A 144,179-nucleotide genomic window follows, 5' to 3' on the forward strand; every position below is an offset into this window, starting at 1 on the left:
CTCCACAGCTGCCAGTGCTTCAAAATAATCTGAGCTGGATAAATTGTTAAGAACATTTTGTCGAGCACCTGCAGCTTTTTCCTTTGGCAATACCACCCTCTTTGTGTGTGATTTTCTAGTAGGAACCACATTTCAAACTGTTTCCTTTTTATTTGTAACTTCTCCTTTACTATCAATCTTTTTATCCCCAGCCTTAACTTCCAAAGACACGCTCTTATTCTCTATGTCTTTACCTCCAAAAAACTGGGCTTCATCATCACAAATAACCATTGGAGTTGCTCCTTGCACAGTGTTATTAATAGTCTTTGCACCTGTTACATGTTCCAGTGCCTTTGTGTCATTTTTTTCTTCTCAATTTGTACATCAACCTCACCTCGATCAGGAATAGCCTTCAAAGCACCAGAAGTCGCTGTATGCATCCTTTCAAAAATAGTAGAAGCAGGAATATCCATCAACCTCCTATCCTCTACAACCTGTTTTTTCTGTACCTGTTCAATGACTACACCCTTAACCTTTTGCCCAGCTTGATCTTGCACTTGTTGGACCTGTCTGTCATCAATCTTGTTGTTCACAACCACCCCTTTACTACCATCATTCACAGTGGCCTTCAAAGTACTTTGCTGCCCAGAAATTGTATTTTTTCCAGGTCCTTCAATCAACTGTTGGCTAGCTCTTTTAGAATTCAAATAATCCCTTGCATCACCTTGTAATTTCTCCATCACCCTGTTGCATCAAATTCCTCCTCCACATGTTCATCATGGACTGCAAGTTTTTTCCTAAAAGGATGCGACATGTAGATTCGTCATGTCTTTGATGCTTGCGGTGATTATAATACAAAGGTAAATTATCATAAGTTTGTTGAAGCTGCTTAACAATCTTTCTAGTTCCTCCATCAACATATTTGAGCCTTATTTGTTCTGGATGTTTGTTCAAAATATCCAGGATCACCTTGACCCTAGCTGTACTAGGCCTAGACCTAAGTTGAGTAGCCCTATCAATAGCAATAGGCTTTCCAACAGCTGCTGCAATGGACATTAAGGCACGCCTAGCAAACAATTCAGGGGGTAAACTTGGAAAAAAATATATACCGCTGCCATAGATGTTTCTTCTTTTGGGTTGTATCCAATCGTCCATGGGAATACTCTACCCTGATGTTCTTTTCCTTTGCTCATAAAATAAGTAACTGACATGGTGAGACAAATTACGAAGTCATCGTATTGATCCAGTCATATGAGGATCTATCTTTGCGCAAGAAGTCCAATCAAACAGTGGCCTTTGACGCCAAACTATTTTGGAAGAATTGTGCGCAAGTCTTGCAAATCTGGAGCATTAGGAGAAACCTTCACAACAATGGCTTGATGTAAACCTTCCTCCCTTGCAAAATCTTCCCGTTCCTCCATTGTAAACTGTAACATTGGGATTCCATGAACTACTTCGTTTGGCTTCAAAACTGTTTTTATAATATGTCCAGCCGCTTGGTTATGGATCAAACTTGCTGCATATGAATTAGGTTTGTTGTTTATGGAGTTATTAGGGTTTGGAGCGATAGTTTTAGAGGGCTCTCCCATAGCCAAAGGCTGGGGAGAGGACACAGCAGCCATGGCTGCCCTAACAGTGCATGAAATCGCCTAGAGAGAGAAAGAAGAGAGAAGAGAGAGCGTTTTCGAGTTCAGTCGGGAGAAGGCTATGGGTTTTTGGTTTTTTGTTTTTTTTAGCAAATCCCCACTAGGCGTTGGTAAGTATCACCAGCATTTTTTAGCCCAAATGACATTATATTATAAAAATAGATGCCATACTTAGTGATGAATGATGTCTTTTCCGGATCCTCCGAGTTTATTTGAATTTGGTTGTACCCGGAGTAAGCGTCGAGGAAACTAAGAATCTCGTGGCCGGTCAAGGCATCGATCATGCGATCGATATTCGACAAAGGAAAAGAGTCTTTGGGGCATACTTTGTTCAAATCTTTATAATCTACGCATATTCTAAGTTTGTTTCCCTTTTTAGGGACTACAACTACGTTTGCTAACCATTCGAGATATTTTACTTCCCGAATGGATCCTATTTTTAGAAGTTTGGTTACCTCGTCCTTGATGAATGCATGTTTCACCTCGGACTAGGGCCTTCTCTTTTGTTTTATCGGTCTGACTTCGGGTCCAGGCTCAATCGATGTGTTGTGATCTCCGGTGGGATTCCTGTCATATCCAGGTGGGACCAAGCAAAACAATCCATGTTATTTAAAAGGAATTGAACGCGTTTTTTCCTGAGCTCAGGAGTTAACCCCATACCTAAGTATACCTTTTGATTGGGAAGATGCTCAGGCAGTATTGTCACACCTCCTTTTTACTACACCCCCGGAAGAGGAGTATATAAGGGAGTTTTTTCCAACTTAAAGTGACAATCGAAACGGGATTGTTTTATTTAAATTCAGAGTCGCCACTTCGGATAATTTTAGGGTGTCCCAAGTCACCGGTTCAAATCCCGAATCGAGGAAGAGATTGACTCTGTTAACAGTCCGCGAACCAGAAATCCGAGTAAGGAATTCTGTTAACCCGAGAGAAGGTGTTAGGAATTTCCGAGTTTCGTGGTTCTAGCACGGTCGCTCAACTGTGATAATTGGCTTAATATCTGATTTTAAACAATTCTAAACCTATGTGCATTTTTACTTTAATCCGCTTTTATTTAATTAATTAAATGAAGATTTCAATGTCATTTAAAATATGTTTCAAATCACGTCACATAAATGCACCCGCAATTCGTAACACATTTCAGCTGACATTGTTGAGATTTTGGAATTGGGTCACATAAATGTGCACCCGAGTTTAGGAAGGTAAATTATTAAAATAACGCGCCTAAAGCAACTACGCATTTGAATTATTTTCCTAATCTTTGAGATTGTTGGGAGGCCAAATTTATGAACAAGATATTATTGGGGCAAATAGGCTAGCTGACATGATCTATTACTTGGCCAGATTCCTTATGGTCCAAGACCCACCTTATGGTCCATTCTTATTCCTTGCCAAGAAAGAAACAACTCCAATTTTTCTATCTACCCGATTAAAAGCATTTATTCAAGAACCCAAGACTACATGCATCACACTCGAAATAAAAACTAATTAAAACAATTAAAATGAAAACTAAGGCATGTTGCTCAAACAACGTAGAATCACAAATCAACCAACACATGCACCAAGCTATCATAACATAATGAAATGAGAATAAAAATTGAGAAATGGACCTTTTATTGGTGAACAACGTTAAAAATTGCAAATCAATCGGGTAAAGCAAAGCAACAATCCTTGGACCAAAACATCGCGATTACAAACCGGAACCTCGAATCGACACCCTAAGCCTTGATCCCCACTGACAATCATCTTCACTCTTCTGAACCAACAACTGGCATGCACGGATAACTATAAAGAAACCTTTCTCAAATGATAGTTGACCTCGAATTGGGATTGTCTCATAACGAGCAAAGTTGCTTTTTTCACTAATTGAAACTTGATCTCTTAATAGGCCAGACCTTCTTCGAGGTGAATCGGCACTTGAAAGAGTATGCTGGGCCACTAAACAGCTCGAAAATTCTGGAAAATTTGGGCAAATCCTTGTACCTCTGATCAAATGAGTATATATTAGAGTAGTGTCTGACAATAGCACAAATTTTTATTCTTAGTATTGTCCGCTTTGGAATTTATTTTAGGGAATCCCGAATTGTCTTCAATCCTTTTTCAAATCAGAGAGCTTATTAGCTCTGGAACTCGTTGAGGATATGGGCGGTCGTTCTTTTTTTTTGGATTTTTCAGTCTAACGAAGAAGAAAGGAAACGGCTGATTGTGTGTTTTAGGCATAGGTCTTAGTTTAGGGATTATGTACTATTATATAGGGGTAGGAATTAGGTTAGGGGTATGGTCCTAGGAATTATGGGCTTGAGAATTATGGGCTAGGTCAAAAAATTAAGCCTAAAAATGAGTCCTTTGAGCCCGAATTGATTCTTTCCACGCGAATGAGATTAAAATACGACCTCATTTATTAATTAATCTTACTTAAATAAAATACTACTAAAATAAGACTAATCGTTAAAACAAACCTACTTTATTTTGGTATTTTCAAATATCATATTAAAATAAAAGTAATGTACGATTTTTGTATATATTTTTTAGTTTTACGAAAAGTAATAAACTAAAAGCAACTAAAAAGAAGAAATATTTTTTGTAATTTTCATTTTTTTGATAAAAATAAAGTAAAAAAATCAAAACTAATTGAAATATCGATATTAGGCCTAAACTAAACATTTTAGGCTAAAAATGGGTGAAATTTCGGGGAGGGTCAAAAATCACATGTGTACAGCTGCCCCTCTTTGACTGGAAAGACGAAGTATTTTCAGACAAAGAACGACTAGACAGGTTTTTGACCCGACCCTTATTTGGAGAGACTAAAACTAAGAGAGAGGGGAATGTGATCGAACTCTAGTATTTGAGCTGCCTACATATCCTTGGCTATAAAGGAATCAGGCCACGTGTAGTTCAAAGGTGAGTGAGATGATGGAGTGTGCCGAGGTGGAGAGCCGGTCGAGGTACCGTTCCGCCGAGGTTCTGGTCCGCGGTCCCTGTTATTACATCAAAATCAAATGAAAAGACTAACTAAACCTGTCAACTACGAGTTACAAGATTTCTATCTATAAGTCTTCTGAAGTTTGATCTTGAGTCTTGAATGGTTCTTCATGCAGACTTTAGATTTGAACTTTGGCGCTTGTTAGCTGCAGGTGCTAGCTCGTTCTTCTTCAGCTTTCCGGATCAAAACCGGGCATGCAGTGCTTGTGACCTCAACCATGTCTTGAGAAGCTCATATCTTTCATCAACTTCTGCATTTGGATTAACTTCTTGCCTTTCTCTTTTTCTTTATTGTGATTAACTTCTGTTGATCACCTCGGAATGTTGACTCGCATTCTTGCTTGAGCTTTTTTTGTTGCTGACTTGAATTGTAATCTGAGATGCTTTCCCTTTTCTTCAGGTGGATGCCTGATTGCCAAAACATGAACTGTATTCCCGTGCTTCTCCATGTGGGTGCCTGACTATTGAACTTGAATTATATTCCCATGCTTTCCAAACGGGCTCCTGATTGCTGAACTTGAATGTATTCCCTGCTCTCCAGGCGGGCTACTGACTGCTGACTTGAAATGTATTCCCTGCTCTCCGGGCGGGCTCCTGATTGCTGAACTTGAAATGTATTCCCTGCTCTTCATGCGGGCTCCTGACTGCTGAACTTGAAATGTATTCCCTGCTCTCCAGGCGGGCTCCTGACTTCAACAAAATAGACAAAACAAAGAAAATTTTCTGCCCCTATTTGGGTATCTGGGCACACATGTAAGTGTAAAACGAATCACATTACCAAATATCAATAAGAACTTGAAAGCTAAAGCTTGAATTGTACTCCCTTGTTCTCCAGGTGGGCTCCTGATTGCTGAACTTGAATGTATTCCCTGCTCTCCAGGCGGGCTCTTGACTGCTGACTTGAAATGTATTCCTCGCTCTCCAAGCGGGCTCCTGACTGCTGACTTGAAATGTATTCCCTACTCTCCAGGCGGGCTCCTGATTGCTGACTTGAAATATATTCCCTGCTCTCCAGGCGGGCTTCTGACTTCAACAAAATAGACAAAACAAAGAAAATTTTTCTGTCCCAGTTTGGGTATCTGGGCACATATGTAAGTGTAAAACGAATCACATTACCAAATATCAATAAGAACTTGAAAACTCAAACTTGAATTATACTCCCTTGTTCTCTAGGTAGGCTCCTGATTGCTGACTTGAAATGTATTCTCTGCTCTCCAGGCGGGCTCCTGACTGCTAAACTTGAACTGCTTCTCCCTATTCTCCAAGTGGGTACCTGATTTCAACAAAAAAACAGACAAAACAAAGAAAATATTCTACCCCAGTTTAGTAACTAGGCACATATGTGAGTGTTAAAGTGTATCATATTACCAAATATTAATAAGAATTTGAAAGCTAAAACTTGAGTTATACTCCCTTGTTCTCCAGGTGGGCTCCTGATTGCTGACTTGAAACGTATTCCCTGCTCTTCAGGTGGGCTCCTGACTGCTGAACTTGAATGTATTCCCTACTCTCCAGGCGGGCTCCTGACTGCTGAACTTGAATGTATTCCCTGCTCTCCAGGCGGGCTCCTGACTGCTGATTTGAAATGTATTCCCTACTCTCCAGGCGGGCTCCTGACTGCTAAACTTGAATGTATTCTCTGCTCTTCAGGCGGGCTCCTGACTTCTAAACTTGAAATGTATTCCCTGCTCTCCAGGCGGGCTCCCGATTGCTGAACTTAAATGTATTCCCTGCTCTCCAGGCGGGCTCCTGACTGCTAAAGTTGAAATGTATTCCCTACTCTCCAGGAGGGCTCCTGACTGCTAAACTTGAAATGTATTCCCTGCTCTCCAGGCGGGCTCCTGACTGCTAAACTTGAATGTATTTACTGCTCTTCAAGCGGGATTTTGACTGCTAAACTTGAAATGTATTCCCTGCTCTCCAGGCGGGCTCCTGACTGATGAACTTGAATGTATTCCCTGCTCTCCGGGTGGGCTCCTGACTGCTAAACTCGAAATGTATTCTCTACTCTCCAAGCGGACTCCTGACTGCTAAACTTGAAATGTATTCCCTGCTCTCCAGGCGGGCTCCTGGCTGCTAAACTTGAATGTATTCCCTGCTTTTCAGGCGGGCTCCTGATTGCTGACTTGAAATTCTTTTCCCTGTTCTCCAAGCGGGTACCTAATTTCAACAAAATAGACAAAACAAAGAAAACTTTCTGCTCCAGTTTGGTGGCTGGGCTCATATGTGAGTGTTAAACTGAACAATGTTACAAAATATTCGTAAGAATTTGAAAGCAAAATCCCGTTATTCAGGTGGGTCCTGACAACTCTCAATTAAACGACCATTATAAATCTAAGTTATATCTTCTAAATGTGTGACTTCCGTTAAATCTTGTTATCTAAGAGGGTCTTAAAGCTACATCCCATTATCTAGGAGGGTCCTGAAGATCACAAGTCAAGTCTTATCCTAGAGTGACAATTTTTAGCTGAATTATATTACCCTATAACAGAACTTACTCTAAACCTTGTTATCCAATGGAAATCTTTAAGCTAAGTCCCATTATCCAGGAGGGTCCTGAAAACTCCTAATTGAATCCTATCTAAAACATGCAAACTTCGAAACCAACTTATATTCCTTAGGGTACATTTATGCTTGATTTTGCTACTTATGATTGTTTTGAATTTTAAATTAAGTCCCATTTTCCAGGAGGGTCCTAAAAATTTACTGTCAAACCTATTTTGGTGCTTGCCTTTCCTTACGGAGGGTTTCTCCGAAACAAACGAAATTTTCTGCCCCTGTTTCAATCAAAGAAAAATCTTGTCAGTTTAAAATGTGATGGTTGGTTTGTGGCCTTGACTTTGAGGGCGATTGCTCCTTCACTTCCCATGATAACTGATTTCCACTCGAGGACCTTGCTTACTTATGGACTAACCACTTTCTATGTCATTCTTATCACAGAAAATACCCATTTTCCGTTTAGACCCAATTCCCTTTATCTGTTGCATTGCTCATGAACTGACATTTACCAACTTTGTGTTTCACCAAAAATACCTTTGATCCATCCACCTAACACCCTCCATCTGTTGCATCGTTCTCTTGTGTTGACGTGTACTGCACCTTTGTATTTCTCATGAATTCTAAAGCACGTTAATTGCCATCCACTTAGTGTGCATGCCGTTCTTTCCTGACTTAAATCACTGGCCTTGGCCTTGAAGTCTATTGTTCCATCACTTGTCCCGATAACTTTGATTTATGCTTGGAAGACCTCGCTTGTCACTGGTTACACACTTTCTTTGTTGATCTCATCGCAGAGAATATCTTTGACCCGTTCACCCAACATCCCCTATCTGTTGCATTGTTCACGAATTGAAACATACCAAACCTTTGTATATCACATGAATCCCAAAGCATGTTGATTGTTACCAACTCAGTGTGCACATTGTTCTTTCCTAACTTATGCCACTTTGATGTGTTGGCTAGATCCCGTTTTGTGCAATTGGAAAGCTGGTGGCAAATTTTGAAGTCATTTCTCACTTGTTCTGACCAAACAGACTCAGAAAGGGGAAGTAAACAAGACAAAAGCAACATAGTAAAGGACAAAGGAAAGAGGTGATTCCTAACAAGAAAACTACAAAGTAGAAACCTATCAGATGTGGATACCAACTCTAATGACCATGACATGCACCTGTGGCATGTTCTATTGAGAAAGTCTGATGTTCAGCTCCTGTTATACCTCTAAACCGTGAAACTGGGCTTCAATGCTCCGATCATCCAATCTGATTCACAATCCTTATTCGACTTGTAGTGCTTGAAGGGTTTTCACCATCAAGCCTCACTCATTTTGTTCTTTCTCTTAACTTACCATCGCCTTACGGTTCCCCGAGGGTTTTATCCAATAAGACTCTCTCATTTTTGGTTTCTCTCAACTCTCGTCGCCTTACGGTGCCCATGAGGGTTTTCACCAATAAGACTCTCTCATTTTCATTATTTTTCTACTTGGACCAGAATGTTGCCCCTGATATGAATTGCCTCTCCTTGCTTGACTTGGCACCTTTCGAAGATTGATCGGAAGGTCTTTCTTTGGATCGTAACGTGGACTTTTGGACGGGATTAGAAAGAAAGGGTATAAAATGCTCAAAATAATTCGAATGGGTTCAAAAATTACAACTTTCGAAATCAGATTTCTTACAACAACCACAACTTCTGCCCCAGTTTCCTATTTGGGGACTTTTGAATTTTTATTTTGATGAGACCGAACCGTGAGGCTGCCTACGTATCCTTAAAAGAAATCAGGTCGAACGTAGTTCATGACATAGGAATTACTTTGTTGTTGTGATTTTCTCTTTTCTCTTTCTTTTCTTTCTCTTTTTTTGATTTCTTTTTCTCTTTTTGGTGTTTTTCTTCTTCTTTTTCATTCTTTTCTTTCTCTCTTTTTTCTTCCTTTTTTTTGATTTTCATTTTTCTTCTCTCCCTTTTCGTTCTTTTCTTTTCTCCTTTTCCTTTACTTATCTTTCACGCTTGTGTTTCTGATCTTTGCTACTGATTTTGAAAGAGGGGTATGAAAGAAAATAAATAAGGCTCAAAGGAGTAACGAAGGATAAGGTGTTTAGATAGCAGAACAAAATGCCTTCGTCATTTCAATCTTCAAAACATGCCAAGTACGAACAACACAATTAAACAAATCAAGGAAAACATTTGTAACATCTTTTGATTGCGCTAGACTTGATGACCATATCCATGTATTCGCCTTGTATATCTATTACATACAAAGCACCACTAGACAACACTCTCACTCTCACTACCACAAACGGCCCCCTACAAATTTGGGGCAAACTTGCCGTTATCTTCACCCGATGCAGCATGATGCATTTCAATAGTGTATTTTTATGTTCTATCTGCCCCAGTTTCACATAATTTGGGCTTGAAGTGATCTCAAAATGCCTTTACTTATTTCCCTCAAATGTCCATATCATCTTCAAAATTGTTTCATTCATTCATGACTAAATTGACTTTTAGAACCAGGTTAAGAATTACGCGTGCGTGTCATGTCACTAGAGTCAATAGGAAAAGAACTATAAAAAGAAAAGAGAACTAAACGAAAATGATTGAAAATTACAGAAAACAGAAAATTGCATTAGACAGGTGGTGAAAGGGCTTGGACAACAAAACAAACAGACTAAACTGGGGTTACAAACCTAGAACAAACCTAGACAACACTTAACGGGCTACTATGACTAAACAAACTAGGCAAAATAAAAGGATAGAAGGGTTTGAGTCAAAAGACAATATCCGGATTACAACCCTGAAATAACCCGAACAACAGAAATGACAACAAAATAAACCACCAAAACTCCTCCCTGGTTAACCAAGAAAAGAGCGTCTTTCCAATTACCAAGCACGATATCTTAGCCACTGAATTCTGCATCAACAATACTAGGAACTTCACAAGTCTTCATCACATTGTTCTTAATAAATTGCTTTTGGGTTCCTTTTGTCGGCTCGTTCTTAAGATCAACCTCTGATTGCACTGAAAACTTTGTAGCGCGTGGAACTTCGAGGATCTCAGAAGAATTCTCATATTCCTTTTCAAAACAGATCATTCTCACCATGTGCGTCTCATTACGAACAGACGATAGACTTTGGCTAGTGTCTGCTGCATCTGGATTTTGCACGACAATGTCGCATGTATCAATAAGCTTCTGAATTGCTTTCTTCAGATTCCAACACTTCTCTATGTCATGCCCCGAGGCATCTGAGCAATATGCGCACCTTTGAGAAAAATCAAACTTCTTTGACAGAGGGTTCGGCATTTTTATATGAATCGTCTTCAATATATCCAATTGCTTCAACTTTTGGAACAAACGGGCATATGATTCTCCAATAGGGGTGAAAGCCTTTTCTTTTTTTAGCAACCTCTCGTTCTTAAATGCTTGATTGGGCCGGAAACCTGATCCATGAGGGTGGATAGGCATTTTGTGGAGCTAGGTACTGAGAAATTGATGTACGATTTTGGGAGTTCCATGGAGAGAGGTGGCATTGGGGAGGATCATCTGGTGCACAAGGATATCCACGGGGACGACGTAGAGGCTGGAAGTATTGATCGGGAAAGCCCATCAGATCATCTTTTCTGTTTCTCTTTCTTCCACCCGAGCTTACTGGGGTGTTCTGAATGCCTTTCGAACAACTCATGATTTTGCCTGACTTGATTCTCTCTTCTACTAGCTCCCCCATTTTTAACACATCTTTGAAAGGCTTTCCCAAGGTCGGGATCAAATGACTGAAGTAGGTGGGCCCCTGGGCTTGTAGGAAAAGCGCAACCATTTCTTCTTCACCAATCGGGGTATTGACTCGAGCAGCCTTCTCCCTCCATCTAAGCCCAAACTCTCTAAAGCTTTCCTCCGGCTTTTTTTTCATTTTAGATAGGGATGAGCGGTCTGGGGTAACACCCGATCTGTATTGAAAGTATCGAACAAAATCTTGAACCATGTCACCTAATGTAGGCCACTTACCAATATCTTGGCGATTATGTCATTCCAACGCTGCCCTAGTCAGGCTCTCACTGAAGTACGCCATCAACAAATCATCTTTCTCGCCAACACTTCTAATTTTATTGCAATAATCCCTCAAATGGGCTACCGGATCCCCACACCCATCATACAAGTTAAACTTTGGCACTTTAAACCCCGCAGGCAGACAAACGTTGGGGGACATAGACAATTCTTTGTAAAACATGCTACCCTGGTCTCCGGTTCATTACTTGTTCTTTAAGGATTGTTCTATGCCTTTCAGCCTCCTAGGTATCCCATCTCGCCCTTTTCTTCCTGTGAACTCTTCATTTGCAACATGGGGCCCATCCCGCGGACCCTACTTGTATTAGTTGGGAACCTTGTGGGCAACCTCTGAGGAGTAATATTGGGCATCATGAGCTTTGAGTAGGTGTTCATTGTTGGGGATGGTGGATAAGACCGGAGGGCAATTTTTGGGAAAGGTAATTGGAAGATGAGTGATGGAGCTACTAGGGTGGTTGGGAGAGCCATAATAAGCGGGTGGATCTGGAGAGTATGGGGGGTCATCTGGCACTGTGACCGGTGTTTGGGTAGGGGTGGCATTTAGGAAGCTAGGTGGTGGCGGGGCTGGTGCCTTTCCAGTCATCCAGGCCTGATACATGTCCGCCATGTGTTGTCTTAACATCCTCACCTCTTCAACTAACCCATTGTCCTGTTCAACCAATTGCTTTTGGGTACCTATATCAACCAACTCAGTTTTGTTGTTGTCTGCCATTGCCTTTTGACTTTATGTTGTAGAGAAGAGTTACCACTTTAAAATCATAAACCAACCACCCTTCTGCTATGAAGATATCAAAAGGAACAAAATGGGGTCATCCTGTTAGCGTTAGGGCATTTAACAACAAACATATCACATTGCGTGCAATGCACCTATCAACAATTAATGATTCTAGAATCATTTCGAAGGTCATAAGGTCACTTGGCATCATCCCAAATTGTCCATTTGAATCTTCTCTTTTCTTTTCTTTCCTCGCACTTCTTAGCTCGCTCATTTTCTTTCCCCTTTTTTCTTTCTGATTATCGCTCTTTTCTTCCTTCTCATTTCTCACATCTCATAATTTCACCATCTTTTTTCTTCTTTTATTTTCTTTTTCCTTTTCTTTTAATAAATAAAAAAATAATTCGATCGAACCCTATATAGGTTGCCTACGTATCATGACACCGCATGAATCAGATCTTTGCGTAGTTCGGGAAGATCGAGAGTAAAGCACATAAACTAACGTTTTCTTTTTCAATTTCTTCTTCTTCTTTTTTTCCTTTTTACCTTAGTGACTAATACGATGAGAAAAGAGAAATAAAAGAAGCAAATCTTTTTTTTTTGAATTTTTTAGACTGAATGCTCTATAACCTATTCTAAACTCAAGCTTAATGAGCATGATTTTTTTTTGAAACAAATACTCTATTAAGGAAAATCCTAGAAGAGAAAAACCCTTTTTTATTCATCATTTTTTTTACGAAGAAAATCTAAAGAATAAACCACAGAAAAGTATTTGAATTTTCATTTGATATCCTGACGCAAAATTTCGAAACAAACAATAAACAAAATAAAATAAAATATTTTTGGATTTCAATTTTGGTTGCCTAAAGGAAAAAATTCTAATGATAGACAAAAGATAAAGTATGCTTTTTGTTTTCCCTATGTACAATATCCTAAAGTTCTAATGAAAATAAAAAGAATGTTTTTTTCATCTTTCATTAATTTCCCAAAGAAACACCTCACAAGAAAATCTTTTTGGATTTTGGAATTAATGCCTTAAAAAAAACTTTTAAAGAGGTACTAAAAGAAAATTCTTTTTTTTTTTGAATTTTGGTCCCTAATATACTAAAGGAAGTATAAAAGCAATTTTTTTAAAAAAAATTCTAGATACTAATTTCCTAAAATAAAACCACCTCAAACTTTCTTTTTTTTCTTCTTGCTTTTTAGGAGTAGTATTTCTAAAGAAAATTCTAACGGAAATATAAAAACACAAAATATCTGTTTTTTTTTTTGGATTTTTGAGTTACACCACACCTTTTCAAATACAAAATAAAAGTACAATAACAAAAAAAACTCAACATTGCTGTACAAAACTAGAAAGTAAAAGACGACATAAAAAAAACATACTCAAAACATAAAAAAAATAACAAATATAAAAGAATCTTCTTAAGCAACTCCTGAATGCGGTGGTCCTGGGGTATCTGTCATGCTCAAACTCCGGTAAGTAGATCCACACCTGTATGAAAAAAAAACTCAAACCAACATTAGATGAGACAATAACACTCCTTATTGGACACATGCAAGACATAATTGAAGCTATTTTTGCAAAATGGCTTATTTGGCCAAAAGGTGGCTAGAAGTGCAAAATTTGGCTTTGACCCCGCAAAGCCAAGAACCTAAGATTTACTAGGAAGACCGGACCCTATGTCGGTTGCCTACGTATCCCGCTCCGAGAGACGAGAATCAGGTTCGCGTAGTTCGGGCAGATAGGATACGGGCGAAAAATAAAAATAACAACTAATTTACAGAAAAATATATTTTTTTTTCTTTCTCTTTTTTTTTGAAAAATGATGAAACATGTAAATTCTTTTTTTTTATTTTCTTTTTCCCCTTTTTTGATTTTTGATTTTTGAAAAATGATGAAAAGTACAAAAAATCTTTTGAATTTTCCAAGCTTTTTTTTTTCTCTTAACAAGATGTAACAGAAAACATAATTAGGCCTCACTCGCTTTATCTTCACATTTCACCCTCTTTTTTCTTTTTTTTTCTTTCTTCTTTCTTTTTCATTGTTTTTTTTTTCATTTCTTCATTTACCCTCAGCTATCATTGGTCCGCCAAATGACCCTTTTACCATTGAATAAATGCAACATGTAGCACATAAGATGCATCAGGACGGTCTTTTATTTTTTGGGGTATACCTGTCCTAGACGGACCCAACACCTGTGTTGAGTCCCCAAAGTCAAAATGCACATGATGCAAACAAGCGTTCCTACTAGGGATCCGACATGAGGCATTATATACTAGGTTTAAAACCTGAGTTTATTGTTCTAGACCTGGCTTACCCGAGCGGACAACTCGAGCCGAGAGGGGACTGCGTACCGGTAACCAAAAGATCATCCGGCTTTGCAACTTATCCGAACCTCGTTCTATTTGGGATATGACACTAACAGAAAGAAGTCACGACCAGCGTGCACTCCTCGGAAGAGAGAAGAGAGGGGTTTCGTAGTAGTTTATATACAGTTTAGATAATATCAAAGTGATAAAAACAACATTTGGCACATTAGGCCCAAACATGTAATAAAATCAGATAATAAATAAAGCCAAATATAACAATTCATCTAAGCTTGAATTCTGAACCCTAAACCAGAGATTCTTGGTTCGTTCCCCAGCAGGGTCGCCAGAGCTATCACACCTCCTTTTTACTACACCCCCGGAAGAGGAGTATATAAGGGAGTTTTTTCCAACTTAAAGTGACAATCAAAACAAGATTATTTTATTTAAATTCAGAGTCGCCACTTGGGATAATTTTAGGGTGTCCCAAGTCACCGGTTCAAATCTCGAATCGAGGAAGAGATTGACTCTGTTAACAGTCCGCGAACCAGAAATCCGAGTAAGGAATTCTGCTAACCCGGAAGAAGGTGTTAGGCATTCCCGAGTTCCGTGGTTATAGCACGGTCGCTCAACTGTGATAATTGGCTTAATATCTGATTTTAAACAATTCTAAACCTATGTGCATTTTTACTTTAATCCGCTTTTATTTAATTAATTAAAGGAAGATTGCAATGTCATTTAAAATATGTTTCAAATCACGTCACATAAATGCACCCGCAATTCGCAACACATTTCAGCTGACATTGTTGAGATTTTGGATTTGGGTCACATAAATGCGCACCCGAGTTTAGGAAGGTAAATTATTAAAATAACGCGCCTAAAGCAACTACGCATTTGAATTATTTTCCTAATCTTTGAGATTGTTGCGAGGCCAAATTTATGAACAAGATATTATTGGGGCAAATAGGCTAGCTGACATGATAATAACTTGGCCAGATTCCTTATGGTCTAAGACCCACCTTATGGTCCATTCTTATTCCTTGCCAAGAAAGAAACAACTCCAATTTTTCTATCTACCCGATTAAAAGCATTTATTCAAGAACCCAAGACTACATGCATCACACTCGAAATAAAAAACTAATTAAAACAATTAAAATGAAAACTAAGGCATGCTGCTCAAACAACGTAGAATCACAAATCAACCAACACACGCAGCAAGCTATCATAACATAATGAAATGAGAATAAAAATTGAGAAATGGACCTTTTATTGGTGAACAACGTTAAAAATTGCAAATCAATCGGGTTAAGCAAAGCAACAATCCTTGGACCGAAACATCGCGATTCCAAACCGGAACCTCGAATCGACACCCTAAGCCTTGATCCCCACCGACAATCATCTTCACTCTTCTGAACCAACAACTGGCATGCACGGATAACTATAAAGAAACCTTTCTCAAATGATAGTTGACCTCGAATTGGGATTGTCTCATAACGAACAAAGTTGCTTTTTTTTCACTAATTGAAACTTGATCTCTTAATAGGCCACACCTTCTTCGAGGTGAATCGGCACTTGAAAGAGTATGTTGGGCCACTAAACAGCTCGAAAATTCTTGAAAATTTGGACAAATCCTTGTACCTCTGATCAAATGAGTATATATTAGAGTAATGTCTGACAATAGCACAATTTTTTATTCTTAGTATTGTCCGCTTTGGAATTTATTTTAGGGAATCTCGAATTGTCTTCAATCCTTTTTCAAATCAGAGAGCTTATTGGCTCTGGAACTCGTTGAGGGTATGAGTGGCCATTCTTTTTTTTTGGATTTTTCAGTCTAACGAGGAAGAAAGGAAACGGCTGATTGTGTGTTTTAGGCATAGGTCTTAGTTTAGGGATTATGTACTATTATATAGGGGTAGGAATTAGGTTAGGGGTATGGGCCTAGGAATTATGGGCTTGGGAATTATGGGCTAGGTCCAAAAATTAAGCCTAAAAATGAGTCGTTTGAGCCCGAATTGATTCTTTCCACGCGAATGAGATTAAAATACGACCTCATTTATTAATTAATCTTACTTAAATAAAATACTATTAAAATAAGATTAATCGTTAAAACAAACCTACTTTTTGTTGGTATTTTCAAATATCATATTAAAATAAAAGTAATGTACGATTTTTGTATATTTTTTTTAGTTTTATGAAAAGTAATAAACTAAAAGAAACGAAAAAGAAAAAATATTTTTTGTAATTTTTATTTTTTGATAAAAATAAAGTAAAAGAGTCAAAACTAATTGAAATATCGATATTAGGCCTAAACTAAATATTTTACGCTAAAAATGGATGAAATTTCGGGGAGGGTCAAAAATCACATGTCTACAGTTGCCCCTCTTTGACTGGAAAGACAAAGTATTTTCAGACAAAGAACGACTAAACAGGTTTTGACCCGACCCTTATTTGGAGAGACTAAAACTAAGAGAAAGGGGAATGTGACCGAGCTCTGGTATCTGAGCTGCCTACATATCCTTGGCTATAAAGGAATTAGGCCACGTGTAGTTCAGAGGTGAGTGAGATGATGGAGTGTGCCGAGGTGGAGAGCCGGTCGAGGTACCGTTCCACCGAGGTTTCGGTCCGCGGTCCCTGTTATTACATCAAAATCAAATGAAAAAGACTAACTAAACCTGTCAACTACGAGTTACAAGATTCCTATCTATAAGTCTTCTGAAGTTTGATCTTGAGTCTTGAATGGTTCTTCATGCAGACTTTAGATTTGAACCTTGGCGCTTGTTAGCTGCAGGTGCTAACTCGTTCTTCTTCAGCTTTCCGGATCAAAACCGGGCATGCAGTGCTTGTGACCTCAACCATGTCTTGAGAAGCTCATATCTTTCATCAACTTCTGCATTTGGATTAACTTCTTGCCTTTCTCTTTTTCTTTATTGTGACTAACTTCTGTTGATCACCTCGTACTGCTGACTCGCATTCTTGCTTGAGCTTTTTTTGTTGCTGACTTGAATTGTAATCTGAGATGCTTTCCCTTTTCTTCAGGTGGATGCTTGATTGCCAAAACATGAACTGTATTCCCGTGCTTCTCCAGGTGGGCGCCTGACTGCTGAACTTGAATTATATTCCCATGCTTTCCAAGCGGGCTCCTGATTGCTGAACTTGAATGTATTCCCTGCTCTCCAGGCGGGCTCCTGACAACTCTCAATTAAACGACCATTATAAATCTAAGTTATATCTTCTAAAGGTGTGACTTCCGCTAAATCTTGTTATCTAAGAGGGTCTTAAAGCTACATCCCATTATCCAGGAGGGTCCTGAAGATTACAAGTCAAGTCTTATCCTAAGAGTGACAATTTTTAGCTGAATTATATTACCCTACAACAAAACTTACTCTAAACCTTGTTATCCAATGGAAATCTTTAAGCTAAGTCCCATTATCCAGGAGGGTCCTGAAAACTCCTAATTGAATCCTATCTCAAACATGCAAACTTTGAAACCAACTTATATTCCTTGGGGTACATTTATGCTAGATTTTGCTACTTATGATTGTTTTGAATTTTAAATTAAGTCCCATTTTCCAGGAGGGTCCTAAAAATTTACTGTCAAACCTCTTTTGGTGCTTGCCTTTCCTTACGGAGGGTTTCTCCGAAACAAACGAAATTTTCTGCCCCTGTTTCAATCAAAGGAAAATCTTCTCAGTTTAAAATGTGATGGTTGGTTTATGGCCTTGACTTTGAGGGCGATTGCTCCTTCACTTCCCATGATAACTGATTTCCACTCGAGGACCTTGCTTGCTTATGGACTAACCACTTTCTCTGTCATTCTTATCACAGAAAATACCCCTTCTCTGTTCAGACCCAATTCCCTTTATCTGTTGCATTGCTCATGAACTGACATTTACCAACCTTTGTGTTTCACCGAAAATACCTTTGATCCGTCCACCTAACACCCTCCATCTGTTGTATCATGCTCCTGTGTTGATGTGTACTGCACCTTTGTGTTTCTCATGAATTCCAAAGCACGTTAATTGCCATCCACTTAGTGTGCATGTCGTTCTTTCCTGACTTAAATCACTGGCCTTGGCCTTGAAGTCTATTGTTCCCTCACTTGTCCCGATAACTTTTATTTTTGCTTGGAAGACTTCGCTTGTCACTAGTTAAACACTTTCATTGTTGATCTCATCGCAGAGAATACCTTTGACCCGTTCACCCAACATCCTCTGTCTGTTGCACTGTTCACGAATTAAAACATACCAAACCTTTGTATTTCACATGAATCCCAAAGCATGTTGATTGTTACCAACTCAGTGTGCATGTTGTTCTTTCCTAACTTATGCCACTTTGATGTGCTGGCTAGATCCCGCTTTGTGCAATTGGAAAGCTGGTGGCAAATTTTGAAGTCATTTATCACTTGTTCTGACCAAACAGACTCAGAAAAAGGAAGTAAACAAGACAAAAGGAACAGAGTAAAGGACAAACGAAAGAGGTGATTCCTAACAAGAAAACTACAAAGTAGAAACCTATCAGATGTGAATACCAACTCTAATGACCATGACATGCACCTGTGGCCTGTTCTGTTGAGCAAGTCTGATGTTCAGCTCCTGTTATACCTCTAAACCGTGAAACTGGGCTTCAAAGCTCCGATCATCCAATCTGATTCACAATCCTTATTCGACTTGTAGTGCCTGAAGGGTTTTCACCATCAAGTCTTTCTCATTTTGTTCTTTCTCTTAACTTACCGTTGCCTTATGGTGCCCGCGAGGGTTTTCTCCAATAAGACTCTTTCATTTTTGGTTTCTCTCAACTCTCGTCGTCTTACGGTGGCCGTGAGGGTTTTCACCAATAAGACTCTCTCATTTTTATTATTTTTCTGCTTGGACCAGAGTGTTGCCCCTGATATGAATTACCTCTCCTTGCTTGACTTGGCACCTTTCGAAGACTGATCGAAAGGTCTTTCTTTGGACCGTAACGTGGACTTTTGGACGAGATTAGAAAGAAAGGGTATAGAAGGCTCAAAACAATTTGAATGGGTTCAAAGTTTACAACTTTCAGAATCAGATTTCTTACAACAACCATAACTTCTGCCCTAGTTTCCTGTTTGGGGACTTTTGAATTTTTATTTTGATGAGACCGAACCGTGAGGCTGCCTACGTATCCTTAAAAGGAATCAGGTCGAATGTAGTTCATGACATAGGAATTACTTTGTTGTTGTGATTTTCTCTTTTCTCTTTCTTTTCTTTCTCTTTTTTTTTGCTTTCTTTTTCTCTTTTAGTTGTTTTTCTTATTTTTTTCTTTTTTTTAATTCTTTTCTTTCTCTCTTTTTTCTTCCTTTTTTTTTGATTTTCATTTTTCCTCTCTCCCTTTTCGTTCTTTTCTTTTCTCCTTTTCCTTTACTTAATTTTCATGCTTGTGTTTCTGATCTTTGCTACTGATTCCGAAAGAGGGGTATGAAAGAAAATAAACAAGGCTCAAAGGAGTAACGAAGGATAAGGTGTTTAGATAGTAGAACAAAATGACTTCGTCATTCCAATCTTCAAAACATACCAAGTACGAACAACACAATTAAACAAACCAAGGAAAACATTCGTAATATCTTTTGATTGCGCCAGACTTGATGACCATATCCACACATTGGCCTTCTACATCTATTACATACAAAGCACCATTGGACAACACTCTCACTCTCACTACCACGAACGGCCCCCTACAAATTGGGGCAAACTTGCCGTTATCTTCACCTGATGCAGCATGATGCATTTCAATAATGTATTTTTATGTTCTATCTGCCCTAGTTTCACACAATTCGGGCTTGAAGTGATCTCAAAATGCCTTTACTTATTTCCCTCAAATGTCCATATCATCTTCAAAATTGTTTCATTCATTCATGACTAAATTGACTTTTAGAACCATGCTAAGAATTACGCGTGCGTGTCATTTCATTAGAGTCAATAGGAAAAGAACTATAAAAAGAAAAGAGAACTAAACGAAAATGACTGGAAATCACAGAAAATAGAAAATTGCATTAAACAAGTGGTGAAAGGGCTTGGACAACAAAACAAACAGACTAAACTAGGGTTACAAACCTAGAACAAACCTAGACAACACTAAACGGGCTACTATGACTAAACAAACTAGGCAAAATAAAAGGATAGAAGGGTTTGAGTCAAAAGACAATATCCGGATTACAACCCTGAAATAACCCGGACAACAGAAATGACAAAACCACCAAAACTCCTCCCTGGCTAACCAAGAAAAGACCGTCTTTCCAATTACCAAGCACGGTATCTTAGCCACTGAATTCTGCATCAACAATAATAGGAACTTCACAAGTCTTCATCACATTGTTCTTAACAAATTGCTTTTGGGTTCCTTTTGCCGGCTCGTTCTTAAGATCAACCTCTGATAGTACTGAAAACTTTGCAGCGCGTGGACCTTTGAGGATCTCAGAAGAATTCTCATATTCCTTTTCAAAACAGATCATTCTCACCATATGCGTCTCATTACGAATAAGCGATAGACTTTGGCTAGTGTCTGCTGCATCTGGATTTTGCACGATAATGTCACCTGCATCAATAAGCTTCTGAATTGCTTTCTTCAGATTCCAACACTTCTCTATGTCATGCCCCGGGGCATCTGAGCAATATCTGCACCTTTGAGAAAAATCAAACTTCTTTGACAGAGGGTTTGACATTTTTATATGAATCGACTTCAACATATCCAATTGCTTCAACTTTTGGAACAAACGGGCATATAATTCTCCAATAGGGGTGAAAGCCTTTTCTTTTTTCAGCAACCTCTCATTCTTAAATGCTTGATTGGGCCGGAAACCTGATCCATGGGGTTTTCGGTAGGTTCGTGGGGGTAGATAGACATTTTGTGGAGCTGGGTACTGGGAAAGTGATGTACGATTTTGGGAGCTCCTTGGAGAGAGGTGGCATTGGGGAGGATCATCTGGTGCATAAGGATATCCACGGGGACGACGTCGAGGCTGGAAGTGTTGATCGGGAAAGCCCATCGGATCATCTTTTCTGTTTCTCTTTCTTCCACCCGAGCTTACTTGGGTGTTCTGAATGTCTTTCGAACAACTCATGATTTTGCCTGACTTGATTCCCTCTTCTACTAGCTCCCCCATTTTTAACACATCTTTGAAAGGCTTTCCCAAGGCCGGGATCAAATGACTGAAGTAGGTGGGCCCTTGGGCTTGTAGGAAAAGCTCAACCATTTCTTCTTCACCAATCGGGGTATTGACTCGAGCAGCCTGCTCCCTCCATCTGAACCCAAACTCTCTAAAGCTTTCCTCCGGTTTCTTTTCCATTTTAGATAGGGAGGAGCGGTCTGGGGTAACACCCGATCTGTATTGAAAGTATCAAAAAAAATCTTGAACCATGTCACCCAATGTAGGCCACTTACCAACATCTTGGCGATTATGCCATTCCAACGCTGCCCCAGTTAGGCTCTCACTGAAGTACGCCATCAACAAATCATCCTTCTCACCAACACTTCTCATTTTATTGCAATAATCCATCAAATGGGCTACCGGATCCCCACACCCATCATACAAGTTAAACTTTGGCACTTTCAACCCCGCAGGCAGACGAACGTCAGGGGACATAGATAATTCTTTGTAAGACATGCTACCCTGGTCTCCGGTTCCTTGCTTGTTCTTTAAGGATTGTTCTATGCCTTTCAGCCTCCTGGGTATCCCATCTCGTCCTTTTCTTCCTGTGAACTCTTCATTTGAAATATGGGGCCCATCCCGCGGACCCTGCTTGTATGAGTTGGGAACCTTGTGGGCAACCTCTGAGGGGTAATATTGGGCATCATAAGCTTTGAGTAGGTGTTCATTGTTGGGGATGGTAGATAAGACCGGAGGGCAATTTTTGGAAAAGGTAATTGGAAGATGAGTGATGGCGGCGAGTTGTTTGCCGTACACCATTTTGATTCCTTCTGATATTGGGAATTTCAAGACTTGATGAAGCGTTAAGGGTACTGCCCTCAAATTATGAATCCAGGGTCTTCCGAGCAGCGCGTTGTATCTCATGTCTCCTTCGATTACATAGAACTTTGTTTCCTGGATAGTCCCGACCATATTTACTAGGAAAATGATTTCCTCTTTGGTGATTTCACTTACCATGTTGAAGTAGTTGAGTACTCGAGTTGCAGGCACGATTTGATCCTGGAGGTCAAGTTGCTCTACGACCCTCGATCGAATAATGTTTGTTGAGCTACCTGGATCAATCAACACCCGTTTAACTTGAATTTTATTCATAAGGATAGATATTACCAGCGTATCATTGTCAGGTTGTTCGATTCCTTCTGCATCCTCATCGTTGAAAGACAAGGTATCTTCTGGTAAGTAGTCCCGGGTACATTTCTCCCTCATGATTGTCACCTTGGTGTGTTTAAGCATCCCGCCTTGAGGAGTATCGACCCCACCAACGATCATATGAATCACGTGTTATGGTTCCTCCTGTTCGTTTTTCCTATTTGTATCCCTGTCTCTAAAGTGATTTTTAGCTCAGTCACTCAGGAACTCTCGAAGATAACCCTCGTTGAACAAACGAGTTGCTTCCTCTCTTAACTGTTTGTAATCTTCGGTTCTGTGACCATGGGTTCCATGGTATTTGCACATTTAATTAGGGTTCTTTTGAGCTGGATTGGTTGTAGGGGTCTAGGCCACATGGTATCCTTGATTCCTCTAATATATGATACAATGCCCGATGCATCGACGCTGAAGTTGTATTCTGATAACCGTGGTGCTTTTTTAGGCTTGATATGATTATCGAAGACACTCTTACTTATGATCCTTTGGGAGTTTTATCCTAGATCATTCCTTCAGTCATTTTGAATAGGATTACGTCCCGGTCCGTTGTTTCTATGTTCTGTGCTTTATGGTTGGTATCGATCTCTATTTGACCGGTGCTCCTTGTCGATGTCCCTTTGAACTCTACCGTCGAATCTATTTGGGTAGATGGAACCGGAAGGAGCTCCTAACTGATCATCCTTGACCCTGATCTTTGACTAGTATCGATTATGTACATCATCCCAGGTCACAACTAGATATTCAATCAAGTTCTGCTTTAGTTGTCGTGATGCTATCGAACTTCGCTCGTTCAAACCTTGAGTGAAGGCTTGGACAACCCAATCATCGATGATCGGGGGTAAGTCTATGCGTTCCATCTGGAACCGAGATACGAATTCCCTTAGCATTTCATTGTCTTTTTGTCGCACTTTGAAGAGGTTAGACTTCCTAGTTGCGACCATTATTGCTCTGGCGTGTGCCTTTACGAACGAATCGGCAAGCATGACAAAGGAATTGATGGAATTGGGCAGCAAATTGTGGTACCATATCATTGCCCCCTTCGATAAAGTTTCTCCAAACTTCGTCAACAGAACAGATTCAATTTCATCATCTTCTAAGTCATTTCCTTTTATCGCACATGTATAAGAAGTGGCATGCTCATTAGGATCAGCGGTTCCATTGTATTAGAGAATTTTTGGCATGCGAATCTTCTTTGGAATGAACTTCGGAGCCGCATTTTGAGGGAAAATCTTCTGCACAAACTTCTTCGAATCCAAACCTTTTAAAATCGGGGGTGCCCCCGGTATTTGGTCAACCCGTGAATTGTACGTTTCTACCTTCTTGCCATTAGCCTTGATTTTCTTTTCTCTCGATTCGATCCATTTAGTGAGCTCCTCGAGCATCTTCAAATGGCGGGGTCAGTTCCCGATCCATTATCATTCGATTTCTTCGGTACATGTTCAACCCTATGAATAGCTTCTTATGATGTATCAAGCTCAATTCAGCTTGGTGCTCGATTTTGATTTGGGAGTTGCGCTATCGCAGCTTGCTGAGTCTGCAGCATTTCAAATATCATTCGAAGGTTAATCCCGCCTTCTTCACCGCTCTATACGTTCTGATCGGCTGCCCGAGCGTCTCTGCGAACGTTATTTTCAGGGTCGGCACCTAAATTTCCATGAATGGAAACACGAGCACTAACATCGACTGCATCTATGGTCGGTGGTCCATCGGGATTGGCTGAAGGTGCTCCATTTTCGGGGGCGACTATGTTCTCGTTCTCGCTGTGAAGTTCAAGGCTAGTTTCTGTGTGAGTGGGTGTTGCTTGAGAGTTTGACATGTTGATTCCTGAAATCAAAGACACTTATGAGAACAAGCATAAAGTAGTGTGCGTTATGAGGATTAATACTAGGCAATCACTATTATTCTTAGCCCCACGGTGGACGCCAAACTGTTTACCCTAAAAATCATATAACAATTAAACTTATAATGTGGTTTTAAGGACAAGTGATTTTACCTAATACCAATTGATAAACGTAGAAATTAGTAGTAAAGATTAACAATGAGATAAATCAAACCAGTTTTGAAACGTGATTCAACCCTCAAGCTTAAGTGCCCTCGAACTGATCGGTGCCCAAAATAATAAAAAAGCAAAATGATGAACAAGAATATAAGTTAGAAAGTAATGTATTGCTTTGATATGCAAGAATGTAAGATGGTCACAAGATGATTAGGACCCTTTTTATATAGTAAAGGAATTCTATTTATGGTACAATTCTAATTACGGAAGTAAATCCCATGATTAACTAAATAACCGCCCTTGATTTTATCTCTTCCGAGATTTACGCCATGATCTTCGGCCAATCACGGATATTTCGCTTTTCCGTTATTGTATTTTGCTCGATGTATGTCTCTTTTGATCTTGATCGCTACTGGCCTCGATCTTCGATAAACGCCTCGGTCTGGTCTGTTGTGAGGCCGACCTTTGACTCAATTCCCTAGCCCGATCAAATGATAAAATCGGGTAGTCCCAGTTTTAACCGTATACATATAAAAATCATTAAAAATCTAACTTTTAAACTCGAACCATTTTCTAACTAGTCTATCGGCTTGGATTCTTGGGAAATTGGTCAATATACGTCTCTATTATATAAAATAACTAAGTTCCCTTTGGACATAGATTTTGTTATTTTTTTTTTCAAAAAAAATTAAAAACATTGTTTCTTCATGGAATTTGATTAGTTTTTTTAAAATAAATAATCAAGTTCCAAAAACCGTTTTGGGCTAGTTTTTCGGTGAAATTTTTTCTTGCAGTCACAAAATTTCAATATTTTTTCAAGTAATACGTGTGTCCAAATACAATTTTAACTTCCAAAAATTTCAACACAACTTCAAATTTTTTTTTCTTCCAAATTTCAACTAAATCTATGTTCAAACGCTAGCTTAATTATTCATGGGTATATTTTACATATCCTTATTATTGGTAAATCGTCCAATATTCGTTATCAGACCCGCTGTAACATAGCTCCAAGATAAAATGCCATTCAAAAAAGCTAATTCAAACCATATCCAAAACACATGGGTAATATTTGAATCTTTAATTTCCTGAAGTATTTTGATATTTGGACTCCACTAAAACTACGTTGGAGCTTTAATTTTGTCAAGATCAAATACAACTAAGTACGAGATAAATTGTTAATAGTAAAAGTACAAAAATTGTCCAACTGTATAACATATGATAAATTAAAATATTTTGTATGGTAGAATTGCCTTAGGTGGTTAAATTTGAATCTTTTATGCTAAACATCGTTATGGTTATTGTCCGTGAAGCCTAAAGGATTAACTATATATGGCTCTTTTATATCAAAGATTATATGGTTCATTTTTGTATGATTGTGATAAAATGTCGATCTTTAATCCTAAAACCGACAACTTCTTTTTGCCAAACATCTTTATGCAAAAATATTAAACGATGTGTGTATCCTTATAAAAGTTGTTATTTTCATAAAGGCTATCAAAGTTGCTTATCACAAGTATTAAAAGTACAAGAGGGAGTGAATTGACAATTTTTAATTTCAGTATTCTAAGTAGTTGACTAGTTTACTAATGAGTTGCGTAGAGATAAGAACAGGACAATACAACAACAACAACAACAACAACAACAACAACCCAGTATAATCCCACTTAGTGGGGTCTGGGGAGGGTAGTGTGTACGCAGACCTTACCCCTACCCTGGGGTAGAGAGGCTGTTTCCAAATAAACCCCTGACATCCTTCCCTCCAAGAACTTCCCACCTTGCTCTTGGGGAGACTCGAACTCACAACCTCTTGGTTGGAAGTGGAGGACAATAATAATGCAGAAATAAAGTGTAAGAAATAAAGACGCCAGGATTTTTATACTGATTCAGATTCAATGTGAATCATATTTTGTCCCTTTGGGTTGCAAGGGTGATCTCTTTCAGTTTTTGAAGTTTCTCGAGTACAAGATGATTGATGTAGCTTTACACCAACAACTTAGTCTCTATGTCACTTTTCCCTTTTTGATATAATGTCTCACCAGTGTTTATCTCTTTTTCTACTATCGTTAATTATACAACAGATCTAAAAAATATATAATGCTTGTTTGGAGTAGAACAAAAAGAGTGATAATGGTTCGCTCAAAGTATATCTTCTTCAAGTCTGGAATAGATGTATATATATACTTCGTGAGACCTTCTTGACTCTTGATTGACGCGAATCTTGAGAGATTGCAAACCCAAGGGAATTGATCCTTGAACCGAATCGCAAATTGATTCTTTCAAAGAATAAGGTCACGTTTTCGTTGATCTTCCTTGACTTGTATCTTTGATAGACTTTCCTTTCCTTTTGCTGGGCAGATCTTTTCGTTACTTGAGTGATTGATGATGGATTCCCTGATTTCGGGCTTTAATGATCTCCAGTGTAGAGCTTTGCATTTTTATTTTCCTTTGATTTTGGGATCTTCTTATACTAGCTTCCGTCAATCATCTATCAAATTATTGATTGATTCTTCTTCCGGATTTTCGTCGCTTCTTCCTTTTTTTATAGCTAATCATTGATACTTTTCCTTTCTTTTGCTTCCGTTGATAGATTGTTTCCTTAGTTCATGCTTAAATGATAAGGAATCTTGATTTCTTTGTTTTATCCCTTGTGATCATGCACCAAACGTGATATATTATATTTCATCATGGAAACTCATATTTAACAAGTATAACATGCTTGAATGTCCACACTTCGTGCATCATATGAAATGGAGATCATTGCCCATAATGTGTCTTAGGTGATGGCTTCTTCATGTTCAACACCAAACTTAGTCGTATATATTGAAATTGAGTACCTTCTAATGCAACGTGGTACAATAGATCTATAATTTATGTAGAGTTTAGACTTTTTATAATCGCACGTGATGCATTAAGCACTTTCATAGTGTTGATACTCAACGTGCATCACCATTGCTGCTTTCCATTGGAGTTTTCCTTCAACCAATCATATATCGATTTTATTAGATATAAAACAGTATTGTTTCAAGTTTTAGACATGTTTTTATACATTGGGGTACTACACATTCTTCCAATTTTGTCCTTACTTTCACGCAATCTTTTAATTTTGAGTTCTATAAGTAATAAGCTTCTGAGATTGAATCGAGACATATTTTACTAATGTTGAATATTGTAGATATATCTAACTCATTATATGAAATATATTTTCAAGTTAACTTCTATAATTACATCATTTTTTTTAGTAAAGGGTAATGAAATGTTTTCAATGTCTAATAATAATTTCACAAGCAATAGGTAATCGAAATATATATATACAAAAAAATAAGTACATACATACAGTGATACAAATATCTAGTCACATAAACATACACATACATTAGTAAGTAGTTCATCAAAATTTATATTATCCATTTTATAAATTTGAAATATCCAAATGTTTGGCACCAGTAATTAGAGAATTATTATCCATTACATGTTTCAGAAACTTAGGACTAAAAGTCTACCTAATTATTCAAGTGAAAACTGTAATGTGGGTTTTTAGCTAAGAAAATTTTAATGCGATTTTCTGTTATTTAACTAACTTTCACAATATTTTCGCTACTACTTTAATCAAGTATACACCAAATCAACATTTGAATTCCGTGCTAAATTAATGGTGCAACTTAAATTAAATAGAGGGAGTATTAATTTACCACGATTTAACTATAATTTGAAGTTTCTTTTGTAACACATTCAGTTTTAATGTAATATGCGCCTATGCATGAGAATATATTAGTTTATGTTTTTCAAAATAAATGTCCATCTTCTCTTTTGTTGTTGTCAAATAATGTCAACCTCTTGAAGAAGGGATATTTTAAAATCATTCTTCTTATGTTATTTTCTAAAAAAAAATTCATTTTATTCCCATCTAAAAATAATAATAATATTAAAAGTAAAGGCATGACGTCACATAATACACCAACTAACTACTCGTCCACATACCTAATACCAAGCACAAAACCAAATTAAGATATTCAATTGAAACAAAAACATTAGGTTATTTAGATAAAACAAGAACAATTGACAAATTATTTTTTGTTCCATGTCCTAAAGCTAAAGCTAAAGTAGATCCATTTAAATTAGTAACAAATTATATCATCCCACAGTAGAGGAAACACTTTATCATTAGGGAAAAAAGAGAAGGATTTTTTTTTATTTGCTCCTGTTTGGTAGATGAGAGAAAGTGGACGGAAAAAGCGATTTCTCCTTTCTCTGTATTTTCCTTTTCCCTTCTCTCCAAACTCTCCCCATATGTGAAGTATCGGGTCATTTCTCCTCGGCTCTCCGTGAACCGCCGGTTCAAAACGCATTTTCTCCGATGAGATTTTCGCTGCTAACATCAATTGAGGATTACCGATTTTCACCACAGCATTCGAGAACCGTAGATTTTGACTAAAGTTCTCAATTTTCGAATAAAAACCCTAGCAATCAGGTTTGTATTCTTTTTCCTTTTATTTTTTGTTCGTGCCCATATTTTGCTTCGTGGAACGCCTAAAGCTAATCTCAGGTTCGTCAATTTTAACCAGTTTGGTAATTTTGATCTGGAGAGTGACGTGCTGTTTGCATTTTCATATGATTTAGTGAATGCTTTCATAATATGTAATCTCTGATGAAAGTTTTGCTGTTGAGAGATTACAGTTAGTTTTTGGCTTGAGAATTTTAGTCGATTGGGTGGTTGTTTTCTAGATGAATTTTGGTTATTCTGATCCGGAGAGTGTGATTCGTTGTTTTGCTCTGGATTATATAATGATTTATTTAAAATGTATTCACCAATTTGAAATTATCATGATGCAGGTTTGGTCATTTGGTTGGATGTGAATTTTTTAGGCTCTGAGTTAGCTATTTTCTGGATCTTGATACACTTAAGCATTAGAGGAATCCGTTATTGTTCAACTGTATTCTCTCTCTTTTGCTCGGTGAGGAGAAATATGCAGAAGAGTGGGAGTCTTGCTAAAAATAATTCTTTGAGACTTACAACTCAGCAGTCTCTTCGACGTCTCGGGCTGTGTTCCCAGATTACAACAGCAGGGCAGCATTCATCTCCGGTTGTTTTCCCTGAAAAACGAAGCAAAGGAAGAAGTTCGATACGTGGAGAACTTAGTCTGAGTAATAATGACCCTAAGAAAGAGAAAAATGAGGAGCACAGGATTGACATCGGGGATGAGCAGTCTGACCTGCTCGGATATGAAGTGTTTTCTGGAAAGCTGGTTTTGGACAAGGGGAAGGCAAATAAAAATTCTGAGTTAGAAGCCTCAAAGGAGGTTACTAGCCAGGATGCTGTTGAAGCCAAACTTACTAGCAAGGCTATGGTTTGGGGTTCTGGTATGCTGCGTCTGGAAGATGTTATTTCGGTAAGGTTCTTTAAGGGATTATGGGTTTTGTCAGAATTTGTATCACTTCCGTTTGAGTTTTACTAAGCAGTAGGTTCTGCACGTACCACAGGTATCATACTGTCCTGGACTCCGACATTTCACCATCCATTCATATCCCCTTAGAAGAGGTTTTTTAAAAACTCGAAGAAGCCAGAAGGATTTTCGCTTTTTAGTTTCTTCATCAGAGGAAGCACTTCAATGGGTAAATGCATTTGCAGATCAACAGTGTTATGTGAATATATTGCCTCATCCTCTGGCTTCATCAAAGAAGCAGGCTTCTGATTTGGTTACTAATGAATTTCCTCTCGAGTCATATGTACGATGTAAAAGTCCTCCTAGAATGCTTGTCATTTTGAACCCAAGGTCTGGCCGTGGTCGTTCAAGTAAAGTATTCCATGGCAAGGTTGAACCTATATTCAAGGTATGTTCTAGAACTGTAATCTGTTATTACCTAGCTGACAATTTTATTTGCGCCTCTAACTGCATAATTTTTTTTAAAAGTTAAGCTAAATGCATGAAAATGTTAAAGTGGTCGCAATCATCTCGTGATGATACCGCTGGATGTAAATGAAATAAATCGTTGCTCTAATAGCATTCTCTCTTAGCCAACATTCCTTGCTGTTAGAAAGGGGATGTGTTTGTTCATTGCGTTATGCAGACGATCTGATTTGCCCCCCTAATTCCTATTTTCCTTTATGGTCATTATTCATTGCTTTCTATTGTTTATCCAATTAGTTGTTCCATTGCTTGTCCACATGTCTCTTATATTTTCCCCGTCCCCAACTGTCACGACTTGCAAAATACAACTCTAAAAAGTTGGTTGGGGTTGGCAAAACTTGTAAAATGATTGAGAAAAACAAACACAAATTTTACTTAACCAGAAAAAAAAAATTGATAACTGCTTTTCACAATAACCAGCAAATGTTGTCATCACAATAACTATTTTTCTTGATAATTGTCATCAGATATTTCCTTACAAATTATAAATCTTCTCAATTATGAAGTTCAGAAAGGCTCAATTTACATAATCATATGCCTTATCCTAGTTCAGTTTGATTTTTTATCATGGAATCAATTATTGTGTTTGCAATTGATGCTGTAGAATGTCAAAATTGAAGCACTGTTACAAAAATCTTGTAGATGCTTTTTATGGATTTATAGGTCTGAAGTCTCTACCGTTCAATCCCTCATTTTTTTTTTTTTGGAATAAGCTCTATAATGAGTTCTTAGCGTTTTATACCCCTATTGTATGCATCATTTTTCGTTTTGCACCGTCTTTTTATTTTTAACAGTTTGCCCCTTGACCTATTTATTTCTCCGCAAATCACAAAAGAGTTCAATCTGTAAGGGCTAAAATAGGAATTATATAATTTTTTATAGAAAAAGAAGGGTTGAGAGATGGTAACGAGACATTTATTTTTCCGTGAAGCTTTACACAAAAATCATCAAAAGCTTAGCTAATTAACATAATGTAAGCCATTTCATTGGCTTGAATATTGTTCATTTCAGAAACATTCTATTCAGGAAGAACTTTTTGGTATCGTGGTGTTCAAGCTCCATTAGTTTGCTACTCTTCCATCAAAAAAAAAAAAAAAAAAGAGAAGGAAAAATACGTCATTTGATTGCTAAAAAAGATAAACAAGAAAAATATGATCTTGAGTAAATGAAGTGGAAACTTTTAAAAGCATCATTTGATTGCTAAAAAAGTGACTGTGAGGCAGTGTCATCTACTTGCAAGTATAACTAAGCTTACAAGTCATGTTTAATGCGATGTACGCTTCAAGGGTTTAGCTCTCCACTCTATCCAACAACAACAACAACCCAGTATATCCCACTAGTGGAGTCTGGGGAGGGTAGAGTATACGCAGACCTTATCCCTACCTTCAAGAAGGCAGAGAGGTTGTTTCCGGTAGACCCTCGGCAAGCTCCACTCTATCCGAATGCCTAAAATATCCAACAACTTATGAAGTAACAATAAACAATGCTCTCTAAGCCTCCACGAGCTACAACTTCCAAGAGTGATGTAGAAGTGTAATATATACTATGAATGAGCACCTAGAATTTATTTAACCTTGAAGGTTGCGAGAATATCTATCTGCTCCGATGAACGATCTTCCCAAAAGAAATTAGCTTCCGTTCTCCAATAGATAAATAATCTATTAGAGATAATTTAAGCCATCAGTTATCTTTCATCTTTGGTAACTCTCGTGTCTTTGACAGAAATACAAAATAACTTTACATGTCTCCCTTGCCAGCTTAGGTATTAGAGTCGAGCAAAAAGAATTTCATTCCATGCATCATTCTCTTTTTTTTTGGGGTGTGTGTGAATAAGGTAGGTAAATGCATGATCCCTTCCTTTTTCTCCTTGCGACTGGATATCCTTGTTCGTTCTTGTTCTCAAGTTTTAGCTCTGTTTCTATTGAATTAACAGCTTGCTGGGTTTAAGTTGGAAGTAGTCAAAACCACATCTGCAGGTCATGCCAAGAAACTTGCAAGCACGGTTGACTTCAGTACATGTCCTGATGGTATTTCTTTCAATGCTTTAGTTTTTCTGCTATTCAGTTTTAGCTGTCTAAGACCATGTTCATCATTGTTTTTTCTTATATTCTCTGTCTTGGACAATGTTCAGGCATTATATGTGTAGGAGGCGATGGGATAGTGAATGAGGTTAGTTATGGTCTGTCTTTCTCCAACTTCACAAAGTGTGTATGTCTGCAGTGCATATATAGCTCAATTACTCTCCTTTCTTGCATCAATAAGTCAGTTTCTATGCTCAATAAAGGTTTTTTGAGTAGCATTAAATTGAGAGAGCTATCGTGACATAATTTAGGTGTGCACAAAGTTACCTGATTTGCTATTTTTTTCTTTAATAGCATATTGTTTCTTCTTTATGATAGAGACAGCCTTTATGTTGTTATGGATTGCTTATATTGAGTCGATTAAGACCTTAGATGGCTGGCTTCTTTGAGATTTAGTACGATTACTGACCTTGTGCAAAGTTCCTGTACCCTTTAAACAAACTATAAGATCTGTCAATTATGAGTCATTAAGTTGGATGCTTTTCTATTTGAGATAGTGCTTCGTTTAATAGTTGGATGCAGTTTCATCTAAGGGGTTGGCAATCTTGATAAAGGCTACACAAAAAGTTTAAAGAATAATAAAGCCTGATAAGTCGCCCTTGATTTTAGAAAATATAATCACTCTTTGAGGCCCCTTCATTATATTTTCACTCCTTTGTGTTTTCTTCAAGCAAGTAATAGTATACAAAAAGGGGGAAGATCCTCTATACATGAAGTATAGAGTGAGTAAAGCCTATAAAGGGATTTCTCTCAATGGGATCTGGCCAATCATCTTTAACATGCTGGAGCATCATTTGGCACAACAAGTACAAGATTTGATGAGTCTCCTAGATTCTTTTCCGTTTTTATATCTTCCACCAGCTTTCCGCCCCTTGCAATTTCATTTTCAGAATGCTCTTTTCTTTTGGTTACACTCAGCCTCGTCTTTTTTTTTTTTGGGAGCTTCTTAGTCACCCTATATCTTATTGATTTTGTGTTCAGAATAGAATTTTCACATTTGTTGAATTATGGCCTTAAGCTAAACTGCATGCTGATAAATTTTACTATAGTTTCTTGACATCTTTGAACTGCTAAGCTGGTCATTCTGAACCAAAAAGTGAACTTTACCAATATTTGCTGGTTGACATTTAAAAGATGTGCTCAGAATTAGTTAATCTAGCTTACTCGTCCAGAAAATTAAGTTAAACTTTCTTACATAACTTTTCTGATTCAGGTTTTAAACGGGCTACTCAGTAGGGATAACCAGAAAGAAGCAATTTCAATTCCAATTGGAATCATTCCTGCTGGTTCTGATAATTCTCTGGTCTGGACTGTGCTTGGAGTTAGAGATCCCGTGTCCGCTGCCATAGCAATTGTCAAGGTATGCTTCATCTCTCTTGATGCGTCTTCATGCTGATTATAGGTTACAAAAGATGCGTGCTTGCTCCAGTACAAACAAAAATACTATGCTAGGATTAAGGAGCTAACAAAGTCAAAAAATTGATCAGTGCTATTTACAGAAGTTAAGTTACTCCAACTGAACAAATTAAGCAAACATCTAGCCTTCAGGGAATGATTTGGAGTTGATTCCATCAAAACATCCAAAATATTATTTGAAATATATCACTACTGCTGCTAGGTTATCTACTCCTTTTATGTAGTGTCGACTTCTTGTTTCAGGGAGGGCTTACAGCTACAGATGTTTTTGCTGTCGAGTGGGTTCAAAGTGGTAGAATTCACTTTGGGACGACTGTCACCTACTTTGGCTTTGTAAGCGATGGTACTAAATCTTTTAATTCCTAGCAGTTATTAATGTTTATGCTTTACAATAGTTTGGTAAGATAATCATGTGCTATGATAACTTTGTGATTATTACCTATAAAAATGCAGATACTTGAGTAGGGTAAGATAAGGAGTCGGACACGAAAGAGGAAGTTTGGAAACCTAGGGTATGCATTATCCTAGAACACGATTATTGACATTTGATCTTTCATATGGCCTAAAATGTCTAAATCAAGAACTATAATAAATATTTATCAACAAATCATAACGTGCCTATATCACTGAAAATGTCCCAGATGACAGAGTTTGCTAGGATTACTTAACAAAAGAAGAGTCTATCAAACTTAACATTCAGTTACGTGAAAGCATCTCAAATTATGTGTTTGCTTAAGACTCAAGGCAACTCCTTTTTTTCCTTTTTTCTTTTTCGAGTTTTGTCTACTGTTCTTTCTATCTCCTTTTACTTCTGTGTTTTAATTGAATAATTTGTTGTTATTACATTTAAAATGCATACTATCTGCCCTTTCTAATATATTTTGGCTCCAAAATTATGAATTGGGAAAAATGGATAATTATCTTGCCTTCTTTTTGTATTCCAACTGCGGGATCCTGTTCCTTCTTGAATAGATGGTGCCTAAATACAAGGAAAAATTTTGGATGCAACTAACTGGATTGATATTGTAACTTGTAAGAGCATTTGTGCCTGACGATTACACTAAAAACATGCATAGATTTGGTGTATGTGCTTCATAACTTGTCACTTGAAAAGCTGACATGTATCATCTGGGTTATGGTTTTATGGAGAAGTTTTTGCTGCAGATTATTATAGGTATTGCCCTCGTTTCCTCTCAGATACAATGGGAACTATCTTGTTGGACTCTGCATTAGTAAATATTGTGAGCTACCTTTGGGAGGGTATCCTCTTTGAACTATTAGCTTTGCCGTAACAGAAGAAGATAAATAAAAAGGTTATTAAGACTTAAGTAATTTTGAGAATGTAAAAGGTTGATTTGTTGATTGAAAAGGTTGGCATGTTGGCTGTCTGGCTTCGGTCTAGTGGTGAGAGCACAACTGTGACGTGTGGGTGAGGCTGAGGCACATGTCACGGGTTCGAACCGTGCTGCAAACAAAAGCTTGGTATTTAAGTAGATACAGGTAGAGGGGCTGATTACCAAGTCCCGAACCGTGTGCCATTGACTGTCGAAGATTTCTCGGTTATCAAAAAAAAGAAAAAAGGAACAGGTTGCCGCGTCTCTTTGAATTCTCTACGTTCCATTGTTGTAGCAGTAGCAGTTGTGTTTTGCATGGATATTTAGTATTTATTAGTATAATATGGTATCTCTGTCTGAATTGCATATATTTTCAGATAGTAAGTGTACTTCAATTATCTATTGTAGTGCTGGAACTATCTGAGAAATACCAGAAGCGGTTTGGTCCATTGCGCTACTTTGTTGCTGGTTTCCTCAAATTCATGTGCTTACCAAAGTACAGTTTTGAAGTGGAATATCTTCCAGCGCAGAAAGAAGCAACTGGAGAAGGGAAAGGTTTGGTTGAGAGGGAAGTCATTGATATGTCTGAATTGTACACAGACATCATGAGGAGATCAAGCAAGGAAGGGCTTCCCAGAGCCTCTAGCTTATCAAGTATTGATTCAATAATGACCCCAAGTAGAATGTCCGCAGCAGACTTGGATACTACATGTAGTAGCACTGAGCCATCAGAATATGTGCGCGCCATTGATGCAAAATCTAAGCGTTTATCTGCCGGACGGAGTGGTAATACAACTTCTGAACCAGAAGTTATCCATCCTCAGCTTCCACTTTCAGCAACCCCGAATTGGCCCAGGACTAGGTCTAAATCAAGAACAGATAAAGGATGGAGTGGGTTGACTGCTACAAATGACCCCACTAGATCTTCTTGGGCAAATACAACTACAAATGATAAAGAGGATATCTCATCAACGATGTCAGACCCTGGCCCAATTTGGGAGACGGAACCAAGATGGGACACAGAACCTCATTGGAATATGGAAAATCCTATTGAATTGCCTGGACCAGCAGATGACACTGAAGATGCTGTGCGGAAGGATATCGTCCAGAAGTCTGCAGAAGAATGGGTGACTACCAAAGGTCAATTTCTTGGTGTCCTGGTATGCAACCATTCGTGCAAAACTGTTCAAAGCTTAAGTTCACAGGTTGTGGCCCCAAAAGCAGAGCCTGATGATAACACGTTAGATCTGTTGTTGGTCCATGGAAGTGGAAGACTGAAGCTTATAAGGTTCTTCTTGCGTCTGCAAATGGGCCGACATCTTTCCCTCCCATACGTTGAATATGTCAAGGTAAAGCAGCAAATGGATTTTGGATGCAAAATACTGTTTTTTTTCCTACTAAGGCAGAGAGTTTTTGAGTGCATTAATACAGGTTTCCCGTCTACATGGAGGCCATTACTGTACGGATATTTTCAAAACATCAATCTACTTAGTAAAGATAAACTGCCCCAAGAAACTTACAGTTTCAGTTTAGAGCTCGCCCATCTTTTTCAGAAAATCTGGTTTAGAGACTTATAATGAGGTTTTGTTGGTTGGTGCTCACTGAATTCAAAATAAGCTTCATTCCTATGCAATGCAGGTTAAAGCAGTAAAGATTAAGCCCGGAAAGCACTCACACAGTAGCTGTGGTATTGATGGGGAACTTTTCCCAGTAAACGAGCAAGTGATTTCGTCCTTGCTTCCAGAACAGTGCAGGCTTATTGGTCGTGCCCCAGGTAATTGCAAGTGATTGATGCAGTCCCTGTATATCTTCAATAGGTCTCTCTACCTTCCGGCTACAGCATTAAGCTCTTTATTTGTCATTGAGGTCCTTGTAAATTTTGTCAATGTTGCTTACATTTTTTCAAATTATATGTCAGCTTATATATTAACGTGTACCCTTGTCGTAACTTGTATTAATGCCTTTGAGAGTTGGCTTTGTAGTTTGTATGGATATTGGCCTTATTCCTTGTACTCTTTTGACAAAGCGTGTAAATTATTGGTTTGCGTTTGTTGAGGAAGGAACTTTCACTCTTTTGGTTATCTAACACTTACCCTCTATCCCCCTCTTTGCTCCATTAGACCAAGTCATCTCCCCCCCTCCCCCCCCCCAAAACCCCCTAGCACTAGCTGAAAAGAAGGGAAAAAAAAAGGGAGGCCCGAAAGAGGGGTGTGTTTCTTTGTTCTCTTGACGTTTTTTAATTATTTGTTGAATTTTTCTTTTTTCTTATGCAACTAGCCATATAATTTGTTAAATTTGCTAATACATATATTTTTCGCATAAATAATATGTAACTTCCTGTATAATTTAATGCATGCATTATTTGATATTGACAAGCAAATGCTACATTAAGTAATGCAGCGATTATTTTTCTTATGCAACTAGCCAGACTTCGTATTATTTTATATGCAGGGTTTTCTTACACCATGCAATGCCAAATGATTTTAGATGGTAAAATAAATGATTTAAACCCAAATATTTACTGACTAAACTATTTATTCTTTTGTATATTTAATTGAATTACATCGTAAGATTGAAATATTTTTATAAATATAAATTTAAAGGCTCCTAGCAAGATGAGAAATTCTTAGGCATTACTTAGAAACAAATATAAGAAAACACAAAACTCCTCTGTAGAACCTCCATTAAGGTTAATCAAACCTTGATATTTTAGTTACAAAATTAAGATGAATTACTCACTCCAAGAGATTCACGTTCAGAATTTATGTACGTACTAGTGTGTTTCAGGATTTCCAAATTGCTTGAGGAAAAAAAAGTTATAAATATACACTGAATAATTGTATCGTTAATTTAATCCAATCAGTTATACAAATAATTAATTGAATTCCATCAGTTATAACAAATAATTACTTTAATTATCATATTAAGCTACTATGTAAATTATTTGTTTTTCTTTATTTCTAAGTCGGTGCATAATAAAACTTAAAAAAAGAAGAAGAGAATTTCATCAGGTTACATCCTCTCCGATCCTAAATGGTGCATTAAACATTAATGGGTTTGTACTATATAACTTGAACTCAAACTCAAACTACTCTTATCAATATTTGTACTGTTCTTTAGCAAGATGAAAATTTACTACACGTGCATTAAAGGAGTTGTACTTGTAGCATACTGCTCCAGATGTGTATGTAGATGAAAATTTCCCCGGCATTAACAGGAATACCCCCCAAAAAAAAAAAGAAAAAGAAAAACCCGTCAGTAAAGCTTCCGTCTTCCTCCTTAACTCAACTATTAACCCCACCCACCCCCATTTTCTCCCTCCTTCTCTCTCTAAACCCTTACTAACTCTCTCTCTCTCTCTCTCTCTCTACACTCTTCTTCCTCGTTGGATCTGCAAGTACAATATCTGTACCTACTTCAATTTCCATTCATCAATCAAACCCGGATTTAATTATCCCAAATTTCTGCCCAATTGTTGAGGCAGAAAGAGGTTAATATTTATTGATTGTTTGATTGTAGTATTAATTTTATTATTATGAGAGTACCTTGTTGTTCAGTTTGTCAGAATAGGTATGACGAGGAGGAGCGTTGCCCTTTGCTGCTCCAATGCGGTCATGGATTTTGCAGGGAGTGTCTTTCTAGAATGTTCTCTGCTTCGCCGGATACTAGCTTATCGTGCCCCAGGTGTCGCCACGTGTCCCTTGTGGGCAACTCCGTTACTGCCCTAAAAAAGAACTACGCGATCCTCGCTTTAATCCGCGACTCTAGTTCCAGGTACTCAAGCGATGATGAGGAAGATGAAGAAGAGGGGGGCTTCAATGAGAATGGTGATGATAATGAGGAGAACGATTCGAGAAGGAGGCATGGCGCCCGTGCTGCGTCCAGCTCGGGTTGTGGGGGTGGGAGGATAGAGGTGGGTGCTCATCACGAAGTTAGGTTGATTAGGAGGATAGGTGGTGAGTCCAAGAGGCATGGAGTAGAGATGTGGGCAGCAACTGTTTCTGGTAGTGGTGGTGGTGGTCGGGGCCGGTGTAGGCATAAAGTGGCGGTGAAGAAGGTGGGAGTTGGAGAGGAAATGGATGTGGTGTGGGTTCAAGAGAAGTTGGAGAAGTTGAGGCGGGAGTCTATGTGGTGTAGAAATGTGTGTGCTTTTCATGGTGTCTCCAAATTAGAAAGAAGCTTGTGCTTGATTATGGATAGGTGTAAAGGATCTGTACAGACCGAGATGCAGCGCAACGAAGGCCGTCTCACTCTTGAGCAAATTCTGAGGTATAATGTGTGATTTTTCGATAAAGGGTTACTCCTGTTTCCATTTGATTCATTACCTTGTTGATTATGTTGTTCCAAATTTTGGAGGTTTAGTAGAGAATTGAAAAAGAAACAGGAATTTATGAGTAATCGAACTCTAAAATTATGTGAGAACTTTGGCATCCTTTATCTATCACATGCACTTTACAATGCTCATCAAAAGCGGAAATGTTGTCATCTCTTGCTGTCTTGCATTTGATGTTTCATATGCCCAAACTTTGATGAGATACATGAAATTGTGGAGATACTAACAAGAACGGGAAAAATAGTAGCATCACCTCCTGATTTGCAAGAAATCCTCATCTCAGAGAATGACATTTTGAGAAAGTAGGAACTAGCTTTCAGTAAACGCTACTCCAAGAAAAAAGAAAAAAAACATTATTAAAACAACAACAACAATAACTACACCTAAATCCCACGCCAGTTAGGGTCAGTATATGAATCGTCAATTCCTCACTGGCCAGGATTCTCCATTAAACTCATCTCAAGCCAATATTAAACAAACTAAAAATAAAAGAAAAAGCACTAGAATTTCTATATATTTTTATTGGCATATAACTCTCTGACAAGACTAAAAGACAACCAGGAAGTATAGGACCTAAAATAAATGTACTAACATGACTAAAACATATTCCAAATTAATCGATTTTTTTGTTTTTGATGATGATGGTGTCTGGGCCAACTTGGACACACCTCTCCTAACCGGGTATGTGCAACCTCCCACTAGCACAGGTACGAGTGAGAAGAAATAACCTACCTAGTATTTTTATATTGCCTATATTGATCTTGTTCCTCCATTTGTGCCATCTTGGAAGCAATATATATATATATATATAGGCGACAACAATTAGTTGAAAATATAATAAACATTATTATATTTATTGTTTTCTTCATTTAGAGTAAATCGCTATATGAGATCATCCTGTCTATACTTACCAAAAATAAAAAAAACAAATTATTCTGCCTATTGGCAGAATAAATCAAATGAGCTAAAGCTACCACGATAGAAAGCTGTACTAACATAGACAAAGTGGAAATGGCGGGTTGAATTGAAGTATCCACTATCAAGGTGTAAAAGCAATGAACTATCTGTAAGCAGAATGGAAGAGAGAGGGCTGAGTCTAAGTATCCTAGGTGTCTATCTTTTGATTTTAAATGAAGAAGTAAAAGAGAACTACCTTGTAGTGCGTGACAAACTTTAAACAACTGAAACTTTTTCCACTTAGACAATTCAATAGTTCAAGACCACATTGTTTGCTAGACTGATTGGAAAATTTTTTTGGAAAAAGAAATTTGTCATGCTTAGCATTACTATACTAATAACAACAACAATAATGCTTCAGGCCCAAATACGTTGGGTCGACTATATGAATCCTCAATGACTATGTTTCTCCAATTAAAATTCATCTCGGGCCAGCATTATATAAAATAAAAATAAAAATAGATAGATAATGGTGGTGCTCGGTCCAGTATGCGCACACTCGACTAATCACTGGGCACGTGCTACTGCTACCGCCAATTAGCACATCTATAACATAGGTATTGGGTAACAATGCCCGCCAAAGTTTAGGTAGATGGAAGAAAACACAAAAGCACCTAGTGTTTTTCCTTGTCTTTGGTGGGATTAGGACCATCCCTGGACTTCCATGGCTTTTCCCACTTTAATTACTATTAGGCCATACAAAGATGCTTATATTTGTTTTGATACATATAAGTTCATTGATATGGTGGGGAAGAAAACCCCGATATTCAAGTTTGTACACAAAGGTGGTGAACCGACACCAAGACATTGTTCTCCATAAATCACACCGAGTCGTCCATGCTAGATGGGACCTCGTGGGTGCACCAAAAGATCACCAAACCCAAAAAATTTGTCCTAGTTAGTGCAACAGTATTCTCCATCTTCTCAGAAGCTCTCATGTTTTTCTTTCCATAGTATCCACATTAGCTCCGAAGGAGCTACATCCCATGCTCGACGTCTTTTCTTTTTCCGACGTCTGAATGCCCAGCTGGACATAACATCTTTCATCGCAGCTGGCATTATCCAATGAATACCAAAGTGATTCACTGCTGTGCACTATAACTGGCTCGCTGTCTGAGAGTGTATTAGTTGGTGATTCACTTCCCCTGAGATGCTGATATGTCGACAGTTTAATCGGGGGTTTTGCACTAATGACGGGTTTGTTGTACTTGATACTGTTAGTAATACAGCATTCATATCACCAGTCCTCTTCTTTTTATGCTGTCAAAATAGCGTCTTAAAGTGCAAGAAATCTTGATAGTTTCACTATCAGTTGATACATCATTATGAAGCTTGATCTTCACACTGCATGGTGCAGTTCTTCTGTCTCATCAAACAATATCAGCATAAGCCTGTTTGTTAGCTGTAGAAGCATAAAGGTATGGGAAAGGTTCTATATAGAAGGTGCAAGACCCAGCTGACAAGTTTTTTGAAGCTTTTGTATGAAATGCGATTGACAAACTCAACTATAATTGACAGTTCTTTTATGACAAGAGGGGTTGCTCTGATGGTAAGCAACCTCCACTTCCAACCAAGAGGTTGTGAGTTCGAGTCTCCCCAAGAGCAAGGTGGGAAGTTCTTGAAGGGAAGGATGCCGGGGGTCTATTTGGAAACAGCCTCTCTACCCCAGGGTAGGGGTAAGGTCTGCGTACACACTACCCTCCCCAGACCCCACTAAGTGGGATTATACTGGGTGGTTGTTGTTGTTGTTGTTGTTTCTGCACTTCTATTGCGTGGGAGCTCTGGAAGCTTTTCTATATAAGCTAAGCCAGTCACCAGTGTTCCCCAATTAAATTATGATCTTTACATCCTCGATAAATGAAAGGGTAAAACAATAAAGAAATGAATTTGGTTAGCCATCTTAGAATTTTAGGGCTTGAATCAACTTTTCGAACTGTAAAACTTATCAAAATTCTAGCTTACAGATGCCCTAGAGAGTCAGCAAGAGTTCAATTCCCAACCAGTGCTTCCCTTCTCCATCGCCTTTTCCTCTTCCCTGGGCTCCTCATTGCTTGTAAAGTTGTACTAAGAAAAGAGTCCAGTCTCCAGATGTACATGCAATTGATCTAGCCACTTTTCTGTATGTAGTCTGTTTGAGATAGTGCCTTTAGCATTTCACGTATCTCCTAGCATTGATATATTATCCCATCTTAAATGCAGATATGGAGCAGACATTGCACGTGGGGTGGCTGAGCTTCATGCAGCTGGTATTGTCTGCATGAATATTAAGCCGTCCAATCTTCTTTTAGATGAAAATGGTCATGCTGTGGTCTCTGATTATGGACTTCCAGCAATTCTAAAGAAGCCTGCCTGTAGGAAAGCTAGATTGGAGTGTGAGTCCTCAATAACCCATTCATGCATGGATTGTACAATGCTTAGCCCAAACTACACTGCTCCAGAAGCATGGGAGCCTGTAAAGAAATCAATTAATCTTTTCTGGGATGGTGCCATTGGTATATCTCCGGAATCAGATGCCTGGAGCTTTGGTTGTACATTGGTGGAAATGTGCACTGGTTCTATTCCGTAAGTGACTGAACTTAACGTTCTTCGATGTGTCACTTCTACCATGTTTTAGCATATAAGTTATTCTACTCCATGTGATGATTTATTTAGAGAACCCTTTGTCATTCTTATGCAGATGGGCTGGCTTAAATGCAGAGGAAATTTATCGGGCTGTTATAAAGGCAAGGAGACAACCTCCTCAATATGCAAGTGTAGTGGGTGTTGGAATACCGCCAGAGTTGTGGAAGATGATTGGTGAGTGTCTGCAGTTCAAGGCTTCCAAGAGACCAACTTTTAGTTCAATGTTAGCCACATTTCTTCGCCACTTGCAAGAGATCCCTCGCAGCCCTCCTGCCAGCCCTGATAAGTAAGAACATTTAGTTAAGCTGATATTTTGTAACAGGATTGTCATATGAACATGGTTAGCTGTTGGAAGGTAGCATTTAACACTTGATTATCTTGCTTCTTAAGCTGCAGCAGTGCTCTTTGTGTTCCTTATTCTGATTGTTAAAGATTAATGTTTTACAGTTGCTTTTGAGTTTAATCATTGGCCGTTCAGATAAATGTTGCTTATTATCTGTAAAAATGCAGTAACTTGCAGTACTTGGGAACGAATGGTGTAGTGCCATCTGCTACGTATCAATTGGAGGTTTCTCTTGATGATCCCAGTCTTCTACACAGACTCATTTCTGAAGGCAATGTAAATGGAGTTCGGTAAGTCTTAACGTGTTTTTCAAGTAGTAGGTATCATATTTTGCAAAATCATCAAAGAGACTACCAGAAATTTGAAAGGAACATTTTCATAACTCAAACAAAAGAAAAAAAAGGAGAAGAAAAGGAAGAAAGAAAAAAGATTCAGGTCATCAAGTTTTTTTCTATTTGGAAAGGGAATTTATAGAAGTTACTTGTGCTTAATGCACATATCCCTTCAAGAAATTTTAGGAACATTATTCGCTATATCTGTCTTTTTGCAACTTCTGGCAGTTCTCCTAAAAATTATTTTTCCTATATACTTCATCTCTTTTACTCATCTCGACGCAGAGACTTGCTAGCGAAGACTATTTCAGGACAAAGTATTAGCTCTTTCTGTTCTCTACTGGAGGCGCAAAATGCTGATGGGCAAACTGCTCTCCACCTTGCTTGTAGACGAGGAAGTGTTGAACTTGTTGAGGCCATTCTGGAATACGCGCAGGCAAATGTGGATGTCCTAGACAAAGATGGTGATCCGCCCCTTGTGTTTGCTCTCGCTGCTGGATCACCTGAATGTGTTCGTGCTCTTATCAGGAGGCACGCCAATGTGAGATCGAGACTGAGAGAGGGGCTTGGTCCGTCCGTTGCTCATGTCTGTGCATACCATGGCCAACCAGATTGCATGCGTGTAGGTCTCTTGTCCTTTTATGTGTATGTTGAGAAAGATGTTAGGCTGAAACTGAAATGTGGAGGAACAAATGGAAAGTCAAGCTACTAAAGAGATGAGATTTAAATAGCGAGATAAGATGAAAATGCAATTTTAGGTTAGAAAAGTAAACTAAAAGGCTTTCCTAGAGATGACGTTTTGATTTCTTATTCGTCCTCTTGTCCTTCCCCTACTCTGCCCCACGTCCTCTAATCTTCTGCTATAAAAAGTAGAGCAAAACAAAATCCATGAGGTTCTATAGTCCAATTTGAGATTTATAGTTGTTCACTGGTAAAAGCTCCTACTTTGCATTTCAGGTCTCCAAGGTTTGTCCTTAGCAGGCCTTTCTATTCTCTCTTCAGTAACCCCCCCCTCTCCCCACCCCCCCCCCCACACACAAAAAACGAAATAGAAACAGCATGTTTAGGATGCTGTTTTGTTTTGTCCCTCTTTTGGATAGATATCTTTGTTGGCTCTTTGTATCTTTTGGTTGTTACTTGTTATGCTTTGGTTGTCAGATCGGTTTGCTTGTTATTGCCCCTCCCCTTCCTGAGCCGAGGGTCTTCCGGAAACAGCCTCTCGGCCTTTTTAAAGGCAGGGGTAAGGTCTGCGTACACTCTACCCTCCCCATACCCCACTTGTGGGACTACACTGGGTATGTTGTTGTTGTTGGTTGTTACTTGTTATGTTAGTACCTATCTTCCTTTTTATGTTTCATTGCAACAGGAATTATTACTGGCTGGGGCTGATCCAAATGCAGTTGATGATGAAGGTGAATCGGTGCTTCATCGAGCTGTTGCTAAGAAATATACGGACTGTGCCAAGGTCATACTGGAAAATGGAGGCTGTAAATCAATGGCTATCTTGAACTCCAAAAATTTGACGTAAGTTCAAATATGATTCTTATTCATTCCTCGAAATATTTTTGGAAATAAAATTCTAGTAGGGGAACCCTATAGTTGGAAGCGTGGAAAAAATTAGGATAGAGAAAAGTGCAAAAGAAATCTAATATGAAATCATAGGAAAACAAGATGAAAAGAGAATCTCGGTGGTTCTCGGAGTTTCAAAATTAAAGTACAAGTTTCTTATCTTGCGTAAAGAATACCTTGTAAATGATAGTGACTCCATACTTGACATCATAGAATCCCTGTAAGTTTTTGCTGTAGGGGGATTCTTATCTTTTTTGTTTTTTCTTGGAGTATGTATTTTGTCACTTTTTTTTGGGAATGATAACATTGTGTTCATCAGTACAAAATGTACTGGCAACAGTATTTACAAGCTACAGCCCTTGTGTACTTTACAAGGCTTCCAAAAATTGCAAAATAGATTCAGCATCTACTACAGAAAACTCTTTACACCAAAAGTGAAGATCTAAAATGTATTTTGTCACTTTTAACTGCACAATCTTTGTGATGTTCTTTATAAAATGTTATCATTCTAAAAAAAGTACTACTTTCTAAATTTGTGTCTCCCAAGGAGTAGAGTATAGCTTGCTAAATTCTTTTAGGTTATTTCCCCCTTTAAGACTCTTAAGTCAGTAAGATTTATTAATTCATTCAAATATGAAGATCTATAGGAAGGGAATTCATGAAGAAAAGAGCTTGCTTTTGAGTGAAATTCCTTTACTTCATCAAAAATAATTCATGAAGAAATTACTCGAAGTTTACTAGGAAAAGCATGGGCCTTTCCTTTGCAAGAAGACTTTGTGGTCCACTTGTTTGACTTATGGTGTCTTAGATGGAACCAAATTGAGCTTGTGGCATCTTTAAGTTAAAGAACGGCGCTTGAAAAAAATTGTTGGACCTGAGTTATCATATTAAAACTATTTTAAGGAATTTGATGTGACCCCTTCTATGTACTTAGAAGGTGCTTTATAATTTATCTACTGGGTTCTAGTGTCACTATCATGTCTTTATTGTATTATATACATTAGGGGGTCCTGTATATTGTCCGAATTAAGTCTTATTCATTGAAACAAAACAGAGAGTTAGTTATTAAATATCTCTTTCGATGTGTTTCACATTTTTAATCACTCAAATTTGTCAAAATTGCAGTAATCATGAATTTCCAAAGAGAATAGTTGGGATAATAGTAATAAGAAGATTAATTATGTGGCTAATGGGTTTACTCTGGGATGATCTATGCGTGGAACAATGATGATAGGTTATTTGGTAATCTTGCAGCTTTTTCAGGTGCATCCATATAAGTTTACTATTGGAAACTGCTCTTTAAATCTGCTGCTTCTACTTTAGTTGTTAATAGTTTGGCTTTTTAATCAGCAATGGAGGAAAATTGGCTGCTTGTGAAGGGTGATGCTTGAGCATGTTTTGGCCTTATATTTTCTTTGATCTCCTCCCCTCTTTCACACGTGGTGCATATTTTGTGTCTTGCCTTCTACAGGCCACTGCACTTGTGCATCGTGACTTGGAATGTTGCTGTTGTCAAGAAGTGGGTGGAACTTGCATCTATTGAAGAGATCGCTGATGCTATTGATATTCCAAGTCCTGTTGGTACTGCACTGTGCATGGCAGCAGCCTTAAAGAAAGATCGTGAAGCAGGTGAGTATGACACTCTTTTTACAGGGATGAACATAAATGTAGTTGTTTTTACAAGATATAGCAGTTGATAGTACCTCTTTTTTACTTCCTTTTTACTAGCTGTACCTGTTCTTGTTTTCTTGTTACCAGTAATCTTGCGTACTTTTTGTAGAGGGAAGAGAACTGGTACGTTTGATTTTAGCTGCTGGAGCAGATCCAGCTGCACAAGACACACAACATTTTCGAACTGCTTTGCACACTGCTGCTATGATAAACGATGTTGAGTTGGTCAAGGTAGGCTGATATGTACTTGAGTTTGACCAGTGCTATTTTGGAGAAAATATGCAAATCTTAGGTTGTATGTCCAAGTCGTGCTTCGGCTGGCCAGTAACACTCTTTTTATCATCAGTTCGGTAGTGTCTCATTTTTCGCTGATCTCATGTTAGTCTTCAAGACACTACCCTCTAATGATATTGGTTAGCTCTCTTGCTTTCCATTGATATAGATAAGGAGGGATATCAAAGTATTTTTGAGCGAATAGATGGGGTCATTACTATAAGGATCGAAACTTGATAGTTAATAGATTATAAAAAAAAGGATTGAAACTAATTTTTGACATGGTTTCATGTCGCTCAACTTAAGCTTGCTTTCTACTTGTCAGAAAAAATTTAAAGCTTGCTTCCAACTTAAACTCGTCGAACAGCTTTTTGTTCGACGAGTTAGCTGGGGGAGAGTTCATACAGGATGAGGATTCTTAATCTTGTTTTGATAGATCAATGATATATAAAATAATTTATATCTTTCCATTCAAGAAGTGACATAAAGGAATAGGTGCAAAAGTAATTTGATTTTCCTATTCTGTTATGCCCCCACTTATTTGAAAACATGCATGTCTTCATGTCCTTGTTAGCGGGTGCATGCCTATGCTGCCAAGTGACTAGTTTCGTAGTTCTGCACAGTAGTCAAGCGAGGTTCTCTTTTTGATTGTAATACTTTTGAAACCATCATTATTTTTATTGTCTCATAATAACCAACTTTTCTTTAGATCATCCTCGATGCTGGAGTTGATGTAAACATCAAGAATGTGAATAATACAATACCTCTTCATGTGGCATTGAATAGAGGTGCGAAATCATGTGTGGGATTGCTTTTGTCTGCTGGGGCAAACTGTAATTTCCAGGTCCGTCCTAATCACTTTTTGGTTCTATCACTTGATACAAATATGTGAATTCGGTCTTTTGGCAGCTACTTTCTGAAAACTTTCCGATTATCTTCTTTGGTCGTCGTATTTTTTATCACTAGAGCACCTAGTATATATAATATTTTCTTCTGGTCTTAATATAATAGACTAATGTAGCAGATTTCCGTAAAGAGTTCAGTTCTTACGCATCTATTGTTAAGAGTGTGATTTTTTTGGGTTGGGAATAATAGATGATTAGAGTTCTATGCATCCTGCTTTCGTGGAGCAAGATGTATTGAGTGTAATGCAAGACAATAAAAATCAGTAAGTATTTAGAAGAGATATTAACTGTAAATCATAACTATATATCATAATTTTTATTTGATAAGGATAATCGTACAATAATGGTAGTACAAACTGTTAATTTGTTTTATTACTGGAAAGAAACCCAAAAACTCTGCACAAGCTCAAGTGCAGGGGTTTGTATTTTTTGCCTTTTTGGCATTAATTTACTGAATGTATGTGATATGTATGCTTTGTTAGAAGTCTTCAGCGCCCTGCCATTATAAAAGGTCCGTCTTTTGCTTTGCACATATCTGCACCTGATGGTGCTGTTATCATACAAAATACGTTACTTGTTAAGGAAAAAAGTTCAAATGTTAATACTACTGCTACTACAAGTCTACAACAACAACAACAATCCAGTAAAATCACACAAGTAGGGTCTGAGGAGGGTAGACTGTACGCAGACCTGACCCCTACCCCAGAGAAGTAGATAGGATGTTTTCGAAAGACCCTTGGCTCAAGAAGACGAAAATAGATAATAGATCAATAATAGCAACAGAAGCCAGAAATATATTATCAGCATCGTAAGAGACAAAATAAATGGAAAAACAATAACAACGACCATTAATAATGCCACAGTACTATAAAAAAGGAAAAATAGTGTGGGCACAACATAAACCACTATCAGTCCAAGTCAAAACACTAACCGACTAGCCCCACCCCCGGAACAAAGAAGAAAAACGCTCGACTGGTGACTGCTTCCTAACCTTCAACTCTAATGCTCGATCCCCACACCTTCCTATCAAGAGCCATGTCCTCGGAAATCTGAAGTCGTGCCATGTTCTGCCTGATCACCTCACCCCAATACTTCTTAGGCCGCCCTCTACCTCTTCTCATACCTGCCAAAGCTAACCGCTCACACCTCCTAACCGGGGCATTTAGGCTTCTCTTCCGCACGTTCCCGACCATCTAAGCCTCGCTTCTCGTAACTTGTCGTCCATGGGAGCCACGCCTACCTTCTCCCGAAAATCTTCATTCCTAATGTTACCCAGCCTAGTATGCCCGCACATCCATCTTAACATCCTTATTTATGCTAATTTCTTTTTCTGGATATGTGAATTCTTGACTAGCCAACACTTAGCCCCATACAACATGGCCGGTCTAACCACCGCTCTATAGAACTTGCCTTTAAGTTTTGGTGGTACATTTTGGTCTCACAAGACTGCAGATGCTAACCTCCATTTGATTCAACCCACCCCTCCCTCTCCACCCCTATACGGTGCGTGACATTCTCGTCGATCTCCCCATCTCCTTAGATAATTGACCCAAGATACTTGAAACTTCCTCTCTGAGGGATGACTTGTGAGTCAAGTCTCACGTCCATGCCCGCTTCCCTTGTCACGTTGTTGAACTTGCACTCTAGATATTTTGTCTTAGTCCTACTCAACTTGAAACCTTTAGAGTCCATGGCCTGTCTCCAAACCTCCAGCCTTTCGTTAAAGCCACTTCAGGACTCATCAATCAGAACTATATCATCAGCAAACAACACACCATGGCACCTCTCCTTGAATATGGTGTGTTAGTGTATCTATCACAGTGTTATCAAAGGCGAAAAGCGCAAAAAAGCTCTAAGGTCCGTTGGGGCTTTAAGCACAAAGCGCAAATAAAGCGTGAGCTTTAATGAAAAAAGGTGCAACGGGAGAAAAAGTAAAAATATGCATGTAGTCCAAGACTAATCATTATAAGCATGAATAACAAATATATAGACAAAGAAATTGAAATTTTTTTTACGATAAAGTGAAATATCAATTGTTTAAGGTCGCCTTTTCAAGATTACGCTCATTGGCAAGGAAAAGTATGTCTTAGAGCTTTGATGCGACACAAAAGCGCCCACAAAGCGAGGCGAAGCGCTCAACGTGTTTTGAGCCTTGCTTCAGGGCTTAAGCGCGCCTTTGACAACACTGATCCATCGGCAGGGCAAATAAGAACGGGTTGAGCGCAAATCCTTGGTGTAACCCCATAACAACCGAAAAATGCTCTGAGTTGCCTCCCACAGTCCTAACCCGAGTCTTAGCTCCACCAAATGTTAATGTGGAGTTTTTTTATTCATTTGGAGCTTCTCAATTCATTTAGTTTTTGCATTATGAAAAGTGTATAGGTAAGGTGTGTGAATAAGGAAGGGAATTAGCTCTGAAGTGAGATGTGGCTATGCAGACATACTTCTAGTCTCATATTGTTTTGAAAAATATTCCTTTGCTTCATTCCCGATGTCTAAATAGAATCCTTAGGTTGTATCAGCGTTTAGGATTGCAGGAACCAAGGTCCAGAATGAAATCTAAGAGAAGCTTTTCTGTTGCAACTTTTGCTGGACTTTGATAACTGCAAAGTGTGAGGTTGAGGAGTTCTTCACTAAGAGATTGGATGTGCAAATCCTCAGCAGATACGGCCCAAACTCGAGACTTTTCTGAATTTTGTAGTTTATGATGGTCTTGGAATTTTTTTGCATAGGTTCCTACTCAAACTAGAATGAGCCTGAAGGAAAATGTACTTTTGCAAATTATTTTGTGAGGCTCATAACCCTGTGTGGGCGCCTCAATGAAAATTAGTGTCAAACATTACGGTCATGGCTCTGTATTTGATTTGCTCATGGCTTTTTAGTTTGCTTTTCAATGCTTATTGATATTTGTTAGTCTATTTCTTATATTCCTCTTTGAGCTAATTTTGTATTTCTCGCTGATATCAGGATGATGAAGGTGATAATGCTTTCCATGTAGCAGCATTCTCTGCCAATATGATACGTGAAAATCTTGATTGGATTGTAATTATGCTCAGGTATCCAGATGCTGCTATTGAAGTTAGGAATCACAGGCAAGTTCCAATTAGCCGTATGGTTCCTTTCTATGGGTTATGCTATCATGGAGACGACTTGTATCTACTTATCAAAAAACACTCTTGTATCTGAGCTTGGCATTAACTTCATCAATGTCTATTGTTGCAGCGGCAAAACTTTATGTGACTATTTGGAGACTCTGCCTCGTGAATGGATTTCAGAAGATTTGATAGAGGCACTTAGGGAGAAGGGGGTCCATTTATCTCCCACAGTGTGAGCAGAAGATTTTTTTTGTTGCTAATTTTTGTCAAATAATATTTGTAAAAATGCTTGTTGATTGTGCTTGAGGTTTTGAAGAGCTGCATGTTCATATGCTATACAGATATGAAGTAGGAGACTGGGTGAAATATAAGAGAAGCATTGTGACACCAACTTATGGGTGGCAAGGTGCAAGACATAAGAGTGTTGGTTTTGTGCAAAATGTCCTTGACAAAGACAATCTCGTTGTGTCCTTTTGCTCTGGGGAAGCTCAAGTACTGGTAGATGAAGTTGTAAAAGTGATTCCATTAGACAGAGGGCAACACGTGAAGCTCAAGCAAGATGTCAAAGAACCAAGGTTTGACTTAACTAAAAACTGTTATCCCGCCGTATTTATAGCAGGGTTATGCGCTTCTTCTTATGTCCTTTTTGCTCTTAGTGCACATAGAAATACCTTGCTTCTATAGGAAATTGTGAGTCAAACAAGCACTGTAAGAAGCAATCCATCCGAAACAGGAAACTTAAGGCAGAGCCTTTTCCCTTAACAATTTCCATGGACATTCCCTTATCCCACTACCTTCCTGCTTTAACATCAAGCTATAACAACTCTCGACTGTGAAAACACCATCATTACTGGCCAACCAGATATGTGAGTTCCTACTATTAGCATCTAAGATTTACTGTTTCCAAAAAGTTCAATAGCTACCAATTTCCCCAATTTCCCATCATTAAAACATCTTCTAGAATGCAACTGCCCACCAGAATCAGAAATTTTATCAGCAACACAACTTTATTTATAGCTATGTTGTACAAAGATCTAACCAAAATCTAATTTCTTCCCCCCCCCCCCAAAAAAAAAAGAAAAAGAAAAAAGTAGGGGTGTTCGTGGTCGGTACAGTATTTAGTCATTTCGGTTCGGTATTTCCGTTATTTGGTTTCTTAAAAGGCTATACCAATACCATACCATTCGGTATGGTTTGACTTTTCTCCGTTCAGTTTCGATTTTTTCGGTCCGGTAATTTCGGTTTATTCGGGTTGAATATTAACTAGTGCATAGAGTCATAGACTGTAATTTTTTAATTAAAGTACTCAATGAAAACGTTCTAAGCTCACCTGACCGTTGATAAAAATTTTGTCCAAAACCATCAAGTATGAACTAAGAGAAAAAAGGCATAAAGGAATACATTTGATCGTTGGAAATATCATGTTACTTGCTTAGAGTTAACTATTGAAATTAGAGAATACAACGGCTAATCCAACATATGCAACAACAATACAAGAGTAACGGAGTAAAAAACACTCTAAAACCATTGAAATATTATGTTAAACTACTTGGCAACCTAGAATCTGCATCCTACCTTGTTCCTCTATTTTCCTAAAGAAGTACATGGGCTTTACAACCAACCTCAACATGAATGCCAAAGAAAAGTATTGTGTAACTTAGTATGTTAATCAATAATATCAGTAATGTGTAATTTAGTATATATTTCGGTACGGTATCGGTATTTCGATATTACTTTTTAAAATACCAAATACCATACCAAATTATTTTTAAAAACCTAAACCAAATACCATAACGAATACCGAATTATATACCAAAATTTTCGGTTTCGGTACGGTAATTCGGTATTTACCATATTATGCACAGCCCTAGCCTTAAGCATGATGTTCCTCTGGAACTGCTCCCCATTTTAGGAGGATTAAACAGGATAGTGAGGACAAAAAATGTATTAATTATAAGATTAGTCAAGTTTCCTGTCCCGTAGTTTTGTCTTGCCAATTTCTGCTTACAAGGTTTAAGTTGAAAATTTTCAAGCTGACTCAGGAAAGCATTAGCATTTTTGAGAGGCTAATTGTAACTAGCTTTGCTTTTGCTACAGGTTTGGTTGGCGCGGCCATGCCCATGATAGCATAGGAACTGTATTATGTGTTGATGAGGATGGGGTGCTTCGTGTTGGGTTTCCTGGAGCATCTAGAGGGTGGAAAGCTGATCCTGCGGAAATGGAACGTGTGGAGGAATTTAAGGTTGGAGATTGGGTTCGGATTCGTCCTACACTCACAACAGCTAAACATGGATTTGGATCTGCAACGCCAGGAAGCATTGGTGTAGTGTACTGTATCAAGCCAGACAGTAGTCTGATGGTGGAGCTAAGCTATCTTCCTCATCCATGGCATTGTGAACCAGAAGAGGTTGAACCTGTTGAGCCATTCAGAGTAAGACAAATAACTTCACTGATGTCTGATAGTTCATTACTCCCTTTGTTTCATTTTATATGAAATGTCATGTCATGTTTAAGACCACAAGTTCTGACGGTACTATGCTGAAAGCCCTTTTTTCTTAAACTACAGTGTACATTCAAGTACTACCATACTAAATGAACAGAGAGATTACCTTTTTCAGAATTCCTATTATCCTGTCCCTTGGTTAAATTCTACATTCTGTACCTTTTCACAGATTGCTGATAGGGTCTGTGTGAAGCGCACTGTCGCAGAGCCAAGATATGCTTGGGGTGGTGAAACACATCATAGTGTAGGAAAAATAATTGATATAGAGGCTGATGGTCTGTTGATCATAGAAATCCCCAATCGGCCAATCCCGTGGCAGGCAGATCCTTCTGACATGGAGAAGCTGGAGGATTTCAAGGTAATACTTGTAATTGATCAGTATTTTGTTCTATAATGAGGATGCTAGCTGATGTTGTTGGTAGTTAGGAGCTTTCGTTCTGTTTTGGGGGTTGTGGAAATGAGAATGGAAGAAAAAAGGTTTTGTGTGTGAAATATAAACAGCGTGTTGGTAGCGTTCTCAAACAACTTTGTTTGTTCTGTGCACATTAACAGGTAGGTGACTGGGTAAGGGTAAAAGCTTCAGTTCCCTCACCAAAATATGGTTGGGAGGATATCACGAGGAACAGCGTAGGTATAATACACAGTTTGGAAGAAGATGGTGATGTTGGCATCGCTTTTTGCTTCCGGAGCAAGCCTTTCTCTTGTTCAGTGACAGATGTGGAGAAGGTGCCACCTTTTGAAGTTGGACAAGAAATTCATGTTTTGCCATCCGTTTCTCAGCCCCGACTTGGATGGTCCAGTGAGACACCAGCAACGGTTGGAAAGATTGTAAGAATTGACATGGATGGTGCTCTAAACGTAAGCATGCCTTGCTTGTATCACTTAAAATTTGGTGGAAAGAATCTATTGACCTTATAAGTAGGCATAAAATATAGTGAAGGTTGAATTGACTTCCAATTCATTAGTTATTATTTTTAATGAATTGCTTCAAACCTTAACTACAAGTAATGTGACCTTTGATGCTTTCTAGGTTAAGGTTGCTGGGAGAGACAGTTTGTGGAAGGTTTCTCCTGGAGACGCAGAAAGGCTTTCGGGATTTGAAGTAGGTGATTGGGTACATTCTAAACCAAGCCTGGGAACTAGACCCAGTTATGATTGGTATAGCATTGGGAAAGAAAGTCTAGCGGTTGTGCATAGTGTTCAAGACACTGGTTATTTAGAGCTTGCATGCTGTTTTCGCAAAGGACGCCTGATGACTCATTACACTGACGTTGAAAAGGTTTCTGGATTTCGAATTGGGCAGCATGTTAGGTTTAGGGCTGGGCTGGTAGAACCAAGATGGGGCTGGAGAGGCACTAATCCAGATTCTCGAGGTGTTATAACTGGTGTTAATGCTGATGGAGAAGTTAGGGTTGCATTTTTTGGTTTGCAGTGTCTCTGGAAAGCAGATCCTGCAGACCTTGAGATAGAGCCAACATTTGAAGTCGGAGAGTGGGTCAAGTTGAGAGAGATTGCAAGCGGTTGGAAATCTGTAGGACCAGGTAGCATTGGAGTTGTGCAAGGAATGAGTTATGAAGGAGATAAGTGGGATGGTAATGTCTTTGTCGCCTTTTGTGGAGAGCAGGACCAATGGGTGGGATATTGCAGCCATCTTGAGAGAGTGAATAAGCTCTTAGTCGGTCAGCGTGTTAGAGTAAGAAACTCTGTAAAGCAGCCAAGGTTTGGGTGGTCAAATCACAGTCATGCAAGTGTTGGAAATATATCAGCAATTGATGCAGATGGCAAATTAAGAATCTACACACCAGCAGGCTCAAAATCTTGGATGCTTGATCCTTCAGAAGTAGACCTTGTTGAGGAAGAGGAAATCCAAGTTGGTGATTGGGTCAGGGTTAGGGAGAATGTGTCTAACCCAACACACCAGTGGGGGGATGTCTGTCATTCTAGTATGGGGGTGGTGCACCGCATAGAAGATGGTGATCTTTGGGTTTCATTCTGCTTTATGGATAGGCTATGGCTCTGCAAGGCCTCGGAAATGGAAAAAATTAGAGCATTTAAAATTGGGGACAAGGTGAAGATCAGAGATGGGCTGGTGGCACCTAGATGGGGATGGGGGATGGAGACGCATGCGAGTAGAGGTGAGGTTGTTGGAGTAGATGCTAATGGGAAGCTAAGAATTAAATTTCAATGGAGAGAAGGGCGGCCATGGATTGGAGACCCTGCTGATATTACTCTTGATGAGCGCAATGATCAGTGAAACATTTGTCTTTTTTACTTCTCCTATCACTAGATAATGGGCAGGGCAACCCTTAGCCTGTTTTATATATATGGGAGGCAGTCACTGTGCTGGCTGTGCGATGGCGTTAGAGGCTGCCCCAGGGCAGTTGACAGCCATGAGGACGGATGTACCCAGAGAAGACGTGATGACGGAGAGATGGGTAAAAGGTTACAAAGAAGCTGGGATGGATTTGGGGTCATTGCTGAAGTTAGATGTGGTCATCGTTGGGGCCCGCATTGGAGATTTTTCTGCATAATGAGTGTTTCCTTTAGCTGCATTAACAGGAATATGTTTGTTTTCTATTCTGTACAAATCACAAGGAAATTTTTGGGTCTCATAGCTTTCAAACATAGTTCACTTACACTAGATTTGAACATTTCTCTCCTCTATCTTGTCATTTAAAAAATGCTGAGGCCACTGCTCATAATCTTGTAAAATTTTATTTAGCCGTTTGAATAGAGAAGCATGTGAATTTAATGCCTTTCCTCTTATATTGGTGAACTTAGAGTATTGGGTCTCAAAGAATCCTTCCTTCATGTTCGGAGTTTTATGAAATGTCTGTTCAAACTTGTGAAATTAAAGGACAAAACTTAGGTACCTAAATTATAGAGATAGAAAATGCGTTTTTCCCAAAGCTAAAATTATTTGTGCACGGTATTAAATCCAAATTATTTTTAACGACTATAGTTGAAATGCTCATGGCATATAATATAAATTCAGAATCTAACTATCAACTCCTTCAACCAACTGCGAGTTTATAATTCAAGATCAAACTATCAAACCTTAAATCAAAATCCAGCTTAATCAAATTCAAAGACCAGCTAGCTAGCCTTTGAGAACATCCGTGAAGAGTAAAGAACACTCTGTTTCAATTTAGAGAGCTTGTAAATACTCATTTCTATTTTAACATCAGAAAATGCATTTTGTTGCACTACTTGTTCTAATTATTTTAGATGCAAAATTTGTGTTACAAGTATTACAACTGCTAGGCAGACACCAAACCTGAGATTCAAAAAGAAATTGCTGAGACATAATATTGAGCTCCAGTAAAGAGCATGACATGCACAGTTCCACTAACAAAGAACCTAATGAATTATTCATCACAGATCATTATTGATGATGTCCCGCATCATTTGTATTGGGATGAGTCCTTCAGTTCTAATAGCATCCTTATTTGGATCTGGACTTATGAAATACAACGTTGGTAGTCCTCGAACCTGAGAAAGGATTATTTCAGTTAGCAGACAGCTTTGCAAATTCTGGACAGATAGTCATATTTACTTGCAGAATATGTGATGAGAACAAGGAGTTCTGATAAATCTCAAGTATGCACACGAGTGACGGGGGAGAAAACAGATCTTTTTCTTCATAATTGGTAGTAGTAGTTTTGAAATAGACCAAATTTTGATTCAAAGCAGAAGGGTGGTAAGTGGTTGTACCTGCATATCACGTGCAAATTCGTATTCATCATCTGTGTCCACTTTCACAATAAGTGCATTGCTTTCATACTCTACAGCAAGCTGTCAGATGAAATTGCAATTATACTACAGAATAATTTTGCAAACCAAAATAACATATTTATCAAGCGAGATAGTATCCCTAAAGCAATTAGTTCTGATTAGAACAATTTTGACGTTAGGAAAAGATAACCTAGTGTGTGTAGCAAGATATCACTGACCTCCCAGCAGAACTACTTCAAATGGACCTCAACTAAGGATAAAAAAGCATATGTCTCAAATCAGTAATGCCGTGATTCTCTTCTTATTAGTAGAAAGATAAACTCTAATAGCAAAGACCTCTGAGCTATATACAGATACACACATAAAAGTGCAGCCAGGTGCACAAAGCTCCCGCTATGTGCAGGGTCCCGGGAAGGGCCGTACCACAAGGGTCTATTGTACGCAGCCTTACCCTGTATTTCTGCAAGAGGCTGTTTCCACGGCTTGAACCCATGACCTCCTTGAATTAGATTGCATGATCTCCAATCTTGCAATCACATAAACAGAGGGGTGTTTACTCTTGCTTATTCCAATTCAAGAGGATAAAGTTAATAAAAGCTAGAAGTAAGTGAATCCTTTGATTGCGATTTGTGACGTGCTATTTATTTTAGGCTTTCAGGTACAGTCCTCTGAAAAATTACGCACTTAAACAAAATGTTAAGGTTTACACCAATCTTCTTTCGAATACAAAAGTAGGTAAAAGTTACTGGACAGCAGACCATAAATTTGTTGTTTATAGCTTCTCAACTTAAAATGTTTCAATGTACAAACTTTTAATTCTAAAGAAGTTTGCAACAAGAATAGTTATTCTTTAGCTGATAGTTCTCTTTTACTGCATAGAAGCACTCATCCATTTAACACAAACCCTCTGCTCGTAGAGACTTTAACCGCTCCACATATTAATACTAGCTAGATAATGGACGATTTGCACCACCATCAATGTGACATAGTTAAATAAGCAACTAGGAAAAGTGAATATCACTAACATCTCAATATGCACTTTGTCTACCATTCTACTTATATTCATTTCTCACAGAAACCATGAACTCTTAAGAAAAGGCCCACACAAGTTTTTTTCCCCAAGCAAGTGAAAGCTACGGTAGATTGACGATTACACAGCTATTATAATCACCTGAGATTTGTCTCTATCTTTTCAACAATTGAGTGTAGGCACTTAGAATTGCACAAATTCGACTTGCCATACCTTCAAATATACCATAACAATGAGTATAAGGCTTCCCTAGAGTTCAGAAAGAAAGCCTACCAGGGACCGACAAATGGTGATTATTCCCAAAATTATCCGGACTAACTTACATACACTATCGACTTTGATAGAAAAATGTCCACTCCTTCAAATTTTACCACTTCAAACTGACACCCTCGCTTTTTCCACTCTAAGACCAAGGATGTTTTTGTCCTCATATATGGGGTTTAGATAAACGAAAAGTTTACATTCCATGTAATGATACCCAGTCTATTTGAACTATGGTACAATCCTCTAGAAAATTCATTCCAACAATCCCAACTTTGAACTAATTAAAGCATCTATAGCAGTAACTAAAAAATGCTTAAGACATTGTGGTTTGAAATCAGAACCAACCATTTCAAGTTCTTGAGCCATCAAAATACAAGGACCACACCATGTGGCATAGAAGTCAATAATCAGTGGCACATTCCGTTCTCCCTTTATTAGTTCTTGAATATCTTTTGCAGACACCTTCTTCTGCAATCCCAAAACAATAAATAAAATAAAAGAAATGGAATTAGCAATGTTACATAGTTATGTTCATTAAAAACAAAAGAATTAAAATAATTCACAATACTTTGTTAAAAGAATTAACAAATATAAATGATTCTAACACAGGGGCTAAGTAGAGTTCCTGTCAGTACTTTTTTATCCACTGTTACAGAACCTTATCCACAATGTTCTGCACGAGAAAGCACGCACATACTTCCACCTCCCCAAATTCGTATGAATTTATTTTTTTCGAGCAGAAGAATAAAACCCAATAGTCGAAATTTGGAAATGTTGAATCAAAATTGAGAAGCTAAATGAAATTGAACAACAAAAAAGGAAAGTATACCACAAGATAATCCTCTCTGACATATTTGCCAGTTGCTACAGCTGGGGGTTTGCAAATGGATTTTCTTGAAAGGGTTTGGGTAGAGAGTAGAGAGGGCCTAGGAGTTGGACAAGTGTATGAGAAGAGTGAATATTTACGCTGATTAGAGGAGAAGTGACAAGCTGAAGTTTGGGGTGGCGGAGCCAAAGGGTGAAAAGAGAGGGTCGCAGCTTGCATTCTTAGCTCTCTTTATCTGCTCTGCCTCACTCACTACTCTCTGTGTTTATGTGAAGGGAGAGACTCTGTTAGGGGTTTAAGGGGAGAAGGAGCAAAGAAAGAATTATCCAAAATCTTTTAGAGGCGAAGAGAGGGACTATATAGTAATTCTATATATACCAATCCATAATTAGGCAGATTCTGTCATTTAAAACGCGCTAAAAAGAAGGCACGAAATCTGCGTTTGATTCTTTCCACATTAAATTCGAATTTTGAAATGGAAAGAGATCTCATTGCTGCGTAATTCTCTCGTTCACTACAATTCTAAAACAACGCAAGCTTCAGAAGCTCCAGTACTCAAATTGCTTTTACAAATTCTACAACGCAATACAAATTGTAGAATTCAAAATTGTTCTTCATCGACCTCAGTAATCAAATTGTCGAACCTATATCTGTTCTTCATCTTTTTTCTCTCAACTACACGAAATCATGTCAAAAATCCCAATAATGCTAAAATTGAATGGAAATTGGGATCACTATGGCAGATTTAGAGATTTTGAAGTTGATGCCATTGTGGTAGATGAGAATGCAAGCTACGGAATTCTGATTTCTACAATTGCAGAACAACTATCGATTGATACATTAGATAAAATTGTAGAAATCAAATACATTGTGAACAACAATTGTCCTCCAATGGAGATTAGGAATGATATGGGGGTTCGTGTGTATATGGAGACCAAAAAGGAGAATAATAACTTAGGTTCGTATCCTTTATGTATAAGCGTAAGAGATTTCAATATGGAATTGGCAATCACCAACGATAACACAAGTGCAGGTATGTTTAATTCGACATTGCAGAGAGTTATTGTGTTAGTGTGTTATCTACAATATTACAACATTTATCTACAAATTAACTACAAAAAACAATGTACTGAAGCTCATAAAGCAATGTTGTTTTCAAAATTATCTACATAGTTACTATATTTATCTCTATGTTGCTGCAGGTTCGTCTGGATCCCTAAACTTACTTGAAATTCCATTCTCACCAGCTATAGAGGAATATCAAAGTGAAATAATAACTGAATCTACGCAAACATATATTGAAGAAGGACAAGTTTATCAAGACAAGCAAAGTGTAGCTGCTGCAATGAAGAATTTTTCTGTGATGCACAAGTTCCAGTTCAGAGTAAAAAGATCTAGTCATAGAAGGTATGGATTTATTTGTGGAGAATATATCAACAAAAGCAGTGTTTTAGTGAAGATATGTGGTTTTTATAAATTGTAGTTTAATTGTAGTTAAACTGTAGTGAATTGTAGTTTTTAACGAATTTGTGTTAAAACAGTCCTTTTTGTTGCTTCTACATCTATAGCCTGTATTAAATATTGTATTTTTTTGTAGCTACTGGCTTATATGCGTTGCTGAAAACTGTAAATGGCACTTCAAGGCAACGTCAATTAATGATTCGGCAATGTTCAAGATAAGGAGTTTCAACCGACAACACACATGCTCCTTATTGGACGAAACATTCATACAACGCAAACGTACTGCAACTGTAGTTGGTAGCATGGTCGTTCCAAAGTATTGTGATCCTAAGACTGTTTACACACCAAAGGACATACAAACTAACATGTTATCCGAACATGGACTGAACCTAAGCTACATGCAAGCATGGAGAGCCAAGGAAAAGGCTTTACAGTTTTTGAGAGGGAATCCGTCTGACTCCTACAGCAAATTACCCAAATATTTTTATATTCTTGAGGAGACTTATCCTGGTTCTTTTATTAAATTGAAGAAGGCAGCAGATGATTGCTTCTTATACGCATTTGTTGCTCTTTGTACATCAATAAGTGGTTGGCAACATTGTAGGCTAGTAATAGTGGTTGATGGGACATTCTTAAAGTCAGCCTACAGGGGGATTATGCTTACAACAAGCACCATGGATGCAACAGGTAAATAATGTAATAATTTTGTAGTTATTTTGTAGGCAGTCTATAAAATGCAGTTAAATTGTAGTTATATTGTAGTTATTTTGTAGCTAAAGGAAAAAAATGTAGATAAATTGTCTATATTCTGAATATATATTGTAGTTGTTATTTAATTATATTTTTATATACCTTTTCAGGGCTGCCAATTAATATTTTATAAATTAAAAATGTCGGTACTATATTTCCCTTGGCATATGTTGTGGTTGATTCTGAAAACGAAACGTCTTGGAAGTGATTCTTTGAGCAATTCAAGGAGGCATATGGTGAAAGACCTTCAATGTGTGTTGTTTCAGATAGGAATGAGAGTATACTGAAGGCAACATTAATTGTCTATCCGGGCATGCCACACTACTCTTGCATGTAGCATATTTGGACAAATATAAGGTCCAAATTCAAGAAGGGACATTTACAATTACATGAATTGTACTTTGCTACAGCACGGTCATACACTCTGGATGAATTTAATGAAAGAATGTTGAAGATTGAAGAGGTAGACCCGCGTGTGAAATCTTACCTATATGATATTGGCTATCATAGATGGTCAAGAGTACATGCAACGGTGAATAGAACTTTTACTATGACATCCAACATTGCCGAGTCGTTGAATGCTGTAACAAAAGAGGCAAGAGAGCTGCCAATATTTGATCTATTAGAGTATATGAGGACGCTTCTTGAACGTTGGACGAAAGAGAAGTTATTGAAGGCAAAGGGTACTTTCACATACCTTGGGTAAAAATTCAACAAAGAATTGGATGACAACAATATATTATCTCAGAAACTAAGGGTAAGATCTGTTTGTTTGGTGCAAAAATAAATAAATTGCTTAATATGCATTGTTTCCAGATTGTAGATAAACTGTAGTCAAATTGTGGGTAATTGTAGATTGTAGATAAGTTGTAATGTATTTGTAGCTGATTTGTAGGTAAGTTGTGGATAATCCTTTTTAACGATTGATATATTATTATTTCTATTTGTTCTTCAATTGTAGGTGAGGGCTTCAACAGATCATATACATACTGTATTAGATGGTGTGAAGCAGTACATTGTGTGTCCAGAAAATAAGAAATGTAGCTACGGACAATTCCAACTTGATGAACTTCCATGTGCGCATGCTTTGGCAGCATTAAGGCACAAGAAGGAAACATACGAAAACTATTGATCTCCGTATTACACAAGGAAGAGCCTTCTGCTTACCTATGAAATGCCAGTAAATCCTCTTCCTGATGAAAGCAAATGGGATGTGCCACAACATATTTTGGATGAGGTAGTAAAGCCACCGGCGGGAGATAAAAGGCAGCAGGGAGGCCTCACAAGGAAAGATATAAAACATTTGATGAAATAAAGTCAAAGAAGTACAAGGTGTCATGTGGAAATTGTGGAGGTGAAGGGCATAACAAAAGAACTTGCAAGAATGCGCCCAATTTGTAGTTAGAATAGTTATTCAAAATAAATGTTAGTGAGTTCAAATTATCTGATTTTTTTGTGTAATCGTTCAAGTTTTTGAAGATGATTATGAAGTATACTACAATTTGTGTATTTGCGTTTAATATGATTTTATGTATTCTGTCAGGCATCTAAATTTGTCTTTTTTATAGCTTAGTTAAACTTTAATATTTACTATATACAAAACAACTAATATTAATGAAGAATTCATTTAATGTAAACTGTTTCCAGATTGTAGTTAAAATGTACTTTAGATGTAGTCTAATTGTAGTCCTGTTAATAATTTGTAGATGATTTGTAGTTAAACTGTAGTTTAAATGTATTTAAATTGTTGTCTTGTTAATAATTTGTAGATGATTTGTAGATTAATTGTGGATAATTTATTTATATGATTCCTGTATTTATTTCATATTTTGGCTGTGTACCTTAATTACAAATGACAGTTATATACAGAAATTACCTAGAACTTGAAGGTATTTCATAAAAATTACTTGAAGATTAAAGGCAAATTGTATTCTAGCAAATCAGAGTACTCGAGTTTAATGTAATGAAGATAAAGTGATGTAAACAACCAAAATGACATATTTCCTACAGTGTATTCCACTTCAACTACAAAATGACATCAACTAAACTAGGAACACAAGACTCTATTTCTTCTTTCTCTGTACTCTAGTCCTCTCATTTTTAGCAGGAGCACCCTTCCTCCTTACTAGCCTGCCTGTAACCTCACTTTCACTGATTGACCCATCTTCTTGCTTCTTTGTAGCATAGTCCCATAGTAGAGCTCCATAGCGTCTACGGTGTTGGTCGATATCAGAAAGATCTTCTTTTGGGATTGCCAAATCTCCAAGGCAAACATACTCCGTAAAAGCCGCCACAAATACACCACAATCGCTGCATAAGATCAAATTTTTTTATTATGTAACAATTGATTAAAGTAAAATAATTAAACATATAAAAAAGGAGAATAGTTTTTTTACAGTGATCCTTCCTTTTGCTGTGGAATCTCCGCAACCATCCACTGTATATTGAGAGGGTCTGTAATTGGTTTCTCAATGTATGCCTTTGTGGTCTTGAAGTCAATGTCATTATGTTTCCTGTAGAAACCAGTGCAAGACAAATATAAAGGGATAATGATTGAAAACTTATCAACCAATGATTCAATAGTATTATGACGGTTTGAAGACACCATGGAATCATAAACATAAAGTTGCATGTCCGCTATGTCAAAAACGAGCAACAACCAATGGAAATTCTCTACAATGTTCACAGGCATGATGACATAGTCAACTACATCCCAGGCAACATTAGCAAGAAGTCTATACCCAATTCATAAGTGGAAGTGTAACCATAGTCTGAAAACTTATTCACAAAATTTAGACCAGTAATCAACCCAAATTCTCTCAAGGAAAAATTCAATTTTTCACCCTTCAATAGTACTGAAAAATATGAGTCAGTAGACTTGACAATTCATACTTCATCAGAAGATGAATTGCTTGGTTTTGCATACTGATTGTGGGGAGACCAAATAAGTAACCAAAACAAGTTTTTTGGAAAAGCTTTAAAGCATTTGGAGAGAGTAAAGCTTTTATCTGGCTAGGTATGCTCGGATCACACAACTGTGGAATCTAAGCACACCACAATCAACATTTTGTGGTGCAAAGTAATGGCCATTCTGCAGAAAATAAAAAATTATTGAACATTAATAGTTAGCATAAAAAAGAAGTAGTAATCTACATATAACTACATGATAACTACAAAATATAACTAATAGAAGAACAGCCTACCCACACCTATAACTACAAAACAATACAGGACATCTACACATGTAAACATTATCTTAAAACAATAAGGACGAAAAAGGTCACCACAGCTCTATAACTACAAAAATATAACAGTTAGCTCAAGTAACTCACAAAATGTAGATAAATTGTAGTTAGTATGAAGGTAAATGTAGCAACATACAAAAAAAATATACCTTATCTACAATTTATCCAGCAGACTACAAAACAACTACAAAATGATTACATTTATGCACTGTCTAAAAATTACAATTACAATTAACCTACAAAATTGAGACAAACAATCTACAAAATTTGGACAATTCCACATTTTACCAAAAAACACTTGAACAACAGATTTTTACAACCAAAATCACACTAAAAAACTGTAAAAAATAATAATTAGTGTTTACCTTTACCAAAATCTTTTTGTGAACCAATTTTGGTACTTTTTTGGAGGGTTTCTTCTTTTTCGGTTTTGATGAAGGAGGAGAGACCTTGGGTTTTTTCACAGATGGAATTTTAGGGGAATGTTCAACAAAATCATCATTTGCACACAACTCTTTGCCCTTTCGTTTGAGTTGTTTCTCGACTGGTTTATCACCTCCACCAGCATCAACATCGTGCAAATGCTTGGTTCTCATCTCCACACGAATTTGTCTAGGAGATGAAATACTAGTAGTAGGTTCACTTGCATGTGTCGATTTTGCGTTTTTGGATGGTGATTTTGGTGTTAAAACACCCAAATCAAAGGATGGGATATCAGCTATTGTAGCTTTTAAAGCTTTTTTTTTTTGGAGTGCTGATTTTTTTCATGATTTGGGACTTGAAAAAACAGATGCAACTTCAAAATAGGATTTTGTGAAATTAACTGGAAAAGAAAATTGTAGAATCGTAGTAACTGATGGTAAACATGGGTGAGAGGCGAGTATACGAAAATGTGGGAATTAACTGAAGGTAAAACGTGGGGGGTGTGGGGGGTGGGAGGAGAGAGAGGCGGGTAAACGAAAATGGGAGAATATACGCTCCTAAATTAACGCATAGTATAAATGAAGCATTAATTATACCCTTAATTTGAATTGTGGTATATAAATGGTAATTTGGTATGCTGAAATGTAATTAACACAATCCTTAAACATTGAGGGTAATAAGGTTTCATATATGGTATAGGAAGGTAAAAAACACTACAAATAATGGATTGTGGACCTTTTAAGGTGGATTGTATATATTTTGTAAACAAAACTTGTTTATGCCGGGTAATTAACTAAACATAGACATTAAGAATAATAAAGTTTCAAATAGTGTATAGAAATGAAAAATCCCAAAAAAAATAAAAATAAATACTTCAATTCCATTGTTATGGATTGGGCCTTCTCATAAGGAAAATATCATGGAAGTGTAAATGTTAAATGGTACTCCTAGTATGTATGTATACTCTTTTTTTTTGGTTTCCTACCTGGTATACGGTACTCGCATTGGGGTCCGACCAAATTCGGATTCGCGCCGGGAAGTCCCACATTGGAGGGTTAAGCGCTCCTTAACAAAGACGAGTCCATACCCAGGGCTCAAACCAATAAATGGTAGTATGTATGTATACTCATATATAAGAGTTTGAATAATTCAATTATATACGGGGTCTAATTAAACACCCATATTCCATTATATAATAATGATTGAATGTGATAAAAAGGCATATGGATGGAAGTTGTCTAAAATAACGTACAAGCTCTCAAAACTTAATGTGAAGTTAACTAACAACAATATATAATAGAAGGTAAAAATTCATATAAATGATACCAATTATTTGTGATTCTGATGTAGTAGTTGTATTTATAGTTTTATACTAAAACTTGGTCTGATGTTCGCTAGAAACATACATATATTCCGTGCATGCGTGATATTTAGGCAACATTGAATTGACCTTTAATGTGTCTTGAAAAACAAATTATTTGTTATTTAAACAAAATGAGTATGATCAATAGAGCAAAAGGAGTATAGATGATTCATAGACACGATTTTAACTAGTTTGAGATTAAGACACGGTCAATTGATGGATTATTCCTCTGTCATTTTCAAAGGAAGAAGTGATCGATATTGTAAAGATCTTTAAGATACAAATCATCATTAAGATAAATGGAACTGCTAGTCCTAATCTTAAAGATGGAGACAACGTTAGTTATTATTTCTCAACTTCTTCCAATTCTCAAGGAAGGGTCAACTCCTTTGGCAATACTTGCAAAGAGCTTAGCAATCTCAAGTTGAGTGTTGGCAATTATTTCTGTTCGTTTGAGGTCCATTTCACCTCTTTTGGCCTCAGCTTCTGCTCTCATTCTCTCAATCTCTCTCATTGTCTCCATTCTTGCTTGCTCTGACCTCACTACTACTTCTGCTAGCAATCTTATACTCTCCCCAATTTCCCAACCTTCCGCCCTCTTTCGCTTGTTCTTTGATCTTTTCTCCATTGATCTCACTTTCACATTCTTCGACTTGCTCTTGTCGTCGCTGTAGAGGGCCGGTGTGCTGCTGTTTGTATCCATTGCATTTTTGTCTGATATTGCTGCATTGTCCGACAATTTGGCATCCATTGTGTCTTCCTGAAAAAAGAACTAAATTAGGGAACTTTAATTTCATGCTCCTTATAAAAGATACATAGTGTACAACTTTTTTTTCTTTTGAAGATAAAGTAATTTTATTGATGAGTACTTGTGGGTACAATTTTATTTGTTCTCTTAATTTTTCTTTCGGATTATTCTCCGTGATTTCGGGGCTAGATCAATGTATTTTTCGAACGTATATGCGGACCTCCCTATGTATTTCATCTCCATAAAAATCGAGCATTGTATAGATCTTCTTCTTAAAGTTTTTGATTATGTTGCGGAATATCGTGAGTTAATAGCACACAATCACACACAAAGCAAATAAAGAAGAAAAATTAACACAAGAATTTAACGAGGTTCGGCTAAGCCTAATCCTCGGGGCAAAAGCAGAGAAAGTTTTCCACTATGAATGAGAAGAAAAGCACAATACAATCTATAGAATCCCCAACTACAACTCTTATATATAGATCCCAAAAGGTCTCAAACATATAAGAGAAATGTTTCCCAATTTAACTAGGACTATAGGTTTTCCTTTCCCAAATCTATTAGGACAATGGTTTTTCCTAAACCTATAGGGACTATGGGTTTCCTAAAAAATATAAGGAAATAATTCAAGCCACAAATAACAAATCTTCCCCTTGGCTTGAATTTTCTTCATCAACAGGAACAACGTCTCTCTACCTTGCCCTCAGCCCTCGCAAGGGCTCTATTGATTGCCGCACGCATCAACCAAGTCTAGGCAATGCCTAAACTTGTTAAGAGACTTGATCTCTTCAGCCATAGCACTAATCCGTCGATTTGGTTTTGTACCCGAAATAGCTTTTGGATAGCTATAACACTCAAACGCATCAGCGGTCTCTGCAACTACCAAATCAAATCCCACATGATTCGTATATCCAAGAAGATTCCCATCAACTACGTTTGCAAACTTTTGCGGTCGGTTGATCACTCTCTTCTCTCTGCATGTTGCAATGCTATATGGTTGTTGTTGCGCAGGTGCATCAACATTATCGTCTTGATCAATATTTTGCACCTCTTCCACTTCCTCTACTTTAGAACTACTAGGCTGAGCTAGTGGAGATTCAATTTCTAGCTCTATGCGGTCACTGACACCACGATCTATTTCTACTATTGCCTTCTTCCTCTGACTGTCCAGTGAGGCAGATTCATTGAATGTTACATCTCTACTAATAATTAGCCCTGGAGTCTTTTCATTTGTGCACCACAACCTATAACCTTTCACTCCAGTTGCATACCCTAGAAATATGCACTCCTTTGCCCTCGGCTCAAGTTTTCCATCCCTCACATGAGCATAAGTAGGACAACCAAATATCCTTAAATTTGAATAATAAGCAGGCGAACCGGACCATACCTCAAAAGGAGTTTTGAACTCAATAGTTGTGGATGGAGATCTATTGACCAAATAACAAGTTGTATTGATTGCTTCAGCCCAAAAATCTTTGCTAACACATGAGGGTGAGAGCATGCTTCGTGCCCTATCACAAAGCGTTCTATTCATATGTTCTGCAACACCATTTTGTTGTGGTGTTCCGACACAAGTGCGGTGTCTCACTATGCCCTCCATGCTGCAGAAATTATCGAACTCAGAATTGCAAAATTCCAACCCATTGATAGTTTGAAGACGCTTAACTTTTCTTTCCGTCTGCCTCTCAACCATCGTTTTCCATTTAACAAATGTCGAAAATGCCTCATCTTTTGTTTTCAGAAAATACACCCACACCATCCTTGAGTAATCATCAATCAAAGTCATAAAATACCCGACACCACTCTTGGAGGGAACTCTGTTTGGACCCTACAAGTCAAAGTGTATATAATCTAACTTGTTTCTGGTCTTGTGCTCGGCCTTCTTGATGAACTTTACTCTTGTCTGTTTACCAAATACACAATTCTCACAAAAATTCAAAACTTAATTTTTGTACCCATTCAACAAATTCTGCTTACTCAACAAAGACAATCCATTATCACTCATATGGCCAAGTCGCAAGTGCCACAACTAAGATTGATTCAGATCACTTTTCCCAGAAGCTATAGCAGCTTCCCCTTCAACTACACTGGCCTGAAGATAATACAATTTAGAATGTAGTTTACTCTTCCTGAGTGCCATGGGGCCTTTACACAGTTTAAGTATTCCATTCTCGGAGTGAAATTTATACCCTTGATTATCCAAAGTCGAAAGAGAAATCAAATTTCTCTTTATCCGAGGAACATGCCAACTCTCAATGTTTCTGATAATTCCGTCGAACATTCTCAATTTGATGTTACCAACCCCCTCTACTGGTAATGGATTAGCACCTCCCATATAGACAGTCTCACTCATTTGTTTGTAAGTTACAAACCAATTCTTGTATGGACAAATGTGGAAAGTAGCACCAGAATCAAGAACCCAAGAATTTTGTCCATGACTAGAACTCACAGCACAAACTTTCCCTACATAGTCACTATCATCAGAATTATTGTAGTGTCAACAATATTTGCCGAATTATCTATTTTCTGCTTCCCTCTTTTCTCCTTCAACTTAGGAGAATCTCTCTTGTAGTGACCTTGCTCCCCACACTCATAACAGTGTTGCTTCCTTGCTCTGGACTTTGATTTTGCGGTTAACTTTTTCCTGTTAAATTCCTTTTGTTGTGTTCTTCTTCTAATCATAAGACCATCGCCCTCAATTCTGCTGTCTGGAAAGCTTTTTTTCAACTCTTTAGATTTTAGTGCATTACTAACATCTTCTAGTGAAATGCTATCTTTCCCATATAGCAGTGTATCGGGAAAAGTATCATAAGACTGTGGTAAAGAACATAACACAATCAAGGCATGATCCTCACTCTCAATTTTGATATCCACATTCTTCAGGTCCATTATAATTGAATTATACTCATCAAAGTGAGTTTTAACAGGTGTACCTTCGTTCATACGGAGATTGTATAACCTCTTTTTCAGGTAGAGGCGGTTTGTCACCGATTTCTTAGAATACAGAACTTTCAACTTCTTCCATGCCGTTGCTGCAGAAGTTTTTTTAGCAATTTCCCGAAGAACGCTATCTGTAACGCTCATGAAGATCGCACTCAAAGCCCTCTCCTTCAGGTCTTCCTGCTTTGTCTTTTCATATCTTCAGGAAAATCCTCATCGATTGATTTCCATAATTTTTGTAACACCAGGGACGATTTCATCCTAATCTTCCATAGATTGAAACTAGAACCTCCGTCAAATTTCTCTACTTCGTACTTTGTTGAAGATGATGAAGACATCTTAACCCTAGATTATATGTAGAAGCCCAAACCTTGCTCTGATAACAGTTGTTGCAAAATATCGTGAGTTAACTAGCACACAATCACACACAAAGCAAATAGAGAAGAAAAATTAACACAAGGATTTAACGAGGTTCGGCTAAGCCTAATCCTCGGGACAAAAGCATAGAGAGTTTTCCACTATGAATGAGAAGAAAAACATAATACAATCTATAGAATCCCCAACTACAACTCCTATATATGGATCCCAAAAGGTCCCAAACATATAAGAGAAAGGTTTCCCAATTTGACAAGGACTATAGGTTTTCCTTTCCAAAATCTATTAGGACAATGGGTTTTTAAGCCACAAACAACAGATTAATTATCAAGAAGCGTCCGGCCACACTCCTAGTTGATCTCGAGGAAGAACAATCAGACTTGAGAAAGACATAATTTGATGTCTTGATCTATTTATAAAAATCCAAAGAGTTTATGGATTTTCCTTGATCTATTTATAAAAATCCAAAGAGTTTATGGATTTTCGAGATGATCTTAATTTTCGAGAAGCATGTGTTTAGTATAGAACTGCGCAGATTTTGAAGCATGGTTTTATCAGTAACTCCTACTATCGTGCAAGTTAATTTCGTTATTGTAACTTTTTTTACAGACAAATTTGATATGTAGATACTTGAGTAAAAGAAGACGAAAGGAAAAAATACAGATATTCGAGTAAAAGATTGTCGAATGCACAATGTGAACTTCAGACATGTCCATATTGGAAGCTAGATGTGATGGATTTCGCTCTAGCTAGTGCTTGAAAATAATATTTCAAAGTTTGTGTGTTCTTGTTACTTGTGTGGCTAAGTTTTATATTATAGAGTATATAACTTCAATTATAAAGATCAATTTCGTATATATAGCTCAAAATTAGACCGTGTTAATTTTCCAAAGTAATCCTTTTTCACATATTGAAAATGAATAAAATCCAACTTTAATATGTTCTTATCCAGATGTAATCTTCAAATGATGATCATTTACTTAATCATACACACACCAAATACATGAAATGTGTGCTACTTCAAACATTTCCTTCGGGAAGTATTTGTTAGTGAAATCGCTAACGAGTGAGCTCTCTGTGTTGAAAGGTGGTTCATTGTGCAATTCCATTAATTAATTACTTGCTTAATTATTATTATTATTATCATAGTATTATTATTATTTTCTATTTTGTACTCTCTCCTTCACTTTTACTTGACATGTATATTAAAAATAGATTTTTATTTTTACTTGTCATTTTACGCAAATAATTTTTTTCCTATTATACCCACAGTATTTATTACTCATTTCAAATCATTTCTCAAATCCAATAAAATATGTATCAATTAATATGAATATTATAATAAATTATGCACTTTATTTATTATTTTTTTTTTAAGAGACTTGAAAAGTCAAAAGTGAACCGCGAAACCATTAAACATTCATAACGACTCTTTGACCTCAGAAAACAAAAGTACACAATGAGGGAGCATAAAAACACTTTTTGCAAAAGGTGGGGTTCAAAATTCTCTCCGTCGTTAATTCTTAACATTAATAATGCAATAATGCAAAGCTATCATTTTAAGCACCAACGCTATATCTCTTTTCTTCTACAATTATTTCAACTACTAACCATTTGAATTGAACCATATTCTCGAAACTTGGTGGCGATGAGTGCGTTAAAAAATCATAGTGACATATATAGGGATTTATGTCTCCCTCTATCAAGATCATAATTGTTTCAAATTAAGATTCTCTCTTCTTCTTCTTTTTGAATTGAAAATAGTGAATAATCGTAGTTAAAATTGTAAAACAAATAATTGAGAAAATGGATGCATATAGAGTACGCTTGACTAACCTTTGCAGCTCTATCAACACCATTAGACCCATTCGAATTCTGACCACCATTCCCAATTGGCACAGCCATCGGCGGCGGCGGTGGAGGAGGCGGAGGGACAGGAGCCGGAGGTGGCGGTGGTAGTACTGTCACTGGCTGCGGCGGTTCCACCACAGCCGGCGGTGGAGGAGGAATAACAGAAGTTGAAGCTGCTGAAGCATTATTTCCACGTAACAAAAGGTCAAGGCGAGGATAAAGCGGCCACGAAGAAGCATCAGCGGCGGTGGCGGATTCCGATCGGTACCGTTTCTTCATTGACTCAATTTTATTCTTACACTGCGTCTGAGTCTTAGGAGATTTCGTGGAATTACCACGCGCCGACACGTGTTTAGCCACGTCCTCCCAATCTTGTCCCTTGAGCTTAGCTCTGTTACGAAGTATCCATTTAGCTTCATAAGCTTCGAGTAGGCATGAAACTGCACCTTCACTCCATTCATCTCTCTTCAGCCTATCACTCGTATTATTGCCAGTGGCAACATGGTAATTTTGCTGCTTATTTCTTGGAAAGAAATCATCTTTATTAGAGATTTCTTGATCCATATGTATCTAATCCTCTTTCATTTCCTATGACTAATATCTTCTAGTTGTTATACATAACCGCTAGGCGCTAGCAATATATGGGGGAGAGGAATTGAGAGGTAGAAAGAAAGAGGAAATTAAAAAGGAAAGAGTATAATAGTAGCTAAGTAAATTGAGACATAGCTAGGCTCTTGTAATTTCAAAAGGTTGTCAACTTTATGCATTAAGGAGAATCATGGAATTTCTTAAACATATAGAGAGTGACATAAGAAAAATCTTGTTAGTGATTGTTTTAAGATAATATTTGCTATATCACAATAACCGAATCAAACTTTATGCTCGCGTTGGACAGCTGTAATTGTTTATAAACATTTTAAACGACTTAATTATTATTCTCTTAGAATCTCAGTGACTAGACTTATACATAGGCAAAAAAAGAAGATACATTACCAATGTGAGTACTTATAGTCATATAAAGGTAATCGAAAGAAGAAGACTGAAATACTATCACATTTAAAGTTCAATTCGATCTCTTTCACTTGGTTATTATCATATGAACGAAAATAGTTAAATGTGTTTGCTTGATCTAAATGTGTATATATACTCTATCAGAACAACATTTCCTGTCAAAAAATTTACTACTTCAGGTCTCACCACCAACAACAACAACATACATACCCGTACCCGGTGTAATCCCACGAAATGAAGTTTGGGGTAGAATGTACGCAAACCTCGCTCCCTATATTTCATGTCAAAAAATTTACTATTTCAGGTCTCAAGGGAAAAAAAAAAAAAAAAATTAACTCAAATAGCCACCCACCAAACTGTTTAAACTAAAAATGGCCTGTGAAGGTATAATATATGCATAATTTATGTAATATATATATAATTATATATAATTATGTATAATCAACGTATAAACTGTGTATATGACTGGAAAAAGTAAACAATGAGTATAACGGGCTATTTGCGAAAACATCCTTTACAAAAATACTCCACTTAACAGCAAGAAGATTTGAATTTGTTAAGCATAATGTCACCTACACTTAATTAACCATAATTCACCGATTTACTTTATTTCACCTAATTTGTCCAACAAACGAGAGAGACAACAGGAGAAAAACCACTAGCCTATTAGTGTAAAGTAAAAGGAAAAGAAAGTTATAGTGCCCAACCAAAACGATAGAAGGAAAGATGGGCAGTGTTAACTTTGTCAAATGAGTTAATGATAGTAATCCAACTTTTTTTTTCCAACTTTTTGTTAGTGTTATCTTTTTCGGTGAGTAAGGTGTTGGTTTTGTGACTTTGTTTGAAATGTGATTTTGGGGCATATTTCTTTTGGCTGTTAGCGTTGATATGAAGCCAACCATGACATCCACCGATAATTGGTGACCAGTCACGTGGGACTGTCACCCACTTCATTTTATCACTACCATTCTTTTTCTCTTTCTATAACTTTGAAATTTTTAGCCGCGCACAGTGCAAAGCTCGATACATAATGAATTCGTATTTTATTTTTTTACACTTAAATACTAAGTTTTTGCTTGTGATCGATATAATTCACTTTGTAGTGTATACTTAGCCTACACATCACATTTTGTGTCTTATTACTCAAATGGAGAATGAAACTAAAGGACGCTGGCAGAATTTTAAAGCACGCTGTCGGAATTTTAAAGCACGTTGTTAGAATTTTGGAGCATCCTGCTATAATCTTAAAGTACACTGCCAACATTTTTTGAAGCACGCTGCCGGAGTTTTGAAGTACGCTGCCAGAATTTTAAAGCACGTTGTTAGAATTTTAGAGCATCCTGCTATAATCTTAAAGTACACTATCAATATTTTTTGAAGCACGCTGCCAGAATTTTAAAGCACATTGTTAGAATGTTGGAGCATCCTGCTATAATGTTAAAGTACACTACCAGAATTTTAAAGCACGTTGTTAGAATTTTGGAGCATCGTGCTATAATCTTAAAGTATACTGCTAGAATTTTGAAGTACGCTGTATGCTGCTAGAATTCTGACATCTGACAGCATGTGTCAAAATTGTGACAACAAACTTTAAAATGCTGGCCTGGGGTTATATTACCAAAAATTTAGGGTTCAAAATATAAATGTTGCTTCTAGAAAGTTACATCCGGCATAATTTCCTGCCACTTAAATAAGGCAGTGGGCCTTTTTATGAAATTTCTCAATTTTTGGTGGAGTATCATTGAGCACTTGAGACCTCAAAACATACTAACCACTTAAAAAGATGCAAAGATTAGTTTGACAGTAGCCAAAGTATTTTTAACTATTTCAGGTATATGCCATTTTGATTTAAAATTAACTGTCGATGTTTAGTCATTATTTACCTTCAATAGTGTTATGGCAAAAGTGAAATTATAGCGTAAATCGAAATTTTGCTGTTTGGACAACTTTAGAAAAAGTTGTTTGAAAGTATTGTTTGTATAAAAATACTTGCTCAAAAAATTTTTGTTTGTATTAATAGTTTTTGATGTATTTGTGAGTATTAACTAGGGAAGAAGAACTTTTTGAAGAAAAAAAAATTTAAAATCCCTTTTTACTACAAAAAATTGAGAATACCTTTCGGAGAAAACTACTGAAAAAAATTCCAAACATGCATATATAATTAAAAAAAATCGACGTTTGAGAAAACTTTTTAGAATAGGTCTCTAGAATGATACAAAAAGGGGTCGTTTGGTGTGCGGATTAAATTATCCCGGGATTATAATCTCATGATTAATTTATACCATATGGGAGGTGGAATAAAATAATCCCAAGTTTGATGAGATAACGTGGGATATGATGAGATATCCTGAACTAAATCTGGGATTAAATTTATATCGTGATAAATTTATATTACCAACTAAATACGGTATAAATTTAATCCCGCATCTTATCTCATATTATCCCAAGTACCAAACGACCCCAAAGAATATCTAATGGACTGCTGCACAATTTACTGAAAATCAGGTTTGATTGCCAATTATATTCCTACTATTAACAAGGGGGAGTTTTGAGGAGCTTAGGGTCAACATGTATGCATAGGGATATGCATTCGAATCAGTTTATCGATAAATCGAATCGATTATTTGTTATCGGTTTATCGATTTATCGATTTCGATTTCGATTTCGAAATTTTCCTTATCGAGTTATCGATTTCGACTTCGATTTTATCCTCTTCGGTTATCGGTTTATCGATAAACCGATAAGATATACCAAAAAGACAAACAAACAAAAAAAAATTACCCTTATTTTATAATACCCTTTCCTTTACCCTAAATCCCTAACCCTATTATTTCCTCTACCACATTTAAGGAATGATCATATTTAAAGCTCAAGGAAATGAAGTTCAAATTAATGGAAAACAGAATTAGCCGTGATGATGTATTTTGTTTTGTTTTTTTTATACCGTTGGAGTGTTGGTGACATACATTTGATCTCTTACTTTAGTTTCGTTGCATGTGCTTGTTGACACAATTTTTATATTATAAACGGTGTTCGTCTTATTTTAGCTTCTTTTTGTCCATATTAGTTAGGCGTGTTTATAGCGATATACTTTCCGTGGAATTCCACAAATTTTCTTATTGGTGTAATCGATAACCGAATCGGTAAGCCCCAAAAATCGATAAATCGAAATCGAAAAAATTGAAACCTTATTGAAACGAAAACGATAAGCATATGTACAAATCGATAATCGATAAGGGTCAAAATCGAATCGATAAATCGAATGCACACCCCTGTGTATGCTTCACCTGTTAGCTTAAAGGGTTTTTTTGGAAATTTCGCCGTTTACTTGTTTTCAAGCTATTGTACTTAAGATTTACGGGTACTATAAAATTAAACGCTACACTTTTACTTGAGGATCAAAATGAATTGATTTTAGATTTTCTAATTTTTAAATGATAAATGAAAACGTTAAAATTATACGAAGTAAACAAAATATACTATCTTCATTCTCGACAAATAAAATTTTGGTTGCTTAGTCAGGATAGAATTAATGCTTAATATATGGCGATTTAATGATCCCCTTATATAAGTTGGAGCTACGAGGAAGTTTATTAGCTTACTGGAGGCTAATCCACCAACTGGTGGCTAAAAAACCAAAATCGCTTTTGCCAATCAAAGCCCCAAATCGCTTTTGATTCCTACTATTTTATTTCAATTTTATTTAATAATTGTAAATTATCTTTAAAAATGAGTCGATCCTTAACAAATCTTGTACGATATCAGAAATACTAAGATAGCATACATAAGTAAACAAGGAGATAGAAATTCTTTGCAAAATGCTCACCAATTTACTGAAAAATATGGCCACCTTGTTACAAATAGCTCACAGCGGCATTAATTTATCACGATAGCCAAACCTAACACGGCGGATTCAAATGCAAAAGTGAGTCACATCTGAAAACAATACAAACTACACCACCAAACAGACCCTGACCCTCGGTAGTTTACTTTTATAATGTACAGTAATACTCTCTTTAATTTTTGCCACTAGCCAATGCGCTTTCGTCATTCCAACTTATTAGCTGCTTCTTTTTAACTTTTTGGGCATTACCACTCACTTTTCAACCTTTTTGCCTATTCTCCACATTTTGCTGACTTTTCACGTACACGTGGGGACTATCCACCCAAAGATATTCTAGGGCGAGATCTTTTCTCCATCAAAGGCTTTTGCCTTTTACTGCTGCCAACCTTTTCTTTCAATTTATCAGCATATTTAATTACCATTAGGATTTGTTCGTTATAGTGCTTGTCCGATTTGGTGTGTCTTTTGTACACAATTTAAGTAAAATGGGAAAATCACTGACTTTTGTAAATAAAAAACATCTCGACAATTATGCATTTGACATTTAGCCTAAAAGTGGTGTACTCTCGTATCAAGGAAGTCGTTATCTCTCCTATAATGGTTTGGAGCACTTATAGTCTTAGTCTTAGTGGTGAGACATTCGTGCTCGATTCGCTATGGGATGCAAATTGCAAATTGCTATAGGCAGTGATTAGCTGCAGCTGATCTAATTCTTAGATATTTATGCTTAAATGACACATACGAGAACCGCTAAATCAACGGTGATAGAGCTGTTGGAATTGCCACATGGTCGATCATGCACCACGAGTAATCGACTGACTCGTGAAAACCAACACATATTCTTCGGAAAAGCATCGTTATAATATCAATCATCGACTCATCGTATTGAGATATGCCGAGGGTCTATCGGAAACAATCTTTCTACCCCAAGATAGGGGTAAGATTTATCTACACACTATCCTTCTCATACCCCACTTATAGTATTATATATTTGGTGGTTGTTGTTGACTCATCGTATTGAGATCGTTATGAGTTATGACTTATGTATGTGTATACGGTGGAAATCGGGACTACCCAATTTCGTCCCTCAATGAAAAAAGTGATATCACGTCGGAAGACCAGAACGTCGAGTTCGGGGTCAAAGTTCTTTTCTAAGGTCGAGGTCGATAACACTTACCGAGGTCAGAAGAAGGCGTGCTTCGAGATGATGCCGATAAGATTCAGTAACGGAAAGAGCGAGATATCCGCAACGGATCGGAGACCACGGCGTGAATTTCAGAATGGATTGATCTTCAGTGATTAAACAGTTGTCAAATATGATTTCCTACTATAATTAGAAATGTACCTTATTTAGGACTCCCCTATTATATAAAGGGGGATCCCATCCCATCCGTTTGTAAAACACATTGTTCACTGATAAGAAAATATACGCACATCATTCTCTTGTTATTTCATTTACTATTCATCAGAGTTGTTTTATCATTTGTTATTCCCATTATCATACCTCGTGATTATCACAGATCGAGGTCGAGATTTAGCTTACACGCTGGTTTGATCTATTTTATTCTTTATTTAATTCTTTGTTTATCAATTGGCATTGAATTAAATCACATATCCTTAAAACCACAATATAAGTTTTAATTGTTACTCGAATTTTGGGGTAAACAGTATGGTTATACACAAATACTATAGTTTATATCAGACACATGAAGGTCGCGTTGATTACATTGATAACGTCGTCTCATGATATGTGAAATTCTTACATGCTTGTCACAGATTTTTGTATATCAAAAACATCTCAACAATTACTAGTCTCAAATTGCCTCTGTTACTGAAATTCTCAACAGAAAATTGTGAATAATCTTTAGAATATAAAACTATTACCAGATATAACAGTATTGAGTCCACATACAGCTTACCTTTTCCTACACAAATCGTAGCAAATCAGTATTGCGTCTATATAGAACCGTCTCTTCTTATGTAGAAATATGAAGACTTAGAATGAACTGGAAAGCCAGAACATCGTGAGCTCGAATTGAAGGGAAAAGGTACAAGGACGTTCATTTAACGGATGTCTTCTTTCTCATTTGCCCCCTTGAGAAAACAAATGAGATAAAGTTCCTCAAAAGCAAAATTCCATGCACCAAAAAGCCATTTGGAGTTTCACACTTCATGAATAGGCACTTGGTTAATAGATCAGATAGTCAATGCATTTTGAGCAACTAAACCTCATTTTAAGTGGACAAGACTACGCAAAGTATTGGAACCTTGGCCGAGTTCAGTACAGACATAAGGTACCTCATTTTTCTAGGAGGGGAAAAGGATAGCTAAGACAACTGGCAGAAGATACAAATTCGAGAATGACTGAGAATAAAAACATGAATTGAAATAATGCATCATATAAGCTCCAAATTGCTAGAGAAGCAACTCCAAGATTGTGCAGTGGGTACATAATGGTGTCACCTCATTTGCTACCTTCACAAGCTCAACACTACCTAAAGATATTAAATTAATACTAAAGGTCCGAAACTTAAGCTAAGTAAGTAAATACAAATTTAGATCTCGAGGTCCATCTACTATATTCATTTTCATACGTTTGATATTCCAAGAGCAGTTTTCTCCAGATGAAGAGCAACTAACCACATCAGAGTGTTGAAGACATAATTAAGTAAATAAATAATTCTTCCTCAAGCTTCAACAGCTTTTGTCTGCCTATGATACTTCTAAGTTGCTGTCTACCCTGTTTTCCTCTTTGCCTTAGAACTTAGGCACCACTATGTAATGGGTTTAGTTGTTAAACATGGAGAAACCAATCTAATATAACCACAATATATGCAAAAAAGATAACAGTTCAGGTATGTCCTTGAATTAGACAAGTTGGCATGTAATCAATCAATTATAAAGGCGTGAGTTACAAACCAATCTAATCTAACCATAACACATGAAAACACAAATCAACTCAGATGATTTCCCCTGAATTAATCTAGTTGGTATGAGATTATTCAACTACAGTGCGGTGACAACATACAAGACAACAAGTCACAGAGAATCTAATCAACAACAATAAGTGACAAATCAACTCATATACTTACTCTTTAATATGTAAAGTTGATATATATTAATCATCTATACAGCAATTGCATTGTTTTTCCACTTGAAGGTACATATTTTTTGAAGTGCTTGCAACTTTTTGATAAGGATCAAGTGGTTACAACCTAATTACATTCTAAAGTCCATCAATCTACTGATGGTTATCACTACTCGGTTGTTCGCTGTGAAGATACATGCAGTTTCTATTGACTTGTTCTAGCATAGCCAATCTGCAAGTCTACATAGGTCAAATGTTGTTGGCAGTAAGAGATGTCACCATGGGTAAAGAAAATATTTAGAAACCTTGCTTACCAGTTTATGATCCCAAAAGTAAATGAGCAAAGAGTACAAAGAGTATAAAGCTAGTATTTAACGAGCTATTGCATAACAATGCAAAGTGCGTTAAAGTATCTATTTAACTAACGAAACCTAATCTTTTAGATCTAAGCACAGAAGTCAATCAAGTCACTGAAGCTCGAGCGTCAAAAGCATGGAAAATGTTTGGTTCTTCTGCTTAAGCTTCTACAGTATGCATAACAAGCTCATTCATCGCAAAAGGCAAATTTTAGGCTCGTACCTACAGAAACCAAAAACGCTAGAAATAATGCAGACTACTTAAAAATATCTTCTCAGCCATTGTTAATATTCGAAATAATATTTAGAATATTAGTTTAAGAGAGCCATATTGAAGTTCCAAAACCATAATTGCCATATTCGACGAAAGCAAGAGAGAGAGAGAGAGAGAGAGAGAGAGAGAGAGAGAGAGAGAGAATAACTGGATTTCATAGTTCTCATACATTTGTTGTGTATCTACTCCAATGGTTCTTTCTTGATCTAGCGACAAGAATGGGAAATGTGCAAATTTACAGTAGACTAACTGTGAAATGTGAGCAATTAACTCCAACAAAGCTTATAAGAAATAACGTCAGATGTTTCACAAAACAGAACAAGGAAAAAATATATAGCTATTGAAGCGCTGAACAGAAGATGTGTCGTCTAACAAGATGGTCTCCACAAGCTACAAATTCAAGTCTCTGTCTATGGAACATGTAATTAAAGTGATGCAGCCACTACATCGATAATCGGGAACTATTACAGATGCATGGGAATTAAATGCTAATAACCATACTTGGAACTTATTAAAATTATTCATCTGCAATGCACCAAACAGAACAAGTAAGTCTTCTTAAATAAGCAGGATCACATATCTCAAAAGTTTAGGAGAAAAGAAACACAAGCTATTGGGTTTAGACACGTAGATGTAGTGCCTTGAATCAAATGTGCTTTGTGTTGTGAACAACAAATAATGAGTTAAACCTATTAAAGTTATAACATTGATGAACCAACAAACTCCTGCTGAAGTTATAAAGGGTAGTGCCTTGGCGCACATAAGAATAGACTAACCGTCTTGTATGTATAATTATTCCGGTCACATATCAAGGCCAACAGTAAAGTCCATACACAATAGACTGAATTCTGGTTTTCACTCACACAGCCAATATCTTTATCATCAAGCAGGTAACGCAATGATCCTTTTAACAATATCTTGTTGCTACAATACATTTCTGAATATTCTGTTAATACCAAATAAGAAGCGCCTCAAACATTTTAAGGTAAGTGAAAAGAAATGTTGCATCCACAAATTAGAACTAAAAAGAGAGAAAATTCAAATCAACTGGTATTGCATTTGTTTCTGTTAGTACTCAATCCAAACTAATTCTTCCAATCACATTAATGCATTTTCACTCCCCATTCACTGTTATAATACCACAAAGAGTACAAACACGAAATCTAAAAGAAAGGTATCTATACAAACATAGCCAAAGAGATATATTTTACATACTCATAATGAATGGTTTGAATTTGATAAGCAGCCCATCTGCTCCTCTTGAAACATACAGGAACTCGCATCAAGTATCTTCAACAACGCCATTGCTTTGTTCCTGCCCTTATCCGTTCCATTTTCCGCCACTTCAATAATGCCATCCACTGCCCCTAAAACTACGCCACGAATACTATCGGCAATCTCTTCTCCACCACATTGCACCAAATTCAGTAACGCTGAAACCGCGTTCTCTTTAGTTCGACTGCTTGATCCAGTCGAATTATCCAACAAATCGACCAGTACCCCCACCCCTGATACCTTCCTAAATGCCTCCCAGCTCTCCTCACACCCTGCAATTTGAGCAATGACAGCTGTAACATCCTCCAATATCCCAGCTCTACCGTCATTACACAGCAACGAAAATAAAGCGGGTACAGCCCCCAGCTCGATAATTTGAGCACGATTCAGCGGGTAAAGCCCAATACCAAAAAGGGCTTTGAGCGCATCTTTTACAGTTCTAGAATCCGAATTAGGGCTTTTAATGACATCTACAAGCCCGAAGAGAATATCGCGCTTGTGGCCGATGATGGACCGATAAGACTCGACCGTCAATAAGCTGAAGATGGTGGCGGCGGCGCACTGGGCGACAAAAGGGGAAGAAGGATTCCGGAGAGCGTGAGAGAGTGCGTCGAGGACCCCGCGCGTGGACATCAGCAAGTCCTTGGAAGAAATCGAGAGGTTATGCAACGTGGCGGTTGCGTTCTCCTGAGACAATTTGTTCGACGAGTAGAGCGATTCCGCCAAATACGGAACAGCGCCGGCATCGCCGATCAACGGTCTGCTGTCGGAATCGTTCTTTGAGATCAATCTTAGCTCGCAAATTGCTTCTGTACGTGTCTGCTCCGAGACGGAACTCAGCTTCGTAACGAGGTTCTTCACCGCCCTTCGTTTGACCTCCATTTCCAGCCTTCTCCGATATCTCCTGGGAAAATTTCAGCACTACTATTGGTTGAATTGATCACAATTTCCTTTAAATAGGGAATTTTCACGTTAACAATTTAGATACGCCATTGTTGACTTTGTGTTAGAGCGTTTGGTGTGCTGTGGTTTTTGAATGTCAGTCAAACTATTAATAATTACCATTTGGACTTTAAAACTCTTTATTTTGATGAAACTCAATGACAATTTCATAATACTTGCATATTAAATTTTTAGCTTTACATTTGTTGGAATTAACAAAGCTAATGGAGGAATATGAAGACTTTTTTTACAAATAAACTACTCTCCCCGTTCTAATCTTATGAACCAGTTTGACTGTACACGGAATTTTTTAAGGGTCAGAGTATTTGTGTAGTTACAAAAATATTTCGTTAAGGATAAAATTAGAAGTTTAAGTTAAATTATTTTCAAATTTAAAAAGGGATTAATCTTTTTGGAACAAATCAAAAAGAAAATAGATTCACATAAACTGTAACAGAGAGAATACATATACATAAAAACGATTTGTCAATATGGGAAGATAAAATTAAGTTTGTTCTACAGATAAACATAAGTTATGTAGCTTATGAAACATTATAAGAAATTCTAATTTTTCTGGCATACCAAAAACAATTGAGAAATATATATTTTTAATTGTTCCAAAAAATAAATATATATTTTTTTGTATGTACATATAATAAGTATATTTTATATACTTTTTGGTTAGGATCAACCGGCAGACTTTGTATTTTGCCCAAAAGAGTTTCCATTTTTTCATGCCCTTATGAATTTCTATTTTGATCGTTCTCTTCTTAGAGTTTTCATTTTCTATAGTATACAATTATACATTATATAAAAAGCTCTAGCAAATTTTGTTGATGGGCAAAAGTTTCCGAGTTGATTATTTGTCAAATAAGTTATGGTAGCAAAATTCACGAGTTTTTAACCAAAATTATCCCTTATCTTTAGGGGTAGACTTAACTTTGTCCTCTAAATATAACCCTTAGCACTATTTGTCCTTTAAGTTTACAAAACTTAAGCACTTTTAGTCTCACTAACAAAAAATACTCACTCCCGTTAAAAACCTAACAGAGACATAACACGTGATTTGTACGTGATGCTTAAGGGAAAGAAATACCCGCTCTTTCAACCCCAATTCAGTCAATTTCCCTCCTTTTTCAAGAGCCCCTTCTCCAATTCACTCATTTTTATCTCTATTACAGTAATTAAAAAAACTCTAGCATTCTTAATTACTTTTCAAGTCTTTACTACTTGCGATCCCAGCAATGATTATTAGGAGCAATGGTGAAATAAACCCAAGTTATGATGAGTGTTCTTGCTATTTGTATTTTGTAAATATTCCTTCTTAATTTATTTTCGAAATCTCCACCATTTTTACAATACTTTACTGTCTTTGAAATTCTATAATATGTGGCCCTTATCTCGAATTCATATAGTATGTTTAAATAAACTTTCAATTTTTTTTATGCAAATCCTTTGTACGAGGCAGATTATTTTACCATTAAAATAACACACGTTGGTTTAATGAAACTCAAGCCGACAAGGCATTATGTTGCGGGCAGATGAATTTTATTGACTATGTCAATGGGGCTGAACTAAAGTTGTCGATATTCAAATCTATGGCTGAACTATGCGGTTATGGGAATGACTCGGTAACTTTTTGGCACAAGCCCGAGAGTCTAGGTGACAAAATGAGGCTAGTTTCAACTGATAAGGAAGCCGCTGTTGTTGCAAAAAATATTCCCATTGATCGGGTAGTTGATGTGTACTTTGAGCATTTGGATTCGTATATAGAAATGGGTTTTGAGGATGCTATTTATGAGGGACAAAGCAATTCAAGGAATGATAATCATGTTACTGTTGAAGAAGATCAAAAAGAAGTTGGAGGTGAAAAATCTTCAAGTAGTGAAGATTTTGAAGATTCAGAAAATGACTTGTTAGATGAAAATGATTTATCAGAAAAAATTAGAAATGAGAAGCGTAGATATGAGGTTAGTGAAAAGCTACAGAGAAAGTTGAATGTTGAAGATGGGGAGTCGGACTGCTGCAACTCTGATGACACGATGAACTTACAAAGTGATTCGAATACCGAAAGTTTAAACTTTTCAAAGTTCAACCCCAAAATAGATGGAAAAAAAATCCAAAATTGGCATTAGAGTTAACACTTGGAAACAAGAGAGAGTTCATACATGTTGTAATAACTCATGAAGTTAGTCAAGGAAAATACATAAAATGGCGAAAAAATGACAATACATGAGTGAGAGTAGTTTGTAGACATTCAGGTTGCGAATGGGAGATTTTGGCTTAAAGAATGCATAGGGATACAACATTTCAGATCAAGACATACAATGATTATCATAGTTGTAAAGGATGGAACCATAGGAACAACACCATAACTTCTTCCTACATTGCAAGAAGATATCTTGATGACATTAGCAGGCACCGGGATTGGAATGTCAAGGAATTTAGAGATCATGTGAGTATAGAGCTAAGAGCTCATGTGACATTACATCAATGTCGAAGAGCTAAGCAAAAGGCGCTCAAAATAATTGATGGAGATCTAAATGCTCAATATAAGGTAATGTGGAACTATTGTAATGAAATTGGGAGGACAAATCCAAATACTTCTATACATATGAAGTTGCTTGAAAATGAGGTTCCTAACAAACCTAATAGATTTCAAAGAATCTATATTTGCTTTGGGGGTTGTAAGGAAGGTTTCAAGAGTGTTTGTAGAAGGATAGTTGGAGTAGATGGTTGTTGGCTTAAGGGTCCAATGTATGGAACTCAATTATTGACATTTATTGGAAATTGATCCTAATAATAATATCTTTCCAATAGCATATGCAGTTGTGGAGAAGGAAAGAATGGAGTCATGGGCTTGGTTTCTGAATTATTTGAAGTGTGACTTAGAGATTGATGATGATTATACTTGGACTTTTATGTCAGATAAACAAAAAGGTTTGATTGAAGCATTTAATGAGGTGTTGCCATTTGTTAGTCACAGATTTTGTGTGAGGAACTTGCATAATAACTTTAAGAGGGCGGGATTTAGTGGTATCTCGTTGAAGAATGCACTTTGGAAAGCCGCAAGGGCATCAACAGAGAAGTGGTTTAATACTTGCATGGTTGAGATTTTTTATTTAGACTCTGAAGTTGCTAATTGGTTCCGAGACAAATTACCAAGTGAATGGTCTAGATCTCACTTTTCTGAAAATGCAAAATCTAATATCCTACTTAATAACATGTGTGAAAATTTTAATGGAATGATCCTCGAAGCTAGAGACAAGCCAATAATCACTCTATTGAAAAATATAAGGTATTTACTTATGGCTAGAATGCAGGCAAATAGAGATAAAGCTGCCAGGTGGGATATTGGTGATATATGTCTTAGGATTAAGGATATATTGCATAAAAATCAAGCGGGTGCTGCGGAATTCATTCCTAGAAAATCTAATGAGTGGAACTACGAAATTATAGGGGCAAGCATACATGATAAGTGGGATGTGGACTTGCTAAACAAAATATGTAGTTGTAGGAAATGGGATCTGACAGGAATTCCTTGCAAGCATGCCATTGCTGCAATTTGGGCTAAAAAGATGAGATTAATTCCTATGTTCATGATTGCTACAAGGTGGAAACATATAGAAGGGTCTATGACTTTGCTATTCTTCCTATGAATGGTCAGCATATGTGGCCTAAGTCCTCCAACGTCCCTCTTTTGCCTCCACAACTAGTAAGAACAAGCACAAAAGGAAGAAAGCAAAAACTAAGGAGAAAAGAACCAGATGAAATAGGAGCAAGTAGAACTAAAATGAAAAGAAAGCAGAATTCCTTGCTTTGTAGCTTATGTCATAATGCTGGCCACAATAAAAGAACATGCAAATTTAATATTGTTCAGCCAGATTCCCAAGTTGATGAGCCTTTATCTTATGCTCCTGCCTCGTCAACTCGTGCAAAGCTTCCGGTATCAATAACTTACAATTGAATTCTGTTTATTAAGTTATTATAATATGAACGAGTAATAGTACCATATATTTTGTTTGCAGGTAAGAAGAGGACATGTGGCGCATGAACATATGCAATGTGCTCAAGAATTTGATTCTTAACATGACTGAATTTCTGATATTGCTATTGCTGAAATGGTGATATTTTGCTGTTGAAATGTTGGAATGAGTACTTTTGCCGCTGAAATGCCGAATTTTTGTTGTTAATATGCTGATTTCGCTGCTGAAAATGTTGTTTTTCGCTGCTGAAGTGCTGATATTTTTGCTGTTGAAATGCTGTATTTTTCCCGCTGAAATGCTGATTTTGCTGTTGAAAAGCTGATAGCTTTGCACTTTGAATGCTTTTTTACTGCTGGAATGCTGATTTTGGGTGCTGAAATGCTGATAGCTTTGAACTTTGAATGTTTTTTTACTTATAGAATGCTGATTTTAGCTGTTGGAGTGCTGATTTTTGTTGCTGAAGAGCTGATACCTTTGCAATTTGAAGGCTTTTTATCATTGAAATGTTGTCGATGATGAAGATTATTTTTGTTGTTGCAAAGATTTATTTTTCTTCTGTTGGATACTTCAATTCTGCTGAATCTGTTTCTTTTCTTCCTTTTTTTATAAAGAACATTCTGTTAGTTTTTTAACTGAATTTTTTTAGGTTTCTGTTAGTGAAGGTTTTTAACGGGAGTGAGTATTTTCTGTTAGTGAGACTAAAATTGCTCAAGTTTTGTAAACTTAAAGGACAAATAATGCTAAGGGTTATATTTAGAGGACAACATTAATCCTAGCCCTAAAGATAAGGGATAATTTTGGCTAAAAACTCCAAAAGTCACCAATCAGTGATTCCCAAATGAAGTCGAACGATTAACACTGAAATGAGATTTGAATTTGAATTTGAATTTGAATTGTATGTGAAGGTATTACTTGAAAAATATTTTTCTTATATCCATTCTTTAATTTTCTCTATGGATTAATGTAGGGGTGACAATTTGAGCCCAAACCCATCTAATCCGCCCAACTAGCCCAGAGATTAATGGGTTGGGCTACAAACATTTTAGCTCATGGGTCAATTTAGGTTGAGCCCAAGTTAACCTATTATTTTTTATAGCCCATTCTGACCTATTTAACAGCCCAAATACAACCCATGAAACTCACCCAAAATAAAGGATCTCAACCCAACATATCTAGAAATTTACTTAGTTGCCCCAATTTTTTTTTTTTTTTTGTATTTCTAATTTTCTGTTCTTTTGTTTTTCTACACCCCTCCCAAAACCCCCCAAAATTTTTTTACCTTTTTTTGTATTTTCAATTTTCTGTTTTTTTGTTTTTCTACGCCACCCACACTCCCCTACCCTCCCCCCCCCCCCGGCGCAATCCCCCTCAAAAAAAATATTTTCAATTTTTTATTTTTCTGCACCACCCACTAGGGTTGTTCATTCGGATCGGATATCCGAAATCCGAACCGATCCATTGAATTTTGAATTTCGGATTGGATCGGATTTCGGATTATGTTTATTAAAATTTCGAATTTCGGATCGGATTTCGGATTGGTATATTTTAATCCAATCCAATCCGAAATCCGAAATTATTAGGACATGTATAAATACTACACTTTAATTTACATCAACCTCCAAGTTATTACCTTTACAATTGCTAGATTTAGCTATATTGGCACCATAGTACTCTCATAATTGCATAAACATGCATTTTTCTAAATGTATTGTCTCTTTTACAAAGAAAATATACATATTAGTTTAACTTTGAGGCATAATAATCCGATCCGATATCCGATCCGATCCAAACTTTAAAATCCGATCTGATCCGATATAATTCGGATCGGATTCGGATTGCATTTTCTAGAATCCGAAATTCGAAATTCGAATCCGAAATATGCTAAATCCGATCCGATCCGTGCACAGCCCTACTCCAATGCACTATGTCTGTAATATTATATGATTAATGAAGGTAAGACCCCTTAATTTTTTATTTTTTTATTATTTTAATTTTCTGTTTTCTGTTTTATATTTTTCCGTTTTTCTACACCATCCGCCCACCCCAACCCCCACCCATAAAATATTTGTCAACTTACATATTTTAAGGTAAAATATATTTTTGTATGCAAGATAAACATGGTTCTAAAACATGGGTCAAGTTGAGCGGGTTGGGTTATGACCCATTGTTTAGCCCATCTTGACCCAACCCATCTTAACCCAAATACACTTTGGGCTGGGTTGGGCAATGACCCATTTATTACCTAACTCATTTTGACCCGCCCAAATTCAGCCCAACCCGCCCATTTACCACCCCTAGTTTAATGGGAATGCGGTTGAGAGTGTTGAATGACTCATGGAGAAAGTTGGCGAAGATGTATGGTGGTGTGAAGATGGGTGAAATTCAAAAATAGCCAGATTTACAAGTGATAATTGAAAAATAGTTATAGTTACAAAAGTAAATTTAGTATTTTCATGTAAAGATAAATCTAAACAAAAACACTATTCAAAATTCGGAAAATACTTCATCATAATATGTTGGAATTCGAATTTTTACATGTGAACTTCCAGCATAACATGCTGGAATTTCATAATGTGTTGAAGTTCCAGCATAACATGCTGGAAGTTCATACATAGATACATAGTGACTATTTTTCAATAACTTTGCAAGCGCTAACTATTTTTTAATTACAAGTCTGAAAACCGAATAGACCGTGCTATTTTAACTGTAAAGAGAGAAAACAATAGGAACGATGGAGACAATGGAGGAAGCCCAATCAAGAAATTGAGTCCATAGGATATTCGAATATATTTGAGATTTCCTTTGAAAAAAAAAGTATTCATAAAAAAAATAAGGGTTATTTATACATCTATTGGTCGATCAAAAATAAATATATTTACTAGCCAAATATATTAAAAGAATTTAAAACTAGTTATGCATAAAATATATATGTTATACATTTTTTTGACCTTTGATTCCCCTTAAAACCCTTTTGTGTTGGAGCTATTTACTCATTTTGGGGTCGTTTGATATGAGGTATAAGAAGGTATAATACTGGTATAAAAATTTAATACCACCTTAATACTTCGTTTGGTTAGCAAACCAGGTATAAGTTATCCTAGGATTAAAATTATCACCGGGATAACTTATACCTTATAGAGGGTGGGGTAATTAGTACCAGTATAACTTGTACATTCTTCTTACAAATTATGCAATTGTCATATTTAATACAACATACAAAACAATGGATAAAACACAATCACATCATAACTAATCCCAGTATAACTTATCTTAGCATAACTTATACCAGTACAACTTATCCCGACATAAGTCGTATTCAAACCAAACGACCCTTTAGAGGTCGTTTGGTATAGTGCATTGGAGAAAATAATGCATGCATTAGCTTTGTGTATTAGTAACACCTTGTTTGATACACTTTTTCAACCTATGTGTAACTAATACAAGCATTAGTTATACATCCTATTTGATATTATCTTATGTATAACTAATGCTTAACAAACCATGGTATTAGTAATACCAAGGCTATTAATGTATGTATTAGTATGATTAAAGACAAAATTGTCCTTAAAGTCCCTTAAAGCTACAGAATATATAGAGCATTTTTGTAAACAACTAATTTTTTTTAAAATTATGCAATGCATTTTAATTTTTAATACACCACACCATGTAGTGTATAAAAAATAATCTATGCATAAGTAATGCTTGTATTACCAACCCACGCATTACTAATACACCCTATTCAACATTATTCTTATACACCCTACCAAATGATTCCTATTGGTGACTCGAACTGTCACGACCCAAAATCTCTCCGAAGGAGTCGTGATGGCACCTAGTCTCTAAACTAGGTAAGCCTAGTATTAACAGAAATAATATTGATATTTACTAACTTTAAATTGAATAACTCTGAACAATTACAATTTCCTAAAACCGGTGGTACAGGTCATAAGCCTTTCTAAGAGTAGTTATGCAAAGTAAATACGTCACTGTTCCAGAACAAAAGGAACCAATGAAAATAAGTACAATCGAAGGTAACTCCGAGGCCTGCGAACGCAGCGGCAGGTTTACCTTGAGTCTCCACCGTGATGATCCGCACAGCTACTACCGATCAAATAACTAGGATAATAGTTCAGTTTGTCCAGCTCCTTTTGCCATTTGATTTCCCTCTGCCCTCTTGTATGAAGCTCTAAGATAATATTTTTCATCCTCTGTTGGCTTGTTATCTTCTTGTCTTGAAATCTCCTTTGATTCCTCTCTGTCCAAACATGATATATAACAGCTGCATATAGGAACCTTACTAGTTGTGCTTTAACTCTACTTGAACTTCTCTTTTCTAGCCATTCTGTTTCTGCATCCCAGCTCCTTATGGTGTGTGTTTCCCCCAGCCATTTTAATAGAGTTGCCCATAGATGTCTGGAGTAGTCGCATTCAAAGTATAAGTGCTCCATTGTTTCTTCGCTAGCTTTTTCACATAGCACACAATCAGTAGATATTGATATGCCCCATTTTCTTAATCTGTCAATTGTTGTGAGCTTCTTGTGCATAGCCAACCACTGTGTGAATTGATGTCTTGGCAGTGCCTTTGAACCAATTGTTATCTTCTTCCAACTGCATTTAAGATATTGGGACATTGTTGCAACATATAGTTTCTTTATACTCAACTTCCCTTTGCTACAATACTTGTTCAAGTCAGCTCGTGGATCCCACTTAACCAACCATTCTCTGGTATCAAATATTTTCCTAATCAACCAACAGGCTTGTTTAGGTGTTTGAATTGACATAATCTGCTTTCCTTTTATATAATAGCTATGTATCCATTGTATCCAAAGATTGTCCTTCTTCTCAGTAATTGCCTACAAGAGCTTACAAAGTGCAGCTTTATTCCAGTTCACTATGTCAATTACATTCAATGCTCCTGCTGAGTAAGGCATACAAACTTTGTCCCATGCAACCAGAGCTCTTTTCGAGATATCAGTGTTTCCAGTCCATAGAAATGTTCTGCAAGCTGTTACTATCAGCTTAGATATCTTCTTTAGAAGTAAGAATATTTGGGCCCAGTAGGTTTGCATTTCAAAGATCACACTTTTAATCAATTGAACTCGACCATTGTAAGAGAGAAATTTTGTTGTCTAGCATTTGAGTCGAGCTGTAATCTTCTCTACTAATGGCATACATTGTTGTATAGATAACTTCTTTGCTGACAATGGGAGTCCAAGATATTTGAATGGTACCTCCCCTGCTGCAAACTTCATCTCTGTCATGATCTCTTCTTTAAATTCTTTTGAAACTCCTGCTATGTATAAGGCACTCTTCTCCATATTTGTCTTCAGTCCTGATACTTCTGAGAAGTGCTGGAATCTGCTCATGAGTAATCTGATTGATATCTTATCTGCTCTACAACACAATATAAGATCATCTTCAAAACAAATATGAGTTATTTTCTTCTTGGCACATCTCGGATGGTAATTGAAGTTTGGTATTCCTTCCAATGTCTTCAAGGATCGATTGAGATACTCCATTACCAATACAAACAAATAAGGAGACATAGGGTCTCCTTGTCTAAGCCCTTTTTTTGCTTGGAATATTGTAGTTAATCCTCCATTGATCAATAGGGAATAACTCACTGTTGTTACACATTCCATAACCAGCTGCACAAACCTCATAGGCATACCAAACTCAATCAGAATCATTCTTAGGAATGGCCATTCGACTGAATCATACACCTTTCTTATATCCACCTTAATCAAACACATTAGTGATACTCCCTTCTTTGTATATCCTTTAACTAACTCATGGGCTATGATCATATTATCCAGTATATTTCTCCCCTCTATATATGCAGACTGGGATGGCCCCACAATATAATCAACCACCATCTTCAGCTTTTCTGTCAGGATTTTTGCAATTATCTTGTAGACAGTGGAGCAACAAGCTATTGGTCTAAACTCCTTTACATATGTAGGGGTATTCACCTTAGGCACTAGAGTTACTGTTGTGTAGTTTATACTTTTCAACAATTTCTCATTCTCAAAGAAGTCCTTAATGGCTTGTTTGGCTTCACTTCCAACAAGTTCCCAGTATGTTTTGAAGAATTCTGTAGGGAATCCATCAGTCCTGGTGCTTTGTCATTAGGTAACTCTTTTACAGCCAACTCTATATCTTATTCTGTTATTGGTCTGATCAAGTCATGTTGTTGTTCATTAGTTAGACAAGTGCCCTTCCTAACTGTTTTCAGATCTAGACAGGTTAGTTCTTCATCACATTCTCCAAGTAAGGATTGGAAAAAATTAGTGAATTCTTGTTCTATCATTCTTGGCTCTGTAATTTTGACCCCTTGTTCATTGCATATTGAACCAATTATATTTCTTGCTTGTCTTGCCTTCATCTTTGCATGAAAGAACTTGGTATTTTGATCTCCTTCTTTTATCCAGATTGCTTTAGATTTCTGTCTCAGCACTTTCTCATGCACTTCTTCCCACTTTATTTTTTGGCTTATCAGATTTCTTTCTTCTGTAATTAACTCCTCATTGAATGGATCTTTGTCAAGCTTCTCCTGAGTTATCTTCAGTTGTTGACTTATGCTATCCAGCTTTTTTTTTAATGATGACATCTCCTTGTTCAGCTTTATCACTCTATCCTTTAATCTCCTCAATTTCATCCATACAAAATACATTTTGTGTCCTTCTATATGTTGCCCCCATATTTCTTCAACAGCTTGATCAAACTCCTTATTATGCAATAACACATTGTATAGTCTAAACGGTTTAGGCATATAGGACTTGACTACCATTGTGTTAATGACAATAGGAGTATGATCTAAGACACCTGGGTTTTCAAATATAGTTTCTATACTACTATACTTTGTCAGCCAAGCAACATTACCAAATGCCCAGTCCTTATTACTATAGATCCTGTCATTTGCATCCCTCTTATTACACCAAGACCATTCACTTTCTTTTCTGTTTAGCTGCCCCACCCCAATGTCAATAGCACATCTCTGAAAGTCCACTAATTCTGCTTGTTGTACTGGTTATCCATTAATTCTATCACATCATACTATTAAAATCTCCTATTAGCAACCATGCCTCTTGAATATTACTCTGAATACTCCTCAATTGATCTCATAAGTTCCTTCTTTCTGCAACAGTGTTCTTCCCATATACAAAAGTAACTTCAAAAGTATTTTGTGTACTTTTATCCTTTACTTTGCAATGGACTAATTGATCACTTGTTGTTACTATATTGACTTGTACCAGCTGATCTTTCCATAGGATCCAGATCCTTCCCCTTTCATTTATTGCCTCATCAGAATAAATCTTCCATTCTCTATTGAACTTTGCGTTCACTTTAGTCACACTCCTAGGCTTTATTTTTGTCTCAAGGCAGCCTAGTAAAGCTATTTTTTGCTCAAATAGAAATGCCTTGTGTTCTTTCTGCTTGAAGGGCTTATTCAGCCCTCTAATATTCCATGAGCTAACTATCATGGTGGATTCTCCTTATCAAGGACAACCCTTTCAGTCACTTTGTCAGTACTGCACATCTCTTGAATTATCAGAGGACCAAATCTGTTCTTATTCAATAGATCTTCTAAATTTTTATCAGACAATGCCCCGTGATGTTTAGGCTTTCCTTGTTCCTTCATGATTTGTTTTCCTCTTTTCTTTTGCTGTGGGAATTCTGCTTCTATAATCTCCCCTTGCTTTGGCTCCAAGCTGTCTTCCTTTTCTTTCTGATCTTTCTCTGCCACCACCTTTACTCTCCATTGTCCTGCTGGTTTCTTTTCCCTTTGCTGTTGCTTTGGCTTCATAGACTGTTGATCTATCTACCTTTGTGCTTGTTGGGCTTTTGTACACCCTTCTTTATGTTGCTCTAGTTGAAGGCATTCCTCACAGAATATTGGTTTCCACTCATATTCTAACATTTGTTCCGTGTATTTTCCATCAGCCACTTCAATCATCAGAGAATCAGGCAACTTTTGTGTTATATCCATCTCAACTAGGATACGAGCATATGAAATTCTATCACAGTTAGCTGTTAATTTGTCTGAACAAATAGGTTTGCCTAGATAACTCGCAATCCTACCCAAATTTTCCTTGCTCCAGTATTGAATTGGTAGAGTAGAGAAAATAACCCATATAGGCACATTCCTTGTCAATTCCTTACTCAACTGAAAATCAAGATCCCATTGTTTCAGGATCATAGGTCTGTTCTGAACTGTGTATGGCCCTTGTTGAATGTCTTTGTTCTTATCGTCTTCAGTATCAAATTTGAATATAAAATAGCCCTCGTCGTGTAGGTATACTTGTGGGACATTGACAAAATTCTACACTCCATACACAAATTTGAGCATCTCCTTAAATGATAGGGATCCACCCAGAACATACCCGATTAAAGCTGCCTTCCATTTCTGGGTTTGTTCATTTACCTCATTCTGATTTAATCGCACAATCTTTGTTCCTTCCTTCATAATCGGCAGATAGTATTCCAATTGAAGCCCTTGCTGTTGAGATCGATTTCCTTTGACTACCTCAGCCATCGTTGGAGTTGTTTGACTAGGGTTTCCTTTCTGCATAGAGAATGTCAATTTCCTCGCCGCTGAGTTAGCTTCTACTTCCGTTTGCTTTTGGATCTCCATTTCAATACATTTTGAAGTCTGCATCACCGTGGGAGCACTTCCCATTCCCGTCATCCATTGACCTAATTGAATTTGTCCTAATGTTTGAGGTTTTCCCGACTCTGGTGTTACTACTCTACTTCTTTCTTCCTGTTTTCCGTCGTCGGTGTCTCGCCTTTGTTTTTCCGTCGAGTCATGGCTTGAAAGCGTACGTTAGCTAGCCCTGCTTAACATCCTTTACTTCTTTAAACGATAACTTTGAATACATTTCAAATCTCTGATAAATTTTCATGGGTCCAATTTACTCGTGGGTATAATTTTAGAGATGTATTTTACTACTCCCATGGTCCATAATAAGTGATAATTTTATTTTTTATTTTCGTTCAAAATTAGTGGTTATTTACATAATCAAGAATGGATTTAATTTTATTTTTTTAAAATATGTCCCTATTTATATATTTCAATGTGTCAAGATAACTATTAATAAAGATTAATTCAATGAATACATTTTTATTCTTTAAAGTTCGAATATCTTTAATGGGTGTGCCAAAGATAAAATGGTCATTTATTACGAATAAGGGATTAAAGACAAATGGATTCAGAAATTATAATCACGCCCAATCAACATTCTGTAATGGTAGTAGTAATAATCTAGTAGAATTGGAATGGACGAGCAATCATTTTCTGTTTTCCTTCGAGGTGTGGAAACCAAGAAATAAATAGCACGATAATACTTGGAAGTTGGAAACAGGTGTAGTAACTTTCAACCCGTGACATAGATAAGATAAATCCAAAACAGCAAAATGCACCGACAATACCAATGTGCCACGCCGTGAAAACTATCTCTAATAATTAATTCCCCACATTAAGAAAAAAGAAAAAACGGAAAAGGAGAAAATCCCATTAAAATCTAAAAGCAGTACTTCAGCTGCAGGTTTCACGAGCAACGCCGAGCTTAGAATTAAGAATGTCGAAGAGGAAGCGATGATTCTGCTGCTGCCAGTTGGCGATGACGTTGAGGACGGAGTTGACAGGATCGGCAGGGGAAGCAGCCATAGCGAGGCAAGTGGTACTGCTGGAACTGCTGCGGATCAAAAAATTGTCTTGCGGCAGCGTCACGTTCATGCCCGCAAACATCAGCGTTATTGTTGGAATTGTAATGGGGACTGTGTAGCAAGTGTCGAATCCGCCAAGGCTTGTCACTGTCGTATTCCTTCCCATTCTCCTCCTAAACTCGTTCCTCACTGCTGTATACACCGGCTCCACTAGCCTCGTGAATACCGTCCCTGCCAATTGAAAATATTGGTTTAGCGAAAATTGGTACATAGAATTATAATTACTGATATATTCATCGTTGTTAAATTAAATACCGGAATCAATTATGGTGCCGGCACCGGTGGAAGGGTTGAAAGCCAAAGCACTGGGGGGGATGTCAACGATTCTCCGGCCGACTTTAACTCCGACCAAGTTAACATAATAAAAGGAAGATCTCCTTGGGTTTCTTAGCAATTGAGTTGTCTTAATCCTTTTGGGCTGACCATTTGGGCCCAACCTAAGTGTGCCGGAAAAGTTGGGAGATTTGTAACTGGGCAAACAATAGGAGAAAGTGGACTGGTAGTAGCTTTGGGTTTGGGACAAAAATGATAATGGGCCTCGGCCCAAACCTAATAGCCCCTGGGGTGGTGCAGAGCTGCCGGTGGCCTTTTGTACACAACCAAAGGTATATGAAGGCAGGGCGTCAGTGGAGAGTGTCAATGTGTCTTGTGAGAGATTTGCAGCTATGCTGGAGCCGCCGTAGGTTAGGTTGAAACCGCAACTGCTGCCACCGCATGTGGGGTTAGGTACCTGAAAAATATTTTTAGTAATAATAATTAGCATATACACAAATAAATCATGTTGTGTCATGTAGTCCAGCTGAACTTATTTAATACTGAAACGTAGTTATTGTCCTTAATTGCTGGAATTCCTATTGTCCATTTTACTAGTGACATGACATCTGATATTAAGTGTCCTTACAAATAAATAAATAAATAATGTCCTTTAGTGGAATGAGAATGTTGGCCAAATCATGTGACAAAGGTCACGGATTACTATAACACTACCGCTAATTGCTCCAATGTCGACAAAGCCAGGGAACAACTTTTCAGCCCTCACGCGCCATACGTAGCGCGTTTCCTATTTTACCCAATAATTACGAGCTCGCCCTCCTAGTAGATACTTGGCCATACTTTCTCAATCTTAAAAAATTGACTAGGTTTTCTCAAATTATGATCATTTTCTTATCCTAAAAGTTGTGCTTGATAGATTATTATGTTATAAGCTGTTTAATCCTATTTTTTCAACGTTTAAGTCAATCAATGTTACAAATCGAAACAAAATATGAACTGCTCTTTTGAGGCGAATAGGATCATTAAATTGAAGACAGAGAAAGGGCAAGTGTTAGATGTGGTTGATATAATATAAAACAAAACATGTGGTCGATATGCTATCGTTGCAGAAATGTAGATAATTTCTAGTACTTACAATGTTCAAAGTTAAATGTACTGAAACTAGTTTCGGAAATCTTTCAAAATGATGTTCCTTCATTCCATTTTGTACGGACACTCTTTCCATTTTAATTTCTTTTAACAAGAATAACACCTTCATGAACTCTTTAATACTAAACTTTCTATTTACCCTAAGATAATACACCTCTTATAGCTAAAGATATGTAGTTATATATATGGTTAAAATTACAGGACACTTTTAATTTAATACGTGCCAAAAGCCTTTTGTTACTTATTAAATTATATGTCCAGTCAAAAATCACATTAGGAGTATAGTGTTGGGATTGAAGGGTATAATGAATACCTGGCTGCATTGTGCAGCTCCACAGCTAACATTTTTGAAAGTGGTGGACTTATCTGTGGCAAAAACAGTAGAGGAGCAACCAACACAACCACTACAAGGGAACCAAGCAACATCATTGCTATTATCCACAGCAACCAACAAAGTTTGAGGTGGGGTTCCAATCTTGGCCCTCACTATGTAAGTTGGGGTCTGTATAACTTGTCTTCCCGAAGCAATAGGAACAAAGGATCTACCAGCCACAAGACTAGCAAACAAATCAAGTCTGGCTTGGTCTTTGGACTGCATTTGGAGGACAGTATCAACCCATGACTGTGGAGCATTGTGTCTAAGAGGAGAGCAAGGGCTGTTCACATGTAGGACTTGTAGTGTTGAGCCTTTGTCTGCTTGGTGAAAGCTGCTGCCACATTTGGGGTTGGGGTTGGTGTTGGTCTGCCCTTGGGCTAGGGTGAAAAATAAGAGAAGGGATAGTGAGAAAATGATAGAGCCCTCCATTGGCTTTTAATTTGGTGTGGTTTAAGAGGGTCTGCTTACATGTATATATAGTTGAGTAGATGTACTTTTGATTATTTCCGTTTGTCTATAAATAATAAAAAATCTTTTTTCGAAATTAATTTTCAAAAATCTGTTGTCCATATAATTTCGTTTTTTTTTTGAAAATGAGTTTTTCAAAGGCCACGTTTTCAACGTTTTCGGAAAAACTTTTTTACCCGCTACCAAAGCTGTAATATTTCAAATAAAATGCATGTCCAAATATAATTTCAAATTTCAAATACAATTTTTCAACTTTGCTCCAAATATTACTTTTTTAAAAAATTATAATTTTTATGTCCAAACGCCTACTTAATCTCTGAAATTTTGATAAGTTCCGATTTTTGTTTTGATTTATAGTTAAGCACATTCAATTCTAAATTAATTAAAATATGCACTTTACTTTTAATCTTTTTTCTTGTAAAACTTTACGATCTTAATAAATTATTAACTATTAAAGCATTTAATTACTCATATGTTATACTATTAAATTGGTAATGTTATTTCATATTTGCGGCTAGTATACTTTTAAATATAATCTATAATTTATATAGTATATATTTTCTATCTAAGGAAAAACAAAATAAATATTTCGATTAATCAAGATTAAATATGCTTAGTGGAATATCATATGGATCAATACAAAATCTACATAACTGAGGGATCAAAAGTACAATTGATCCTTTCCTTTTTCACTCTTTTTGGGAAAATATGGAGAACGAACTTTGAAAAAAAAAAATTAAACTGGATATTATACCATGAAATTTTCACTTATCTTTCTTTATTTGAACATGGGTGGGAGAGTACTCGAGGAGGTGTGAAGTGTAGTGTAGTGTAGTGTCTATGGACTCTAGTTTCATACAGACTGTATTCCATTTACCTGTGTATGATATCTCTCTGTTCTCCACATAGATGATAGATAAGATGATATTATTTCTTATTCAATTTTTTGGCGATTTTAATTTATTTCCAACTTTTTCTTTTTACGACCAATGGAATATGGAAATATCGACATACATTAAGCAACAAGCTTAGTGAACTGTCACTTTTAAAACCATCTGCCAAATCTATAAACAATCTTTGATAACATTCTATCCATTTTGTCTATTTCCTCCCAAACATTTAGGTAATTCCTTGCTAACTGCCATAAATTAACATCAGTCAAATCGGGTTTGATTTTCGCTAGGACTTTTTGTCTTAAATATACTTCCTCCGTTCACTTTTAATTACTTGGCACATTTTGACTTTTCACGTCCCTTAAGAAATAATAAATGAAGTACATAATTTACCATGATACCCATATTAATTGATGCATATTTTATTGGATTTGAGAAAATGATTTGAAGTGAGTAATAAATATTGTGGGTATAACAGGAAAAAAAATTGTCTTCTCTTGATATGTAACAAGTAAAAACAAAAATCTATTTTTAGTATATATGCCAAGTAAAGTGAACGGAGGGAGTATTTGCCGATATGTAAATTTCAGTGGAAGAACCAACATTTTAAAGTATTTTTGTCAAATCGCTAATTTATAATATATCTCTATAAATCAAGGACGTAATGGCTTACATGAAGAAATTGAAAAGATACATATTTAACGTTGCATTAAAAATGTCGACATTATCAAATCTAATTTGGATTTTGCCCAGACAATAATAGGAATATATTTGTAGTTTAAGATGAACGTACCGTTGGAGAATAATATTAGTGTGTAATTTAGTGAACATTAATTAGCACATGAGGGAATGATTGTCAGTGCGCTGCATTGTGAGATTCGGAATACTAATAGACAAATTAGAGTAGGGACACCAAAAACCAATAAAAGAAGATTAGTAGTGATTATACAAATGGAGTAAGATCTCGATTTGATACCATACTCTATGTACCAAAGGAAAACCCACTTAAGCCCTAGATTTTGTTAGAATAAACTGACCAAGTTTGTTAGAATAAACATGCATGAAATATAAAAATTTAAATAAGATTTTTGAATCTTTTGATCTTAAACTTGAGGCGTATATAACAAATCAAAAATTATTTAACTTTTATTGTCTTATCTCTTAAGGTGAGCAACAAGCTTCAATTTTCTTCTTTCATCTCCATGTTTTTTAGGTAAATAGTAAATAATACATTTAACATTTTTTTCAAAGCTGGATCAATGATAGTAAATATTACCATTGATTTTAACAATTCCAGTTATAGGGATGAAAGGTAGGTAACACCAATATAACGAAACATTAAATTGCTTGAGATGTCATAGATAATTTTCTAAATTAGAGGTAATTGCATTGAATTTTTGAGCTACAAAAGGAGGTGTTAGTAATTGTAATTTGTACAATTGTTGCCTATTATGCATATAAATCCTTCTCAAGGACTTAATGAGTCTAGGCCTAGTACGAACTTTAAAACAGAAATTTAAAATCCATGGGCAAATTTTATTATATATATATGTTAATTTTTCTTTGGATTAATAAAGATTTTTCCGTAAACTAAAAAAAAAAAAAAGAGAAGAATCTGATGATTAACTCTTCACCTGAAAAGTTAGGTAAAAGTCTTCTCTGCAAAACCAAATACATTTGTTTGCAGATTTTCATTTGCGAGGTTAGTTCCGTTTTCCTAACTTTCTATAAAATCATTGAGTTATCTTAAAGTAAAAACACATCTCTGTGCACAAAAGGAAGAACAAGAAGGGCTTCAGCTTTTTAAAAATTTCAGATGAACAGTGCAATTATTAAATTATTTTCCCTTTCCTTCTATTTTACTGAAAATTGATTTATCAATCGACAGCTTAACTCAGGTTCGTGAGAACCAGATCACGTGCAAGTTTCCTGACATAATTAACTTTATGTCAATTGGAAAAGTTAATTAGGACTCCCTCCCAATTCTTTTTAGAAAAAATAAGATGGAGTTGAGGAATCGTTTAGGTGTCAAGAGACCCTCCTAGACGCCCCAAAAAAGGTTTCAAGTAAAAAAAATCGACTCAAGTGGTACATTATCTTCGTCATCTCAAAATAAGAAGGGTAATCGTGTAGTTCTTCATCTATACATAGTATTATTAGGGGTGTACATGAACCCGCGGGTTGGTTCGATTTTGTCGGTTTTTTCAGGTTTTGGGTTTTTGTTTGTTACATTAATTTTGTTACAATCTTACTTCATTAAAGTTGTAGATAAAGTTTTGATAAGTGTATATATTTAGTAAAACTTGAAAAATCTAACATATGATCTATTAAAATTTCTTATGGTAGATTTTTTTTAGTAACACATGATAGTTATTTTCTTAGTCGTCTAACAATAATTTTTTATTGATGTACGCTTTTAAGGTTAACCGAATTTCATAATTAAGCATAAAATCAATATAAAACCTAAATAATGATATGTTCTATTTATTTTTAAAATTATCGAACTATCATTTCAAAATCGAAAAAGATATAAGAATTTAACAGATTTTAACACATGAATACGAAAGAATAAAGAGATTGACGCATTTTAATAACACTTGATAAGAAAATGATGATACAAGTACTCATTATTTAACGTAAATAAATATGGATCACTTCATAGTTCTATTAAATATTACATCACATGAGAGAATCCCAAATATTTCTAGACGTTTTCTAAAGAAAATTCTTTATATAATCTTAAAAGCATATATAAAAATTATATATTTATATGTTGGGTTGGTTTGAGTTTTTTTACTCAATACCAAACCAAATCAAACCAAACTTAATCGAGTTTTTTAATCGGTTTGGTTTGACTTTTTGGTTTGGTGCAGTTTTTCGGTTCGATTGGAACACCTGTATCTATTCATATATTCGAATGACCATTTCTTATAATGAGAATGTATATAACTCTATTACGATTAAATTCGATACGAAATGAAATTATTGTTATAAAGTCGACTCAAGCGTCATATTATAAGTTAATAACCCTAGCCTTTGGGGTGTCTGTCGGTGCTAAGGATTGGGGAGTAGTGGGATGGAATATGCTTTACCTTTTTCTGCATTTTACCATAGACTATTAGGTGAGATAGACAGTATAGTCAAACAAGGAAAGACAACAAAAATAGAGAGAGGGCTTTGGTGCAGACAAGCTCAGCTACACTTTCAAGATCTGTCAACTGCTCAATTTGTCACTTAGTCCACCTTAGGAATATGGTCACTGTGTGGAAGAAGTTGGCATGTGACTGTACTTCTCCTTTTGGCTGAGAGCAGCAGAAACATGAGATCTTTGGCCTATTTTTGGGTCCAATTCGATCTAGCTTCCCCTTAATTACTACTCCAACATTAAGTGATAATGTTGGGAGTTGTAATTTAGACTTCTTCTTTTGGTTAATGTCTGTCACATTTATCTAATTGAGACCTATTATTATTGTTGGCTATTTTTAATTTAAGCGATTGACTCTCTGTGCAAAATTTTAAGATTACAAAATTATGGTTCAAATGAATAATTAATAATTGATTCATCGGTTGAGAGAATTTTGTCTAAAACTAAAGATTCTTGGTCTACTGTGCACAAACGTAGCTGAACATTCCAGCTCTTTTGCTGTATCAAATGCCCATAAATTTCTCCAACGAAATGTCTATAGTTTTTTTCTTTCTTTCTGAAATCTACTTTTAAGAATTTATTTATAAGTTGCTACATGATCCCTTTTCTTTTTGTCAATTTAACTTCTTTTATGTTGGTATTTTTAAACGGTATGAAAGCAGATGTCAGCCGACAGGCATTACCTATTTTCTAAATAATGTCGAATTATCCACCTTCTACAACTGTTTTTGGGTAATCTTCTTTGTTTGTCTCAAGTTTATAATTTCTTTTGCCTCTTAATTCCTTCACTCTAATTCTAAGTATTATTATACCCTAGATTTCGTTATCTCTTTTCAGTACAATATCATTCTAATCCTTGAACTAAACGACTACTATTGATCTAGCAATATTGCTGCTCATCTAACCTTTTAAGGGGGGGAGGGGAATAAAATAAGGGCCAGAAAAAGAAGAAGTCAATTTCAGAAAGTCATAAGGTAAGTGCAACCACATATCCGATCCCATCATATGGGGTTATGGTAGCCGGTAGGGTTCACTTTTACCTCTCCTTTCCAAAAAAAGAAGAAAAAGAAAAAGGCATTTGTCAAATATTTTGCATCTAATGATTAATGAAATTGAATCCTAATGAAAGCGAAAATACTACTCAATAGTTGTATTAATGGAAAATAACAGATATACTGTAGAATTAATTGAGATGAGCATAATAAAAAAGAAAAAGTAACAAAAAGGCATTTTCCTTTGTGAATGTGAATGAATAGAATAGCACGCAATAATATATATGTTTCTGGTCCGTTGCAGCCTTTTACATTGTGCTCTTTCTGTTCAATTTTCCCCCCACTTTCCCCTTCTTTAATGTCAGCACTTTTCTATTCTTTAAGTTCACGAGAAATGCCCGTATTGATCTGCCGACAGGTCCGACACACTCACACCACCTTTTTCATAAAAATAATACTCCGTATCATAATGCTTAAAAATTAATTTCAGTTTAATTGAGAATTGCCGATTCACTTTTTGAAAGTTAAATTTGTAGATAATTGAATGGTAAGTTCCTAGATATTGTTTCTTTTTTTTCAAAGGAATAAATTAAGAGGGGCACTTCCTTCACTTGCGAATAAAAAAGAGATAAAAACCTTGTGCATTAGAAAGCTACAACCTTTTCTCCTACATATTTATGCTAAATCATTGGATTCCCCTTCTTTCTAATCCAGTGCCTCTCAGAAGATACAAATTAATCCAAAATAATGATGACTTTCCAACAAAAACTGATTTTAATTCAAATTCGTTTTGAGATATAGCTAATTTTGTATGTAACTTCACTTTTCGAACAAGCTCAAAGAAAATTACTCCATTAGTTATTAGTTAAAACTTGTAAATCATATGGTTAGTTAAATCATAGTAACAATTATTCGTAGAAAAAATTACAAGAAAATACACTTGACATCATACCATAATAAAAATGACTCATGTTTTTAAGTTTTATCCGACCTAGCCCATATTCTACATATGTTGAAAGCACTAGCAAATTCAAAATCTATGAAATTAAATTTGTGTTCTCACAACTATTGCTTTCACTCTCTTTTCTTCTCACATCTTCTACGTATGCTTCAAGAAGCCATCCACCATTACTGCTTCTCCCCCTGTATCACCTAGCAATGTAAGAAAATTGAAGAGTAGAAGTCCACCATTGAAGGTTATTCAAAGCTTTGCTTTCGAAAATAGGATTTTTTTTAGTTTGTTAGTTGTTTGGATTGAGTGTTGTTCCAATTGATTGAAAATATCAAAAGGAGTTCAAAATTTCAATTTGAAGTGATTTTGAGTAGACTTGAACAAGATTTGAGTTAAATTTCAGAAAAGACGCAAGGAAGAAGACGCAATCAGTTTTTTGTATAATCTTGTATAACAATGTATATGAGTGTATAAACACATCTTATACACTATAATATACTTTTATACACCTTTATACAAGCGTCTGTAGATGAACTTCTTCCACGATTTTCAGTTGCAATTCTTGTTTAAAACCAGTCCAAATCTCGATTAAATGACTTCAAATTTTATATACAACCTCCTTATACTATTTCTAACAATTCTAAATAACACTCACTCCAAATTTCTCACAAAATCATATTCGGAATCTAAACCCACATATTTAAGCTTGTTAAAAATCTAATTTTCACCATTCAAATGGATTTAGTTTGTTGAACTAATATTTGAGTTATAGTTACTGATTCGAAAATTAACTTAAAAGCTTGAGCAATCTTTTTTAAAAATTAAATAGTAATTTCGAGAATTTATTGGAGTTGGATGTTGAATCTTAGCCTATTATTTTTGGGCTAGTTACTTATAAATTGAAATATGGGCTATATAATTGAAAAACAGGGATCCCAGTTGTTCCTATGTGAAATTTTCCCTTATTCTTAATACCAACAAAGATGGTAGTGGAGTGGTAAGTACTCCATCATCCTTAAACAGAGATCTCGGGTTCGAACCATGTGCATTGATCGTCTTTAGTAGGGAGCTCTTTACCCCCTAATGTGAGACTTCCGGAAGTGAATTCGAATTTAATTAGGCCCCAATACGGGTACCGGATGCCGGGTATGAAACCAACAAACAACAATAACAACAACCCAGTAAAATCCCACAAGTGGGTCTGGGGAAGATAGAGTATACTCAAACCTTACCCCTACCCCAAGGGAGTAGAGAGGATGTATCCGAAAGACACTCGGCTCAAGAAGACGAAAAGAGAGACAAAAAGAGAGACAATATATCAGTACTATTGATAGACAACAATAGAAATAATGACAACAACATAAGAACTAGAGAATAGATGCAAAGCAGTAACAATAGTAAGTAGATAAGGTTCGGCACAAAGAAAAACAGTAGAATAGTGTGAACACAAGCATGTACCACTAGCAGTCTAAGACAAAATCATATCAGACTAACCTCACACCTGTATAAAGAAAAACAATGCTCAACTACCTCCTAACCTACAACTATAATGCTCGACCTCCACACCTTCCTATCAATGGTCATGTTCTCGGAAATTTGAAGCCACACCATGTCCTGTCTAATCACCTATCCCCAATACTTCTTAGGCCGCCCTCTAACTCTCCTCTTACCCCCCAAAACCAATCGCTCACACCTCCTTATCGGGACATCTGGGCTTTTCCTCCATATGTGTACGAACCATCTGAGCCTCGCTTCCCGTGTCTTATCATCCATAAGAGCTATGCCCACCTTCTCCCAAATATCCTCGTTCCTAATCTTATCCATCTTAGTATGCCCGCACATCCATCTCAACGTCCTCATTTCTACTACTTTCATCTTCTGGATGAGTGAGTGCTTAACTAGCCAACACTCAGCGTCATACAACATGGCCGGTGGTTACACCGGTCTATAAAACTTACCTTTGAGTGACAGAGGCACTTTCTTGCCATACAGTACTCCTGATGCTAGTCTCCATTTCATCCACCCCACCCCTATACGGTGTGTAACATCCTCGTCTATCTCCATATCCTCATAGATAACCGACCCAAGATACTTGAAGCTGCCTCGCTATGCGATTCAAGCCTCACTTCCGTGATCGCTTCCCTCGGCTCTGCGCCGAACTTGCACTCTAGGTATTCCGTCTTAGTCCTGCTCAACTTGAACCTTTAGACTCCAGGGTCTGTCTCCAAATCTCCAACCTCTCGTTAACGCTACTTCACGTCTCATCGATCAGAACTATGTCATCATCGAATAACATACACCAAAACACCTCCCCTTAAATGTGGCATGTCAGTGCGTGTTAGTATATTGTATTTGTAAAATAATTCTGGAAATATAAATGAACATAAACAGAAATGAACATAAACAGGAATGAACTACGAAATAACAGAAAACCAATTCGAGCCCACTGAATTCAAAGCGTTTCCTTAAGGAATTTAATCCCCTCCTAGTACCCAAGGTTATGGATTATTTTCTTCCAGGATAGAACGAATTACACACTGGTGTAGTGGTACGTCAAACCCCCGTGTTTCAGTGAACACAAAGTTTGGTAGCAAATCACACTTATTGTTGCTTTGTTTGATGCTAAAAGTATGCAGAAGAAGGAGGAGAAACTCAGAAAATCGTATTGAAATTCTGAGCAGAATAGCCTTGTATTTATAGCCAAAGTTGGGCTGAAATCTGAAGAGGTGCAACTCTTCAAATGACTGTTTATGCAAAACGGCTACAACATAAATGCCATTACATAAATGACTATTTACACAACAATAAAGAGGGAAAATTGAAGAGGGTAGTTAATTTTCTGTTACTAAAACAGAAAAAACGGATTGGAGGATTTAATATTAATATTCTGTTATTAAAGAAGATATTTAATAACATTTCTGTTAATATTTTACTATTAACAAATAAATTTGGTCCAAAAAGTTAATCAATCAATCGATCATTTGACCAAATCTAAATCCAAATCCAAATCTGAATCTGAAGCCGAGCCGAGCGAGCGACGACGACGACGACGCGAGGCTTGCCTTCTTCTCAACTCTTTAAGAGCTAGAAGAAGAGAAATTGCTTATATACCCATAAAAAACCTCTTCCTCTTCCAATATGGGACAATGTCCCTTTGCCAAGGGGGGAGACCTAAAATTTCACTCAAAAATTTATTTCCCTCCATTTCCCATTCATCCTCTTTTATGTATTAAATACATAAAAAAACCCAACAATCCTCCACATGAATGGGGAATGGCTATATCACGGAAGTATGCATAAAAAACCGTGTGATTCACAAGCAAGGATTAATTGCATCTGGATAAGTAGGTTTCCCTTTGAACTTTCTGTAGTGAACTTATGTCGGATATACTCGATCAATCGGTAGATTTGATATCTTTGAACCGTCGAACTTTGGTATATACCTAGACAACCACAAGTCACACAACCAACCCTTAACCATCTTTGGTTCTCATTGTTGTGTTCGTCTCAGCCATGAACACCATCTGGTTTTATAAGTGCGTAGAGAACTGGTCTTACAAAGTTCTCCTTGAAGCGGCTAACACTTCACACTTACATAGGTGATTCCTAAACGTGTCATCCCGTAGATACATTGTTTGATATACCCCGTATCAAATTTAGAAATCATTAAAAGCCTTAATGCTTTATCCTTAGTACTGAACATTGTCTCATCACGAGAATGGACCAAAAATTAAGTTGATAATGTTGAACCGTCATAAATGACTTTGTTTGATCTCCTTGAACCTAGAACTTGGGATCTCCAGTATTCTAGGTAGATTTACCGCCACTATGACTTGTTCTCGGCCACAGTCCCATTCCCCTTGATGACTTCTCAACTACCTCTCTAGTTAGGCCTTTTGTAAGTGGATCCGACACATTATCACTTGACTTTACATAGTCAATAGTGATAATTCCTCTAGAGAGTAATTGTCTAACGGTTTTATGTCTTCGTCGTATATGACGAGATTTAACGTTATACATAACGCTCCCAACCCTTCCAATTGCCGCTTGACTATCGCAATGTATGCATATTGGTGCCAACGGTTTGGGCCAAAATGGAATATCTTCCAAGAAATTCCGGAGCCATTCAGTTTCTTCACTGGTGATAGTAGGCTATATAGTTGATATTTACACCTTAATATGACCATAATTTGTTGTTGCTTTATAGATATATTGCCAACAAAATGCTCTAAATAGTGTTCTTTTGTTTAGCAGGGAATATTATATGAGAGGAAGCAACATGGAGTGTTTTGGGGGCGATAATGTGAAGAAAAACACCCAGTCGAGAAGTACCCGAACATCAAGAAGCATAAATGGTCCGGGCAAGAAGGCCACCGCGACCGCGGTGAACCGCGACAGATTAATTCAAGGAGGCAGATAGCTCAGCGTTCACCGCGGTCGACCGCGGTTGGCCGCGACTGCGGTGAACTGTTCAATCGCTGGAAGTTGTGGACCAAAGTGTAATTTCGGGAAAACTTTTGTAAAACCCTTATAAGCTTTAGACATTCGCCCAACTGGAAAAAAGGCTAATTTTAGACTACTTTTGGGAGGAAGAACAAATGTGAGAAGATCAACCAAACATTAGAGTTCTTCTATCTCTTTTTGATTCTTGCAATTTTATATTATGAACAATTTAGTAGTTCTTCCTTATTTTGTTATGAGTAGCTAAACAATTATCTAGGGTTGATGGAACCAATTGTTGGTTGAAGTTTTGAATCAAGTTGTTATAATCGAGCCGGATTTATGATATGATTGTTCAACTATGTTTTGTATGGTGATTAATTGAATGGGGCCCTTGATTAATCATGTCTAATCACCTTATATTGCTTGAGAAAGAATATTGGGCTAGATAGCTGTTGAACAACATCACTTTTGGGTAATTAAAGAGATTCATTACTTGAACTTAAAAGTGGGTTTAGAGATAACAAAACTTTGGTGGGATAATCTAGAATTGTATACCTATAGTCAGCTAGAGTAGTTCGAGAGAATGCTCTAGTAAATTATCGTAGTTGATCGAGAGATAATTACGATAGCCCATAACTCTTAATCCTCATAGAGTATTATGGCGAGATTATAGCGGAAGAGTCAAGACCTAAACTAGCAATTGGGGAAATCACTGCCCTAGACCTATTTACCATTGAATTATCCTTGTTTTAGCTTATTGTTGTTTTTTATAAGTAGTTGAAGTCGTTGAACAAAAGCCCAATCTTTATTGATCAAAAATCTTGCATCTAAAGATTGATTGAGTTGATAATAACATTGCTGAAAAGTGTAATAGATAGGTTAGTTCATTGAGGATTTGATTCCGGACTTAAAACCGGATTATATTTGCAGCGACCGCTTTGTCTTTTAAATGGCATAGTTGGGCATTATCAAATTTTGGCGTCGTTGCCGGGGAGCTAACAGTGTTATTTATTACAACTTATAAGTAGTGTTAAAATTATTAGTTCAAATCAAATTTCAAAGGTGCTAAACAAATTTTTATTGAAATTCTAACGTTTGAACTCTTGTGGAATTCAGGTGTATGCCTAGAAATTCTTTGAGGACTGGAGAACTGCTTGAAGGACTTTCAGACCCCGAGAAAACATTCAGGGCATTAAACTATGCCAACAGGAGGATCCAACAATCACAACAACCATCTCAGCTTGACCTTGACATGGGTGACGTAGAGAACGTCAACGGAAACATTAGGGACGAGCAAGCTAACCCAAATGTCAGAGTGGTGGCACCTCTTGTGCCCGAAGCTGCACTTTATGACTGGGCTTAACCCACAGCTGACAACCTGGCAACTGTCATAGTTGTACCTGCAATACAAGCCGACATTCGAGATCACCAACAACATGCTGCATCTACTGCAGAATAAGGGATTGTTCTCCGGGTCACACATTGAAGACCCTCAGCAACATTAGAAAAATTTTCTGTCAATTTGTATGACTCAAAGGCAGCCAAATGTGACCCCAGAAGCTATCAAGCTATTACTGTTCCCGTTCTCTATGACTAGGGAAACTCAGACATGGCTGAATTCGCTCCCAATCAATTCCATTGTCACCTGGGAGGAATTAGTAAAGCAGTTTTTGATTAAATTCTACCCACCCAACAAGACTGCAAGGCAGATTGATGAAATATTGCAGTACAAGCAACAGCTGACGGAGACCTGCAAGAAACTTGGGAAAGATTTAAAGGGATGCTGGTGAAGTGTCCTCACCATGGCATTCCAAACCAGATGCTTGGCCAGAGATTCTACATGGGATTAGCTGACAATCTAAAGGTCAATGTGGATGCTTCAGCTGGAGGTGCATTTTTGAGTAAGACATTCACTGAGTGCAAGGTCCTTCTGGACAAGATGTCCCTGAACTCAGGGTAGATGACTAGAGGTACAACACTAGCACCCATAGTGAATTCAGTGCCTCTTGACCCAAATAATTCGCAGGTAGAGAACATGGCCACACTTCTAACGCAGATGAGTATTTTGACAAAGAAGATAGATGAGATGGGTACCAAACAGGTGCATATTGTTGACACGACAAATGGAGGACTGTGTACACCCTGTGTTAATCAGTCCTACGTGTGTTCATGGAGCGGAGAAGGCGAAAATCAAGGGGCAAAGGAAGATATGAATTATGTTAACAACTTTGGGGGTCAGAGACAAGGAGGACAACAGTAGAGACCTGCACAAAATCAGCAATACAGACCCAACATGCCTCAGCCTGGGAGCATGCAAGCTCAAGGCCAATTGGTGCCATACCACCAGAGACAACAAGGCTAACCACAGTAGAACCAGCAACAGTTTACATATCAGCCACCTCCTCAGCAGCAAGATAACAACATGGTAGAGATCAGGGGGATGCTCCAGCAACTCATTGGGACAAACGGTAAGATGCAAGAAAAGTTGGCAGTACATGATTCAGCTATAAAGAACATTGAAACTCAGTTGGGGCAGTTATCTATGGCTTTGAACAATCTCCCCCAAGGAACATTGCCAGCGGATACAAATATTAACCCCAAGGAGCAAAACCCGAATCAGCTAATGGCAGTCAGTCTTCGGAATGGGAGAGATTTAGACAAGGAGCAGGAGGTTGCACAAGCCAGCAAGGAGACTACACCAGCCACTCCAACTCCACTAGAGGTAGATGAACCAACAAATCTGAATGAAGTGGTAGTTGAACAGGGCCAAGATGAAAAGGGTAAGGCTAAGGTAAACGAACAAGCTGCAGAACAGGTGGTGCCTCTTGTGCCACAGAACCCCAACAGAGAGAAGCCAGCAAGCAGTGCACAAAGAGTGATACCTGCACCATTCCCTCAAAGATTGGTAAAACAAAAGAAGGAAGACCAATACAAGAAATTCATGGAGATGCTGCGTCAAATTCAGTTGAATATTCCTTTAATGGATGCCTTGAGGGAGATGCCAGGTTATGCAAAGATGATGAAAGACCAAATGTCAGGGAAGTTTTATTTTTCAGGATCTATCCACAGTGACTCTGACGCAAACCTGCAGCGCAGTAGTGACCAGACCAATGGCTCAAAAGATGTCCGACCCAGGTAGCTTCACTATTCCTTGCACAATTGGGAGTTACGCCTTTGTAAAGGCATTATGTGATTTGGGAGCTAGCATAAATTTGATGACGTTGGCTGTATACACCAAACTGGGCGTTGGCAGAGCTAGACCGACTTCGATGATGCTGCAGCTGGCCGACCGCACGGTAAAAAAACCTACTGGGATTCTTGATGATGTATTGGTGCAAGTGGGGAAGTTCGTGTTCCCTGCAGACTTTGTTATTCTATATTGTCAGGTAGATGAGGAGATACCTATCATTTTAGGTAGGCCATTTTTGGCCACTGGGAGAGCCCTGATTGATTGTGAGACTGGGGAATTAAAAATTAGACTGAACGATGAAGAAGTCATATTCAATGTTCAGCATTCCATGAGAGACCCAGTGAATATAGGGATTTCTCTTTAGTGGAGGCAGTGGATGTGATCCTGCAAGAAGATGATATGACCGTGACTGCTAAGGATCCATTGGAGGCATGTCTAATAAATTTAGAAGAAATGGATGGTGAAGGGTTGGCTGAGTGGGTTATGGCACTAGAAGGACAAGGATTTTGGAAAAGGGAACCTCAGTTTGAGTCCCTTGAGTTAGAGAAAAAAGCTACACCCCCAGCAAAGCCATCGGTAGAGGAACCACCCAAGTTGGAGCTGAAGCTACTCCTAGCTCACCTCAGGTACGTTTTCTTAGGTCCCGATTCTACATTGCCTGTGATTATATCATCCGGTTTGTTAGATGTACAAGTAGAACAGCTGTTACAAGTACTGCAGGAAAGCAAGACTACCATTGGCTGGACTATGGCAGATATAAAGGGTATCAGCCCAGCCTTCTGTATGCACAAGATTCACTTGGAAGAAAGGCACAAACCTTCTAGAGAACATCAACGAAGGCTGAACCTGAACATGAAAGAGGTAGTAAAGAAGGAAGTGATCAAATCGTTAGATGCGGGAATCATCTTCCCCATCTCAGATAGCAATTGGGTCAGCCCTGTCCAATGTGTACCGAAAAAGGGGGGAATGACTGTTGTGCAAAACGAGAACAATGAGTTGATCTCAACTCGTACAGTCACGGGATGGCGGATTTGCATGGATTACCAAAAATTGAACGCATCCACCCAGAAGGACCACTTTCCCGTACCTTTCATTGACCAAATGTTGGACAGGCTGGCCGGGCGCTCGCACTTCTATTTCTTGGATGGTTATTCGGGGCACAATCAGATATCCATAGCCCCTGAAGATAGAGAGAAAACATCCTTCACTTGTCCATATGGCATCTTCGCCTTTCGGAGAATGCCTTTTGGGCTTTGTAATGCACCGACGACATTTTAACGGTGCATGTTAGCCATTTTCACAGACATGGTGGAGGATATTATGGAGGTCTTTATGGATGATTTCTCCATGGTGGGATATTTATTCGAGGACTATCTTCACAACTTAAAAAGAGTGCTCAAAAGATGTGTGGAGACAAATTTAGTGTTGAATTGGGAAAAATGCCATTTTATAGTACAGAAAGGGATAGTCCTGGGACACCGAGTGTCCAGTAAGGGAATTGAGGTCGACCATGCCAAGGTGGACGTGATAGAAAAACTACCACTACCCACTTCGGTCAAGGCGGTGAGAAGTTTCCTTGGACACGCCGGGTTCTACAGGCGATTCATCAAAGATTTCTCTAAAATTGCTAACCCATTGTGCAAACTCCTTGAAAAGGATCACCCTTTTGTGTTTTCTAATGAATGCAGGTTGGCATTTGAGGAGCTGAAGAAGAGATTGGTGACTACACCCATCATTGTTGCACCCAACTGGAAGCAACCGTTTGAGCTCATGTGCGACGCCAGTGACTACGCCATAGGAGCAGTCTTGGGGCAGCGATAGGGTAAACTGATGCACCCGATTTATTATGCAAGCAGAATGCTGAGCGGTGCATAACTCAATTACACTGTGACGGAAAAGGAGATGCTGGCTGTTGTTTTTGCATTCTCAAATTCAGGTCATACTTGATTGGCTCAAAAGTTATTGTTTACACTGACCATGCAACAATTAGGTACTTGATAGAAAAGAAGGAGTCAAAATTGCGCTTGATTCGCGGTTCTTCTGTTACAAGAATTTGATCTAGAAATACGTGACCGAAAAGGGACAGAGAACTAAGTAGTCGACCACCTCTCAAGGTTGGAAGGAGCTGAAAAGAACGTAGAGGTTGAGGATATAACAGAGACATTCCCGGATGAACAATTACTGGCAATGACAATGGAGGAGGCACCTTGGTATGCTGATATTGCTAATTAGTTAGCAAGTGGTATTGTACCTTATGAACTCTCCTCAATTCAAAAGAAAAAGTTCTTCCGTGATTGTCGATATTATTATTGGGATGAACCTCTATTATTCAAAATATGTGTATATAACATGATCCGGCGGTGTATCCCCGAGAGAGATCAACATTCTGTTTTGTAGGCTTGCCATGCTTCACCATATGGTGGGCACTTTGGAGGAATTTGGACAGCAGCGAAGGTGTTGGAGTTAGGCTTATACTGGCCTACTCTGTTCAAGGATGCTCATGCCTGGGTCAAAAGCTGCGATGAATGCCAAAGAACTGGCAACATATCTCGTAGACATGAGATGCCAATGACCACAATTCAATAGGTGGAGATTTTTGACATGTGGGGGATTGACTTCATGGGGCCATTTTTCAGCTCGTATGGTAATAAGACATATTTGTAGTAGTTGACTATGTCTCCAAGTGGGTCGAAGCAGTGGCTCTCCCAACAAATGATGCTAAGGGGATACTAGGCTTTTTAAAGAAGAACACTTTCACGCATTTTGGTTCCCCAAGAGCTATACTTAGTGATGGCGGGACCCATTTCTACAATAGAGTATTCGCACGACTGCTGGAAAAATATAGAGTTCGGCATAAGGTGACCACCCCGTACCACCCACAATCGAGCGGGCAAGTTGAAGTGTCCAACAGGGAGATTAAAAGTGTCCTTACAAAGACAGTGAATGCAACAAGGACTGACTGGGCAAAGAAATTGGATGAAGCATTCTGGGCATACCGCACAGCCTTCAAAACCCCTATTGGGATGTCACTGTACAAGTTGGTGTTTGGTAAGGCATGCCATCTCCCAGTTGAGCTAGAGCATAAAGCACTTTGGGCATTGCGACAGTTGAACTTAGACATGGAAACAGCAGGCACTAACAGAGTCACGGGACTACATGAGCTCGAGGAATTCAGGTTTCAGGCCTTTGAGAGTGCTAGATTATACAAAGAAAGGATGAAGTTAATGCATGATAAGCACATCTTGGATCGAAACTTCAAACCCGGAGATCGAGTGTTGTTATACAACTCGAGATTGAGATTGTTCCCAGGTAAGTTAAAATCCCGATGGTCAGGACCCTTCAGAGTGGTGCAATTGTTCTTAAGTGGAGCTGTAGAGATTAATCAGAAGATGGGACAAACAAGTTCACAGTAAATGGGCAAAGGTTGAAACATTACCTTGGCATGTCTGATGAAAAAGGGGATAGAGTGGTAATCACTTTGGGAGAGCCCCAGTACGCGGATGAGGAGTGATGGTCAAATGCTGGCATCGTGCCGCGACGTTAAATCAGGCGCTGTGTGGGAGGAAACCCACAGGTGTGTTAATTAGGTGATTAAAAAAAATGCACCCAGCACCACGACCGCGGTAAACCGCGGTGGGAGGCAAACATTCTGCCTCGGATTTTTAATCCCACCGCGACCGCGGTGAACCGCGGTGGGAGGAAAACATTCTGCCTTGGATTTTTAATCCCACCATGACCGCGGTGAGGCGTAAACTTTCTGCTTCAGATTTTCCAACTCACCACGGCCGCGGTGGACCGCGGTCGGTCCAGGTAAGTCTAATTTTTTTTTTCCGTTTTCTCTTAATTTTTTTTCCAACCCAAACCCCCCCCTTTTAACCCCAAAAACCACGACCCCCTCGCCCATATTCCCACTTTCTCTCTCTTTCTAATCCCTAACCTCCCCAACTCCTCTCTTCTTCTTCTTCTTCTTCTTATTCTCCTTCACTCACACCACCCCTATCTTCCATTCCTCTCCTCCTTTCCCCCTTAAGGTAAGATTCTAACTCTTCTCTCTCTTTTCTTTGGCATTGTGTTGTATTGTGTTGTTATTATGTGATTTTATGTGGTGTTGAGATATAATTGTTGGTCTATATTTTTTTTCAATCTTCTTATTTTTGTTTTTCAATTTTGTCTTTGAGATGATTGGTGAAGGGCCTGTAAATTGCATGTTTGAACGGTGTTATTGGTGGGTGATTGAATAAAGTAAGTGTGGGGTGTGTTGGTGTGGTAGTATACTTATTTGGGAGGAGCTTGGATGTACCCATGAGGGCTAGATGTGTCTAGATGGCAATTTTCTCGCAAGGTGTTTGGAAAATTGCCCCAATGGGGATATAAGGAGCTAGTGTGACATGGATATGGTGAAGTTTGAGTAACCATCCATAGTTACATATTTTGCACACTCACTAATAGGCGTTTCATTGTATGACAGGTACAATGAGCTCCTCCAGGAAAAGACGAAACACCGGACCTTCTATCAATGGACCGGGCAGCTCTTCATGATCCAGGAGCCACACCAGTGCCCCTCAGTTCGACATCACTCGATTTGTCTCCAGCACAACGGAGAATAGGTACAACCAGAAAGCAACTAAGAAGTTACAACCAGAGGTACACATTGATCGAATGGCTTTGGAGGTGGAATGTCCTAATATGTTGAATGAGCTGCAGAGGTGTCAGCTGGACATTTTCTTCAAAGTACCGGAAGAAGCTAATGTTCAATTAGTAAGGGAGTTATATGCAAACCTGCCAGAACATGAGAATGGGGTTGTGATGGTGCGCAATACCCTGGTAAATGCATCCCTTGACGCCAAGTGACTTTGATCCTTATTGTACTTTTAGCGGAACAAGGGCCTTGCGGGGCACTCTTCTGGATACTATCTGTGGGCCGGATGGAGAGCACCTATGGATCAAGCACAAGATTACTCTCAACTCCCACTGTCTAAATTGGGAGGCCAAATGTTGGCTCACCATTGTCAACAGTCGTTTGTTGCCATCCAGCAACACGACAGATGTTAATCTACCATGAGCGTCCGCAATCCACTGTTTCATGTCCTATACTGATTTTGATGTGGCACGGCTGATTCATGAAGAGATGTTCATTCGATCACCTAAGCTTATCAAGGGTCACTACTTCCCTTCGCTAATCACCCGGCTGTGCCGTATTGCTCGAGTCCCTGAAGACCCTCGGGTTGATGGGAAATTTCCACTAAAAGCCCCATTTCAGGCGAGAAAAATTGGAATTGGACGAGAACCGGTGGTGAATGTTGATGACTCTGATGCTAATTCGCCTGAGAATGATGATGATGATGCTGAGGTAGCTGAGGTTCCCCCTCCTCCGAGAGTTGATGTGGCAGGCCCGTCCCAGCCACGCCGGAGCACTCGTATGACAGCTTTAGAGCAGGATATGGCTGAGTTGCGTACCTCAGTCACTGATTTGGGTGCCCGTGTTGATGCGGTGGCCAAGAGGCAAGTGAAATCGGAGAAGAAATTCTTGGGCTGGTTGAGAGCGCTGGGACGTGCATGCAACGTGAACCCAGACACTGTCTCCGATCAGGAGTGAGCTTTCAGGGAAGTTCCTTAACCTCACTGTTCTTTAATTTTTGAGCCATGGGGACATGTCTTCATTTTAAGTGTGGGGTGGGGATACTTCATTGTATGTTGTAATTGTAATAATTGACTGTTGATTTTGCTCGTTTTGTCTTGCTTTGAGTGTTTTGATGAAGAGTAATAGTTCATTAGGAAAGCTTAAATAGTAAATGACTTGTCCCGATGACGGATCTCTTTCGGTGGAGTTCTTGAGGGACTAAATCGAAAGAAAAAAAAAATTAGAATACGGAGACTCTTCCTAATGACGGATCCGTTAGATAATTTTCTTGAGGGAAGTAGTCTAGAGAAAAGACCAAAAAGATTTTTTATTTTATTTTTAGGTAGTGTAGTTACTCCCCCTTGGTTTTTCTTTTGGCCACGGTTCTTTTCCAAGGGTTTAGCTTGAACCGGGTATAGGTAGTTTTTATCTTTGATCCTTTTTAGTTTAGGTTAGGATTTATGGGCCACGAGCGAAAAATGATTTTGCTACACCTGAACATAATAGACACTAGAGTTCAACACCTAGCTTCATTAGTTAAATCCTGTTACAGTGCCTTAAATTTGTACATTTGCATCTAACTTGAACACTCAAAAGAGAATGTCTTGATAACCCAATCCGGAGTGAGTCATGTGCCATATGTGTGTGAGTTTTACTGTGTTCCATGTTTCATATTTGATGCCTAGAACTTGCCCTGTGTGTTTGCAAAGCGAAATGGTAGTCTCTTTTAGTTTTAGAAATGATATATGCATTTGTTGTTGAGCCAGATATATAAAGTGACCCACCTGAATGCAATACATCGTAGTTAACCCCGTTGAGCCTATAAGCTTACTTCTTTGGCAACCACATTGCGAACCTTACCCAATTGTTTGAATAGCTGACTGTTTGAACCCTTTTACCCCCAATAAGCACTTGAACGGTAATGGAAATATGCAAAAGTAAAAGTGTGGGGTGGTGGTTTGGTTTTTGAGTGGAACCATTGAAAGAGAGAAAAGAGGTAGAATTGGATGCATAAAAGAAAAAGCACCACGAAAAAAAATAATAATAATATTCTGAATGAGGGAGAAGTGGTGGTTTGTACAAATTGTACTTTAGAAGGGGATGTGTTAAACAAATGAGGTGGAGTGCTGGTTGGCACAATTATGATCCTTAAGGGTGATTGTATTAAAAAGTTCTTAGGGAGGTTAGTCACTATACCTAAATATATCCTACCCGTCCCTTAGTCTACATTACAACCAAGTAAAGTCCTATTGATGTTATACTGAATGAGCTCAATTAGCGAAGTAGTACACTACGGGCAAGCCTATGGTGCATCTTTGTGGCATGTGAACTTTCTTTCTGAGAGTGAGCGAATTCTGTCTATCTCAGTTCCTACTTGTTTTAATTATATATATATGTGGAACTACTCTCTTGTTTGATGTGAGGGCATGTGATTCGTAAAGGAAAGGTAAGTCTTGACTCTTATATATAGTAGTTTGAGTAAGTGCGGATGTCATGGTACAAAAGATTTGACTCTTGGAGCAAAGGTTGTTCACTACTAGGTGTAAATTTTTATAAAATGTTCATAGTGTTAGTTGTTAAAGGAGAAGCTTAGGGAAGAAATCTTGATGAAGTGTGGTGGATTTCTCGAGGACTAGCAATGATTTAAGTGTGGGGTGTTGATAGTAAGCTATATAGTTGATATTTAAACCTTAATATGACCATACTTTGTTGTTGTTTTATAGATATATTGCCAACAAAATGCTCTAAATAGTGTTCTTTTATTTAGCAGGGAATATTATATGAGAGGAAGCAATATGGAGTGTTTTGGGGGCGATAATGTGAAAAAAACGCGCACTCGAGAAGTACCCGAACATCAAGAAGCATAAATGGTCCGGGCAAGAAGGCCACCATGACCGCGGTAGATTAATTCAAGGAGGAAGAAAGCTCAGCGTTCACCGCGGTCGACTGCGGTGAACTATTCAATCGCTGGAAGTTGTGGACCAAAGTGTAATTTTGGGAAAACTTTTGTAAAACCCTTATAAGCTTTAGACATTCGCCCAACTGAAAGAAAAGGCTAATTTTAGACTACTTTTGGGAGGAAGAACAAGTGTGAGAAGATCAACCAAACATTAGAGTTCTTCTATCTCTTTTTAATTCTTGCAATTTTACATTATGAACAATTTAGTAGTTATTCCTTATTTTGTTATGAGTAGCTAAACAATTATCTAGGGTTGATGGAACCAATTGTTGGTTGAAGTTTTGACTCAAGTTGTTATAATCGAGCCAGATTTATGATATGATTGTTCAACTATGTTTTGTATGATGATTAATTGAATGGTCCCTTGATTAATCGTGTCTAATCACCTTATATTGCTTGAGAAAGAATATTGGGTTAGATAGCTGTTGAACAACACCACTTTTGGGTAATTGAAGAGATTCATTACTTGAACTTAAAAATGGGTTTAGAGATAACAAAACTTTGGTGGGATAATCTAGAATTGTATACCTATAGTCAGCTAGATTAGTTCGAAAGAATTCTCTAGTAAATTATCGTAGTTGATCGAGAGATAATTACGATAGCCCATAACTCTTAATCCTCATAGAATATTACGACGAGATTATAGCGGAAGAGTCAAGACCTAAACTAGCAATTGGGGAAATCACTGCCCTAGACCTATTTACCATTGATTATCCTTGTTTTAGCTTATTATTGTTTTTTATAAGTAGTTGAAGTCGTTGAACAAAAGCCCAATCTTTATTGATCAAAAATCTTGCATCTAGAGATTGATTGAGTTGATAATAATATTGCTGGAAAGTGTAATAGATAGGTTAGTTCCATGAGGATTCGATTCCGGATTTAAAACCAGATTATATTTGCAGCGACCACTTTGTCTTTTAAAAGACATAGTTGGGCATTATCAACCAGCTTTATCTAAGGCTATGAATTCAGCCTCCATTGTAGAGCGGGCAATACAAGTTTGTTTGGACGACTTCCACCAATAGTGAATACATATCCACTTGTGTACTTGGAATCAGTTGATCAGGTGATCCAATTTGCATCACAGTATCCCTCAATGACCGCATGATATTTACTGTAGTGCAATGCAAAGTCCTGGGTATGTACTAAATACCCTAAAACTCATTTCATGGCCATCCAATGAGATTGACCTGGATTGCTCGTATATCGACTCAATTTACTTATAGCACAAGCTATATCTGGTCGTGTACAATTCATGATGTACATTAAGTAACCCAACACACGAGCATAATCCAATTGTGATATGCTTGTCCTTTGTTCTTTGCTAATGCAAGATTCACGTCAATTGGAGTCTTTACAACTTTAAGGCTCAATTGCTTGAACTTTTCAAGTACTGTCTTAATATAATGAGATTGTGACAATACCAAACCTTGAGAAGTCTTATGGATCTTAATTCCCAGAATTAAATCAGCAACTCCCAAGTCTTTCATATCAAACTTGCTAGTTAGCATACATTTAGTAGCATTTATGTTGGAAATGTCATTACTCATTATGAGCATATCATCCGCATATAATCAAACAATGACTATGTGATTTGGATCATTTTTAATGTACACACATTTATCACATTCATTTATCTTAAATCCATTTAACAACATTATTTGGTCAAATTTCGCATGTCATTGTTTGGGTGCTTGTTTTAATCCGTAAAGGGACTGAACAAGTCTACAGGCCTTCTTTTCTTTACCTGGAACCACAAATCCTTCAGGTTGTTCCATGTAGATTTCTTCCTCCAACTCTCCATTTAAGAAGGCCGTCTTAACATCCATTTGATGAATTTCAAGACCATAAACTGCAGCTAACACTGCTAACATTCGTATGGACGTAATTCTTGTAACTAGAGAGTATGTATCAAAATAGTCAAGACCTTCTCATTGTCTATAACCTTTGATCACAAGTCTTGCCTTATATTTGTCAATAGTGTCATCATCTTTCATTTTCCTCTTAAAGATCCATTTAGAACCCAACGGTTTATTTCCAGGAGGAAGATCAACCAATTCCCATGTATGGTTGTTCAATATGGATTCTATTCCACTATTAACTGCCTCTTTCCATAACAATGATTCCGAAGAAGGCATAGCTTGTTTAAATATTTGAGGCTCATTTTCCAATAAGAAAGTCACAAAATCTAGTCCAAATGAAGTAGACGTTCTTTGACGTTTACTACGTCTTGGATCCTCCTGGTTAAGTGTACTTTCTTTTGTTTCTTCCCGAGGTCATTTAGATCCTTCACCAATCGACTCACATTCCTTTTTATATGGATATATATTTTCAAAGAACTCAGCATTATCTGATTCTATAACCGTATTATTATGAATGTCGGGATTTTCTAATTTATGAACCAGAAATCGATATGCTTTACTATTAATCGCATATCCTACGAAAACACAATCAACGGTTTTCGGTCCTATTTTTACCCTTTTGGGATTAGGAACTTGCACTTTTGCCAAACACCCCCACACTTTAAAATAATTCAAGTTGGGCTTCCTTCCTTTCCTTTTTTCATATAGAATGGATTGTGTTTTGCTATGGGGTACTCGATTTAGTATTCGTCTAGCCGTAAGAATGGCTTCCCCCCACAAGTTCTGTGGCAAACCAGAACTTATCAATAATGTGTTCATCATCTCCTTTAATGAACGATTCTTTCTTTCTGCAATCCCATTGTATTGGGGTGTGTAAGGGGCCGTTGTTTGATGAATAATTCCATATTCTAAATATATTTGTTCAAAAGGAGATTCATATTCACCACCCCTATCACTTCTTATCATTTTGATTTTCTTGTTAAGTTGCGATTCAACTTCATTTTTGTATTGCTTGAATGCGTCTATTGCTTCATCTTTACTATTAAGTAAGTAAACATTGCAATATTGAGTACTATCATTAATATAAGTTATAAAATACTTCTTTTCACCGCGCGATGGTATTGACTTCATGTCACAAATATCTGTGTGAATTAAGTCTAAAGGATTTGAATTCCTTTCAACTGACTTATAAGGATGTTTAACATACTTAGATTCCACACATACTTGACATTTTGATTTGTCACATTCAAACTTAGGCAGTACTTCCAACTTAATCATTTTCCGCAAGGTTTTATAATTAACATGACCCAAACGTATGTACCATAATTCATTTGACTCAAGTAAGTAAGACGAAGATGAAATTTTGTTATTATTTTTGACAACTATTACATTCATCTTGAAAAGGCCCTCAGTGAGGTAACCTTTTCCTACAAACATTTCATTCTTACTTATTACAACCTTATTAGAAACAAAAACACATTTGAAACCATTCAAAACAAGAAGTCCAGTAGAGACTAAATTCTTCCTAATCCCGGGAACATGAAGGACGTTGTTCAAAGTCACCACTTTGCCGGAAGTCATTTTGAGAAATATCTTCCCACATCCTTCAATCTTGGCCTTTGCAGCATTTCCCATTGAAATCGTTTCATCGGGTCCGACAGGAGCATAAGTAGAAAAAGCTTCTCTAACAGCATAAACATGGCGAGTGGCTCCAGAATCAATCCACCACTCTTTAGGATTGCCCACCAAGTTGCACTCGGAAAGCATGGCACACAAGTCATCAACATCATCATGCTTTTCAACTATGTTTGCTTGACCCTTCTTCTTGTCTTTCTTCGGAGCACGATACTCCGTAGATTTGTTTCCGGTTTTTCCATAGCTGTAGCAGTTTCCACTGAACCGCTTCTTGCTTGGGTTGTATTTTGGTCCAGAATCCTTCTTCCTCTTTTTTTTCTCTTCAACAATATTTGCTCCCATTATTGTTGAGTTCCCACGACCTTTCTTTTCAGCAGCTTTGTTGTCCTCTTTGATTCTCAACCGAACAATGAGATCTTCAAGGGACATCTCCTTGTGTTTGTGTTTTAAGTAGTTTTTGAAGTCCTTCCACAAAGGAGGCAACTTCTCAATCATTGCTACTACTTGGAATGCTTCATTGATGACAAGACATTCAATGAAATTTCTGTTAGTAAAAATACTAAGATTACTACTTTCAACATCAATATTAATTTGATTTATACTTTCAGCAAGGAGATCGTGAATAATCAATTTCAATTCCTGGACTTGGGTAATAACAGACTTGCTATCTACTATTTTGTAGTCCAAAAACTTTGCAGCAACGAACTTCTTCAACCCGGCATCTTCGGTTTTGTATTTCTTTTCAAGCACAGTCCATAATTCTTTTGACGTTTCCACGCCACTGTGGACGTTATACAAAGCATCCTCCAGCCCGCTTAGAATATAATTCTTGCACAAAATTTTTGAATGCTTCCACGCCTCAGTCACGAGAAAGCATTCATTTTCTGGAGTTTCATCGGACAACACATGAACATCTTCCTTGATGAACTTTCGGAGACTTAGAGTAGTCAAATAGAAGAACATCTTTTGCTGCCAGCGCTTGAAATCAATCCCGAAAATTTTTTCGGGTTTCTTTGCCAGTGCCAATGCTGCCAGTGTTGTTCAGCTCGTTGAGGCATTGGCAGTCACCATCGGAAGAACTTGGTTTTCGTTATCATTAGTCATTTCTGTAAAAGAATGACACAAACGTTAAAATCACGTAGATTTTTATCTCCAATAGAGTACAAAACCACAAAGGTTTTACTCTCCAGAAACAATGAGTACAAATACTGAAAATATATTAAATTCCTTAAGCTTGTTAGTATACTGTATTTGTTAAATAATTCTGGAAATATAAATGAACATAAACAGGAATGAACTACGAAATAACAGAAAACCAATTCGAGCCCACTGAATTTACAGTGTTTCCTTAAGGAATTTAATCCCCTCCTAGTACTCAAGGTTATGGATTATTTCCTCCCAGGATAGAACGAATTACACACTGGTGTAGTGGTACTTCAAACCCCAGTGTTTCAGCGAACATAAAGTTCGGTAGCAAATCACACTTACTGTTGCTTTGTTTGATGCTAAAAGTATGCAGAAGAAGGAGGAGAAACTCGGAAAATCGTATTGAAATTCTGAGCAGAATAGCCTTGTATTTATAGACAAAGTTGGGCTGAAATCTGAAGAGGTGCAACTCTTCAGAATGGTTGTTTGTGCAAAACGGCCATAGCATAAATGTCATTACAGAAATGACAATTTACTCAACAATAAAGAGGGAAAATAAAGAGGAAATATTGAATAGGGTAGTTAATTTTCTGTTACTAAAACAGAAAAAACGGATTGGGGGATTTAATATTAATATTCTTTTATTAAAACAAATATTTAATAACATTTCTGTTAATATTTTACTATTAACAAATAAATTTGGTCCAAAATGTTAATCACTCAATCGATCATTTGACCAAATCCAAATCCAAATACGAATATGAATCTGAAGCCAAGCCGAGCGAGCGAGCGACGACGACGGCGCGAGGCTTGCCTTCTTCTCAACTCTTTAAGAGCTAGAGAAGAACAATTGCTTATATACCCATAAAAAACCTCTTCGTCTTCCAATATGGGACAATGTCCCTTTGCCAAGGGGGAAAACTTAAAATTTCACTCAAAAATTTTATTTCCCTCCATTTCCCATTCACCCTCTTTTATGTATTAAATACATAAAAAACCCAATAATGCCCCACATGAATGTGGAATGGCTATATCATGGAAGTATGCATGACAAACTGTGTGATTCACAAGCAAGGATTAATTGCATCTGGATAAGTAGGTTTCCCTTTGAACTTTCCGTAGTGAACTTATGTCGGATATACTCGATCAATCAGTAGATTTGATATCTTTGAACCGTCAAACTTTGGTGTATACCTAGACAACCACAAGTCACACAACCAACCCTTAACCGTCTTTGGTTGTCATTGTTGTGTTCATTTTAGTCATGAACACCGCCTGGTTTCATAAGTGCGTAGAGAACTGGCTTTACAAAGTTCTCCTTGAAGCGGATAACACTTCACACTTACATAGGTGATTTCTAAACGTGTCATCCCGTAGATACACTATTTAATATACCCCGTATCAAATTTAGAAATCATTAAAAGCCTTAATGCTTTATCCTTGGTACTGAACATTGTCTCATCACGAGAATGGACCAAAGGTTTAGTTGACAATGTTGAAACGTCATAAATGACTTTGTTTGATCTCCTTGAACCTAGATCTTGGGATCTCCAGTCTTCTAGGTAGAGTTACCGCCACTATGACTTGTTCTCGACCACAGTCCCATTCCCATTGATGACTTCTCAACTACCTCTCTAGTTTGGCCTTTTATAAGTGGATCCGACACATTATCACTTGACTTTACATAGTCAATAATGATAATTCCTATAAAGACTAATTGTCTAACGGTTTTATGTCTTCATCGTATATGACGAGATTTACCGTTATACCTAATGCTCCCAGCCATTCCAATTGCCGCTTGACTATCGCAATGTATGCATATTGGTGCCAACGGTTTGTGCCAAAATGGAATATCTTCCATGAAATTCCGGAGCCATTCAGCTTCTTCACCGACTTTATCTAAGGCTATGAATTCAGCCTCCATTGTAGAGTGGGCAATACAAGTTTGTTTGGACGACTTCCACCAATAGTGAATACATATCCACTCGTGGACTTGAAATCAGTTGATCCGGTGATCCAATTTGCATCACAGTATCCATCAATGACCAAAGGATATTTATTGTAGTGCAATGCAAAGTCCTGGGTATGTACTAAATACCCCAAAACTCGTTTCATGGTCATCCAATGAGATTGACCTGGATTGATCATATATCGACTCAATTTACTTATAGCACAAGCTATATCTGGCCGTGTACAATTCATGATGTACATTAAGCAACCCAACACACGAGCATAATCCAATTGTGATATGCTTTGGCCTTTGTTCTTTGCTAATGCAAGATTCACGTCAATTGGAGTCTTTACAACTTTAAAGCCCAAGTGCTTGAACTTTTCAAGTACTGTCTTAATATAATGAGATTGTGACAATGCCAGACCTTGAGAAGTCTTATGGATCTTAATTCCCAATTAGCAACTCCCAAGTCTTTCATATCAAACTTGTTAGTTAGCATACTCTTAGTAGAATTTATGTTGGCAATGTCATTACTCATTATGAGCATATCATCCACATATAAACAAACAATGACTATGTGATTTGGAACATTTTTAATGTACACACATTTATCACATTCATTTATCTTAAATCAATTTGACAACATTGTTTGGTCAAATTTCGCATGCCATTGTTTGGGTGCTTGTTTTAATCCGTAAAGGGACTTAACATGTCTACAGACCTTCTTTTCTTTACTTGGAACCACAAACCCTTCAGGTTGTTCCATGTAGATTTCTTCCTCCAACTCTCCATTTAAGAAGGCCGTCTTAAAATCTATTTGATGAATTTCAAGACCATAAACTGCAGCTAACGCTACTAACGTTCGTATTGACGTAATTCTTGTAACTGAAGAGTATGTATCAAAATAGTCAAGACCTTCTCGTTGTCTATACCCTTTGACCACAAGTCTTGCCTTATATTTATCAATAGTGTCATCATCTTTCATTTCCTCTTAAAGATCCATTTAGAACCCAATGGTTTATTTCCAGGAGGAAGATCAACCAATTCCCATGTATGGTTGTTCAATATGGATTCTATTTCACTATTGACTGCCTCTTTCCATAACAATGATTCCAAATAAGATATAGCTTCTTTAAATGTTTGAGGCTCATTTTTCAATAAGAAAGTCACAAAATCTGGTCCAAATAAAGTAGACATTCTTTGACATTTACTACGTCTTGGATCCTCCTGGTTAAGTGTACTTTTGTGACGACCCGGCCGGTCATCTTAATAATTAACGCCCCGATCCCCTATTAACTGTTTTCCCCAAGTTTATTTCTGCTAATGTGATTTGTCGGGATGTCCGGTTTTGAGTTTCGGGGAGTTTTGGGACACTTAGTCCATAAATGAGAGGTTAAGTGTTGGAAAGTTGATCGTAGTCGGAACAGTGTGAAGACGACCTCAGAATGGAAATCTGATGGTTATGTTAGCTCTGTTGGGTATTTTGGGGTTAGGAGCATGATCAGATGGTATTTTGGAGGTCCGTAGCTAATATAGGCTTGAAATGCCGAAAGTTGAATTTTGTAAGTTTCCGGTTCGATAGTGAGATTTTGATCCGAGGGTCAGAATGGAATTCTGAGAGTTGCAGTAGTTTCGTTAAGTCATTTGGGATGTGTGTGCAAAATTTTAGGTCATTCAGACGTGTTTTGGTTAGGTTTTTGATCAAAAATGGAATTCGGAAGATTTTAGAAATTTAGGCTTGAATCCGAGGTATTTTGGTTGTTTTGATGTTGTTTGAAGTGTTTTAAAGATTTGTACAAGTTTGAATAAGGCTTTAGGATATGTTGATGCCTTTGGTTGAGGTCCCGGGGGCCTCGGGATGAATTCAGATGGTTGACAGAGGAAATTTTTGGAGTGAAGTTGCTGCAACAGCTGTTTTTCTGGTATTTTACATCTGCGGTTTGGGGACCGCAGATGCGGAGCCGCAGAAGCGAAAATTGGCCATCTCTCCAGGAACCGCATATGCGGCATATTTTCCGCAGAAGCAGTACCGCATCTACGGGTAAAGGGCCGCAAATGCGAAATTTGTCCTTTAGGTGGGAAGTCGCAGATGCGACACTTTTTCCATAGAAGCGGGACCGCAGATGCGGAAACTGATGGGCATTATTTTAAAAGGGGTTCCGTGACTTGGTGGTTTATTTCCACCATTTCCAATCGTTTTTAGAACTCCTTGAAGGGGATAGGAGAACGGTTCGAGGGGAATCACTTGGAGGTAACATCCTTGACTTCATAACTCGTTTTTATGTGATTAAAGACCTAATTAGTGGTGGAAAATTTAGAAAAAATGGGTAATTAGGGCTTGAATTTAAGAGAACTTTGAATGAGGATTTGAGGGGCCATTTGGACTCCGCTTTCAGTATTCTTGTTATGTATAGACTCGTGAGAGTACGAAGTTTCTGAAAATATAAATTTCACCCGATTCTGAGATGTGGGCCCGAGGGGCATTTTGGTCATTTTACATAATTTTGCGTATTAGCTTAGAATTTTATCGTAGAATCAGTTCCTTGAAGTGTTATTTATGTTATAAAATTAAATTGAATAGATTTGGGCCATTTGGAGTCGAGTACTCGTGGCAAAGACGTGGTGTCGGGTTGATTTTGAGCTGGTTCGAGGTAAGTGGCTTGTCTAACCTTGTGTGGGGAACCTTCCCCTTAGGATTGATATATTTGGTAATTGAAATGCCTTGTACGTGAGGTAACGAGTGTGTACTTGTGCAAATTATTGGAAATCCAGTTTTCTTTAAGTAATTACTAGCATGTTTACTTTCCTGTTTCTATTACTTGCACTATTAAGTCTGTTGTTAGCTTTGGAAAGCATGTAAGTGATTTAATTGCTTTATTTATTCAACCTGCCTTACTTGAATTATGTGCAGCATGCTAGGCTAGAATCACTTGTTGCCTCAATATGAAATATTGTCATTTCTGTATATCTTCCTGCTGCTGCTGCTGTGTATTTATTTTGGGACTACGGATGTGGGATTCCAGTAGCTCCCCCTTGTCTGTTTACTTTGGGACTGCGGGTTAGATTCCCGATATATTCCCATGCACATTTGCTTTGGGACTGCGGGTTAGATTCCCGATAGATCCCCCTGCACAGTTATATAGAACTACGGGAATGCACCCGGTAGATTCCCCCAGTACTAGGTATTTACATTTGGGGTTGCGGGTTAGATTCTCGATAGATCCCCGCGCACTGATAGTTGGACTACGGGACAGGATCCCTAGAGATCCTTCAGATATATATATGATGGACTATGGGATGGTATCCCGGGAGATCCACTGGACAGTTGTAATTGGGACCACAAGACGGTATCCTGGAAGATGCTCGATTGTTATCTCTGTGTTGAGCTGTATTTCCCTTCCGTGATTTATTCTGACTCTGTTCTAGTTGTTTTTGTTCTTTCAATCCTATGTTATTTCTTGTTATTGCACTTATTTATACTGTTTTAGTCCACACTGTTAACCCTTATTTCTTATTTAATCTCAGTAGGGCCCTAACCTTCCTTGTCACTACCCAACCGAGGTTAGGCTTAGCACTTACTGAGTACCGCTGTGGTATACTCATGCCTCTTATACGCATGCTTTTCATGTGCAGATCTAGGTACCGCTACTCAGGCCTACCATCCTTGAGGGAGGCAACTACTTAGAGACTTCGATGTACATCTGCCGCGTCCGCAGACCGAGGAGTCCCTTTCTATTCCTGCATTTGGTATTTAGCCCTTCTGTACTTTTGTTCTTGTTAGACATTCCGAAGATTAGAGCTATGTAGTGTTTTTCTCAGCTTGTGGATCCGTGAGTTTCCCGGTTTTTGGATAGTGTATCAGATTATGAGAAGTAATGTGTATATGCCGAGCGACATTTAAATATTATTTCCTTCAGTTGTTTTCAGCTTTTGATTATTTATTCCGCAAGTTAGTTCATTTTCCGTATTTGTTAGGCTTACCTAGTCGTAGAGACTAGGTGCCATCACGATGGTTCACGGAGGGCGAACTGGGGTCGTGACAAGTTGGTATCAGAGCTCTAGGTTCATAGGAGTCATGAATCACAAGCCTGTTTATTAGAGTCTCGCTGATCGGTACAGAGACGTCTGTACTTATCTACGAGAGGCTATGTAGCTGTTAGGAAAATTCCACTTCATTTGATTTCCTTGTCGTGCGATATTTTGACATCACAATTATAAACTTCTATCTTCTATTCTCTCACAGATGGTGAGGACACGTGCTACTCGAGATGATCAGGCACCTGCGCCCCTTACTGCAGCCGTCAAAGGCCGGGGACGGGGTAGAGGCCGAGGACGCGCACGTGGTGCAGCCAGAGCACATGTGCGAGCTGCCGCTGAGGTACCACCAGCAGTTCCAGCCGGAGTCCAGGCACCTGACACGCCTACTGCTACCACTACTCCAGCTCTCCAGGAGACTTTGGCACAGTTAATGAGCATGTACACCACTCTGGCTTAGGCAGGGTTGCTTCCCCTTGCTGCAGCCACATGTCAGGCCGGGGGAGGAGCCCAGACTCCCGCTGCCCGCACTCCCGAGAAGTGAGTGCATGTTGAGCAGGTCCCTAAGATTATTCCTGTACCGCCTGCAGTGCCAGTTCAGCCCGAGGATAGGGCATCGGCTTCCGAGGAGGAGCAGCTGAGGCTTGAGAGATTCAAGAGGTACAAGCTTCCTGTATTCAGCGGCCTAACATCAGAGGATACTCTGGGATTTCTATATGAGAGTTACCGCATTCTTCGTACCATGGGTATATTAAGATCGAGCGGGGTTTCCTTCACTACCTTCCAGCTTTGAGGAGCCGCCTATGTGTGGTGGCACACCTATGAGTTAGACAGTCCGGATGAGGCTGCTTCACTAACTTGGACTCAGTTTTCAAATCTGTTCCTGAGAGAGTATTCTCCTCAGAGCCTTAGGGACGCATGGCGCGCTGAGTTTGAGCATTTGCACCAGGGTTCTATGACTGTCTCAGAGTATGCAATCCATTACACCAGCTTGGCTAGACATGCACCAGCCTTGGTTTCTATTGTCCGCGAGAGGGTTCACTGGTTTATTGGGGGCCTTATTCCCAGCATCAGATCTAGCATGGCTCGTGAGTTGGAGATGGATATTTCTTATCAGTAGGTGGTGAGCATTGCTAGGAGGATTGAGGGTATGCATGCTAGAGAGAGAGAGGAGAGGGAGGCCAAGAGGTCTCGAGAGTCAGGCCACTTCTCTGGTGCCCGTACCCTAGCTGCAGGTCGTCATGGTAGGGGTTATATGAGTCGCCCTGTTCATTCAGCTCTTCCAGCAGCAAGTAGTGCTCCAGCTCCTCCTATGCCTCAGGATCCTTATTATGCGCCTCTGGTGTCTAGCACACCTCCTACGCGGGATACTTTCAGAGGTCAGTCCAGTAGGCCTGGCCCGAGCCAGTCACAGCTGCCACGTCCTCCCAGAGTTTGTTTTGAGTGTGGTGACACATGCCACGTGGTGAGCGATTGCCCTAGACTTGGGAGGGGTGCACCTCCACAGACTTCTCAGCTATAGTGTGCCCCGCAGAGTTCTTAGGCTATGGTTACAGCTCCAATTGCTACCCCACCTGCTCAGCCAGCTAGAGGTGGAGGTTGGGGTGGTAGAGGTTGCCCTAGAGGGGGAGGCCATGCCCGATACTATGCCCTTCCTACCCATACCGAGGCTGTTGCCTCTGATTCTGTCATCACAAGTATTATACTGGTTTGTCATAGAGATGCATCGGTTCTATTCGATCCAGGCTCTACTTATTCCTATGTCTCTTCTTATTTTGCTTCACATTTGGGTGTATCTCGGAATTCTTTGAGTTCCCTTATTTATGTTTCTACTCCTATGGGAGATTCTCTTGTTGTGGACCACGTTTATCGGTCGTGTTTAGTTGCTCTTAGTGGTTTTGAGACCAGAGCCGATTTATTGTTACTCAGTATGGTTGACTTCGATATTATCTTGGGCATGGACTGGTTGTCGCCCCATTATTCTATTCTTGATTGTCACGCCAAAACCATGACGTTGGCTATGCCAGGTGTACCGCGTGTTGAGTGGAGGGGTACTTTAGATCACACTCCCAGTAGAGTTATTTCTTTTCTTAAAGCTCAATGTATGGTTGAGAAGGGGTATGACGCGTACTTAGCTTATGTGAGAGATGTCAGTATTGATGCCCCTTCAATTGATTCAGTCCCAGTAGTACGGGATTTTCCCGATGTGTTTCCAACTGCCCTTCCTGGCATGCCGCCTGATAGAGATATTGATTTTGGCATCGATCTGTTGCCGGGCACTCAACCCATTTCTATTCCTCCGTATCGTATGGCTCCTCTTGAGTTGAAGGAGTTGAAGAATCAGTTACAGGAATTGCTTGATAAGGGTTTTATTAGGCCCAGTGTATCACCTTGGGGTACTCCTATATTGTTTGTGAAGAAAAATGATGGTTCTATGCATATGTGTATTGATTATCACCAACTGAACAAGGCTACAGTGAATAACCGTTATCCTTTGCCTCGTATTGATGATCTGTTTGACCAGCTTCAGGGCGCACAAGTGTTTTCTAAGATTGATTTGCGCTCAGGTTACCATCAGTTGAAGATTCGAGATCCAGATATCCCGAAGACTGCTTTCAGGACTCGGTATGGTCATTATGAGTTCCTTGTTATGTCATTTGGGCTGACCAATGCCCCAACAGCTTTTATGCATTTGATGTACAGTGTGTTCCGGCCGTATCTTGACTCGTTCGTCATTGTCTTTATTGATGATATTCTGGTGTATTCCCGGAGTCGAAAAGATCATGAGCAGCACCTGAGGACTATGCTTCAGACTCTGAGAGAGAAGAAGTTATATGCTAAGTTTTTGAAATGTAAGTTTTGGTTGGATTCAGTGGCATTCTTAAGCCACGTGGTATCGAGCGAGGGTATTCAGGTGGATCCGAAGAACATAGAGGTCGTTCAGAGTTGGCCCAGACCATTCTCAGCTACCAAGATCCGCAGTTTCCTTGGTTTGGCTGGCTACTACCATCGTTTTGTGGAGGGGTTTTCCGCCCCCACGAGGGGTGAAGGAGTTTTTTCCAATTAAAGGACAATCGAAAAGGGATTTGTTTATTTATTTCAGAGTCGCCACTTGGGAGATTTAGGGTGTCCCAAGTCACCAATTTTAATCCCGAATAAAGGAAAAGAATGACTCTGTATTACAGTCCGCGAACCAGAAATCCGGATAAAGAATTCTGTTAACCCGGGAGAAGGTGTTAGGCATTCCCGAGTTCCGTGGTTCTAGCACGGTCGCTCAACTGTCATATTCGACTTGTTTATCTGATTTTATACAATTATGAGCTCATGTGCAAATTTTAACTCTTTACCGCTTTTATTATTATATTTTAAAAGAATGTGAGCATCATTTAAAAACATGTCTTTGGATGGCGTCACATGAAATGCACCCGCACTCCGGAACATATTTTTATTCAATGTTTTGGGATTTGGATTTGGGTCGCATGAAATGCACACCCGAATTTAAGAAGGTAAGATTATTAAAATGCGTGCCTAAAGCGATTAGCGTATTATTATTATTTCTGGGTAAGGCCGTGAAATTTTGCTAAACGGTCCATCCCGAAGTCTAAGCAATTTTAAAACAAATATTTACCGAGGGCCTCACAATTTTGTATTTTTTATTCGACGAGGCTCATCTCATTCTTATTTTTTTAAGGACAATCCTAAAATGCCTACATTTTTCTATTAAATTTGTCTCTACAAAATGAAAGAGAAAAGATCTTAATTTATTTACATACTTGAGTCAATATAGTTGGGTTTCGAATATGATTCATAAAATCTGAAAATGATGCAAGCAAGGCAGTCCGTTGCCAATGCGGGCCCAGACTTAACGTGTATGGCATAAACTAGACCTGGGCCATCTTATTCACATGTTATTACCTAATTACATTATACTAGGTATGTTCACAGTTTGTCAAATTAAAAAAAAAACTTGGCAATCTAATTTTAATCCTAGACCATTTACATGCTGAAATTAACCAATAGTATTTAGCTAAACAATATTCCTACAAGTTCCAAAACGTCTATTCGTTTAATGAACTAAGTGTTGAATATTTAAGAATAGTCTAAATCAGTTAACATGCTTTTGAGACATGATAATCATCCAACAATAATGAATTAATTAGACAGAGTTACTACACCATTTATTTATTTATTAGGCAATACCTAGATAGTTCGTCTGCTAAGATATCGTCAGATGTTCCACTATATATATTAAGCAGCTACATGATTTTGATTAGAGTAAGCTTGATAATTTATATATACAAATAAAATTCAGAACATAATCAAAATAAATTCAGAACTTCAACTTTTCATTTTGTATTCATGCTTCATGTTTCAGTTTATAATAATCAACGTGTCAGTTGTGTACCTGATATTGGAAGCAAAAGAAAAGTGAGATCAGCAGAAATTCAGAAGCATACAACAACAGCGACACCCAACAACCAGCAATGAGAAACCAGTGAAGGATTTTAAAACTCAAGATAAAAATCCAGAAACACCAACAACAATCAACGGACAGAAGCCAAGGGAATCTTTTCAGATTTGAAAGACTAATTAATGTTCAACACTTCATTTCTGAATCCGTATATCAGAATATTTAAATTATATATCCGGTGTATACTACTCACTCTTTTAATTTCCAGAATGTTTTTAATTGTATTTTTGGAAGTTTTAATATTTTCGGAATTTTTCTCTCTTCCTCAATATTCAGCTCTCTCTTTTTTATCTCTCTTCCTCTTCTTTTTTTCTCCATTAGAATCTGATCAAGCATCCTTATTTATTACCATATTTCAGCATTTTTAAACATAAAACCCACTATCTTCCCACTCATCCCCTTTTAATCCCACTACCTAATGTTTTGTCCCCCACTACATTAAACAAATATATCAACCCCACCCCATTACATCTTGTCCCCCATGCTTAACATAAAAAATTACATTATTCCCCCACTAATTTATGTCTTGTCCCCCATTATATTAAACAATTGTTCAAATGTTTAATTCCAAAAATACCCCTCCGACCTTACTGAAATTACCAATTTACCCCTGAACGTACTGCAAATTACCAAACTACCCCCATCAGCTATAACCAATTCACCTAATCAATTTCAACCAAAATACAGCAAATATGACCAATTTCTAAACAATTTTCAACAACAAATTCAAACTAAATGATGAACAACAAAGAAACAACTAAAATTATTTTGATTGAACAATATTTTTTAACAACAAACAAACCTACTTTCAGATTCAACAACAACAACAACAAACAAGTATATTCAGATTTCTAAATTCAATAATCATTTGAACTTAAAATTAAATCTAACAACATTACAACCAACAATTTCTATATTAAAACTAAACAAGATCATGAAACAAACTGAAGAAATAATCAAAAATGATAATCAACAAACAAGAAGATCAAACTTATACTAATTTCGGATTCAAGAACAATCAAACAAAGTATGGACATAAATGAAAAGATTCAACAACAATAACAAGCAAGTTTTATTCAAATTCGAATTAAACTCGAATTAAGCTTAAACAAAACAAATAAACATATTCAAATCACTAATTTCAAATAATCAATTGATCTTTTTAAATTAAATCCAACAAAATTATAACAAAGTTACATTGAATCAAAAAACTAAAAACCAAAACATAACTTCACATTAAATCACTGAATTAAAAACGAACTTCAAACAAAATGAACACGAATTAAATCTATATTAAACAACAAATAACGGATTCAAGCGATTTAAACTAACACTCTTATATATATAATTTAAATCCTCTTAAATTAATAAAACAAACTGAAAAATAATTAATTGAATCTTCAACTTAAATCTAAAAACATTATAATTAAACTAACAATTTCTACCTAAAAATAAACAAGAAAAATGAAACAAACTAAAAAAAACGACAAACACGAATTGGTTAAACCAACTAACCGGATCGGAACGACGATGAACTCGAACGAAAACAAAACTCGAACCAAGACTGCCAACGACCTAACGGATCTTGACTTCAGCTACAACCCAACTTCTCTTTTAACCTCGACGAACTCAGAACGACAAACGATGACCTTGACGGATTGAACTTGAAGAATGATGAGACAGTAGTAGCGTTTGGATGCCCCACTGTGTGTGTGTGTGTGTTGTCGTTTATGGCTGGAGGTCGCAGACTAGGCAGTAGTCATGGCCTGGCTTGGAGTTTGACAAAGAAAACAAAGACGAGGAAGCAGCAAGGGTGGAGTGGGGCTCGATGCAGCAACAATGGACTGGCTTGGGGTCGTTCATGGTGATTTATGGAGTAGATGAAGCAGCAGCAGCTGCTACTGCTGAACATGGAGCTCGACGAGGCAGCTGGGAGGTGCAGCAAAAGCTCGTCGAGGCAGCTGGAAGTCGACTGGGCAGTGTCGATGATGGATGTTGGTGGTTCGATGTTCATGGAACGAGGAAGAAGATGATGGTGGTTTGGGCAGTGGTGAACGGAGGAGGACGACGAAGGTTGTTCATCGTTGCCATTTGAGCTTGGGACGAAGAAGATGAAGACGGGGCAGCCATGGGAGCTGCTTCACGTCGTCCATGGCTGGAGCTCGTCGAAGCGGGGCTGTTGGTCATTCATGGCTTTAACGACGAGGCGAGGTTGTTGGTTGGGAGACGCTGGCAGGGTTCGTTGCTGGAACGTGAGGATGATGAAGAAGATGAAGCAGCTGTGAGGAAGCAGCCGTGGACGCTTGAGGGGCAGCAATGGATGAACTTTGGAGAAAATGGAGAGGAAGAGAGGAGGGCGGGTAGATTTAGGTGTTAGGGTTTTTGGAGTGAAAAATGAAAAAAATGGGAAGATAGGAGTGGGGTTGTTGGGCCATGGGGTAGACCGGGTCGACCCGTGTTGAGATAGACCGGGTCATGGGGAAAACTTTTTGGGCTTGTGGTTTAAAATTGAAGAAAAGGCCCAATCCGATCTTCTTCTATTTATTTATTTATTTTTCCTAAAATGATAAGATTAAATTATAAAACCAAAAATTATCTGGAAATACTAATTAACTCCAAATAACTATTATCGCACATTTAAATAGCAATTAACGATAAAATCGCACAATTTAGACGTTAAATGCTAAAAATACAACGTACATTATTTTTTGTGATTTTCTCATTTTTGTAAAACAAACTTAAATAAATACTAAATGAAAATGCGACATATTTTATATTTTTATTAATTTAAACCAATAAACATGCACAGACAAAAATACAAATAATTATACAAAAATACCACAAAAATTCAAAAATTGCACACCAAGGAAAAAATCGTTTTATTTTGAATTTTTTGGGAGTAATTCTTTCATAGGGCAAAAATCACGTGCTAACAGCTTTGACCACAACCCCAATTTTGTTACTGCCTACAGGTTTGGGGTCTTATATGGTCTATTGTGATGCCTCGAGGGTTTTGCTCGGAGCGGTGTTGATGCAGGACAGTAGAGTGATTGCCTACGCGTCCAGACAGTTGAAGATACATGAGAAAAACTACCCTGTTCACGACCTTGAGTTAGCTGCCATTGTTCACACCCTAAAGATTTGGTGCCATTATTTATACGGGGTTCCCTGTGAGATTTATACTGACCATCAGAGCTTGCAGCACCTGTTCAAGCAAAAGGATCTAAATTTGTGCTAGAGAAAGTGGTTAGAGTTGCTGAAGGACTATGGCACACTATTTTGTATCACTCGGGCAAGGCCAATGTGGTGGTTGATGCCTTAAGTCACTGGGTGGAGAGTTTGGGGAGTTTGGCTTATTTACCAGCATCGGAGAGGCCTATGGCGATGGACGTTTAGGCCTTAGCTATCCATTTTGTGAGATTGGATCTTTCGGAGCCCAGTCAGGTTCTAGCTTGCGTGGTTTCTCAGTCTTCCTTATTTTATCGTATCAGGGAACGATAGTATGATGACCCTCATTTGCTTGTCCTCAAGGACAAGGTTCAGCACGGCGATGCTAGGGATGTGGCTATTGGTGATGATGGGGTATTAAGGATGCAGGGCCGGATTTGTGAACCCAATATTGATGGGCTTTGAGAGTTGATTCTAGATGAGGCCCATAGTTCGCGGTATTCTATCCACCCGAGTGCCGTGAAGATGTATCAGGATTTGAGGCAGCACTATTGGTGGAGGATGAAGAGAGATATAGTTGGATTCGCAGCTCGGTGTCTCAACTATCAGCAGGTGAAGTATGAGCACCAAAGACCGGGTAGGTTGCTTCAGCAGATAGAGATTTCGGGGTGGAAGTAGGAGCGGATCACCATGGACTTTGTAGTTGGGCTTCCATGAACTTTGATAAAGTTCGATGCTATTTAGGTAATTGTGGATCGGCTAACCAAGTCCGCTCATTTCATTCCTGTGTGTACTACTTATTCCTCGGAGCGATTGTCATAGATTTATATCCGGGGGATTGTTCGTCTGCATGGTATTCCAGTGTCCATCATTTCAGATAGAGGTACTCAGTTCACATCACGGTTCTAGAGGGCCGTTCAGCATGAGTTGGGTACTCGAGTGGAGTTGAGTACAACATTTCACCCTCAGACGGACGGACAGTCCGAGCACACCATTCAGATTCTTGGGGATATGCTCAGTACGTGTGTGATTGAGTTTGGAGGGTCTTGGGATCCGTTCTTGCCATTGGCGGAGTTTGCTTACAACAACATCTATCAATCCAGCATTCAGATGGCACCGTATGAGGCTTTATATGGTAGACGGTGTAGATCCCCGGTGGGTTGGTTTGAGCCGGGTGAGGCTAGATTATTGGGCACACACTTAGTTCAGGATGCTTTGGAGAAGGTTAAGGTGATTTAGGATAGACTCCGTACAGCCCAGTCCAGACAGAAGAATTACGCAGACCGGAAGGTTCGTGATATTTCCTATATGGTTGGAGAGTGGGTTCTGCTTCGGGTTTCACCTATGAAGGGCGTTATGAGATTTGGGAAGAAAGGGAAGTTGAGTCCAAGGTTTATTGGCCCTTTTGAGATATTGACGCGTGTTGGGGAGGTTGATTATGAGCTTGCCTTACCTCCTAGCTTGGCAGGAGTTCATCCGGTATTTCATGTTTCGATGCACCAGAGGTATCACAGTGATTCGTCGCACGTGTTGGATTTCAATTCAGTCCAGTTGGACAAGGATCTATCTTATGTTGAGGAGCCAGTGGCAATATTGGACAAGCAGGTCAGAAAGCTGAGGTCAAAGATCATTGCATCAGTGAAGGTTCAGTGGCGGGGTCAACCAGTCGAGGAGGCGACCTGGGAGACCGAGCAGGATATGCGCAGTCGTTACCCTTATCTTTTCACTACTTCAGGTATGTCTTTATGCTCGTTCGAGGACGAACGAATGTTTAAGTGAAGGAGGATGTGATGACCCGGCCGGTTGTCTTAAGAATTAACGCCTCGATCCCCTATTAATTGTTTTTCCCAAGTTTATTTCTGCTAATGTGATTTGCCGGGATGTTCGATTTTTAGTTTCGGGGAGTTTTGTGACACTTAGTCCCTAAATGAGAGCTTAAGTGTTGGAAAGTTGACCGTAGTCAGAACATTATGAAAATGGCCTCGGAATGGAAATCCGATGGTTCCGTTAACTCCATTGGGTATTTTGGGGTTAGGAGCGTGATCAGATGGTGTTTTGGAGGTCCGTAGCTAATTTAGGCTTGAAATTCCAAAAGTTTAATTTTGGAAGTTTTCGTTTCGATAGAGAGATTTTGATCCAAGGGTCGGAATGGAATTTCGAGAGTTGCAGTAGTTTCGTTAAGTCATTTGGGATGTGTGTGCAAAATTTCAGGTCATTCGGACGTGTTTTGGTTGGGTTTTTATCATAAATGGAATTCAGAAGATTTTAAAAACTTAGGCTTGAATCCGATGTGTTTTGGTTGTTTTGATGTTGTTTGAAGTGTTTTGAAGATTTATACAAGTTTGAATAAGGCTTTAGGATATGTTGATGCCTTTGGTTGAGGTCCCGGGGGCCTCGGGATGAATTCAGATGGTTCACGGAGGAAATTTTTGGAGTGAAGTTGCTGCAGCACCTGTTCTTCTGGTATTTTCGCATCTGCGGTTTGGGGACAGCAAACGCGGAGCCGCTGAAGCGAAAATTGGCCATCTCTCCAGGAACTGCAGATGCAGTATATTTTCCGCAGAAACGGTACCGTATCTGCGGGTAAAGGGCTGCAGATGCGGAAATTTCCTTTAGGTGGGAAGTCGTAGGCGTGAAACTTTTTCTGCAAAAGCAAGACCGCATGTACGGTCACATGACCGCATATACGGTCACATGACCGCAGATGCGGAAACTGCTGGGCATTATTGTAAAAGGGGTTACGTGACTTGGGGGTTTATTTCCACCATTTCCAATCGTTTTTGGGGCTCCTTGAAGGGGATAAGAGAAGGGTTCGAAGGGAATCACTTGGAGATAACATCCTTGACTTCATAACTCATTTTTATGTGATTAAAGACCTAATTAGTGGTGAAAAATTAGGAAAAAAAATGGATAATTAGGGCTTGAGTTTAAGAGACCTTTGAATGAGGATTTGAGGGGTCATTTGGATTCCAATTTCAGTGTGTATAGACTCGTGAGAGTACGAGGTTTCTGAAAATGTAAATTTCACCCGATTCCGAGATGTGGGCCTGAGGGGCGTTTTGGTCATTTTATATAATTTCGCGTATTAGCTTAGAATTTAATCATAGAATCAGTTACTTGAAGTGTTATTTACATTATAAAATTGAATTGAATAGATTTGGGCCATTTGGAGTCGAGTACTCGTGGCAAAGGCGTGGTGTCAGGTTGATTTTGAGCTGGTTCGAGGTAAATGGCTTGTCTAACCTTGTGTGGGGGACCTTCCCCTTAGGATTGATATTTATGGTTATTGAAATGCCTTGTACGTGATGTAACGAGTGCGTACTTGTATAAATTGTTGGAAATCCGGTTTTCTTTAAGTAATTACTAGCATGTTTCCTTTCCTGTTTCTATTACTTGCACTATTAAGCTTGTTGTTAGCTTAGGAAAGCATGTCTAAGTGACTTAATTGCTTTATTTGTTCAACCTGCCTTACTTGAATTCTGTGCAGCATGCTAGGCTAGAATCACTTGTTGCCTTAATATAAAATATTGCCATTTCTGTATATCTTCCTGCTGTTGTGTATTTATTTTGGGACTACGGATGTGGGATTCCGGTAGATCCCCCTTGTCTGTTTACTTTGGGACTACGGGTTAGACTCCCGATAGATCCCCCTGCACATTTACTTTGGGACTGCGGGTTGGATTCCCGATAGATCCCCCTGCATAGTTATATAGAACTACGGGAATGCACCCGGTAGATTCCCCCAATACTAGGTATTTACATTTGGGACTGCGGGTTAGATTCCCGATAGATCCCCGCGCACTAATAGTTGGACTACGGGACGGGATCTCGGGAGATCCTTCGGATATATATATGATAGACTACGGGATAGTATCCCGGGAAATCCACTGGACAGTTGTAATTGGGACCACAGGACGGTATCCTGGAAGATGCTCGATTGTTATCTCTGTGTTGAGTTGTATTTCCCTTCCGTGATTTATTCTGACTCCATTTTAGTTGTTGTTGTTCTTTCAATCTTATGTTATTTCTTGTTGTTGCACTTATTTATACTGTTTTATTCCACACTGTTAACCCTTATTTCTTGGCACTTACTGAGTACCGCTGTGGTGTACTCATGCCTCTTCTGTGCATGTTTTTCATGTGGAGATCCAGGTACCGCTACTCAGGCCTACCATCCTTGAGGGAGGCGACTACTTAGAGACTTCGAGGTACATCTGTCGCGTTCGCAGACTGAGGAGTCCCTTTCTATTCCTGCATTTAGTATTTAACCCTTCTGTACTTTTGTTCTTGTTAGACATTCCGGAGATTAGAGCTATGTAGTGTTTTTCTCAGCTTATGGATCCGTGAGTTTTCGGGTTTTGGGATAGTGTATCAGATTTTGAGAAGTGATGTGTGTATGCCGAGCGACATTTAAATATTGTTTCCTTAAGTTGTTTTCAGCTTTTGATTATTTATTCCGCGAGTTAGTTCATTTTCCGCATTCGTTAGACTTACCTAGTCGTAGAGACTAGGTTCCATAACGATGATTCACGGAGGGCGAACTAGGGTCGTGGCAACTTTCTTTTGTTTCTTCCCGAGGTCATTTAGATCCTTCACTAATCGACTCACATTCCTTTTTATACGGATATATATTTTCAAAGAACTCAGCAATATCTGATTCTATAGCCGTATTATTATGAACGGGATTTTCTGATTTATGAACCAGAAATCGATATGGTTTACTATTAGTCGCTATCCTATGAAAACACAATCAACGGTTTTCGGTCCTATTTTTACCCTTTTGGGTTTAGGAACTTGCACTTTTGCCAAACACTCCCACACTTTAAAATAATTCAAGTTGGGCTTCCTTCCTTTCTATTTTTCATATGGAATAGATTGTGTTTTGCTATGGGGTACTCAATTTAGTATTTGGCTAGCCGTAAGAACGACTTCCCCCCACAAGTTCTGTGGCAAACCAGAATTTATTAATAATGTGTTCATCATCTCCTTTAATGAACGATTCTTTCTTTTTGCAATCCCATTGGATTGGGGTGTGTAAGGGGCCGTTGTTTGATAAATAATTCCATATTCTAAATATATTTGTTCAAAAGGAGATTCATAT

The 144,179-nt window shown here is 37.8% G+C and overlaps 9 protein-coding genes across 9 annotated transcripts; 4 read left to right on the top strand and 5 right to left on the bottom strand.

Annotated features, from left to right (window-relative positions):
* Nucleotides 1-21,540: 21,540 nt before the first annotated feature.
* Nucleotides 21,541-22,557, bottom strand: LOC138875966 (uncharacterized). The gene is made up of 2 exons (XM_070154846.1): nt 21,858-22,557; nt 21,541-21,749 (listed from the first exon to the last, which is right to left on the bottom strand). The coding sequence occupies exons 1-2, from the start codon at nt 22,555-22,557 to the stop codon at nt 21,541-21,543; spliced, it is 909 nt and encodes a 302-aa protein (XP_070010947.1).
* Nucleotides 22,558-28,633: 6,076 nt separating this feature from the next.
* On the top strand, nt 28,634-37,316 carry LOC104227600 (sphingoid long-chain bases kinase 1). Its single transcript, XM_009779879.2, has 9 exons — nt 28,634-28,961; nt 29,324-29,880; nt 29,972-30,322; nt 32,333-32,426; nt 32,531-32,568; nt 33,694-33,840; nt 34,140-34,239; nt 35,639-36,579; nt 36,869-37,316. The coding sequence occupies exons 2-9, from the start codon at nt 29,458-29,460 to the stop codon at nt 37,016-37,018; spliced, it is 2,244 nt and encodes a 747-aa protein (XP_009778181.1). The 5' UTR covers nt 28,634-28,961; nt 29,324-29,457; the 3' UTR covers nt 37,019-37,316.
* A 1,152-nt stretch (nt 37,317-38,468) lies between these two features.
* On the top strand, nt 38,469-56,599 carry LOC104227599 (E3 ubiquitin-protein ligase KEG). The gene is made up of 16 exons (XM_009779878.2): nt 38,469-39,499; nt 42,720-43,082; nt 43,198-43,428; nt 43,653-43,775; nt 44,103-44,439; nt 45,184-45,341; nt 46,858-47,015; nt 47,167-47,288; nt 48,040-48,174; nt 51,203-51,327; nt 51,458-51,562; nt 51,672-51,905; nt 53,428-53,761; nt 54,003-54,191; nt 54,386-54,691; nt 54,864-56,599. The coding sequence occupies exons 1-16, from the start codon at nt 38,766-38,768 to the stop codon at nt 56,085-56,087; spliced, it is 4,878 nt and encodes a 1,625-aa protein (XP_009778180.1). The 5' UTR covers nt 38,469-38,765; the 3' UTR covers nt 56,088-56,599.
* Nucleotides 56,600-56,974: 375 nt separating this feature from the next.
* On the bottom strand, nt 56,975-60,032 carry LOC104227598 (thioredoxin-like protein CITRX1, chloroplastic). The gene is made up of 4 exons (XM_009779877.2): nt 59,692-60,032; nt 59,208-59,330; nt 57,548-57,628; nt 56,975-57,325 (listed from the first exon to the last, which is right to left on the bottom strand). The coding sequence occupies exons 1-4, from the start codon at nt 59,905-59,907 to the stop codon at nt 57,209-57,211; spliced, it is 537 nt and encodes a 178-aa protein (XP_009778179.1). The 5' UTR covers nt 59,908-60,032; the 3' UTR covers nt 56,975-57,208.
* A 1,419-nt stretch (nt 60,033-61,451) lies between these two features.
* LOC138875971 (uncharacterized) lies at nt 61,452-63,031 on the top strand. The gene is made up of 3 exons (XM_070154853.1): nt 61,452-61,836; nt 62,310-62,575; nt 62,861-63,031. The coding sequence occupies exons 1-3, from the start codon at nt 61,452-61,454 to the stop codon at nt 63,029-63,031; spliced, it is 822 nt and encodes a 273-aa protein (XP_070010954.1).
* Nucleotides 63,032-67,143: 4,112 nt separating this feature from the next.
* LOC104227597 (trihelix transcription factor ENAP2) lies at nt 67,144-73,654 on the bottom strand. The gene is made up of 2 exons (XM_009779876.2): nt 72,830-73,654; nt 67,144-67,690 (listed from the first exon to the last, which is right to left on the bottom strand). Exons 1-2 carry the CDS (start codon nt 73,406-73,408, stop codon nt 67,283-67,285), a joined length of 987 nt encoding a protein of 328 aa, XP_009778178.1. The 5' UTR covers nt 73,409-73,654; the 3' UTR covers nt 67,144-67,282.
* An 8,800-nt stretch (nt 73,655-82,454) lies between these two features.
* On the bottom strand, nt 82,455-83,723 carry LOC104227596 (U-box domain-containing protein 4). The gene has a single exon (XM_009779875.2). The coding sequence runs from the start codon at nt 83,572-83,574 to the stop codon at nt 82,633-82,635; it is 942 nt and encodes a 313-aa protein (XP_009778177.1). The 5' UTR covers nt 83,575-83,723; the 3' UTR covers nt 82,455-82,632.
* Nucleotides 83,724-85,924: 2,201 nt separating this feature from the next.
* On the top strand, nt 85,925-88,136 carry LOC138875976 (uncharacterized). The gene is made up of 3 exons (XM_070154858.1): nt 85,925-86,369; nt 86,455-87,247; nt 88,040-88,136. Exons 1-3 carry the CDS (start codon nt 85,925-85,927, stop codon nt 88,134-88,136), a joined length of 1,335 nt encoding a protein of 444 aa, XP_070010959.1.
* An 8,850-nt stretch (nt 88,137-96,986) lies between these two features.
* Nucleotides 96,987-99,608, bottom strand: LOC104227595 (aspartyl protease AED3). Its single transcript, XM_009779873.2, has 3 exons — nt 99,085-99,608; nt 97,605-98,079; nt 96,987-97,520 (listed from the first exon to the last, which is right to left on the bottom strand). The coding sequence occupies exons 1-3, from the start codon at nt 99,574-99,576 to the stop codon at nt 97,159-97,161; spliced, it is 1,329 nt and encodes a 442-aa protein (XP_009778175.1). The 5' UTR covers nt 99,577-99,608; the 3' UTR covers nt 96,987-97,158.
* Between the last annotated feature and the right edge of the window lie 44,571 nt (nt 99,609-144,179).

This window comes from Nicotiana sylvestris, chromosome 1, assembly GCF_000393655.2.
Source record: "Nicotiana sylvestris chromosome 1, ASM39365v2, whole genome shotgun sequence".
Taxonomy (NCBI): domain Eukaryota; kingdom Viridiplantae; phylum Streptophyta; class Magnoliopsida; order Solanales; family Solanaceae; genus Nicotiana; species Nicotiana sylvestris.

Bases quoted from the DNA above. Each gene is read 5' to 3' on its own strand.
- LOC138875966 (XM_070154846.1), bottom strand. From the start codon at position 22,557: ATGAGGGAGAAATGTACCCGGGACTACTTACCAGAAGATACCTTGTCT. The intron at 21,750-21,857 runs GCATAGAACAAT...CGGGGTTGAAAG, and splicing joins GATACCCAGGAGGCTGAAAG to TGCCAAAGTTTAACTTGTAT.
- LOC104227600 (XM_009779879.2), top strand. From the start codon at position 29,458: ATGCAGAAGAGTGGGAGTCTTGCTAAAAATAATTCTTTGAGACTTACA. The intron at 32,569-33,693 runs GTTAGTTATGGT...TTTCTGATTCAG, and splicing joins GCGATGGGATAGTGAATGAG to GTTTTAAACGGGCTACTCAG. The intron at 34,240-35,638 runs GTACTAAATCTT...TATCTATTGTAG, and splicing joins CTTTGGCTTTGTAAGCGATG to TGCTGGAACTATCTGAGAAA.
- LOC104227599 (XM_009779878.2), top strand. From the start codon at position 38,766: ATGAGAGTACCTTGTTGTTCAGTTTGTCAGAATAGGTATGACGAGGAG. The intron at 43,429-43,652 runs GTAAGAACATTT...GTAAAAATGCAG, and splicing joins CCTCCTGCCAGCCCTGATAA to TAACTTGCAGTACTTGGGAA. The intron at 44,440-45,183 runs GTAGGTCTCTTG...TCATTGCAACAG, and splicing joins GCCAACCAGATTGCATGCGT to GAATTATTACTGGCTGGGGC.
- LOC104227598 (XM_009779877.2), bottom strand. From the start codon at position 59,907: ATGCAAGCTGCGACCCTCTCTTTTCACCCTTTGGCTCCGCCACCCCAA. The intron at 59,331-59,691 runs GTATACTTTCCT...TTGGGATTGCAG, and splicing joins TCAGAGAGGATTATCTTGTG to AAGAAGGTGTCTGCAAAAGA. The intron at 57,326-57,547 runs GTACAACCACTT...ATCCTTTCTCAG, and splicing joins AATTTGCACGTGATATGCAG to GTTCGAGGACTACCAACGTT.
- LOC138875971 (XM_070154853.1), top strand. From the start codon at position 61,452: ATGGTCGTTCCAAAGTATTGTGATCCTAAGACTGTTTACACACCAAAG. The intron at 61,837-62,309 runs GTAAATAATGTA...ACTTTGCTACAG, and splicing joins AAGCACCATGGATGCAACAG to CACGGTCATACACTCTGGAT. The intron at 62,576-62,860 runs GCAAAGGGTACT...CTTCAATTGTAG, and splicing joins CGAAAGAGAAGTTATTGAAG to GTGAGGGCTTCAACAGATCA.
- LOC104227597 (XM_009779876.2), bottom strand. From the start codon at position 73,408: ATGGATCAAGAAATCTCTAATAAAGATGATTTCTTTCCAAGAAATAAG. The intron at 67,691-72,829 runs GTTAGTCAAGCG...TTCTTTTTTCAG, and splicing joins GTGTTGATAGAGCTGCAAAG to GAAGACACAATGGATGCCAA.
- LOC104227596 (XM_009779875.2), bottom strand. From the start codon at position 83,574: ATGGAGGTCAAACGAAGGGCGGTGAAGAACCTCGTTACGAAGCTGAGT.
- LOC138875976 (XM_070154858.1), top strand. From the start codon at position 85,925: ATGCATAGGGATACAACATTTCAGATCAAGACATACAATGATTATCAT. The intron at 86,370-86,454 runs GTTGTTGGCTTA...TCTTTCCAATAG, and splicing joins AAGGATAGTTGGAGTAGATG to CATATGCAGTTGTGGAGAAG. The intron at 87,248-88,039 runs GTGGAAACATAT...TTTTACTTATAG, and splicing joins ATGTTCATGATTGCTACAAG to AATGCTGATTTTAGCTGTTG.
- LOC104227595 (XM_009779873.2), bottom strand. From the start codon at position 99,576: ATGGAGGGCTCTATCATTTTCTCACTATCCCTTCTCTTATTTTTCACC. The intron at 98,080-99,084 runs GTATTCATTATA...AATATTTTTCAG, and splicing joins GAGCTGCACAATGCAGCCAG to GTACCTAACCCCACATGCGG. The intron at 97,521-97,604 runs GTATTTAATTTA...TTCAATTGGCAG, and splicing joins CGGCACCATAATTGATTCCG to GGACGGTATTCACGAGGCTA.